The sequence below is a fragment of the Phyllobates terribilis genome, unplaced genomic scaffold, assembly GCF_046119375.1.
Source record: "Phyllobates terribilis strain yellow unplaced genomic scaffold, ASM4611937v1 Scaffold_200__1_contigs__length_3551848, whole genome shotgun sequence".
Classification (NCBI taxonomy): Eukaryota; Metazoa; Chordata; class Amphibia; order Anura; family Dendrobatidae; genus Phyllobates; species Phyllobates terribilis.
The window spans coordinates 1,606,816-1,750,994 of NW_027362960.1; the positions used below are offsets into that span (position 1 = coordinate 1,606,816).

The 144,179-nt window shown below is 45.8% G+C and overlaps 1 protein-coding gene, 2 non-coding genes and 1 pseudogene across 3 annotated transcripts; all 4 read left to right on the forward strand.

The window, feature by feature from the left end:
* The first annotated feature begins 8,578 nt into the window (after window positions 1-8,578).
* LOC141213637 (uncharacterized) lies at window positions 8,579-90,545 on the forward strand (annotated as a pseudogene).
* On the forward strand, window positions 32,156-32,270 carry LOC141213645 (U5 spliceosomal RNA). The gene has a single exon (XR_012283067.1). It is a non-coding gene; the product is annotated as a U5 spliceosomal RNA (small nuclear RNA).
* On the forward strand, window positions 58,509-77,466 carry LOC141213635 (oocyte zinc finger protein XlCOF29-like). Its single transcript, XM_073665249.1, has 3 exons — window positions 58,509-58,601; window positions 76,933-77,082; window positions 77,210-77,466. Exons 2-3 carry the CDS (start codon window positions 77,005-77,007, stop codon window positions 77,432-77,434), a joined length of 303 nt encoding a protein of 100 aa, XP_073521350.1. The 5' UTR covers window positions 58,509-58,601; window positions 76,933-77,004; the 3' UTR covers window positions 77,435-77,466.
* TRNAD-GUC (transfer RNA aspartic acid (anticodon GUC)) lies at window positions 87,841-87,912 on the forward strand. The gene has a single exon. It is a non-coding gene; the product is annotated as a tRNA-Asp (tRNA).
* Window positions 90,546-144,179: the final 53,634 nt, after the last annotated feature.

Below are 144,179 nucleotides of genomic sequence, written 5' to 3' on the forward strand. Positions count from 1 at the left end.
TTGTCCACTATTCTGGAGGAAGGCATTTATTTGTCGGGGTTTAATAACAAAATTCAGCTCTGGCTGTTACCTGATTATCCCATTTTTCATGGGCTCCCCAAAACACACAAGGGTTTCTCCCCCCCCCCCCCCCTTCGCCCTATTATCTTGGGTATGGGCTCATTGAATGAGAATTTAAGACAATGGCTGGTGAACATTTGTATCCTCTAGTTATTCCAACACCAGGCTATGTGAAAGATACTACGTCTGTCCTGAGGGGTTTTGACAGGTTCGTGTGGCAGGAAGAATATAGGTTTGTCACCAGCAATGTTGTCTACCTGTATTCCTCCATCCCTCCCGCATTGGCCGTCATTGCCGTTCAACACCATTTAAATAAATATAGTGGATATTCTGTGAATTTAAAAAGGTTCATTATAACATAAAATATTTGTTGTCCCACAACAATTTTATGTTTGATTCTAAATATCATTTATAAGTATTTGGAGCCCCCATCGGCTCCAAATTCTCACCATCTTTGGCTATGCTGTACATGTCGTGGTGGGAAGAAATTTAATTTTTTTCTGATGATAATCCATTTTTGAGCACATTTTTTGGTTTGGTAGATATGTTGATGATGTACTTTTGGTATGGTGAGGTGACCCCCAGTTGGTGTCACAATTTGTTTTGTATTTGAATTCTTATTCCTTAAATTTAAAATTCACTGTCGGCGAACCTTTGATTTTTCCACTCCATTTCTGGATATTTTCCTGACAGGGATAGTAACATCTTATAAAGTGGACACCACACTCTATAGAAAACCTTTGTCAGGCAACACATTACTGTTGTCTTCCAATTCTCAACTTAATCTATACAGTTCGCAGGGACGACTCAGCATAGTTGGAGAGAAGCACTCCGATGCCGTTCAGCGAATGTGACCCATGCTACACAAAATATGTAACTTCCAACATAAGTGCTGATCCATCCTCCGTGGATTCTTTTATGCCTAAGGGGAGACCTGTCCACATACCCCCTGTGATGACATCACGGGGGCTAGTCTCCAGCCTTCATATTTTTATTAGATATCTGTTTTTTGCAATAACTTATCATGGATTGATCGTAGAGGCCCAAAAGTGACTCCATATGTTCTGTTATGATTTTACCTTTCTCCAAAGACCACACACGGTATAGCTGCCGTCTGCTATTTTGTTACTTTTGTGCCACAGCTCCCCCGAGGGGCTTACAGTGACTGTTAGATATCCATATTGTTCCTTAGCTGACCCTGCCACCCAAAATATAGGCCCCATTATTATCAGACATATGGAACTTTAGTTATTCCATATTCCATATTGGCTTCGGGCCGTCTGCAGGCCTTTGTTACATTCCTTTTGAAGCACTGGGAATAAAACCTTCTCAGTTAGCTGTAAATCTATCACAAGCCTGTGTTAATTGGGTTTGGTAGCAGCTTTTGGGCCAGCATTTGCTTGCAAGGCCCTTCTCATATGTGTGTTGATTTGCATAGAGGCCACTGGCCAAAGTGTCAGCTCTTCTTCCATGGACAATTACTATAGGGGAAGAGGAGTCTGAGAGAGACTTCTTAATATCTATGACAGGGGAGAAGAAAAGATTTTCAATATTTCCATTACAATCTGTTTTTCATTGATACAGAAAGAAATGCTTGCTATACCTATAGCCTCACGATCAGGTTTTGCATCAGACACTATGCAGACGTATCCCATTGCAATTGATATGTTATACAGTACAGACCAAAAGTTTGGACACACCTCATTTAAAGATTTTTCTGTATATTCATGACTATGAAGGCATCAAAACTATGAATTATCACATGTGGAATTATATAGTTAACAAAAAAAGTGTGAAACAACTGAAAATATGTCTTATATTCTAGGTTCTTCAAAGTAGCCTCCTTTTGCTTTGATGACTGCTTTGCACACTCTTGACATTCTCTTGATGAGCTTCAAGAGGTAGTCACCGGAAATGGTTTTCACTTCACAGGTGTGCCCTGTCAGGTTTAATAAGTGGGATTTCTTGCCTTATAAATGGGGTTGGGACCATCAGTTGTGTTGTGCAGAAGTCTGGTGGATACACAGCTGATAGTCCTACTGTATAAACTTTAAAAAATTAAGGTCAGTCAGTGCGAAAAATTGGGAAAACTTTGAAAGTGTCCCCAAGTGCAGTTCCAAAACCATCAAGCTCTACAAAGAAACTGGCTCACATGAGGACCGCCCCAGTAAAGGAAGACCAGCCTCAGAAATCACAGGTTAACAGCAGCTGAGATTAGAGATCAGGTCAATGCCACACAGAGTTCTAGCAGCAGACACATCACTTCAACAACTGTTATTGTGCAGCAGGCCTTTATGGTAAAATAGCTGCTAGGAAACCACTGCTAAGGACAGGCAACAAACAGAAGAGACTTGTTTGGGCTAAAGAACACAAGGAATGGACATTAGACCAGTGGAAATCTGTGCTTTGGGCTGATGAGTCCAAATTTGAGATCTTTGGTTCAACCACCGTGTCTTTGTGCGACGCAGAAAAGGTGAACGGATGGACTCTACATGCCTGGTTCCCACCATGAAGCATGGAGGAGGAGGTGTGATAGTGTGGGGGTGCTTTGCTGGTGACACTGTTGGGGATTTATTCAAAACTGAAGGCATACTGAACCAGCATGGCAACCACAGCATCTTGCAGCGGCATGCTATTCCATCCGGTTTGCGTTTAGTTGGACCATCATTTATTTTTCAACAGGACAATGACCCCAAACACACCTCCAGGCTGTGTAAGGGCTATTTGACTAAGGAGAGTGATGGGGTGCTACGCCAGATGACCTGGCCTCCACAGTCACCAGACCTGAACCCAATCGAGATGGTTTGGGGTGAGCTGGACCACAGAGTGAAGGCAAAAGGGCCAACAAGTGCTAAGCATCTCTGGGAACTCCTTCAATATTGTTGGAAGACCATTTCCGGTGACTACCTCTTGAAGCTCATCAAGAAAATGCCAAGAGTGTGCAAAGCAGTCATCAAAGCAAAAGGTGGCTACTTTGAAGAACCTAGCATATAAGACATAATTTCAGTTGTTTCACACTTTTTTGTTAAGTATGTGTAACGTGTTAATTCATAGTTTTGATGCCTTCAGTGTGAATGTACAATTTTCATAGTCATGAAAATACAGAAAAATCTTTAAATGAGAAGGTGTGTCCAAACTTTTGGTCTGTACTGTACATCCAACTCCTGGATAGTATGGATTTGTACGCTCCATCTAATCTGATTCACCATTGCAATGTTCTACAGTAATCTCACCAGTGTTCTGTACTTGTTTTGTCTGTTTTACAATGATGCATCTATTTGCCTCCCGTTGATATGATAGATAATGCTCTGTATATCTGCGGCTCTATGATCCTTTGCCAGGATATTATGCTTTGCACCAGATCAGATGCGGGTGTATTTCCTAACATCGGTGGTTTTCACCCAAATTTCCTGCAATAAACAGTTTATATACAGGGTGGGATACAAATATGCATGAACAAGAGTATGAGGTTTAATTCTATGTTCCTTGTATGTAGTATTATTTGGTCATTATCTGGTGGTAATATGTGGTCTGGTCATGGTGTGGTGGTACTTGTTCCTTGTATGTGGTGTTGTTCGGTCACTATGTGGTGGTAAAATGTGGTCCGGCCATGGTGTGGTGGTAAACTTGACCCAATCCCGTCCCACCTCATCCCAAACCTTACCACTATCTTCATCCCAGCCCTAGCCCACCTCTTCAACCTGTCACTAACAACTGGTGTCTTCCCCTCATGTTTCAAACATGCCTCAATCACACCCATCCTCAAAAAGCCCTCCCTTGACCCATCCTCTGTGTCTAGCTATCGCCCCATATCACTTCTCCCCTATGCCTCAAAACTACTGGAACAACATGTCCATTCTGAACTGTCCTCCCACCTCTCCTCCTGCTCCCTCTTTGACCGCCTACAATCTGGTTTCCGACCGCACCATTCTACTGAAACTGCACTGACTAAAGTCACAAACGACCTACTAACCGCCAAATCTAAGCGACACTACTCTGTCCTCCTCCTCCTAGACCTGTCATCTGCCTTTGACACAGTGGACCATTCCCTCTTACTACAGACTCTCTCATCTCTCGGCATCACAGACTTGGCCCTATCCTGGATCTCCTCATACCTAACAGACCGGACATTCAGTGTCTCCCACTCACACACCACCTCTTCATCTCGCCCCCTATCTGTCGGTGTCCCCCAAGGTTCAGTTCTAGGACCCCTGCTCTTCTCCATCTACACCTTAGGCCTGGGACAGCTCATAGAGTCTCATGGCTTTCATTATCACCTCTATGCTGATGACACACAGATCTACCTCTCTGGACCCGATATCACCTCCGTATTAACCAAAATCCCACAATGTCTGTCTGCTATTTCATCCTTCTTCTCTGCTAGATTTCTAAAACTTAACATGGACAAAACAGAATTCATCATCTTTCCGCCATCTCATTCAACCCTCCCAACTGACCTATCCATCATAGTCAATGGCTGCCCACTCTCCCCAGTCCCTCAAACTCGCTGCCTCGGGGTAACCCTGGACTCGGAACTCTCCTTCAAACCACATATCCAAGCCCTTTCCACTTCCTGCTGACTCCAACTTAAAAATATCTCCCGGATCCGCACATTCCTAAACCATGAATCTGCAAAAACACTAGTGCACGCCCTCATCATCTCCCGCCTTGACTACTGCAACCTCCTGCTCTGTGGCCTCCCCTCTAACACTCTCGCACCCCTCCAATCTATCATAAACTCTGCTGCTCGACTAATCAACCTGTCCCCCCGCTATTCCCCGGCCTCTCCTCTCTGTCAATCTCTTCACTGGCTCCCCATTGCTCAGAGACTCCAGTTCAAAACCCTAACCATGACATACAAAGCCATTCACAACCTGTCTCCTCCATATATCTCCGACCTAGTCTCCCGTTACATACCTGCACGCAACCTCCGATCCTCACAAGATCTCCTGCTCTACTCCCCTCTTATCTCCTCCTCCCACAACCGTATACAAGATTTCTCCCGTGCTTCCGCCCTACTCTGGAACTCTCTACCCCAACGTATCAGACTCTCGCCTACCGTGGAAACCTTCAAAAGGAACCTGAAGACCCACCTCTTCCGACAAGCCTACAACCTGCAGTAACCACCGCTCCACCATACCGCTGCACAACCAGCTCTACCCTCACCTACTGTATCCTCACCCATCCCTCGTAGATTGTGAGCCCTCGCGGGCAGGGTCCTCGCTCCGCCTCTACCAGTCGCTGTCACATTGTGTTCAAGATTATTGAAATTGTTCTTGTATTATGCCCCCTTTTTCACATGTAAAGCGCCATGGAATAAATGGCGCTATAATAATAAATAATAATAATAATATTTGCTCCTTGTATGTAGTATTATTTGGTCACTATGTGGTGATATGTGGTCTAGTCATCGTGTGTCGGTATTCTTTGTATGTGGTATTATTTGGTCACTATGTGGTGGTAATATGCAGTCCGGCCATGGTGTGACGGTTTTTGTCCCTTTGTATGTGATATTATTTGAAAAAATCTATGTGACATATTCCCTTAAAGAAAAATATACCTAAATAGAGTACTGGATATTTTAAGAAATGTTTAATAGGTTAGAGTAGAGTAGGGCCCTGCCAGAAGAGTCTACCTTGTCGTGGCGGCGGCTTACAAAATCTTTTGGCCAAAACAAAAGCTGCTGCTATATATGTGATATGGTGTTCTATGGGAACTGTTAGGGTATGTGCACATGGTCAGGAGCCGCTGTGTGTTTGACACTGCATGCTTATGCAGCATCAAACCTGCAGCAGTCTGGTGTTACAGCATAGTGGATAGGATTTCTAGAAATCCCATGTCCACTATGCGACTCTGTGCACCTATGGATCACCCACGGAAACTGAGATGCAGTACGTCTTTCAGACCTGCAGCATGTCAATTTCTCTTGCGGGTCCACATGTGGACTTTCTCCACAGACTAACATCTATGAGAAAACTCCACATGTGCAAAAAAAAAATCGTGCCACTCGATTGCATAAATTGAGGGCAGAAGCCGCACGGCTATCCCGCAGCTTCGGTGCTGCAGGCGCCTCCTGAGCGTGGGCACATACCCTTAATGTGTGATTGATAAGGATGTGGTGCAGAAGTGGAGTTTTTCCAAGAGTGGGCGGTGTGACTGTGGAAGGTTTGAGGAGTGGAGGTGGAGCTGGGGTGGAGCCTGGGCGGAGTCTCAAGGGGCCCAAAATTTTATTGACCAGTATGGGGCCTGAAATTCCTGGCGGCAGCCCCGCACATATACATACACTTATATACTAATCTTTCATGATATCACGGTCTTCTGGAGAGGGCTGCAGAACCCACTGTGGAGGAGAGGACACAGCAGACAGGAATGATATCAGCTTCCTGCTCCTGCGTGCTGTCTGATGCTGTGGACTCTCCTCCCTCACCCTCTACTCTTTGAGGAAATGCTGCTGGGAAAGGAACAGCAGGAGGCAGAAGAGCCACTGTAAGACCCTGCAGGAGGACAGACACAGCAGCCAATGAGCGCTCTCATCAGTCTGATGGGGCAGCGTTCATTGGCCAGTGGCCTCTCTCCTGCATGACATACCCTATTTTTCAATGCCCGCACTCTGCCCAGGGTATCAAAAATCATTATGGGTGGGAGTGGACGGGGTTAAGCAGCATCAGCCCTCAGTCAAGGGGCCCCATAGCAGCTGCGTGGTCTAATGCCTGAGCACTACTCCCCTTCCTGCATGGGCCCCCATCCACCTCTGGGCCCGGGTGCATCGGTGGTGTGTCCGCCCCTGGCTGAACCCCTCGCTGCGGCTCTGAGCAAATGTAATATTATTTACACACAACCGAGTGGTAAAGAAATCAGTGAGACCCCTGTGGGATAAGAACGCAGGAACGCCCAATACACCCTCAGATGACTTCCCTGGTGGGTACAGTGTCCGAAATGGGGTCATTTTAGGGGGTCGTATGTTCTTTACACCTAGAGGGCTTTGCTTTTGGCCGCTCCGTACACACATGGCTCCGCTCCGTACACCTCGTACACACATGGCTCCGCTCCGTACACACAGCTCCGCTCTGTACACCTCGTAAACACGCGGCTCTGCTCCCTACAACTCGTACACGTGCGTCTCTGCTCCGCAGTTCTCTACTCCGTACACCTCGTACACACAGTTCCGCTCCGTACGCCTCGTACACGCGCGGCTCCGCTCCGTACACCTCGTACACACACGGCTCCGCTCCGTACACCTCGTACACACACGGCTCCGCTCCGTACACCTCGTACACACACGGCTCCGCTCCGTACACCTCGTACACACACGGCTCCGCTCCGTACACCTCGTACACACACGGCTCCGCTCCGTACATCTCGTACACACGTGGCTCCGCTCTGTACGCCTCGTAGACGCGCGGCTCCGCTCCGTACGCCTCGTACACGCTCGGCTCCGCTCCGTACGCCTCGTACACGCGCGGCTCCGTACGCCTCGTACACGCTCGGCTCCGCACGCCTCGTACACGCGCGGCTCCGCTCCGTACGCCTCGTACACGCGCGGCTCCGCTCCGTACGCCTCGTACACGCGCGGCTCCGCTCCGTACGCCTCGTACATGCGCGGCTCCGCTCCGTACGCCTCGTACATGCGCGGCTCTGCTCCGTACGCCTCGTACACGCGCGGCTCCGCTCCGTACACCTCGTACACATGCGGCTCCGCTCCGTACACCTCGTACACACGCGGCTCTGCTCCGTACACCTCGTACACACGCGGCTCTGCTCCGTACGCCTCGTACACACGCGGCTCTGCTCCGTACGCCTCGTACACACGCGGCTCCGTACACCTCGTACACACGCGGCTCTGCTCCGTACACCTCGTACACACGCGGCTCTGCTCCGTACACCTCGTACACACGCGGCTCTGCTCCGTACGCCTCGTACACACGCGGCTCTGCTCTGTACACCTCGTACACGCGGGTCTGCTCCGTACACCTCGTACACACGCGGCTCTGCTCTGTACGCCTCGTACACACGCGGCTCCGCTCCGTACACCTCGTACACACGCGGCTCCGCTCCGTACACCTCGTACACACACGGCTCCGCTCCGTACACCTCGTACACGCGCGGCTCTGCTCCGTACACCTCGTACACACGCGGCTCTGCTCCGTACGCCTCGTACACACGCGGCTCTGCTCTGTACGCCTCGTACACGCGCGGCTCCGCTCCGTACGCCTCGTACACGCGCGGCTCCGCTCCGTACACCTCGTACACACGCGGCTCCGCTCCGTGCACCTCGTACACACACGGCTCTGCTCCGTACACCTCGTACACACGCGGCTCTGCTCCGTACACCTCGTACACACGCGGTTCTGCTCCGTACACCTCGTACACACGCGGCTCTGCTCCGTACACCTCGTACACACACGGCTCTGCTACATCCACACTGTAAACCCCTCCTGACCCCACACATAAACTTCAGCTCATCCAGCACCATGACAACCAGCACAGCAGAGTCCTGCATCCACTGAGGCCCCTGATCATGTGACCCCTGACTCCTCCCCTCCTGTGACCTCATCACAGCTCCTGTGCGCACAGAGCAGCCATATATGTGGTGGCGGCTCTGCAGGTGGAGGTATGTGGAGACCCCATTACTGGGCCCAGGGGGCATTAACCCCTTCAGCACCGAGACTCTTTTGGGGTCTTGTGTTGCCCCTTTATAAGAATCATAAGGTTTTTGTTCTGTTTCCTGTAATAGATACATACGACCCAACTATGGAGACAGGAAGGGAGGAAACGTATTGTTCTCATAGTACAGGACCCCTTTACTGACCCCCACAGTGTAATGCCCCCATTATGCCCCTTATGCAGGATGTATGATGCCCCCACACAGTGTAATGCCCCCATTATGCCCCTTATGCAGGATGTATGATGCCCCCACACAGTGTAATGCCCCCATTATGCCCCTTATACAGTATGTATGATGCCCCATACAGTGTAATGCCCCCATGATGCCCCTTATGCAGTATGTATGATGCCCCCACACAGTATAATGCCCCCATTATGCCCCTTATGCAGGATGTATGATGCCCCAACACAGTGTAATGCCCCCATTATGCCCCTTATGCAGTATGTATGATGCCCCACACAGTGTAATGCCCCCATTATGCCCTTTATGTGGGATGTATGATGCCCCCACACAGTGTAATGCCCCCATTATGCCCTTTATGTGGGATGTATGATGCCCCCACACAGTGTAATGCCCCCATTATGCCCTTTATGTGGGATGTATGATGCCCCTACACAGTGTAATGCCCCCATTATGCCCCTTATGCTTAATGTATGATGCCCCCACACAGTGTAATGCCCCCATTATGCCCCTTATGCAGTATGTATGTTGCGCCACACAGTGTAATGCCCCCATTATGCCCCTTATGCGGGATGTATGATGCCCCAACACAGTGTAATGCCCACATTATGCCCCTTATGCAGGATGTATGATGCCCCCACATAGTGTAATGCCCCTTATGCAGTATGTAAGATGCCCCCACACAGTGTAATGCCCCCATTATGGCTCTTATGCAGTATGTGTTATGCCCCCCACACAGTGTAATGCCCCTTATGCAGGATGTATGATGCCCCCACACAGTGTAATGCCCCCATTATGCCCCTTATGCAGGATGTATGATGTTCCCACACAGTGTAATGCCCCCATTATGTCCCTTATGCAGGATGTATGATGTTCCCACACAGTGTAATGCCCCCATTATGTCCCTTATGCAGGATGTATGATGCCCCCACACAGTGTAATGCCCCCATTATGTCCCTTATGCAGGATGTATGATGCCCCCACACAGTGTAATGCCCCGATTATGCCCCTTATGCAGTATGTATGATGCCGCACACAGTGTAATGCCCCCATTATGCCCCTTATGCAGTATGTATGATGCCCCACACAGTGTAATGCCCCCAGTATGCCCCTTATGCGGGATGTATGATGCCTCAACACAGTGTAATGTCCCCATTATGCCCCTTATGCAGGATGTATGATGCCCCCACCCAGTGTAATGCCCCCATTATGCCCCTTATGCAGTATGTATGATGCCCCACACAGTGTAATGCCCCCATTATGCCCCTTATGCGGGATGTATGATGCCCCCACAGTGTAATGCCCCCATTATGCCCCTTATGCAGTATGTATGATGCCCCCACACAGTGTAATGCCCCCATTATGCCCCTTATGCAGGATGTTTGGTGCCCCCACACAGTGTAATGCCCCCATTATGCTCCTTATGCAGGATGTTTGGTGCCCCCACACAGTGTAATGCCCCTTATGCAGTATGTATGATGCCCCCACACAGTGTAATGCCCCCATTATGCCCCTTATGCTGGATGTATGATGCCCCCCACACAGTTTAATGTTACGGGACGTATTAAAAAGGATGAAGATCAGGAATAAATAAAAAGAATGAACTTAAAAACATACAGGTCCAAACATATGGAGAGATATTATGGATTTCTTGTGTATCTTGCACATGGGATGAACATGAAATATGTCAAGATTACAAGGGAATGAACACATTCCATTTAAACAGGTGTATATTATATTCCTACACTACCACCATCCCCCCACACACAGTATAATATTTCCACAGTACCGAATGAGGTCCTGCAGTTGGAATAATCCTTCTGGGAAATAGTTTTCCCTTTGCCTGCTCCCCTCCATGTATACCCTCGAGCATGTATACTTGCATGTAGGGGAGCAGGCCTTACTAGATATCGAGGCTTTGTACAGTAATATACCGCATGATGATGGTATCAGAGGAGTAAGACGTTTCTTGAAATTGAGATCAATAGAGTGTAGCAGACATAATGACTTCATGGAGGATCTTCTAAAACTCACTCTTACTCATAACATATTTCTTTTTGACAGGAAGTACTTCCACCAGTTCAGGGGTACTGCGATGGGGAGCCCCTGTGCCCCCTCGTATGCTAACCTATTTCTGGGCTCATAGGAGGAAACCACAATATTCAGTGATGATCATAAGTGGTGGCATCCATATATTGAGGTATGATATAGATATATTGACAACATTTTTATCATCTGGTCAGAGACGAGTGAGCAATTTCTTGAATTTGTCAGGGAACTCAATATCCATAGAGTCGGCCTTAGATTTATATCAGAGTTTAATTATTACCAGTTGCCTTACTCAAGAAAGAACGGGATGGGACCGTAGGGACACTCATCTACCATTAACCTATGAGCACTAATAAACTATTAAATTACTAAAAAAAAACAAGCAATATTCAAGGGCCAATTTTTACAGTTGAGTAGAAACTGCTCTAATGTCACAGATATTAATATACAGGCAATAGACATGAACACCAGATTCAAGGAAAAAGGTACCCACAGTACATTTTGGATTACGCACAATTGTTTGCAGAAAAACAGGATAGACGGACACTCCTCCATGCCTAACCAAGAGACCAAGAAAAATATGGGATAACACGAGTAGTAGGAACTTGTCACAATCAGAGTGACCATATCTTTAATATCCTCAGAAAACACTAGGGTGTACTTGTGGTCGACCCGGACCTGAGGGTGCTGTGGGATCTACTCCCACAATAACTTTCATAAAGGGTTGGTCAATTATGGACCGTTTAGTGCATAGTTTCTATAAAAACTTGGCTAGGTAGAAGAATCTGTGGTTTCTTTAGTTGTGGAGAAAGTTGTACATGTACGGTTGAAGCCTTTTTCCAGAGGGATTATTCCAACTGTAAAACCTCAGGACTTGTATATGTGGCCACATACAACTGCCCCCTTATCCTCTCTTGCTGACAACTTTATCTTCCAAAAGGTAGGGGAGAAAACAAGGGGATCTGCTACTTTGGATCTAATCCTTATAAACAGGGAGGAAATGGTTGAGGAGGTAAAGGTGGCTGGGACCCTAGGAGGCAGCGATCATGCTATTATAGAATTTTGGATAACTAGAGGAGGAAGACATGTGAAGACTCAAACTTCAAGGTTAGATTTTAGAAAGGCAGATTTTAAGAGACTCAGAAAGAGAATAGGAGGGATCCAATGGCTGGATGTCCTTAAGGACAAAAATGTCCAGGAAGGATGGGAAATTTTTAAAAATGAGATTCTCAAAGCACAATCGTTAACAATCCCGAAAAGTAGGAAGAATGGGAAGCATTTAAGGAAACCAGGATGGATGAACACAGAACTTAAACACATGCTAAAAAGAAAGAAAGAAATGTTTATTAAATGGAAAGAGGGAGGCATATCTAAAGAAGATTATAATGCAGTCTGCAGATCCTGCAGGGCACGTATCAGGTTAGCTAAAGCTGACAATGAATTAAGGCTGGCAAGAGATGTCAAAAGCAATAAAAAAGGATTTTGGGGGTATGTCAAAAGTAAAAGAAAAGTCAAAGATGCTATAGGATTTTTACAGGATGAAAATGGAGAAATGGTAAGAGAGGATGTTGAGAAGGCCGAACTTTTTAATTCCTATTTTGCATCTGTTTTCTCTCAGAAAGAAAATGTAACATCAACTGATCTTCACTGTCCTTTTAAAGGAATAGAGGAATCCAAGTTATCAGTAAACAGAAAGATTGTGAGGGAATATTTAGCTAACATAAATGAGTTCAAGTCTCCAGGTCCAGATGAATTACACCCCAGAGTACTGAAGGAGATTGTAGAAGAAATTTTAGAACCACTCTCCATAATCTTTGAAAATTCTTGGAGAACAGGAGAAGTCCCAGAAGACTGGAGAAGAGCAAATGTTGTTCCTATCTTCAAAAAGGGGAAGAAGGTGGACCCAGGGAACTATAGGCCGGTGAGTCTGACTTCTATACCAGGAAAGATCTTTGAACAAATTATTAAACAACATGTATGTAAGTACATGGATAAGAATGAAGTGATTAACCAGAGTCAGCATGGGTTTGTAACTAACAAGTCATGTCAGACTAACTTAATTTCCTTCTATGACAGAATCACTGACTGGGTGGATCAGGGAAATGCTGTAGATATAGTATATCTTGACTTCAGCAAAGCATTTGACAAAGTATCTCACATCATCCTTATTGAAAAAATGACCAAGTATGCAATGGACCAGGCAACTGTTAGGTGGATTCATAACTGGCTTAGTGATCGGACTCAAAGGGTGGTTGTAAATGGCTTCACATCCAGCTGGATGAATGTCTCAAGTGGGGTACCACAGGGCTCCGTCCTGGGACCTGTATTGTTCAACATCTTTATCAATGATTTAGATGAAGGAATTGAGGGTAAACTGATTAAATTTGCTGATGACACAAAGCTAGGAGGGATAGCTAATACTAGAGAAGAGAGAGAAAGGATTCAAAAAGACCTAAATAAACTGGAGCAGTGGGCAGCAACCAACAGAATGGTTTTTAACAGGGAAAAATGCAAAGTACTACATCTGGGCAATAAAAATGAAAAAAAGCATATACAGAATGGGAGGAATAGAGCTAAGCAACAGTACATGTGAAAAAGACTTAGGTATACTAATAGATCATAGACTGAACATGAGTCAACAGTGTGATGCAGCAGCAAAAAAGGCAAATACAATTCTGGGATGCATTAACAGAAGCATACAGTCTAGATCACGTGAAGTCATTATCGGTCTTTACTCCTCTTTGGTCAGACCTCATCTGGAATACTGTGTACAGTTTTGGGCACCACATTTTAAAAAAGACATCGACAAACTGGAGCAAGTTCAGAGAAGAGCGACCAGAATGGTGACTGGTCTGCAAACCATGTCCTATGAGGAACGGTTGCAGGATTTGGGAATGTTTAGCTTGCAAAAAAGAAGACTGAGAGGAGACTTAATAGCTGTCTACAAATATGTCAAGGGCTGTCACATTGTAGAAGGATCATCTTTATTCTCATTTGCACAAGGAAAGACTAGAAGCAATGGGATGAAACTAAATGGGAGGAGACACAGATTAGATATTAGAAAAAACTTTTTGACAGTTAGGGTGATTAATGAGTGGAACAGGCTGCCACGAGAGGTGGTGAGTTCCCCTTCAATGGACGTCTTCAAACAGAGGCTGGACAGACATCTGTCTGAGATGATCTAGTGAATCCTGCTTTGAGCAGGTGGTTGGACCAGATGACCCAGGAGGTCCCTTCCAACTCTACCATTCTATGATTCTATGATTCTATGTATGCACGACCAAGAGGATTGTGGGGGGGGCATTTGGGCGAAATACGCCATGGCCGGGACACCTCATTAGTGAGACACATGAACAGTGTACATTGAGGTGAAACCAGAGACATCTCCTTTTGCATCATTGAGGTGGTTAAACCCAATGTGAGAGGAGGTGATCTCATTAGATGTATCCTCAAAATGGAAAGTGAGTGGATTTCCAGACTGGATTCACAAGCTCCAAAGGAACTCAGTGAGCAAATTTCCACCAACGTCACATTGCACCACAGACTGTCCAGGAGTTGGCGGATGCTTTAGTCCAGGTCTGAGAGGAGATCCCACAGCAGACCATCCACAACCTCATCAGGAGCATGCCCAGGCGTTGTAGGGAGGTCAAACAGGCACGTGGAGGCCACACACAATACTGAGCCTCATTTTGACTTGTTTTAACGACATATCAAAGTTGGATCAGCCTGTAGTGTGTTTTTCCACTTTAATTTTGGGGGTGGCTCCAAATCCAGGCCTCCATTGGTTAATAAATTTGATTTCATTGATGATTTTTGTGTGATTTTGTTGTCAGCACATTCAACTTTGTACAGAACAAAGTATTCAATGAGAATATTTCATTCATTCAGATCTAGGAAGTGTTATTTGAGTTTTCCCTTTATTTTTTTGAGCAGTGTATTTTGATGTTGCCCACGAGCAGATTCAATCAGGGGACCAACCAATTTCCATAGCAATTCTCTTGAATGCTCTACAATAATGGGCAAAGGCACAAGGGGACTTCGAAAGTGAGAGGTGGGGGCGGTTAACTGGCGTGTAGGGCAAGACTTGCAATACTTACATCCGGGCCAATAGAACCTCTGCACAATCTATTCCTGCGTTTTTTCCACTCCCAGATATCTCCCCAAGACATGTCAATGGGCCATGTCCAACACCTTCTGTCTATAGGGGCCTGGCACTATTAACTGCTCCACTCGCTCCTCCCTCACTTTCTTGACCCGGTACGACTCCCCACTCATCATAAAATGGGGAAACCTTGTGTCAACCCCCAGCTCCTGTGTAACCCCATTTATAACAGTGACATTATTAAAGGCTTCCTTCAGAGTTGGGTCCCTATGTTGGGCAAACCCAAAATTCTCACTGGTCACCCCTAACTCCGGAATGGCAAACTCGGGGGGCACTACCTCCTTATCCCCAATAAGGACACAAATGGGAAACCTGTCTGACTCTGGGTGTGGTGATACCTCCTCAGGGTTAACTGGTTTCTTATCTGAGCCAGCGAACTTAGAACTCTTCCCCCACACATCCCAAAACAAACAAAAGTCCCAGCCTATAGTAAAAGGGTGCAACAAGTCCTGAACGACGCCAACCTCGTGGGACTCAGTACCGTGAGCCATTTCAATGTCTACTCTGGCCATGGGCTAGTCCTTAGCATTACCATGAATGCACCGATCGCCAACTTTTTTTCCCCGGGATCATTTGAAGAGGAAGGGTGGCCATCATAAGGGTCACCAGACTCCCGGATTCTAGCAGTGCCGTTACCTCCTGTCTGTTCACCTTCACAACACATGCTTGTGGCCCCTCGCTGGGTTGACATTTCACACTGCAGGTCGGATAAGCTTAATATGAACAATGGCGTCCTATGCTACAGTCCATCGGCTCAGCGGACAATGGGCGGCTATATGGCCTGGGCCGTGGCACCTCCAGTAAACAACATCACCTGTAGGGACCTTAGGCACCACCTCCCCCGCCCCTTTGGACCTTGGATGGCCCACCCCCTTTTGAGTCTCCGCCCCCTGTTGGGAACCCCAGTATGGAGTGGGCTGCCTTCCCAAGGAACCTTCAACCCCCTGGTATCTCTTGACCAGTCCAACCAGGTCATCCGCATTCCAGGGATCACCCTGGGCAACCCAAGCCTGTATGGGCCTTGGCAGGGAGTGCACAAACCGGTCCATCACCACCCGCTCTACCATCTGCGCAGGTGTAGGGGAATCCGGTACCAGCAACTTCTGGACCAGGTGCAACAGGTCAAACATTTGGAAGCTAAGTGGTTTGTCCCGGTGATTACCCCAGCGGTGAACCCACTGCGCCCTGATAGTCATTGTCACCCCCAAGTAGGCGAGAATCTCAGTTTTTAGCTTGCCATACCCTTTGGCGTCCTGCAAAGCTAAATCATAGTACACCTTCTGGGGCTCTCCCGTCAAGTATGGCGCCAATACCTCAGCCCACTGCTCTGGCGCAAGTTTCTCCCTCTCAGCTACCCTTTCAAACACCGTTAGCAAGGCCTGAACGTCATCCACCAAGGTCATTTTCTGCAATGCCCGTTGTGACATGCAGAAGTAGTGCTGTTGCAGAGTGTGACATGCAGAAGTAGTGCTGTTGCTTTAAAAGCATTCAGCAACTATTAGCAGTAACACAAGCACATGAGACAGGAAGTGTTGTGCTCCAGAAGCATCCAGCAACTAGAGGGGTTAACACAGTTACAGGAGTACAGTGTCCATTTTAGGATATGATCAGATATCAAAATTAAACATCATAATGATGTCAGTTTGAGGCTAAATACCCTGTCTGACAAGTGTTTCTGAAAAGTGATTTTGATAAGTGACTTTTACAACTGTAGTAATAATAATAATAATAAAAAAAAAAGTCACTGTTCGCTGATGGGACTTGAACCTAAAATTCTGTATCAAGACACCAGTGCACTAACCACTGAGCTATTAACTCAGTTGAAGAAACCTAGGAGTTCCATCTGGTTATATGCTTTTCAGTGCAAATCTGATTGAAACTCATTGGGACTTATGCACAGGCTGCAAGCAAGACAAATTCAAATGATGTTTGATTTTGATGTGTGAGTCTGATGTGTGACTTTCTTCAAACATCAGAATCAGAATCACAATGACTTTTAGTCACCCTGAGTATTTTCATGGTTGATCTCATAAGATAAGAAAAGCTGCTAGTTACTATCACTTGCCTGGTCACTTGCCTGGATAGCTCAATGGTAAGGCATCAGCCTCTGAAACTAAAGTGTCACAGTTCAAATCCCAATAGAAATATTATTATTTTTTTAACTATCCCTATTTAGCACACAAACTACAGGGGTGTTTTACTTTTAATATCTGACATTTTGATTGTCATCCTGACGTGTTAAGAGTTTCAGACACGCTGTGTATTTGCATGGTAAATTACATAGCCAAAGTAAATTGGGAGGTACTAATTTACTACATATCTATTTCCAAGTGACTGTTCATTTGCATCATTTCTTAAAGGGGTCTAATGATAACATTTCTTTGTCATTTTTCTTTCCATCCACCCAAGAACTGGCTGCAAACTCCCAATTTACTTTTGCTATGTAATTATTATAATTATATATCACTACCTAAATAATCAAATAATAAACCTACAGTTTAATGGTAAGGCATCTGTGTCACATAGTTTTGGTTAGAAAGGATAATAGTAATAATAATAATAATTAATAATAAAAAGTTCAGTGTCCCTACAGGTTTTTCTTGGCTTATGAGATTAACCATGATAATGCTTAGTAATTGTGATTCTTATTCTGATGTGTGAGAAAAGTCAGATATCAAAGCCAAGCATCAGTCCCAGACCCGAGCAACGAGCCCAATGTAAGTCTATGGGAAACTCGAGCATTTTTCAGGCGGCTCCCCCTGGCGGTCTGTTTTTGATCAAAAATAGCATGAAAGCTATCACACCATGGCAAGGTGAACCCATTTGGGATAGTCCTACTCTGTATAATATTAAAAACCTTACCCTGTGTCAAAGCCTCAAACTTCTGTGTGTGAATCAAACATGAGATCTAACGTGATAGAAGATTACAGTCCAGGGAAGATGGGAAGCATTCATATAGACGACCGGTGGAGATGTAGTCAGTGAAGCACTCTGGCTAAATATGTTTCTAGAGCCATAGTAGAAGATGAATGTCGTCCTCATGAAGTAGTTATTTCTCATGTTACGTGTAATGAATATCTCCTGCAGTATTGCTAATGCCGATTCCAGTGTCGGTAAATAAGACGAGAATTAGCAATAAGGAAGATGAGTCTATGAGAAACGTGTTCAGCTGCAGACTCCAAGGAAGAAACTGCTTGTTGTCTGTGGCCTAAAATATATAGGCTTTATTACTAGATGTAAAGCAGAAAACTAAATACTGTAAAATAATATATCTCCTCATATGTTTCCCTTTATTATCTCCAGTAATTGTATTCGGCTCATCATCTTCTCATTCAGGTCCATACAATATCGGATCCTCTCAGTGAAGATCTATTAAAGAGAATTTTCCTGATTTTACCCATCAAAGATGGATTTGGACAGAGACAAGATGACGGAGAGGATATTACACTTCACCCTAGAGATCCTCTTCCGGCTTACTGGAGAGGTGAGAGATTCTGATGACGTCACATTACATCATTCTTATCTATGGGAATAACAGATGGACAGAACTGGAGAGGTGAGGACTCTGGAAATGTCTGTAGTGAGATTTATTAATGTGTCTCTCCATAACCAGAATTACACAGTAGTGAAGAAAACCTCTAGTGAGCGCTGTCAGATCCATGTGTCTGAGGGATGGGAAAGACCCCTGAGCCCATTCACAGGGCCTCCATCTCAAGCCATGATACATGAGGACATCAATGAGCAGAAGATCCTAGAACTCACCTACAAATTGATTGAGCTGCTAACTGGAGAGGTGACACTGCTGGGAATACTGGGAAATTATACAGTAACACAATGAAAGGATCGGGGGGATGACTGTATCATTGTATGTGTCAGGTTCCTATAAGGTGTCAGGATGTCGCCGTCTATTTTTCCATGGAGGAGTGGGAGTATTTAGAAGGACACAAAGATTTGTACAAAGACGTCATGATGGAGGTTCCCCAGCCCCTCACATCACCAGGTAATAGACAGGACTAAATACACACGGCCTATAATTATCTGTATGTAAAGAATGAATTCAGTCCCTGTATGTGTTTCCTACAGATCTATCCAGTAAGAGGACAACACCAGAGAGATGTCCCCGTCCTCTTCTTCCACAGGACTGTAAACAAGAAGATCCCAATGTTCCTCAGGCTCATCAGGTAGATGGAGAGAAGGTGTCATGAGATCTCCCCTATGATGTGTAGACGGCTGTGAAGGTCTTGTGTTCAGTCTTGTTTTATCCACCAGTATTATGTGTTTTCTATTTGTGTAATGAGAACGGTGGAGATGGCAGGATTACAGCCGATCATAGATGTGACTTCTCATCTGTTTGTGACTTACAATATTTGTTTCAGGGTGAAGATCTGACCCATATTAATACTACAGAGACATATGTAAGGGGTGATGAGCGGTGTAAAGAGGAGATTCCTACATATGACTACCCAGGTGAGTAGTAACCACTAAATGCTGAGAAGTCACAGATTCTTCTCAGTCACCGGCTGTGGCTGCTTTATCGGTGGTGTAGTCCGGCCGTATTACAATTGTGTGATCACCATTTTGCCTCTAGACCACAACATTCTCTTCCACCCAAAACTGTTCAAATGATTTTGGGCATTGAAACCCTTTTCCATAGAACTTACAACCTGGAGGATCCACCTACTCCGTGTGATTAGGAGACGTTACCTGCCCAGATCTGTAAACCACAAAGCCAGAAAATTACTTGAAGAAAAATATTATGATGGGCCTGTAAGAGAAAGCGGAGGGTAATGATGCTGTTGGCTTCCTAGAACCCTGATATCTTATTGGATGAATCTACCTTCTCTCCCTTCTGTGCTGCTGAATGTGCTCTTATGGGCTCTACAAGACCAGGTCTAGTCTTTCTGGCCAAACTTCACTTTTATGATCAACAACATTAAATGTGCAGTGAGGGCCAAGTGTGAATTTCTGTCCAATAACAGCAGAGTTTCCCTTTATCCTGACTTTTCAATTTCTTTTAAAACCGACTAATTTCAAACAGGATTGTGATAAACTAAACAAAAAACATTACACCTGTGCCATGATATATCTCTAAGCTAAATTTAAGACACCTCAGCTCTGCATTATTATAAAAAGTTCTCTTTGAATGTGTAATATTTCTTCTTGAAACTCATCTGATAGAAAATATTGTCCCTTACGATAGTTTAGATTGCCAAGAGCCACCGAGCCCCAGACTCCAATTACCCCAGAGAGGTTTCACCACTAGTTACTCATTTATTACTGATGGAGACTGTTGAGTTTGATCGTTTCAGTAGATGTTATAGTCTATACTCACAGTTTTTGACTATAGTAGTTAGTGCCCAAAATACTCTGATTTAACCCCTTCCTGCAGACAGTTTTGTGTTCCTATCTGGGCCCATTTTTCAAATCTGACGTGTGTCACTTTATGTGGTGATAATTTTGGAATTCTTCACAAAGGATAATAGGAAACAAATGGATCTTACAAATAATATTCCAACTTCTCTTGGATCTGACAATCCCCTATATACGGTTGTACACTACTGTCTGGGCACATGGAAGGTTAAGAAAGGAAGGTGCTCCATTTAGCTATTTGAATGCAGATCTTGCTGGGATAGTGTGCAGACACAATGTATTGGGGACACTGTTCGTTGTCACCTGGCAGCTCAAAAGATGGCCACCACGAACAGGCTTAGCGCTATCTACTCCATTATCCAGATCCCAGGGTTTGCCTTTAACCCCTCTACATGGATTTGTACTTAGAGAGAGACCCCCTAAGCTTGGGCCACAGTGTTACCTAATGTTCTGTGGTGTGAGATGCCAAGAAGAATAGTCAGATAGCCGGGTCAGAACCAGGAGAGCAGAGAAAATACAAAATCACACAAAAGTAGTCCGTAAACGGGCCGAGGTCACAGCAGGAAGCAAATACACAAGCCGGGAGCTGAGCACAGAGGACTGAACCAGAGGAGAACAAGGCTGTATCTGGCAGCTTCCGGCAATATGCTTCCAGCTTTAGTAGGGTGCGGTGCTTTCCAGTTGGCTGAAGCAAGGAAGCAGATTACTCCAGCTGGACAGCACACACACCCATATTGCCAGACTGGATAGTACTACAGGTCCCAGGCACCCTAATCTTAGTGGCTGGACAGAGCCTGGGCCGCCCAGAGCTTCTAGTTCTGACGTCTCCTCCATCACCAGCGCCGCCTGCAGGATGAATAAGGCGGCTCCTGGTGACAGAAGCAGACGTCGCAGGAGCAGATCCCAGAGGAGATGGGACACACCATTTGCAGAAGCCCTAATGTGACCAAATTGCAGAAAACCAGAGCAGTAGAAATCCCCATAAAGTGACTCCATTTTGGAAATTATAACCCTCAGTGAAATAATCTATAGGAGTAGTGACTATTTTGACTCCACAGGCACTTTCCAGAAATTAGCACGCAGTGGATGTTGGAGAGTGAAAATTACAAATATATAATTTCATTACCCAACACATAGTGCCCAGATTGTGCTCCAGGAGACACACACCGTAAATTAAGTGGGTTCTTCTCACTATAGTAATGCCAAATACATGGCTGCTAAATGTGGTTTGGGCGCACTGCATGCCTCCGAAGCGAGGGGGAGATTTGACTTTGGGAGCGTGGATATTGCTGGATTGGTTTATGGAAGCCATGTTGCTTTTCAATAGCCTTTGAGCCACTAATAATGTGGAAACCTCTGGTTTTCCACTGACAGATGATGGACATGAGTGGGGACTTGTTTTTTGTGAGATGAGTAGAAGTTTTTATTGGTATTATTTCACCTACATAATATTGTTTGGTGGCTTTTTATTCCATATTTGGGAGGCAGAATTAACAAACAGTTGAACACCTCGCTCTACTGGTTCATCCTATGAGGTTTTCTATTAGACTGTGAACTGTTATTGTGTTGGTGAATAATGACGGCTAACATAGGTCAAAATTTAAAAAAAATCACAGAAAAAGATACATCCTTACTAACACCAAATCATATAACAAATGCACTAGCAGGATGCCGCAGACCCCCATGATAAAGGTGGGGGCAGCGCAGGTGCAAAATACTGGTGGAGCAACCACTCACAATCGTACCAATTCATGGATGGGGTGGTTGCCTAGTATTAAAGATGCAAACAGATATGTTACGGCTGTTGGTATTCATTTGATCAAGGAAGGGGGATGTTAAATGAGGTAGTGAGGGGGGGTAAAAGAACAGAATTTACTTTGATTGGTGCAGACTGTGTATTATTACAATACCATAATCTTGATGATCAGACACACGTGTGGGTACAGAGGGGGACATGTGACAGTTCATCTTTAATCATTAAAACATGGTTAAGCAGATTAATGTAGTATCCTGGAATATTAGAGGTATGGGAGATCACAACAAAAGATTTGCGGCACTTAAATATCTTAAGGAATATCGGGAGTCGATAATCTGTCTGCAAGAAACGCATTGCAATACGGAGGCCGCTGCGGCACTGAGCAAGCTTTGGAGGGGGCCGGCCTATCACTCTATACATAGTACATACTCTAGAGGGGTTAGTGTATTGATTCATCCGAATTTGCCCTTTGAATGTGAGGGAAGTATTTGTGACAGAGAGGGTAGGTATGTGTGTCTAGTGTGCAGAGTGGCTGGGCTTAGAATTTGCCTAATTGCTCTGTATGTTCCTCCACCTTTCTCTATACAGACTCTACGACAACTATTCCCGTGGATAACGGAATTTGCTACTATACCCCTGTTGGTTATCGGTGATTTTGATATGTATCTACACGCTGAGCTTGATAAGTGTGGGGGGAGGGGCTGCTCGGGAGACATCGTTGGCAGGGGTCCTACAGGGAGTCAATATGGTGGATGTGTGGCGGGTTCGTTTCCCTAGTGTTAAACAGTGTTCGTGTTATTCGGCATCCTATTCCTCTCTGTCCAGAATTGACCTGGCTCTGGGAAATAGTCATCTGGTCCCTCTAGTCACTAAAGTAGAATACTGCACAAGATTGTTATCTGATCATTCTCCATTATTGGTTGTTCTGGGGGTAGATCCTGGCATCATAAACAGAAGGGCATTGTGGAGGTTTGGTCCTTGCTGGCTGGACGTATTCGGGGAACAGTTAGATTTAGAAGGTAAATTGGCTCATTTCTTTAGAGACAATATAGGCTCTGCTCCTTTAAATACGGTATGGGAAGCCATGAAGGCGTTCTTAAGGGGGATCCTGATTAAGGAAATTTCCGTGATCAAATCCAAAAACAGGGCTCGTACTCAGGAGTTGCGGAGGGAAGTAGACATACTGGAACAGGGGTATGTTGAGTCTCCAATCGTGGAGAATGGGGAACGCTGGACGCGGGCACAGGCTACACTAAATGACCATATATTGAAACAAGCAGAACGTAGACGATTCTTTCTTAGACAGCGGTTTTGTGTGGAGGGAGAAAGTGCGATGCACCTGCTAGCCACTATAGCTAGGGCCCAAGCTGGGGCTCCTATGATTACAGCTGTCAGGGATACTAAGGGTGTGGTAATTAATGATTCAAAGGCTATAATGGAAGAATTTTTTCGGTTCTATAGACAATTATATGCGTCCAAACTGACTAAGGCGCAAAGGGACATAGATCTATACCTTCATGATATGCAAATACCAAGTCTGACAGATAGCCAGAGAGAGCAACTAGATGCACCAATCACCCTGGAGGAGATGCAGGAAGCTTTAAAAGCTTTTCAAAATAACAAAGCCCCTGGTGCTGATGGGATCCCCGCGGAAATTTATAAGGAGGCTGGGGGGGTTTTACTTCCCAGGTTACAGGAAGTGTTTAAGGAAGCGAGGGAGGGGGGGGTTTTGCCGACTTCAATGAGGGAGGCTAACATAGTTCTTTTTCCAAAACCTGGAAAGGATGCCCTAAACCCCGAATCATATAGGCCAATATCCTTACTCTCGGTAGATGTTAAAATTTTAGCTAAGGTCTTGGCTACCAGATTGGTGGCGGTTATTACACATCTGGTTGCAGAAGACCAAACTGGGTTTATACCGGCCAAGTCGACGGCAATTAACTTGCCTCGGCTGTTTCTTAATCTACAAATGCAGTCACAAAATAAGGGTGGTAGGGCAGTACTATCACTTGATGCCGCTAAGGCTTTTGATAGTGTCGAATGGGAGTATTTATGGGCTGTTTTGCGAAAAATGGGGTTCGGTACTGGGTTTCGGGCCTGGGTACGGCTTCTATATAACAATCCGCTAGCTCGGATTAGAATTAATGGTAGTCTTTCTGGTAGCATCGAAATGGGCAGGGGCACGCGTCAAGGCTGCCCGTTGTCTCCCCTACTGTTCGCCCTGGCTGTGGAGCCGTTGGCTGTTGAGCTTCGTTCCAGCAGTGAAATTCAGGGTTTCCGCTACAAAACACTGGAGGAGCGGATGGCCCTATACGCTGACGACCTTCTGTTGTTTTTGGGTGACACGGAGCAATCTCTGACGACAGCTATGAATTTAATAAGGGAGTTTGGAGATCATTCCGGCTTACGGATTAATTGGGACAAATCAGTTCTTATGCCGGTTGATGGTTTGTCTCAGAATACTAGGGTAGGGAGTACTTGCTTGAAAGTGGCGCGAGAATTTAAATATCTTGGAGTTAGAGTGACCTCATCTATCGGAGATTATATTTCTTTAAATTTACTTGAACTGCTTACTAAATTTCAACAAAAGGCCAATACTTGGAGCAAACTTCCCCTATCAATGGTAGGTCGAACTAACTTAATTAAAATGGTGTTAATGCCCCAATTATTATATATCCTTCATAATTCACTGGTTTGGATCCCCATGAGAATATTTTATAAATTTCAGGCACTGTTTCGGGAATTGATCTGGAAAAAAGGGGTGGCCAGAATCAGCTTGGATACACTTCAAAGGCCCAAAGATCAGGGGGGACTAGCCGCACCTAATCCATGGATATATTTTCTAGCTTCTCAAATGCAACAGCTCTGGTTAATCCAGGGGAACCTAGATAAACTGATACGTCTATTATCACACAATCTGCCAATTACCTCCTTTCTAGAAACAGGAATCTCGGGGTGGGATGCTAGGAGACACCTCCCGACCCTAACACTTATGGGGAAAACGTGGCAGAAAATAAAATTGTTGTTGGGAATAAAAGACTTTACTCCTTTTACTCTGCTGTAGCATAATGCGGGCCTTCCAGAGATCCATAAACTGAAAGGATTTGGAATATGGGGAAAATTGGGAATAACTAATGTGGCGCAAATATTAGAGATGGAAATATTTAAATCGTTCCAACAGATAAAAGAAGAGTATTGTATTCCACAAACTAGTTTTTACTTTTATCTCCAATTGAGGCACGCATGGTTTGTACAGCTGTGACATATGCAGAGTAAAATCCAACATCATATACTGTTTAATACGCTACTATGCCATAGAGGTGGGAAGGGATTGATTTCCAGAATTTACGGGATACTTATGCAGCAATTTCAGTGGGACAGACCCTTAAATGTTAAGGAGAGGTGGGAACGCGACATTGGTACTATATCCTCAGAGGAGTTGGAAGATGTGGTGGAGAGTGTTCCGATTCTATCTACATGTGAGGCACATAGACTTTCACAGTTGTACTTATTACATAGGGTATATAGAACCCCCAAATTTCTACAGCGCATTGGGGCAAGGAATGACAGTACGTGACCAAAATGTGGAGAGGAAGGAGCAGATCTTATGCATATGATGTGGTTGTGTAGGAGGGTCGCTGTATTCTGGAATGAGTGTGTGCAATACATTAATGATGTGTTTGAGTGTAATTTACCCCTATATTCTAAAGTGTGTGTATTAGGCCTTGTAGAAATAATAGGATGTGAAGAGGATGAAATAATAGCTGTTAAGAGGACTCTATACCAGGTCAGAAAGCTTATAGCTGCACATTGGTTGGATCCCTCCCCTCTCAGGCTCCAGGAATTTTAGGATAGAATGCGTCTTTTATTGAGATTAGAAGAGGGAGTGTACAAAAAGCGGAAGGCTATACGTAAATGTGATAAAATCTGGGGTAAATGGAATATGTTTCATGGTTATCATATTATGTCTATTTTAAATATCACTTGAATTTAAAATGTTGTGGTCTCTCATGTTCTGTATAACTAATTACTGATTATTAGATACTAAGCTCTGTACCCATGGATCAAACTAGTAATGCTTTAACAGTCGGATAAGCTATATGATGGTATACGGTTTGCAACAAAATTAGTTTTTTGCCATATGGTTCTTGGGGCTGTTATGGGTGGGGGGAAGGGGAACGGGTGGGTCTTGAGAGGCACTGCTAGTTTAGTGATGCCTCACTGTTGTTTATGTATAATGTTATAAAAAGTCTTTTAATAAAAAATATCTGATTTAAAAAAAAAAAAAAGATGCACACAGATGAAGCTTGCATAGGACTCCAGTCACACAGGTAGGTGTGATGCCCAGTGTCTGGCTTAGAATAGTGATGATGCCCATACTATTAGATCAGGAGGGCTGCCCAGCACTATATAAGTGCACCCCACATGGACAGACCAGACACCCCAGTACACCCAACCAACACTAAAATGCTAAAGCATTTGTTATCTGATTTGGTGTTAGTAAGGCTGAGTTCACACGATGCGTTTTTCATGCGTTTCCGCGGCGTTTTTGCAGTTGCGTAAACGCCGCGGAAATGCATGAAAAACGCATGGTAGAAGGGCAGCAATGTTCCCCAATTGAAATCCGCATGTGCTGTGCCCATGATGTGGATTTTTCCGCAGCGTAAACGCTGCGGTCAAAAATCCGCAGCATGTCAATTAATTTTGCGGAAACGCTGCTCTTTTGCCGCCATTGACTTGCATTAGACCGCATGGAATCCGCATCACTGTATATGTTGATGCGCTTTTCATGCGGTCTAATGTGCGGATGGTACCCGGGTGTGGATGAGGGGACTCGCATCCAGAACCAGGTACCATTAAAAAAAAAAGAATAAAATAAAAAATATATGTATTCTCACCTTCTGACGGCCCGCGCTGCATCCTGCTGTCTTCCCGGGCACTTCGCGGTTGAATGAAGGACCTTCGCTGACGTCAGAGTCATGTGACGGGTCACGTGACGCTGACGTCGGAAGGTCCTAAAGTCTTCACTGCCGGCAGCCGGGACCGATGAAGCAGGACACCGGGGGCCATCAGAGGGTAAAGTATAGATTTATTTTTTATTTTTTGACATTCACACACTATATAAATCCATGCCGGTTGCATGGATTTATATAGTGTAAAGTTGACAAGCACTTTCCAAGTGATGCTAAAATCGCTTGGGAAGCGCTTGTCAACCCGCCTGCGGAAATGAAAGTGAAGACCGCTTCATTTCCGCATGTCCCTGGCAGGAAACCGCATGTACAATCCGCATGCGTTTTTTCCTGCCAGAGAGATGCTGAAACGCTCAGGAAAAAATCCTGAGCATTTCTGCATCGTGTGCACATACCCTAAGGCTGATTTTTCTGCGATGTTTTCTTGGTAAATAATGATACTTTTACATAAAGTACATTTTTACGTAGAGTTTAATTAGAAATATTCAACAATATAAATTTTAAGGATATGCTATTCATAAATAATAATTGGTTTTCTTCTTGGCAGATGACTGTACCAGGAGATCAGAGGGACAGCTGACATCTTCAATTTTTAAATCAGATGATCTTGAGATCCCACAGGATACAATTGAAGTGAATGCCATTACTCCAGATATACCATCATCCCTTCACAGCAAAGATCTGTCATCTGATCCTATGAAACAGGTCCTGTCTTCTGATTCATTACCGACTACTAAGGAAAATCAAAGTCACAAAATGAGCTTTAAAAAAGAAATTGCTCCTAAAGCAAAGAAGCCATTTTCATGTTCAGAATGTGGAAATAGTTTTTTCCTTGAAAAGTCTTTTCTTAAACATCAAAACATTCACACATCAGAGAATAGATTTTTTTTGTTTCAAGTGTGGGAAATTTTTTAACCAGAAATCAAATTTTGTTAATCACCAGAGAAGTCACACAGAGGAGAAGCCTTTTTTCTGTTCAGACATGAGAACTAACGTGATAGAAGATTACAGTCCGGGGAAGACGGGAAACATTCATATAGACGGCCGGTGGAGATGTAGTCAGTGACGGACTCTGGCTAAATATGTTTCAAGAGCTGTAGTAGAAGATGAAGATGTTGTTCTCATGAAGTAGTTATTTCTCATGTCACGTGTAATGAATATCTCCTGCAGTATTGCTAATGCTGATTCCAGTGTCCGTAAATCAGACGAGAATTAGCAATAAGGAAGATGAGTCTATGAGAAACGTGTTCAGCTGCAGACTCCAAGGAAGAAACTGCTTGTTTGTGGCCTAAAATATATAGGTTTTATTACTAGATGTAAAGCAGAAAACTAAATACTGTAAAATAATAAATCTCCTCATATGTTTCCCTTATTATCTCCAGTAATTGTATTATTACACAGGATTTTTATGATGTTACATAGGCTCATCATCTTCTCATTCAGGTCCCTACAATATCAGATCCTCTCAGTGAAGATCTTGTATTTAAGAGAATTTTCCTTATGGAACCATCAAAGATGGATATGGACAGGGACAAAATAGCGGAGAGGATATTACACCTCACCCTAGAGATCCTCTTCCGGCTTACTGTAGAGGTGAGAGATTCTGATGACGTCACATTACATCAGGGGTCTGAAACACGCGGCCCGCGGGCCGCATGCGGCCCCTGAGGCTGCTTTATGTGGCCCGCAGGCACAGACCCCTTGACGATCCCGACCTGGTCCAGGAGGAGCCGCTGACAGCAGCGCTGAATTGCCACACAGAGACTGTTTCCCAGCACTGCATTTCCAATGTCAGCCGCTGGCCAATCAGAGGCCAGCAGCTGATATCTGCGTGTCGGCGCAGCGAGTATGACGTCATTGCCATATGCAGATGTCAGCTGCTGGCCTCTGATTGGCCGGCGGCTGACATTGAAAATACTGTGCTGGGAGACAGTCTGTGTGCGGCAATGCAGCGCTGCTGTCGGCGGCTCCTCCTGGACCAGGTCGGGATCGTCAAGGGGTCGGACTCTGTGGTGCCTGCGGACCACATCTGCAGGAAGGACGCCGAGGGAACGGAGGACAGGTGAGAATCATCTTTTTTTTTTCTATTTTATGTGTGTGAAGAACAGCACAGGGGGCACATAGCCACAAGAGGGGACCTGGATGGGGCACAGAGCCACAAGAGGGGACCTGGATGGGGCACAGAGCCACAAGAGGGGACCTGGATGGGGCACATAGCCACAAGAGGGGACCTGGATGGGGCACATAGCCACAAGAGGGGACCTGGATGGGGCACATAGCCACAAGAGGGGACCTGGATGGGGCACATAGCCACAAGAGGGGACCTGGATGGGGCACATAGCCACAAGAGGGGACCTGGATGGGGCACATAGCCACTGGATGGGGCACAGAGCCACAGGATGGGGACCTGGATGGGGCACAGAGCCACAAGATGGGGACCTGGATGGGGCACAGAGCCACAGGATGGGGACCTGGATGGGGCACATAGCCCCAAGATGGGAACCTGGATGAGGCACATTAGTACAAGATGGGCGCCAGGATGGGGAACGTTGCCACAGGATGGGGACCTGGATGGGGCACATAGCCACAGGATGGGGACCTGGATGGGGCACATTAGTACAAGATGGGGACTTGGATGGGGAACATTACTACAAGATGTTTTCCATTATTACTATATGATGCTAATTGTAAGACAATATTACTGTATGTGGCCAATTGGGGGAAATAAAATTGTAAAAAAAATAAAAAATAAAATAAAGCATGAAAAAATATTGGGCACTAAAAATGCTGTTTTATATGTAAACTAAAGTAAACACAAAAAAGTGCACGTTTATTATCGCCACATCCATAACGACCCAAGCCATAAAAAAATAAACACGGCAAAAATGTTCAAAAGGTGTATACAAAAAAAAATGGTATCACTAAAAATGTCACATTGAACAAAGAATGCGGCCCCCCAAATTCAAATTTTTTCCATGTGCGGCCCATATACCCAGCCGAGTTTGAGACCCCTGCATTACATCATTCTTATCTATGGGAATAACAGATGGACAGAACTGGAGTGGTGAGGACTCTGGAAATTTCTGTAGTGAGATTTATTTATATGTCTTTCCATAACCAGGATTACATATTAGTGAAGACCTCTAGTGAGTGCTGTCAGGACCCTGTGTCTGAGGGATGGGAAAGACCCCTGAGCCCAATCACAGGGCCTCAATCTCACCCCTTCATACATGATGACATCAATGACCGGAAGATCGTAGAACTGACCTACAAGATGATTGAGCTGCTGACTGGAGAGGTGACACTGCTGGGAATGCTGGGACATTATACAGTAACGCTATTAAATGATTGGGGGATGACTGTATCATTGTATGTGTCAGGTTCCTCTAAGATGTCAGGATGTCACTGTCTATTTTTCCATGGAGGAGTGGGAGTATTTAGAAGGACACAAAGATTTGTACAAAGACGTCATGATGGAGGTTCCCCAGCCCCTCACATCACCAGGTAATAGACAGGACTAAATACACACGGCCTATAATTATCTGTATGTAAAGAATGAATTCAGTCCCTGTATGTGTTTCCTACAGATCTATCCAGTAAGAGGACAACACCAGAGAGATGTCCCCGTCCTCTTCTTCCACAGGACTGTAAACAAGAAGATCCCAATGTTCCTCAGGATCATCAGGTAGATGGAGAGAAGGTGTCATGAGATCTCCCCTATGATGTGTAGACGGCTGTGAAGGTCTTGTGTTCAGTCTTGTTTTATCCACCAGTATTATGTGTTTTCCTTTTGTGTAATGAGAACGGTGGAGATGGCAGGATTAGAGTTGATCATAGATGTGACTTCTCCATCTGTCTGTGACTTTTACAATATTTGTTTTAGGGTGAAGATCTGACCCATATTAATACTACAGAGACATATGTGAGGGGTGATGAGCGGTGTAAAGAGGAGATTCCTACATATGACTACCCAGGTGAGTAGTAACCACTAAATGCTGAGAAGTCACAGATTCTTCTCAGTCACCGGCTGTGGCTGCTTTATCGGTTGTGTAGTCCGGCTGTATCACAATCGTGTGATCACCATTTTGCCTCTAGACCACAACATTCTCTTCCACCCAAAACTGTTCAAATGATTTTGGGCATTGAAACCCTTTTCCATAGAACTTACAACCTGGAGGATCCACCTACTCCCTGTGATTAGGAGACGTTACCTGCCCAGATCTGTAAACCACAAAGCCAGAAAATCACTTGAAGAAAAATATTATGATGGTCCTGTAAGAGAAAGCGGAGGGTAATGATGCTGTTGGCTTCCTAGAACCCTGATATCTTATTGGTTGAATCTACCTTCTCTCCCTTCTGTGCTGCTGAATGTCCTCATATGGTCCCTACAAGACCAGGTCCAGTCTTTCTGGCCAAACTTCACTTTTATGATCGACAACATTAAATGTGCAGTGAGGCCAAGTGTGAATTTCTGTATAATAACAACAGAGTTTCCCTTTATCCTGACTTTTCAATTTCTTTTAAAACCGACTAACTTCAAACCAGATTGTGATAAACTATACAGAAAACATTACACCTGTGCCATGATATATCTCTAAGCTAAATTTAAGACGCCTCATCTCTGCATTATTATAAAAAGTTCACTTTAAATGTCTAATATTTGTTCTTGAAACTCATCGGATAGAAAATATTGTCCCTTATCATAGTTTAGATTGCCAAGAGCCACCGAGCCCCATACTCTAATTACCCCAGAGAGGTTTCACCACTAGTTACTCATTTATTACTGATGGAGACTGTTCAGTTTGATCATTTCAGTAGATGTGTTATTGTCTATACTCACAGTTTTTACTATAGTAGTTAGTGCCCAAAATACTCTGATTTAACCCCTTCCTGCAGACAGTTTTGTGTTCCTATCTGGGCCCATTTTTCAAATCTATGGAAAAATACTCTGGCTTCTCTTCAGAACGTAAAAATCTTTCGCCTTTACTAAAGATTTCCATGGAGAGGAGCAAAACTGAGTTTTGTGGAGATATTTTTTTTTTTTTTTTTTAAGCACAAATTGAGAGATTACGTGGAATTTTACTTTGATTTTACAGAATGTCTGCAAAACTGCTGAATGGTTTGTGGTATCGTGGTATTTATATTCTGGGCGTTGACTGAATGCTTTTGCTTTTTTTGTTTTACCCTTAACTGAAGGATGCTCTGAAAATGGAAAGAAAAAAACAACCACAAAGAGCTGAGAAATGGAGAGCTTCATCTGCTCCCCCAAACCCGCTATGTGGTTAAACCACTAAACCCGTTAAAGAGGTTATGTACGGTTGTCCTGAGGAAGGAGTCGGTGGTCTCTGAAACGCGTAGACAATAAACCTACATTTTTATCCATACTAATGGTTTGTCGTGACTCCAGAGAACGCAGAAACAACTTCTTTTCCCAGCACCTATCTCTGACATTTTTCAAATCTGACGTGTGTGACTTTATATGGTGATAACTTTGGAATTCTTCACAAAGGATAATAGGAAACAAATGGACCTTACAAATAATATTCCATCTTCTCTTGAATCTGACAATCCCCTATATACGGTTGTACACTACTGTCTGGGCACATGGCAGGTTAAGAAGTGGAGGAGTGACATTTAGCTATTTGAATGCAGATCTTGCTGGGATAGTTTGCAGACACAATGTATTGGGGGCACTGTTCATGGTCACATGGCAGCTCAAAAGATGGCCACCACGAACAGGCTTAGCGCTATCTACTGCATTTTCCAGATACCAGGGTTTGCCTTGCTCATCATCCTATAACCCGTCTACATGGATTTGGACTTAGACAGAGACCCCCTAAGCTTGGGCCACAGTGTTACCTAATGTTCTGTGATGTGAGATGGCAAGAAGAATAGTCAGATAGCCGGGTCAGAACACGGAGGTCAGAGAAAATACAAAATCACACAAGAGTAGTCAGTAAACGGACCGGGGTCACAACAGAAACAAATACACAAGCCGGGAGCTGAGCACAGAGGACTGAACCAGAGGAGGACAAGGCTGTATCTGGCAGCTTCCAGCTTTAGTAGGGTGCGGTGCTTTCCTGTTGGCTGAAGCAGGGGGCAGATTACTCCAGCTGGACAGCACACACACCCATACTGCCAGACTGTATGGTACTACAGGTCCCAAGCACCCTAATCTTAGTGGCTGGACAGAGCCTGCACGGTCCAGAGCTTCTGGTTCTGATGTCTCCTCCATCACCAGCGCCGCCTGCAGTATGAATAAGGCGGCTCCTGGTGACAGAAGCAGACGTCGCAGGACCAGATCCCAGAGGAGACACACCATGTGACCAAAATGCAGAAAACCAGAGCAGTGGAAATCCCCATAAAGTGACACTATTTTGGAAATTATAACCCTCAGTGAAATAATCTATAGGAGTAGTGACTGTTTTGACTCCACAAGCACTTTCCAGAAATTAGCACGCAGTGGATGATGGAGAGTGAAAATTACAAATATCTAATTTCATTACCCAACACATAGTGCCCAGATTGTGCTCCAGGAGACACACACCATCAATTAAGTGGGTTCTTCTCACTATAGTAATGTCAAATACATGGATGCTAAATGTGTTTTGGGTGCACTGCAAGGCTCAGAAGTGAGGGGGAGATCTGACTTTGGGAGAGCGGATATTGCTGGATTGGTTTATGGAAGCCATGTTGCTTTTCAAAAGCCTTTGAGCCACTAATAATGTGGAAACCTCTGGTTTTCCATTGACAGATGATGGACCTGAGTGGGGACTTGTTTTTTGTGAGATGAGTAGAAGTTATTATTGATATTATTTTCCCCTACATAACATTGTTTGGTGGCTTTTTATTCCATATTTGGGAGGCAGAATTAACAAACAGTTGAACACTACGATCCACTGGTTCATCCTATGAGGTTTTCTATTAAACTGTGAACTGTTATTGTCTTGGTGAATAATGACGGCTAACATAGGGCAAAATTTAAAAAAATCACATAAAAAGATACAGCCTTACTAACACCAATAATCGTACCAATTCATGGAGAGGGTGGTTGCCTAGTATTAAAGATGCACACAGATGAAGCTTGCATAGGACGCCAGTCACACAGGTAGGTTTGATGCACTGTGTCTGGCTTAGGATACTGATGATGTCCATACTGGGCAGAAAGGCTGCCCAGCACTATATAAGTGCACCCCAGTACACCCAACCAACACTAAAATGCTAGTGCATTTGTTATCTGATTTGGTGTTGGTAAAGCTTATTTTTCTGTGATGTTTTCTTGGTAGATAATGATACTTTTACATAAAGTGCATTTTTACGGAGAGTTTAAGTAGAAATATTCAACAATATAAATTTTAAGGATATGTTATCCATAAATAATAATTGGTTTTATTCTTAGCAGATGACTGTACCAGGAGATCAGAGGGACAGCTGACATCTTCAATTTTTAAATCAGATGATCTTGAGATCCTACAGGATACAATTGAAGTGAATGCTATTACTCCAGATATACCATCATCCCTTCACAGCAAAGATCTGTCATCTGTTCCTTTGAAACAGGTCCTGTCTTCTGATTCATTACCGACTACTAAGGAAAATCAAAGTCACAAAATAAGCATTAAAAAACAAATTGCTCCTAAAGCAAAGAAGCCATTTTCATGTTCAGAGTATGGAAATAGTTTTTCCCTCGAAAAGTCTTTTCTTAAACATCAAAGCATTCACACAGCAGAGAATAGATTTTTATGTTTCAACTGTGGGAAATTTTTTAACCAGAAATCAAATCTTGTTAATCACCAGAGAAGTCACACAGAGGAGAAGCCATTTTCTTGTTCAGAAAGTGGAAATTGTTTTACAGAGAAATCAAGTTTAATCAGACATCAGATAACTCACACAGGGGAGAAGCCTTTTTCCTGTTCAAAATGTGGAAAATGTTTTAGCCGGAAATCAGGTTTGGTTAAACACAAAAGAACTCACACAGGGGAGAAGCCCTTTTCCTGTTCAGAATGTGGGAAATGTTATAACCAGAAATCAGATTTGGTTAAGCACCAGAGAACTCACACACATGAGAAGCCTTTTTCCTGTTCAGAATGTGGAAAATGTTTTAGCCGGAAATCAGATTTGGTTAAGCACAAGAGAACTCACACAGGGGAGAAGCCTTTTTCCTGTTCAGAATGTGGAAAATGTTGTAGCCAGAAATCAGGTTTGGTTAAGCACAAGAGAACTCACACAGGGGAGAAGCATTTTTCCTGTTCAGAATGTGGGAAATGTTTTAACCAGAAATCAGATTTGGTTAAGCACCAGAGAACTCACACACATGAGAAGCCTTTTTCGTGTTCAGAATGTTGAAAATGTTTTAGCTGGAAATCAGATTTGGTTAAGCACCAGAGAATTCACACAGGGGAGAAGCCTTTTTGCTGTTCAGAATGTGGGAAATGTTTTAACCAGAAATCAGATTTGGTTAATCACCAGAGAACGCACACAGGGGAAAAACCTTTTTCCTGTTCAGAATGTGGGAAATGTTTTAACCTGAAATCAGATTTGGTTAAGCACCAGAGAACTCACACAGGGGAGAAACCTTTTTGCTGTTCAGAATGTGGGAAATGTTTTAAAGATAAATCAGTTTTGGTTAAGCACAACAGAACTCACACAGGGGAGAAGCCTTTTTTCTGTTCAGAATGTGGGAAATGTTTTAACCAGAAATCAGATTTGGTTAAGCACCAGAGAATTCACACAGGGGAGAAGCCTTTTTGCTGTTCAGAATGTGGGAAATGTTTTAACCATAAATCAGATTTGGTTAATCACCAGCGAACTCACACAGGGGAGAAGCCTTTTCCCTGTTCAGAATGTGGGAAATGTTTTATTCAGAAATCAGATTTGGTTAAGCACCAGAGAACTCACACAGGGGAGAAACCTTTTTCCTGTTCAGAATGTGGGAAATGTTTTAAAGATAAATCAGATTTGGTTAAGCACCAGAGAACTCACACAGGGGAGAAACCTTTTTCCTGTTCAGAATGTGGGAAATGTTTTGTGAAGAAATCATCACTTCTTAGTCACCAGAGAACTCACACAGACGAGAAGCCATTTTCATGTTCTTAATGTGGGAAATGTTTTACACGGAAATCAACTCTTAACAAACTTCAGTGAAGTCACACAGGGGAGAAGCCTTTTTCATTTTTAACCAAAAATTGTATCTTCATAAAAGGGGTTGTCCACTACTAGATCAACTCTATCTCATTCATTATGTTTGGCCTTGTTAAAATAAAAACACACATACACACTCCCTGTTCTGGCGCCGCTTCCATCGCGTTTCCGTAAGGATGTTACATCACACAATCCTGCCCCCAATCACCGCCACCTTCAGACGTATTATACATCAACAGGAAGGACATGGCCTGGACATAGCACCAAGAGAATGCACACACTGAAAGCACTCTCTTCAGACCGTGTTCTTGGGGGAATTATAAGCAATTTACAGCCTCAAACATGCAGTCCGATATGGGAAAGAAAGAAGAGATCAGAGTTTAATCTGAGGTCCTCCACCTCTGTCAGCATGTCTGGTATGCAGCGTTTCTTATGGAAGGTCTTATCTTCCTGCTCCATTACTGCCTCACCTCAGCGTGGAAAAAGAAGCAGTCTTAACCTTCATGATGCCAGAAAGCTCCAGCCTGTAAGTCCTGCACCAACTTCTCTCTTAATGTAGGCCTCACAGGAAAACAGCTCCACAAATCTCCCTTTTTCTCACCAAAGCCCCCATACTGAGCAGTGCTTGCTTCACAGGGACATTTACCCCCCAGCCACAGGTTATTCTGATATGGGGAACAACATAACTTATTTGTATATCAGATTGCGTCTATCCCTACTAAAGAAGATATGGAGCAATATATTCAGAGGCTGGAGACCACATCCAATACTGAAATACGTCCCCTCACTTCTATCCTGTCACAGCTTACTGACAAGGTACAGAGATTAGAGGATATTGTCGTCCAAGTTAGAGGCCATCATAATGCTCAGAAACTAACACTGGATCTTCACAGACAGTAAATAAACCATCTGTTTAATATGGTTGATGATCAAGAAAATCACAATAATATCTGGATAAGGGGTATACCTGAAAGCATCAATGCACAAGCGATCATGCCAACACTGTGATCATTATTCATAATATCCTTGGTGATCCTATTGATAAGGAGCTGGAGATTTAAAAGGTGCACCGTACAATAGGCAATCATGGCCCAGATCCTGAGTGTCCAAGGGACATTATCTGTCGCATACATTTTTTTCAATGTAAAAGAGGCCATTGTGAGGAAAGCAGAGGAGTTGGATCCTGCTGATTTAAATGGAAAACACATATAATTGCTCACATATCTATCCTGAATGACACTTGCTAAAAGAAGGGTATTGAAACCACTACTTGATGCCATCCGGGAAAATGGCCTGATGTACTCCTGGGGGTACCCATTACAGCTGTATATTTTCAAAGATCCAAGCAACATGAGACCTATTTGTGATGCCCTGGACATTCCATATATCTGACTGGCCACCTGCTCCACCATTGCCACAGAGAGTTCCAGCACATCACAGAAGGCGTTCAATGGATCAGGAACTTGATGGTGATGCAGCAGGTGGGAAAGGAACCTGCCAATCATATGAGCTCCTGAAATGAATCTGGTCTTCCCTGATGAGAGACAGTTTGCAGATGCTTACTTATTTCTTTAAGCATATAATTAGATATATCTAAATAGAGCATTAGGTGCCACTCTTCCACTATATAGAATGTCTAAGTTCATATAAGATCTTAGACCAGGATACAGTGCCTACAAGTAGTATTCAACACCCTGCAGATTTAGCTGGTTGACACATGCGGAATTAACTTGGCATTGTGACATTTGTACTGTAGATCAGCCTGGAAGTGGGAAATGCACTGCAGCAACTTTTGTTTTTTTTTTTTTTTTTAAACGTTAAAAGTTAATTCAGAGTGTCATTTATTATTCAACCCCTCAAACCACAAGAATTCTGTTTGGTCCCCCTAAAGTATTAAGAAGTAGTTCAGGCACCAAGAATAATGAGCTTCACATGTGTGGATTAAAGATCTCTTTTGCCAGCCTTTTCTGACTATTTAAGACCCTCCCCAAACTTGTGAACAGCACTCAGACATGGTCAACATGGGAAAGACAAAGGAGCATTCCAAGGCCATCAGAGACAAGATCGTGGAGGGTCACAAGGCTGGCAAGGGGTACAAAACCCTTTCCAAGGAGTTGGGCCTACCTGTCTCCACTGTTGGGAGCATCATCTGTAAGTGGAAGGCTTATGGAACTACTGTTAGCCTTCCACGGCCTGGACAGCCTTTGAAAGTGTCCTCCCGTGCCGAGGCCAGGCTTGTCCGAAGAGTCAAGGCTAACCCAAGGACAACAAGGAAGGAGCTCCGGGAAGATCTCATGGCAGTGGGGACATTGGTTTCAGTCAATACCATAAGTAACGTACTCCACCTCAATGGTCTCCGTTCCAGACGAGCCCTTAAGGTACCTTTACTTTCAAAGCGTCATGTCAAGGCTTGTCTACAGTTTGCTCATGATCACTTGGAGGACTCTGAGACAGACTGGTTCAAGATTCTATGGTCTGATGAGACCAAGATCGAGATCTTTGGTGCCAACCACACACGTGACGTTTGGAGACTGGATGGCACTGCATACGACCCCAAGAATACCATCCCTACAGTCAAGCATGGTGGTGGCAGCATCATGCTGTGGGGCTGTTTCTCTGCCAAGGGGCCTGGCCATCTGGTCCGCATCCATGGGAAGATGGATAGCACGGCCTACCTAGAGATTTTGGCCAAGAACCTCCGCTCCTCCATCAAGGATCTTAAGATGGGTCGTAATTTCATCTTCCAACAAGACAACAACCCAAAGCACACAGCCAAGAAAACCAAGGCCTGGTTCAAGAGGGAAAAAGTCAAGGTGTTGGAGTGGCCTAGTCACTCTCCTGACCTTAACCCAATTGAAAACTTGTGGAAGGAGCTCAAGAATAAAGTCCACATGAGACACCCAAAGAACCTAGATAACTTGGAGAAGATCTGCATGGAGGAGTGGGCCAAGATAACTCCACAGACCTGTGCCGGCCTGATCAGGTCTTATAAAAGACGATTATTAGCTGTAATTGGAAACAAGGGTTATTCCACAAAATATTAAACATAGGGGTTGAATAATAATTGACCCACACTTTTATGTTTAAAATTTAATAAAATTCAACTGAGCAACATAACTTTTTGGTTTGTAAGATTTATGCTTCTGTTCATAAAACCTACTCTCGTTTGCAGTTTGAAGGCTCTAACTTATTTGCATCTTATCAAACCAGCTAAATCTGCAGGGGGTTGAATACTACTTGTAGGCACTGTATAAGTTGAGTTCACATGATACTACTGTTATATCAGGCTTTATTACTTTACTTGCTTTATATTCCATGGTTCCACCTAATAGGAATCCTAGAACTGAAAGTTTGACTTGCGCCTGTAAAGACAACCCCCAGTTAGGGACTTGCATTGGGATCTGCTTGTTTCACAATTTCCTACTGTTTTGATATATTCATAATCTATACTTCTTAGACACTGAGAGGTAGACGTTACTATCTACCGTCTATACTTCCTCTCTTAATCTTTCTCTCTTCCATTCCTCCTTTTTTTCATATAATATGGCACAACTCAAAACTTGTTCATTGAATGTCAGAGGACTTAATGTTCCAGAGAAAGGAGCTCAAGTGTTTTATCACAGGCATAAACAGCACGTACATTTTCTCTTTCTTCAGGAGTCACACTTTAGAGGCGATCATATACTGTACCTCAGATTACTAATAGATATTATTCATCTTGGCGTCCCAGAAAAATGCTGTTTTAAAGGCTAAGGTGCTGAGTATCGGCCGCCACAGATCACTGCTGCATACTATTGTAGAAACTCTGTCTGACACGGAGGGGAGGTATATGTTTGTTAAGATCTCCATATACTCCAAAATTTTGACTTTGGCAAACTTCTATCTCCCTAATTGTGACCAAATTGAGACATGCCGTCATTACTTAAACAAACTAAAATATTTTGCGGAGGACGTTATCATCATTGGAGGTGACTTTAAATTTGTCTTGGATCCTTCTTTAGACGCGTCCCGGGGCTGGAGTCACCAATCTAAAACACAAACAAAAGCTTTGCTAATTGTGCTTTGGTCTCAACCGATTGATGTATGGATGATACTACATCCAGACGTAAAGGATTATACGTCTCCTTTACACAATATGCATAGCCATATAGTCCTTTTCTTAATTAGCCGTCACTTGCCTACATGGCAACCTACATCTCAGGTAGGAACTGCTGTATGGTCAGATCATGCTCCTGTATATTGTAACTAGCTATTGAACCCGTTCTATGCCCGGGTGGCGAGCATTTTTGGTATATAGTCTCCCATGCTGGTATGTGCTGCCCCCCTCCTGGTATTTCTGCTGCCCCCACCATCCTATCCCGGTATGCATGGCACCCCTCATCCCCATCCTGGTATGCATGGCACCCCTCATCCCCATCCTGGTATGCATGACACCCCTCATTCCCAATCCTGTTATGCATAGCACCCCTCACCCCCAATCCTGGTATGCATGGCACCCCTCATCCCCTATCCTGATATGCATGGCACCCCTTATCCCCAATCTGTGGAGCATTGTAATGGCGAATCAGATTACTGTGGAGCATTGTAATGGCGAATCAGAATACTGTGGAGCATTGTAATGGCGAATCAGATTACTGTGGAGCATTGTAATGCCGAATCAGATTACTGTGGAGCATTGTAATGGCGAATCAGATTACTGTGGAGCATTGTAATGGCGAATCAGATTAGATGGAACGTACAAATCCATGATATCCAAGAGCTGAATGTATAACAGATCAATGGCAATGGGAGACGTCTGCATAGAGTCTGATGGAGAACCTGATCGTGAGGCTATAGATGGAGCAAGCATTTCTATCTGTATCAACGAAAAACAGGTAATTACATTATAATAAAACTGACAAAAACAAATATCTGATGCAGAACTAAATCGTGAAGCTGTGGATGTAGCGGGAATGTAGCGCCGGCGTCCCTGCCCTCTGCTAGGCAGGGACGCTGTTCCCCTCACCTCTCTGCTCCGTGCCCGGCGTCCTCCTCCCGCTCTGCTGGCAGCGCGCGCTCCTTCCCGGCCACTGTGCTTAGGGCGCGCGCGCTCTCCCTCCCTCTTAAAGGGGCCGCGCGCGCTGTCCTAAGGAGTCCCCGGCCAATGGCCGGAGGACTTCACCATATATAAGGCACCTCCTCCAAAATGGAGGTGCCCGAGGAATGTTGTTGCACTGTTCACTACTCTGCTTCAGCCCTCAGGTCCCGTTGCCAGTTACCTGCCAGATACCTGCCAGATTCCTGCCAGCTTGCTGTCTTATTCCTGCCTGATATTCTGCTACCTGCCTGCTAGCCTGAGGTCCGACGGTCTGCCTTACTACTACTGTCAGTCTGTCTAAGGACCAGCTTGCCCGCTCACCTGGGAGCGCACATCAACTACCTGCCTGCTTGCCTGAGGTCCGACGGTCTGCCTTCCAACTCTTGTCAGTCTGTCTATGGACCAGCTTGCCCGCTCACCTGGGAGCGCACATCTGCTACCTGCCTGCTAGCCTACCTGGAGGCTCTGCCGTCACGTGCTGTAACCACCTGCCTGTCCAGTGACTCCTGCCCGCTCACCTGGGAGCGCTCATCTGCTGCCTGTCTGCTAGCCTACCTGGAGGCTCTGCCGTCACGTGCTGTGACCACCCGCCTGTCCAGAGACTTCTGCCCGCTCACCTGGGAGCGCTCATCTGCCGCCTGTCTGTTGGTCTTCCTGGAGGCTCCGCCGTCACATGCTGTGACCACCCGTTTATCCAGAGACTCTCGCCTGCTCACCTGGGAGCTCACGTCTACCATCAGCCGCCACAGGTCGTACCAACCCTTTACCCAGAGACTGCCCCGGTCACTTGCCGTGACCATCTGCCCGTTCACCCAGAGATTGCCCTGGTCACTTGCCGTGACCATCTGCCCGTTCACCCAGAGACTGCCCCGGTCACTTGCCGTGACTATCTGCCCGTTCATCCAGAGACTGCCCCGGTCACTTGCCGTGACCTCCTGCCCGTTCTTCTAGAGACTGTCCCGGTCACCTGCTGTGACTGCCTGCCTGGTCGCCACCCGCTCCCTTACAAGGACCGCCCCCTTGTATAGTAGCTCAGAGGTTCCGCCTCCCAGACCCGTTACAGGGAATTTCTATCTGTATCAATGAAAAACAAATAATTAAATTATATTGCGAAAAAACAGACAAAAATAAATATATGAGAAATGGGAGATAAATAAGCTGCAGAACATTGCAATGGAAATACTCCGTCATTGCTGAAAAATCTTTAAGATATTTGCATCATTTATGTGCGTTCTGCGAAGATGAATCAGCGATGATAGCGCAAAATACAGAAAGGCAAATAAGTACACCGGCAAATAATAACCAGTAAAACACAAAATAAATTCAGAAAACCTGGAATGTCACCATATAGATGTCTGCTGGGAATAAACCAGTATGAATTTCATCAATAGATGTAAAACAGGTCATTGCGGAAATTCATTACCCGAAGGGTATTTAGTATTTACACGTCAGATCCGGAAGGCTTCACACATATTAAGGTGTTTCTGTCTGTTTCCACCCCTTACAGTATAATTAACTTTTTCAAGACCAAAAAAAGAACAATGTGTGAGATCATTATTCTGTATGGACACAAAATGTTTTGATGTCCCGGAGTATGTGCTATTAGAACTGTTGATATTGGAAATCTGCTCCGGTGCTCTCTATGAATCCTACCAATTTGTATAAAACAATGTTGTCCACTATTCTGGAGGAAGGCATTTATTTGTCGGTGTTTAATAACAAAATTCAGCACTGGCTGTTACCTGATTATCCCATTTTACCCATTTTTTATGGGCTCCCCAAAACACACAAGGGTATCTCCTCTCCCCCACCCTTCGCCCTATTATCTCGGGTATGGGTTCATTGAATGAGAATTTAAGCCAATGGCTGGTGAACACTTGTATCCTCTGGTTATTCCAACACCAGGCTATGTGAAAGATACTACGTCTCTCCTGAGGGTTTTTGACAGGTTTGTGTGGCAGGAAGAATATAGGTTTGTCACCAGCAATGTTGTCAACCTGTATTCCTCCATCCCTCACGCATTGGCCGTCATTACTGTTCAACACCATTTAAATAAATATAGTGGATATTCTGTGAATTTAAAAAGGTTCATTATAACATAAAATATTAATTGTCCCACAACAATTTTATGTTTGATTCTAAATATTATTTACAAGTATTGGGAGCCCCCATGGGCTACAAATTCTCACCATCTTTGGCTATTCTGTACATGTCGTGGTGGGAAGAAATCTACATTTTTTCTGATGATAATCCATTTTTTGAGCACATTTTTTGGTTTGGTAGATATGTTGATGATGTGCTTTTGGTATGGAGAGGTGACCCCCAGTTAGTGTCACAATTTGTTTTGTATTTGAATTCTTATTCCTTAAATTTAAAATGCACTGTCAGTGAACCTTTGATTTCCACTCCATTTCTGGATATTTTCCTGACAGGGATAGTAACATCTCATAAAGTGGACACCACACTCTATGGAAAACCTTTGTCAGGCAACACATTACAGTAATGTGTCTTTCAATTCTCAACTTACTCTATACAGTTCGCAGGGATGACTCAGTATAGGTGGAGGGAAGCACTCCCGATGCCGTTCAGCGAAAGTGACCCGTGCTACACAAAATATGTAACTTCCAACATAAGTGCTGATCCATCCTCTGTGGATTCTTTTATGCCTAAGTGAGACCTGCCCATATACCCCCTGTGATGACATCACGGGGGCTAGTCTCCAGCCTTCATATTTTTATTAGATATCTGTTTTTTGCAATAACTTATCGTGGGTTGATCGTAGAGGCCCGAAAGTGATCCCATATTTTCCGTTATGATTTTACCTTTCTCCAGAGACCACACACGGTATAGCTGCCGTCTTCTATTTTGTAACTTTTGCGCCACAGCTCCTTAGAGGGGCTTACAGCGACGGTTAAATATCCATATTGTTCCTTAGCGGACCCTGCCACCCAAAATATAGGCCCCATTATTATCGGACATATGGAACTTTAGTTATTTCATATCGGCTTTTGGCCGTCTGCAGGCCTTTGTTACATTCCCTTTCAAGCACTGGGAATACAACCTTCTCAGTTACCTGTAAATCTATCACAAGCCTGTGTTAATTGGGTTTGGTAGCAGCTTTTGGCCAGCATTTGCTTGCAAGGCCCTTCTCATGTGTGCGTTGATTTGTATAGAGGTCACTGGCCAAAGTGTCAGCTCTTCTCCCATGGACAATTAATATAGGGGAGGAGGGAAGAGGAGTCTGAGAGAGAGACTTCTTAATATCTATGACAGGGGAGAAGAAAAAGATTTTCAATATTTCCATGACAATCTGTTTTTCATTGATACAGATAGAAATGCTTGCTATACCTATAGCCTCACGATCAGGTTTTCCATCAGACTCTATGCAGACATCTCCCATTGCCATTGATCTGTTATACATTCAGCTCTTGGATATCATGGATTTGTACGTTCCATCTAATCTGATTCACCATTGCAATGCTCCACAGTAATCTCACCAGTGTTTTGTACATACTTGTTTTGTGTGTTTTACAATGATGCATCTATTTGCCTCCCGTTGATATGATAGATAATGCTCGGTATATCTGCGGCTCTATGATCCTTTGCCAGGATATTATGATTTGCACCAGATCAGATGCGGGTGTATTTCCTAACATCGGTGGTTTTCACACGAATTTCCTGCAATAAACAGTTTATATACAGGGTGGGATACAAATATGCATGAACAAGAGTATGAGGTTTAATTCTATGTTCCTTGTATGTAGTATTATTTGGCCACTGTCGTGGTAATATGTGGTCTGGTCATGGTGTGGTGGTATTTGCTCCTTGTATGTAGTATTATTTGGTCACTATGTGGTGATAATATGTGGTCTAGTCATGGTGTGTCGGTATTCTTTGTATGTGGTATTATTTGGTCACTAGGTGGTGTTAATATGTAGTCCGGCCATGGTGTGACGGTTTTTGTCCCTGTGAGAGAAAAGAATCCATTTTGAGTATGTGGTATCCATCTTGTCTTGTAACTTCTGTGTAATGGTGATCAAGTAACACTGATGGGCAGTGAGGTTTCACATTACTATTCACTTCCCTAAGGTTACTATTGGTTCATAGGTCAGAGAGAACTATTCCTTTGTCTCTGACCCTATTTAAAGTGCCACATGTGTTAATAAAGCAGAAGTCTTTCCTAGTACACCATTATAAGGCTGTGCTGTACTGATTTCCTCGAGATCTCGAAAATATAATTTTAATATTTGGAGTTCGGAAGGCATAGAAGAGAGCGTATTTCGCTCACAGAATTTGGTGCCGAAAAGTCCCGGGACTAGACGCGCATTATACCATCCGGATCAAGAGTGAGGAGGACCCTCCAGTAAAAGTGAATTCAAACGCTGCAGCATAGGGTAAGAAGCTTATTCTTACAATTGTATTTCACTTTTACTGCGAGCTGGCCACCTCCAATCCGGGTGAGTTATTTTTGCAATTAATAGTCTAGTCCAAGAACTGGGAAGAGTTACCTATGCCTTCTTGAACTGTGTGCATGTGATCTGATCAGTGTATGACTGTGATATAGTGGTACTTGTACTTAGAGGATTGCTGTGTTGCTGAATCTTGTTTGGCTGATGAGACTGATCATCTCACCAGAGGGGTATCTTATGGACCATTTCCGGGCTGTATTGTAGTATTTGTGGCTTTGTGACAGACTACTATACAGAATAATAGGATATGTGGCTGTGTGCCTGCCTATTGGACCCTTGGCTTTGTGCCTATTGTTGATATTGTGCTAGCACTGATTTTGAGGCAAGTATGGGAAACTTGTTGAGTAAATGAAGACAGAAACCCAATGGAAAGACAGCAAAAAGTAGAATGTGCAGATAATGTGAAGGCAAGGATGCCATAACGGATAGTAAAAGAGTGTTGAAATGACTGAAATTCCCCACAGGGGGGGTCTGGTCTGTATGTGTTCAGGGAGAAGGCTGAGCAGGTAAAGAATGTTAGCTCTGGAAGTAATTAGTGCAGAAAGTGTGAGAAAAGCACTATAAGTAAAAGTATTGTGCAAGTGCTTTTGACAATGGACTGAACGGACTTAATGAGACAGAATTAACAGTACCTCCTCCTTATAATGGACCAGGACAGTGGACATGTACAGTATTTGGGATGGAAAAATAACTGTTCAAATTGCAAGATAACTAAATCTAAATTAAATTCCCCAAATGCTCCTAGTTATAACAAAGACTCATGTGGTAGCTGATAGTACACCTCCTCCCCCAGAGCTAATTACATGGGATGGGGAGGGGGGAAGAGAGCAGTGAGAGGGGGGGGACTGATAGAGGATACTCTCACATACCAAGGTCCAGTGCTCCTCACACGAGGCATGGCCCCCCTCACAAGGTGATGAAACAACTGCCCTGATGAGAAGCCTGCTCCTTTTGCTAGACAAATTCAGCAGATACAGGGTATATAGAACTGAACATGGCAGGATTTAGAATTGTTAGTAGACGCAAAAGGAGGAGATGTGACTGCACATATTATAAAGCAAGAGACAGGACAGACAAAAGACTATCTGATTGACAGACCTGGAAAAGAATATTTACAGACTAATTAGAGTCAGGGGAAGACTATTGTAAGAAGTTGCAGCGTTGGGCATTGACAAACCAGAGAGGACAATCTATATCTTTAAATGACATCACTCAGGAAAAAGATGAGACTGTAGAAAAATATTTTGCCCGTTTACAGATGACTTGGACAGATATGGGATATTTACCAGGGGACACTCTTAATATACATATATTGGGAGATGCTTTTGTGGATGGGTTAAAGAAATCAATTAGAGAGGGACTTGTAAAAGCCCGCCCAGAGTGGAGGGGGAAGGACCCAAGGGATTTGTTACAAGTAGCCAAAGGGGTGGAGTAAGAGTTGATGCAAACTTGCAGAACAAAGAGAGTAAGTTTTTTTTTTTTTAACTATAGAAAAAGGTGGGGGGAGACAGGAGTGCAGCAGCCCCCACTCACATAGCAGATAGCTGGGAATGACTTTTTCCCTTCATCCTAATTATTGAAAGTCACTAGATAAAAACTATAACGACAGAAATTCAAATTTTAGAGGTTCTATTTCAATGATTAAAATGAACTCCAGGCATATTTTTACATTTTTGTTTTTTCCTTAATAGATACTGGGCAGCCGGGTCTGTATGCAATTAATGTTTTTCTTTGAGAAATCATCAAAGCATTTTATGGTGATTTACTTCGAAAATGCGTTCTTTTCCGCGCCTCTGCACCCAGACTGCCGGGATTTAGTTGTTTTTATTTATTTATTTTTCCTTGGTCATAAACAATTTTCATGGATGACAGTGCCATCACAAGGTGCTCAGAATTCACCGATAATGTCTACTTTTGCAATGTTTTCTCATTTTGAAAATTTGTTGACTCCTCCATATTTGGAGGTTGTGATGTTTTAGTTTAGAGTATGTAGTACGATTTATTACTTTGTCCTGTTCAAGTCTCATGTCAGGAGTCTATCTCACTTTTGTGATAGACCTCTAAAAAGAAACCACAGGTTTATCACCAGAAGGTAGTCTTCTTAGGACATGGCATGTCACAATACACCAGACATTTCACAGAGGAAAGAAAGGTCACAATACAGTAGGTTGCATTACCCAAAAACAGACAACTACAGAGACCAGTGGCCTACTACTCACCTCGGCTGGTTCCTGGTGCCAGGGGGGCACCCTCTTGTGTTACAGCCATTTCTTAGGTTCAAGCCATGATTGAAAAGGCCACAGAAATAGTTCTTGATTACAAAGTCACACTTTACACTCAACATGACTTTACATGGTGGCCTTAGTCAGGTAAATCCTAGGCACATTTCAATGACCCAGCTACTTCGTCTTCAATGTGCCCTCCTTATTTCCTCAAATGTAGAACGTACAGTTTTGAATCCAGTTACGCTTCTGCCATTGGATTCAAAAAGGGGGAAAAGATGGGGAAAATGAACTATTGCTAATGCAGATTTTGAGTTTTTTTGTAGATGGATCCAAATGCCAAGATGCTGGTCGGTTCTACACTGGATATGCTGTGGTCACACAACATGAGGTAATAAAAGCTGAACCACTCCCTCCTCACCTATCGGCACAGGAGGCAGAGCTGAGGGCACTCACTGAGGCGTGTAGAGCGGCAAAGGGTAAGATGGCCAAATGTGTGTGTAGATAGTAGATCTTGCCTAAGTCACATGAAAAAACCTATAAACCACAGAGAGCGTAAGGGCCCTGATGAAGGCTCTCCTGTTACCAACTAAGCTTGGCATAGTAAGAATAAAAGCTCACACTCGAGCTGACACCAATGAAGCCAGAGGAAATGCTCGTGCGGATGCCGCCGCCAAGGAAGCAGCAAAGAGGCCTAGAGTTGAGAGTCTAGCAGCGGTACAGACCGTGACCTCAGTGGCACCTGTCACTCCTGATATTCTTAAATCCCTGCAGAAACAGGCGGTTCAACAGGAAAAGAAGGAGTGGAGACGCAGGGAGCCCAGCTGACTGAGCAAGGTTTGTGGAAAAAGGGCAGTAAGCTCTGCCTGCCGTGAACTCTTTACTCAGTGACGGCCCAGGTAATCCATGGACTAACACATTTGTCAAAAACAGCTATGTGTGCTTTAGTAGACAAGGTATGAGTGGCGCCAGGCACACACAGTCTTGTATGACATGTGCCCGACACAACATAGGGAAAGCTGTGAAGACCCCGCAGAAACACATCCCTCGTCCGCTCTACCCGTTCCAGAGATTGCAGATTGACTATATACAACTACCACGAGTAGGGGTATACGAGTTCGTGCTTGTGTGTGTTGATCTCTTTTCAGGCTGGCCTGAGGCATATCCAGTGCGGAAAGCTACAGCAAAGGTTGCTGCTCAAAAACTCATGAATGAGGTGGTATGTAGATATGGGGTTCCTGAAGTGATTGAAAGTGATAGAGGTATACATTTCACTAGAGAGATCATGAGAGAGATCTTAAAGTCTTTGGGAATTGAGCAGGGTTTACACACACCTTACCATCCACAGAGTAGTGGGAAGGTAGAAAGACAGAATGGGACATTAAAGTTAAAGATTCAGGAGGCAAAAGAGGAAACCAGCAAACCATTGACCGAATGCTTGCCTCTAACTCTTTTCTCCAAGTAGAAGAACAGGTCTCTCTCCATATGAGATACTTTTTGGTTCAGTACCTAGAACAGGGTTATATTTCTCACAGTCACTTCAGATGCAGAATGACAGCCTGACTAGCTATGTGCAAGCCTTGCATAATCGCCTAAACAGTGTGATAAACAGGTGTATTCTTCCATTCCAGACCCTGAATCAGTGTCTGGAACACATGATCTCAAGCCTGGAGACTGGGTGGTCCTAAAAAGACACGTCAAAAAAAAGTCTTGTTCCAAGATTTGATGGGCCATTCCAAGTTCTTCTGACCACATCAACATTCGGTGAAGCTTGAGGGAGAATCCACTTGGATACACGCCAGCCACTGTAAAAGAGTCACTCCACCAGCAGAATGATGACCTTTTTACCAGTTCTAATGGGGATAGTGGTGGCACTGCCTCTAGCAAAGACATTAAATGAAGTTCTGAATGGTGACTGGGATAATAAATTCATTAGACATCACCAAGTACTTTTAAAAGACATGGACACGAGTACATTACCAAAAGACTGTTGGATTTGCACTCACAGTCCTGTGAGCTGCAATACTATGCCTTATTTAGCCATTCCAGTGACTTTGAAAGAAATGTTCTATTTGCGTAACCGCACTTTTCCCACTAAGCTAGATAACAACAGGAAAGAGAGAGCTGTAGGTTTGCCTGTAGCTGCATGGGTGACAGAGCCGTGGTTGTTTAACAGGAGTGGTCCGCCTCTAAGACAGACAGGAATGCCTTGGGCTTCTAGTCCTGTTGACCTCTCCTGTTATCCGGACTTCACCTCTTGCAGCTGCATCCAGATAAGATCCAGAGACGTCGCTTTCTCTACAGTATTCTGAGTGTAACGGGTCTGTACTGACATCACACAGTGTGTAGCTGAGTATTCTGAGTGTAACAGGTCTGTACTGACATCACACAGTGTGTAGCGGTCGATGCCACGCTCAATCCTGAGCTTCACTGTGTAAATGTCACCTTGGAAAGTCTGATATCAGGTATTATGTCAAATGACACTCAGTATCAGGAAGAGATGATGGACATATTAAGCTCCACCTTGTTGTCTAAATGGATTGCTAGTCTATTCAATAACACTGTTATGAGAGTTTGTACAGTGTATGTGGACATCAGGCCTACAAGTGGTTACCTAATAACTTTGCAGGGGTCTGCACACCGGCCTTCCTGACCCCATCAACCTTTATAGTGCCTCACATCAGAGTAAATGTTAAAGCAATCCCTCTACACACATTATACAGACGAGCTGCAGACAACAATCCCAGACCCAATGGTAAATCTCATCATGTAGAAAAGGGGGTTGCAAATAAGGTTGTGAGCAGCGTATTAATTTACCCATTCATAACCCAGATAGGATAAGCTGGTAGAGGCGACTGATTATCTAGATGACCAGATCTTCCAGGTGCTTGATGTCCTTAATGCATCTAATATAATACAGAAGCAGCTGATTGTAGTCACTGACAACACACCATAGTGCTGAACTACCTGACCGCTATGGAGGGATGTGTCAGATCATCGGTCCCGCATGTTGTCATTACATGGACGTTATGGGAAATCTCCAGGTTAGGACTGATATACAGAAGATAATCGAGATAAGGGATAAGTGATTACAGCAACATGACGCAAACAAGGACTCCTGGTGGGAGAAACATTTCCTTTCCTGAATCCCACTAATTGGTTCAAGGGTCTAGGTGGGGGGCTCTCAGGGATTATATATACATGTATGCAATTATTATTATTCTGCTTGTTGATATATGTAGCCGTAAAAGCGCTGATCTATGTTACATCTAAGTTACTCAGGTTTATATGTAAGGAAAACCGTGTCACAGAACCCCTGATTGTATACTATGGACCCCAGACAAGAACAGATCCATTGTTGTGATACAATTATAGGTGTTTAGGTAGGAAACTGAGGTGAAGCAGGTAGGAAAGTCCCGAGGACACGACTAGCGCACTCCTATATACCTACTGAGATGCCATAATTGGTCACAAAAGGGGGGAAATGTGAGAGAAAAGAATCCATTTTGAGTATGTGGTATCCATCTTGTCTTGTAACTTCTGTGTAATGGTGATCAAGTAACACTGATGGGCAGTGAGGTTTCACATTACTATTCACTCCCCTAAGGTTACTATTGGTTCATAGGTCAGAGAGAACTATTCCTTTGTCTCTGACCCTATTTAAAGTGCCACATGTGTTAATAAAGCAGAAGTCTTTCCTAGTACACCATTATAAGGCTGTGCTGTATTGATTTCCTCGAGATCTCGAAAATATAATTTTAATATTTGGAGTTCGGAAGGCATAGAAGAGAGCGTATTTCGCTCACATCCCTTTGTATGTGATATTATTTGAAAAAATGTATGTGACACATTACCTTAAAGAAAAATAAAGAAAAATATACCTAAATAGAGTACTGGATATTTTAAGAAATGTTTAATAGGTTAGAGTAGAGTAGGGCCCGGACAGAAGAGTTTACCTTGTCGTGGCGGCGTCTTACAAAATCTTTTGGCCAAACAAAAGCTGCTGCTATGTATGTGATATGGTGTTCTATGGGAACTGTTAGGCTATGTGCCCACGATGCAGAAATGAAGCAGAAAATTTCTGCAGCATTTCTGCATCTCCCTGGCAGAAAAAAACGCATGCGTTTTTCCTGCAGAATACATGCGGATCCACATGCGGGTTCACATGCGTTTCCGCATGCAGATTGACAAGCACTTTCCAGGCGATAGCATCACTTGGAAAGTGAGTGCTTGACAACTAGGTCACACTGTATAAATCCATGCAAACAGCATGGATTTATACAGTGTGAACCGTAAAAATTAAAACAAATAAAGCTATACTCACCCCCGAGGTCCCGGCGTGGCTGCAGCGCTGCTTCCTGGCTGGTTCCCGGCTGCCGGCATATCGCAAGACAGAGCGGTGAAGGGCCTGCGGTCACATGACTGTGACGTCACCGAAGGTCCTTCAGCGCTGCTGGCATTCAGAGAGAAGACGCCGGACAGGTGAGTATAAACTTTGTTATTTTATTCTTTTTTCACAGGTACAATGGTACCCAGGTCTGGATGAGAGTCTCCTCTCCTCCAGAACTGGGTACCATCCGCACATAGAGACGCATAGAAGCCGCTTGTAAAAATGTACAGTCGCGGTTTCTGTGCGTCTCAATGCAAGTCAATGGCGGGAGTTCCGCTGCACTTCCGCAAAATTAAATGACATGCTGCGGATTTTTGTACGCAGCATAAACGCTGCGGAAAAATCCGCAGCATGTGCATAGAACATGCGGAATCCCCTTGGGGACCATGGGGTGCGGATTACCTAGCGTTTTACAAGCGTTTCCGCTGCGGAAATTCCGCAGCATAAACGCTTGAAAAACGCTATGTGGGCACACAGCCTAACGGTATGTGCACATGGTCAGGAGCTACTGTGGGTTTGACACTGCGTGCTTATGCAGAATCAAACCTGCAGCGGCCAGGTGTTACAGCATAGTGGATAGGATTTCTAGAAATCCCATGTCCACTATGGAACTCTGTGCACCTATGGAAACTGACATGCGTCGCGTCTTTCAGACCCGCAGCATGTCAATTTGTCTTGCGGGTCCACATGTGGACTTTCTACACAGAATAACATCTATGAGGAAACTCCGCATGTACAAAAAAAAAATCGCGCCACTCAATTGCATAAAATGAGGGCAGAAGCCGCACGACTATCCCGCAGCTTCGGGGCTGCAGGCGTCTCCTGAGCGTGGGCACATACCCTTAATGTGTGATTGATAAGGATGTGGTGCAGAAATGGAGTTTTTCCAAGAGTGGGCGGTGTGACTGTGGAAGGTTCGAGAAGTCGAGGTGGAGCTGGGGTGGAGCCTGGGCGGAGCCTCAAGGGTGCCCGAAATTTTTTTGCCAGTATGGGGTCTGAAATTACTGGTGGCAGCCCTGCTCATATATACATACACTCATATACTAATCTTTTATGATATTAAGGTCTTCTGGAGAGGGCTGCAGAACCCACTGTGGAGGGGACACAGCAGACAGGACTGATTTCAGCTTTCTGCCCCTGCGTGCTGTCCGATGCTGTGGACTCTCCTCCCCCACCCTCACCTCTTTGAGGAAATGATGCTGGCAAAAGAACAGCAGGAGGCAGAAGACCCCCTGTAAGTCCCTGCAGGAGGACAGACACAGCAGCCAATGAGCGCTCTCATCAGTCTGATGGGGCAGCGTTCATTGGCCAGCGGCCTCTCTCCTGCATGACATGCCCCCTTTTTCAATGCCCGCACTCTGCCCAGGGTATCAAAAATCATTACAGGTGGGAGTGGACGGGGTTAAGCAGCATCAGCCCTCAGTCAAGGGGCCCCATAGCAGCTGCGTGGTCTACTGCCTGAGCACTGCGCCCCTTCCTGCATGGGCCCCCCTCCACCTCTGGGCCCGGGTGCAGCTGCATCGGCGGTGTGTCCACCCCTGGCTGAACCCCTTGCTGCGGCTCTGAACAAATGTAATATTATTTACACACAAACGAGTGGTAAAGAAATCAGTGAGACACCTGTGGGATAAGAACGTAAGAACGCCCATTACACCCTCAGATGACTTCCCTCATGGGTACAGTGTCCGAAATGGGGTCACTTTAGGGGGTCGTATGTTCTTCACACCTCGAGGGCTTTGCTATTGGCCGCTCCGTACACCTCGTACACACGGCTCTGCTCCGTACGCCCCGTACACGCGCGGCTCAGCTCCGTACACCTCGTACACACGGCTCAGCTTCGTACGCCCCGTACACGCGCGGCTCAGCTCCGTACGTCCCGTACACGCGCGGCTCAGCCCCGTACGCCCCGTACACGCGCGGCTCAGCTCCGTACGCCCCGTACATGCGCGGCTCAGCTCCGTACGCCCCGTACAAGCGCGGCTCAGCTCCGTACGCCCCGTACACGCGCGGCTCAGCTCCGTACGCCCCGTACACGCGCGGCTCAGCTCCGTACGCCCCGTACACGCGCAGCTCAGCACCGTACGCCCCGCACACGCGCGGCTCAGCTCCGTACGCCCCGTACACGCTGTACACGCGCGGCTCCGCTCCATACACCTAGTACACGCGTGGCTCCGCTCCGTACACCTCGTACACGCGGCTCCGCTCCGTACACCTCGTACACGCACGGCTCCGCTCTGTACACCTCGTACACTCGCGGCTCCGCTCCGTACACCTCGTACACGCGCGGCTCCGCTCCGTACACCTCGTACACACGCGGCTCCGCTCCGTACACCTCGTACACACGCGGCTCCGCTCCGTACACCTCGTACACACGCGGCTCTGCTCCGTACACGCGGCTCCACTCCGTACACCTCGTACACGCGCGGCTCCGCTCCGTACACCTCGTACACGCGCGGCTCCGCTCCGTACACCTCGTACACGCGCGGCTCCGCTCCGTACACCTCGTACACGCGCGGCTCCGCTCCGTACACCTCGTACACGCGCGGCTCCGCTCCGTACACCTCGTACACGCGCGGCTCCGCTCTGTACACCTCGTACACGCGCGGCTCCGCTCCGTACACCTCGTACACACGCGGCTCCGCTCCGTACACCTCGTACACACGCGTCTCCGCTCCGTACACCTCGTACACACGCGTCTCTGCTCCGTACGCCTCGTACACACGGCCCTCTGCTCCGTACGCCTCGTACACGCGCGGCTCCGCTCCGTACGCCTCGCACACGCGCGGCTCCTCTCCGTATGCCTCGTACACGCGCGTCTCCGCTCCGTATACCTCGTACACGCGCGGCTCAGCTCCGTACGCTCCGTACACGCGCGGCTCAGCCCCGTACGCCCCGTACACGCGTGGCTCAGCTCCGTACGCCCCGTACACGCGCGGCTCAGCCCCGTACGCCCCGTACACGCGCGGCTCAGCCCGGTACACGCGCGACTCAGCTTCGTACGCCCCGTACACGCGCGGCTCAGCTCCGTACGCCCCGTACACGCGCGGCTCAGCTCCGTACGCCCCGTACAAGCGCGGCTCAGCTCCGTACGCCCCGTACACGCGCGGCTCAGCTCCGTACGCCCCGTACACGCGCGGCTCAGCTCCGTACGCCCCGTACACGCGCAGCTCAGCACCGTACGCCCCGCACACGCGCGGCTCAGCTCCGTACGCCCCGTACACGCTGTACACGCGCGGCTCCGCTCCATACACCTAGTACACGCGTGGCTCCGCTCCGTACACCTCGTACACGCGGCTCCGCTCCGTACACCTTGTACACGCACGGCTCCGCTCTGTACACCTCGTACACTCGCGGCTCCGCTCCGTACACCTCGTACACGCGCGGCTCCGCTCCGTACACCTCGTACACGCGCGGCTCCGCTCCGTACACCTCGTACACACGCGGCTCCGCTCCGTACACCTCGTACACACGCGGCTCCGCTCCGTACACCTCGTACACACGCGGCTCCGCTCCGTACACCTCGTACACACGCGGCTCTGCTCCGTACACGCGGCTCCACTCCGTACACCTCGTACACGCGCGGCTCCGCTCCGTACACCTCGTACACGCGCGGCTCCGCTCCGTACACCTCGTACACGCGCGGCTCCGCTCCGTACACCTCGTACACGCGCGGCTCCGCTCCGTACACCTCGTACACGCGCGGCTCCGCTCCGTACACCTCGTACATGCGCGGCTCCGCTCCGTACACCTCGTACACGCGCGGCTCCGCTCCGTACACCTCGTACACGCGCGGCTCCGCTCCGTACACCTCGTACACACGCGTCTCCGCTCCGTACACCTCGTACACACGCGTCTCTGCTCCGTACACCTCGTACACACGCGTCTCTGCTCCGTACGCCTCGTACACACGGCCCTCTGCTCCGTACGCCTCGTACACGCGCGGCTCCGCTCCGTACGCCTCGCACACGCGCGGCTCCTCTCCGTATGCCTCGTACACGCGCGTCTCCGCTCCGTATACCTCGTACACGCGCGGCTCAGCTCCGTACGCTCCGTACACGCGCGGCTCAGCCCCGTACACGCGTGGCTCAGCTCCGTACGCCCCGTACACGCGCGGCTCAGCCCCGTACGCCCCGTACACGCGCGGCTCAGCCCGATACACGCGCGACTCAGCTTCGTACGCCCCGTACACGCGCGGCTCAGCTCCGTACGCCCCGTACACGCGCGGCTCAGCTCCGTACGCCCCGTACACGCGCGGCTCAGCTCCGTACGCCCCGCACACGCGCGGCTCAGCTCCGTACGCCCCGCACACGCGGCTCCGCTCCGTACACCTCGTACACGCACGGCTCCGCTCTGTACACCTCGTACACGCGCGGCTCCACTCCGTACACCTCGTACACACGCGGCTTCGCTCCGTACACCTCGTACACACGCGGCTCCGCTCCGTACACCTCGTACACACGCGGCTCCGCTCCGTACACCTCGTACACACGCGGCTCCGCTCCATACACACGCGGCTCCGCTCCGTACACCTCGTACACACGCGGCTCCGCTCCGTACACCTCGTACACCCGCGTCTCCGCTCCGTACACCTCGTACACACGGTCCTCTGCTCCGTACGCCTCGTACACGCGCGGCTCCACTCCGTACGCCTCGCACACGCGCGGCTCCTCTCCGTATACCTCGTACACACGCGGCTCCGCTCCGTACACACGCGGCTCTGCTCCGTACGCCTCGTACACACGCGGCTCTGCTCCTTACACCTCGTACACACGCGGCTCCGCTCCGTACACCTCGTACACACGCGGCTCCGCCCCGTACACCTTGTACACGCGTGGCTCCGCTCCGTACACCTCGTACACACGCGACTCCGCTCCGTACACCTCGTACACACGGTCCTCTGCTCCGTACGCCTCCTACACGCGCGGCTCCGCTCCGTACGCCTCGCACACGCGCGGCTCCTCTCCGTACACCTCGTACACACGCGGCTCCTCTCCGTATACCTCGTACACACGCGGCTCCGCTCCGTACGCCTCGTACACACACGGCTCTGCTCCTTACACCTCGTACACACGCGGCTCCGCTCCGTACACCTCGTACACACGCGGCTCCGCTCCTTACACCTCGCACACACACGGCTCCGCTCCGTACACCTCGTACACACGCGGCTCCGCTCCGTACACCTCGTACACACGCGACTCCGCTCCGTACACCTCGTACACGCGCGGCTCCGCTCCGTACACCTCGTACACGCGCGGCTCCGCTCCGTACACCTCGTACACGCGCGGCTCCGCTCCGTACACCTCGTACACGCGCGGCTCCGCTCCGTACACCTCGTACACGCGCGGCTCCGCTCCGTACACCTCGTACATGCGCGGCTCCGCTCCGTACACCTCGTACACACGCGACTCCGCTCCGTACACCTCGTACGCACAAGGCTCCGCTCCGTACACCTCGTACACACGCGGCTCCGCTCCGTACACCTCGTACACACGCGGCTCCGCTCCGTACACCTCGTACACACGCGGCTCCGCTCCGTACACCTCGTACACACGCGGCTCTGCTCCGTACACCTCGTACACACGCGGCTCCGCTCCGTACACCTCGTACAAGCGCAGCTCTGCTCCGTACACCTCGTACACACACGGCTCTGCTCCGTACACCTCGTACACACGCGGCTCCGCTCCGTACGCCTCGTACACGCGCGGCTCCGCTCCGTACACCTCGTACACACGCGGCTCTGCTCCGTACACCTCGTACACACGCGGCTCTGCTCCGTACACCTCGTACACACGCGGCTCCGCTCCGTACGCCTCGTACACACACGGCTCTGCTCCATACACCTCGTACACACGCGGCTCTGCTCCGTACACCTCGTACACACGCGGCTCTGCTACATCCACACTGTAAACCCCTCCTGACCCCACACATAAACTTCAGCTCATCCAGCACCATGACAACCAGCACAGCAGAGTCCTGCATCCACTGAGGCCCCTGATCATGTGACCCCTGACTCCTCCCCTCCTGTGACCTCATCACAGCTCCTGTGCGCACAGAGCAGCCATATATGTGGTGGCGGCTCTGCAGGTGGAGGTATGTGGAGATCCCCCATTACTGGGCGCAGGGGGCATTAACCCCTTCAGCGCCGAGACTCTTTTGGGGTCTTGTGTTGCCCCTTTATAAGAATCATAAGGTTTTTGTTCTGTTTCCTGTAATAGATACATACGACCCAACTATGGAGACAGGAAGGGAGGAAACGTATTGTTCTCATAGTACAGGACCCCTTTACTGGCCCCACAGTGTAATGCCCCCATTATGCCCCTTATGCAGGATGTATGATGCCCCCCACACAGTGTATTGCCCCCATTATGCCTCTTAATACTGCATGATGCCCCCCACAGTGTAATGCCCCCATTATGCCCCTTATGCAGGATGTATGATGCCCCCATTATGCTCCTTATGCAGGATGTATGATGCCCCCACACAGTGTAATTCCCCCAATATGCCCCTTATGCAGGATGTATGATGCCCCCATTATGCCCCTTATGCAGGATGTATGATGCCCCCGCACAGTGTAATGTCCCCATTATGCCCCTTATGCAGGATGTATGATGCCCCCATTATGCTCCTTATGCAGGATGTATGATGCCCCCACACAGTGTAATTCCCCCAATATGCCCCTTATGCAGGATGTATGATGCCCCCATTATGCCCCTTATGCAGGATGTATGATGCCCCCACACAGTGTAATGTCCCCATTATGCCCCTTATGCAGTGTGTATGATGCCCCCACACAGTGTAATGCCCCCATTATGCCCCTTATGCAGGATGTATGATGCCCCCACACAGTGTAATGCCCCTTATGCAGGATGTATGATGCCCCCACACAGTGTAATGTACCCACAGTACCGCCTGAGGTCATACAGTTAGAATAGGTCCTGAGGTTTTACAGCTGGAATAATCCCTCTGGAATTGGTTTTACCTTTGCCTGCTCCCCTATATGTATACCCTCGAGCATGTATATGACGCGCCCCCTGGGTCGTGGGATACTCGGTGCCCGGCCGGTCATTGCTAGGGGAGATGTCACAGTGGCGGTGACCCGGTCCGTGACCCAGGGCGGTCAATAAAAAGGTGATAATTTACAGGGGATTTATAGTTTTTATATAAATGTTCATGACGCCACCTGTGGTATGCGGCTAAAGGGAGCCGCCGCTGCGGAGCAGGTCCTCTGGAGCTGTTGTTAATGCAGCAGAGTTGATTTAGCTCTCCACAGGTAGACCTTAGCTCCAGGGCTGTGCTGACATGTTATAGATGTTGCAATTGTGGTGCGGTGTAGTGCAGGGGGTGATGGCGCAGCAATTATTTCTCAGAGACAGCGGGGTGCAGTCTTCAGGGTTTACTCACAGTTGTTAAGTTCCTCAGGTTACACTTTCCGGATTACAACCACCCACGTCGTGCTGCGTTCACCGGACAGGGGTTCAGCAATCCCTCAGGTATTTCAAGAGTGCCTGACAGGACCCCGTTCTATATGTCCTTCTCAGCCGTCTTCCTGCGCTGGTGTGTGACCCACTACTCGGTAGCGTCAGCCCTCCCTGGGAAAAGGTGTACTCGGACGGCGGGCCGGTGTTTGTAGGGGTGGATGCAGTCGCGGCCTTGGCCCGGTCCGTGCCCAGGGCGCACACATTAAAAATATGGGCTTTAGTGGAAGAGTGGTTATTTGTCGACTACGCCACCTGTGGTTTCTGGTGAGGACCACCAGCGCTGCAGCAGTCCTCTAAGGCCGGTGTTTTGGCAGCCAGGATGTTATAGCTCCCCGCAGGTGGAGCTAGGCCTCAGGGCAGGGTAGAAGAAGTGCAGTGCAGAGGAATGGTGGTCACGGTGCTGCGCAGAAATGAGAGAGAAGAGGCGGTGTATGAAGTCATCCAGGTTTTTACTCACGGTAGACTTGTTTTCAGCCACAAAGCTTCTCTTTGTTCCTCACGGCATACTGCGGCCACCAGGATGGGGTTCAGCACACTCCGGGTAGCTCGGCTGCACCAGACAAGAACCCTGCACCGGAATGTTCCTCTCTCCTACCGTACTAGAACCGCCTCGTGCCCCATTAAAGTCCCGTACAGGTACTGCAATGTCCGTTGAAGGTGACTTCTAGCACTCGGACCGCCTAAGTCCTTTATTGGTGACTGGAGTGTAAACATGGCTCAAGGCTGGGGTTCCTCTGGATAGACGCAGATTAAAGGAATACAGGTGGTGACTCCGCTCCGTCCGTATTCCCCCTGGGATCCACTTCAGCCTCCGGACTTTTCTGACAGAGACATGGAGTACAAAGTCAGATAATCGGGGACTGGTACCCCCTTTTGTGGCAGGAGTCTCTCTGACCCAGTCAGAACAAGGGTAGCCGGTGTCGACTCTGCTCCGTCAGCACCCGTTGAGATCCTTTCGCCTGCGGAGCTCTTCTCCTCTGCTCCCCTCCTAGGCCCTCTTACTTGGACAGAGCTTGCTGTAACTCAATTCTGCCCAAGTCCCCAATCTCAAGGCCTGAGACCGGGCATCGCAGCCTCCTGAGGCATCTGCAGCTTGTACTGTCTGGCTCCTCCAGGGAACTGCGACCAAAGACCCTGTATTAAAGATGGACTCCATATTTATATGGATCCATTGGTGTAACCGTAAAGTGCTTCCTCCATCCTCACTAAGATTCCCCCTACTTTTGGTTCCCCCCATACTCCTCCATTCAGGACCGGGGCAGCACATTGTGCTCTAAACCCCCTTCAGAATGGGAGTGTGTAGTGTTGGATGTGTGGTGGGGTCCGGTGTGGTGCTCCATCCTTACCTCGGAGAGGAAGTACCACACCTCTTTCCATGAGGTGCAGTACACCTGTGGCGACTGAACCCTCAGGGGAGCCACACTGGCGCTCACCCTCCTTGCCCTGAGCCTCGCCAAACAATGTCCCAAGCCGGTATCCTCGGATCTTTCTGGGCAACCTGGAGTTTCCTGGATCCTATGTGGTTACCTTTTTGGCGACTTGAGTACGGATGTGGCAACTGCACCCTGAAAGTACAGAAGCCTTCAGTTTCTAGTTGAACTTTGTAATTGTCACTAGTTAGGGGCTGGTCCCCTCTGCGGCTCAATCCCTCCACCGCCTGGCAGATTCGGGTGTACGGGTGGCCTCCAGCACTGCCCGTACCCCTGGGATCCCTTCCTCGTTCCTGGAGCCTTCCTCCGGCTCCTCTCCTACTCAGTCTGTCCTGGGCCTCTCTCTAGGCCCTCCTCCTGAGCCGAGCACCTGCAGAGCTCCTGCTCCCAACTCTTCCTCTCAGACTGCTCTGACTGACTGACCTGTCCTTTCAAGATGGCTTCACTCTATATACTGTCCTAACAAGTGCTCATCTGAACTTCTTCCTCCACCCACACCCACTACATGGTTCCCCCTACTTTGGTCCCCCCCCACTCCAGCCAGGGACAGGGCTCAGCAGGAAGCGCGACGCATCTTGCCCCTCCTGCTGGTCTGGAGTAGTGTAGTGTTGGATGCAAGTGTTTGGGTCCTGAGCAGCACTCTATCCTTACCTGAGAGTGAGATACCACACCTCTGGGTGAGATGCAGTACCTCTGTGGCAACTGAACTCGCAGGGGCCCCACATATACATCCATGTAGGGGAGCAGGCCTTACTAGATATCGAGGCTTTATACAGTAATATACCGCATGAGGCTGGTATCAGAGGAGTAAGACATTTATTGAAATCGAGATCAATGGAGTGTAGCAGACATAATGACTTCATGGAGAATCTTCTAAAATTCACTCTTACTCATTACGTATTGCTTTTTGACAGGAAGTACTTCCACAAGCTCAGGGGTACTGCTAACCTATTCCTGGGCTGGTGGGAGGAATCTACAATATTCAGGGATGATAATAAGTCATGACATCCATATATTGGGGTATGATACAAATATATTGACTACATTTTTATCATCTGGTCAGGGACGAGTGAACAATGTTTTGAATTTGTCAGGGAACTCAATATCCATAGAGTGGGCCTGAGATTTATATCAGAGTTTAATTATTACCAGTTGCCGTTCTTGGATGTACTAATCAAGAAAGATTGGGATGGGACCCTAAGAACACACATCTACCATAAACCTTCAAGCACTAATAAACTATTGAAGTGGGATAACCACCAACCCATCTCCATAAAAAGAGGAATACCCAGGGGCCAATTTTTATGGTTGAGAGGGTACTGCTCTAATGTCACAGATTTTAATATACAGGCAATAGACCTGAACATCAGATTCAGGGAAAAAGGGTACTCATGGAACATTTTGGATTTCACGTCGTTTGCAGAAAAATGGGAGAGCCAAACGCTCCTCCATACCAATCCATGAGACCAAGAAAAATATTGGACTACACGAGTAAGAAAAACTTATGACAGAGTGACTGTATCTTTCATATCCTCAGAAAACACTGGGATATACTTGTGACTATCCCGGACCTGAGGGTGCTGTGGGATCTATTCCTACAATAACTTTCAGAAAGGGTTGGTCCATTAGGGACCATTTAGTGCATAATTTCTATAAAAAACCTGCACCCAAGGGGACTTGGCTAGATAGAGGAATCTGCGGTTTCTTTAGATTTGAACGACATTGTACATGTAATTGGATGAGACCATGTAAATGTTTCTTGAGCTCCTCCATGGTTGAAATCTTTTTTCCAGTGGGATTATTCGAACTGTAAAACCTCAGGACTAGTATATATGGTCACATGCACCTGCCCCCTAGATTATGTAGGCAAGATCAAGAGGGAGTCTAGGAGGAGGTTGGGGGGCATTTGGGTGATATATGCCATGGTTGGGAAACCCCATTAGCGAGAGACATGAACAGTGTACATTGCGGTGAAACCGGAGACATCTCCTTTTGTATCATTGTGGTTGTTAAACCCAATGTGAGAGGAGAAGATCACAATAGATGTATCCTCAAAAAAGAAAGTGAGTGGATTGTTAGGGGCCAGTGAATCCAGTCTAAGGGACTCAATGAGAAAATTTCCTATGCCTGTTTAGTGTGAATACAGACCCATTCTGGATTATATTTTTGGATTGTATACTCTACCCATTGCTACTTGGTTCCCTGTGAATGGGGTTTACATATTGTTGTACTTCGAGATATCTGAGCTTCTATATCTGAATTATTACTTATCAATTATATTCCACTTATACTATTTCATAATTAACAAGTGTGGTGATCCTTGTGTATCTCTAATTGTGCAATAGAGGGGAAATTTGACCATTTAGGAATATACTGAGGGCCATCATCCCATATTTTTTGTAGTGATAAAGTAGATCTACATGCTTATTGCATGATGGGAGAATGTGCAATATTTGTTTTTAGTTTCCCATGACGCTGATCTCAGAGATAGAAAAATCTTATGTTGGTGGAATGCAATCCAAAACCATTATGCTCTCTGGTGTGGAACGCATGCTTCCGAGACTGTGATGCACTCCGGCATGGAACGCACATATCCGGGCACGTTTGTGCTTTCTGCCCGCCCGTTGTTTTGTGCTGAATTGTGGGGAATACTTGAGAATTTATTTTTGTTCTGTCTTTAGTTGATCCCACTGATACATCAGATTAGTCCTCAGAGAATTATAATTAGAGGAACCCATGGACACATTAGGATATGTGAAGCTGACCTCCGCTCTCCTCTATTTCCTTTGAATTTATTGTGTGACCTGTATTTCAAAACAGTAGCTCTTGGTTTGTTTCATTTCCATGTGTAAATTGAATTTGACTCGTAGTCTTTGATATCTCTTTCAAACTTAGTTTTTTTGATGTCTGAGATCCATCCTCCAGACTTTGTAAATTCTTTTGCATATTTTGTTTGAGTTTTGTATCCATAAAGGCTTCTACACTAGGCGGAATACTTTCAACTAGTTATTTTCAAGAAACAAATATCAAACGCAATGTGACTTGGTTATCCTATAAGTTTTTTTTTTAAATGTGGACATACACCCTGTAAAACATGCAACTATGTTTATAAAACCGACACATTTGAAGAAAACCTAACGGGACAACAATTTGCAATACACAATTTCATCAATTGTAACACTATAGGGGTCATCTATTTAATAGTGTATAGAGAGTTAACTACAATATGTGGGATGCACGTCAGGTCCGCAAAAAACTATATTAGCAGACAATTATCCAACGCCATCAATCCCACAACATTAAACGTGTCTGTGGTTTCAAGACACTTTTTTCACAAAAACAACGCGGGTGCTCGGGTTCAACATATTGCGGATCGGATAGACAGATTGTTGGGTGGAGCTGGGGAAAACCCACTGTTCATGGTACGCATTGGTACTAATGACAAAGTTAGAGGGAGGTGGAAGGTCCTTAAAAATGAGTACAGGGAAGCTGAAGACCAGGATCTCAAAGGTGGTGTTTTCACAAATACTGCCGGTGCCACCTGCGTCACTAGAAACACGTCGGGAGCTTAGAGAGATAAATCAGTGGCTTAGAAATTAGTGCAGGAAGGAAGGGTTTGGGCTCATGGAGAACTGTGCCGATTTCGCGGTTGGCTACAGGCTCTACGGTAGGGATGGGTTGCATCTCAATAGGGGAAGGTGCAGCTTTGCTGGGGGAAAAAATGGTCAGACGGATGGGGGAGCTTTTAAACTAAGATCTGGGGGGAGGGTAGTCATGCTTATAAGGGGTTAGATAGACGAGACAGAGTGGGAGAGTAGGGGCTATGGAGGATCTAGGGGGAGCTGGGATAAGCAAGGAAAGTAAGGAGTTGAGTAGGAAATTTGCTAATTGTATTAAATGTCTACTAGCAAATGCAAGAAGTCTTGCAAACAAAATGGCTGAACTGGAGACTCTTATGTCGGTCAGAGAATACGATGTGGTGGGTATTACAGAAACCTGGCTGGATGAAAGCCATGACTGGGTGACAAATATAGAGGGATACACTACATTTAGAAAGGACAAGAAAGAGAAAAAAGGTGGAGGTCTGTGTATTTTCGTAAGATCCAACTTAAAATCTGTGCTCAATGACAACATTGGTGGGAGCTGCGACAATGTAGAGTCAATTTGGGTAAATGTACATGGGGATGGCAATAATGGAAAGCTGCTAAGAGGAGTTTGTTACAAGCCTCCTAATATAGCTGAACTTCTAGAGGACGAAATGTTGGAACAAATTAAAAATGCAGCAAATAATAATAGGGTCCTTATTATGGGGGATTTTAACTATCCAGATTTTCATTGGGACATAGAATCTTTTGTGCTAAAAGCTGCAAATTCTTATCCACAGTTCAGAACAATTACCTCTCTCAGTTGGTAGATGAACCAACCAGGGGAGGTAATCTGCTGGATCTGGTGCTGTCAAATAGACCAGATACAATTTCAGATCTAGAGGTCCGGGAGCATTTGGGAAACAGCGACCATAATATGATAAGTTTCAATGTAATATTTAATAAAACATTTCAAAACGAAAATGCTAAAACCTGGAACTTTAGGAAAGCTGATTTCAACAAATTAAGGGAAGAACTTAATTGTGTAGACTGGGACCATATCATGGTAACTGGGAATACCAAATGTAAATGGGTGATGTTTAAGGAAATACTACTAGATTCCTGTAGAAAATTTATACCCTGGAATAAAAAGGAACCAGGAATAAAAAGAAACCATTATGGATAAATAAGACAGTACAAAGTTTAATAAGACAAAAACAAAGGGCATTCAAAATCTTGAAGGCCGAGAATACAGAAATAGCATTTCAGTAGTATAAAGACCTAAATAAGAAATGTAAAAATAAATCAACCTAGCAAAATTATCTACAGAGAAACAAATTGACAGAGACATTAAATTCCCAAAAATTTTATGCATACATCAATGCCAAAAAGAGTAAATCAGATGGTATTGGCCCCTTAAAAGACAATAATAACAAGATAATTATAGAGGACAAAGAAAAGGCTGAGATATTAAGCAGACACTTTTCATACGTGTTTACCAACAAACAGTCTGTTTCAGGGTTCTTTCAAGAGGGCAAAAATCAAAGTTCACCTCCTAATATAAATAGTTTAACACAAAAAGAAGTACGCCTGCGTCTGAGAAAATTAAACATTGTCAAATCCCCTGGACCAGATGGTATTCATCCACGGATACTGAGGGAATTGAGCTCAGTAATTGACAAACCGCTGCATCTCTTATTCTTAGACACTCTTGTAACAGGGGTAGTGCCACAGGATTGGAGGATAGCAAATGTACCGATATTTAAGAAAGGTAAGAAGGTGGATCCAGGTAACTACCGTCCAGTAAGTCTGACATCAGTAGTGTGCATAGTTTTTGAGGGCATCATAAGAGATGACCTGCAGAGATATATTGCAGAGAATAATATAATAAATGATAATCAGCACGGATTCATGAAAAATAGGTAGTGTCTAACCAACATGTTGGGGTTCTATGAGGGGATAAGTGCAAATCTAGATGTTGGTAATGTGGCTGATGTGATTTACCTGGACTTTGCAAAGGCATTTGATACTGTACCACATAGCAGCCTTATACTGAAGCTACAGAAGCAATGACTTGGGGGAACTATATGTAGATGGGTAAGGAATTGGCTAAATGATAGGAAACAAAGAGTCGTCATAAATGGTACATTCTCTAAATAGGACATAGTCAGCAGTGGGGTGCTACAGGGATCTGTGCTAGGAACAATTCTTTTTAACCTCTTTATTAATGACCTTGGGAATGGGATTGTAAGTAAAGTGCCAGTTTTTGCTGACGATACCAAACTATGTAGGATATTAAAATCTGATCTTGACATTACGATATTGCAGAACGATCTGGATAAGATGACTGAATGGGCAAACACTTGGCAGATTAAGTTTAAATGTAGATAAATGTAGAGTAATGCACATAAGATGGAGTAATCCTATTGCTGCATATACATTAAGTGGGAGTATACTCAGGACTACAGAACAGGAGAAGGATTTGGGTATTCTGGTTACAAGTAAGCTGAGAAGCAGTGCTCAATGTCAAGCAGCAAAATCAAACAAGATTTTAGGGTGTATAAAAAGAGAAATAAAATCCTGCAATCCCAACGTATTGTTACCCCTTTATAAATCACTGGTGAGGCCACATCTGGAATATGGGATCCAGTTTTGGGCTCCACATTTTAAAAAGGATATTCAGAAGTTAGAGTCAGTTCAAAGGCGGGCAACTAGATTATTATATAGAATGGTAGACCTCTCATATGATAAGAGGTTGAAAAAGTTGAGCTTGTTTAGCTTAGAAAAACGACGCCTCAGAGGGGATCTCATCTACATGTATAGATATATGTGTGGTCAATACAAAGGTCTAGCACATGACTTATTCCTTCCAAAGACTATACTAAGGACCAGGGGGCAATCATTACGGGTGAAAGAAAGGTGATTCCGGCACCTAAACAGGAAATGGTTCTTTGCACTAAGAGCAGTTGGGCTGTGGAATTCCCTACTACAGTAGGTAGTAATGGCAGACACTATATCAGCTTTCAAAAAAGGGCTGAATGATTTCCTTGACACAGGTAATATTGTGGGTTACAGTTAAATTATACAAAATGTTACACCTATAGTAGTACATTTGATCCAGGGTTCTTGTACTGATCGCTTTTTCTCGGGGTCAAGAAGGATGCAAATTGTCTGAATGTGTCCTGGGGTTTTTGCCTTCTTCTGGATCAACAGATTTAAGTACAGGGATTTTAGTAATACCATATGAGTAATACAAAAAATAAAACTAATTAAAAAACTATAAACTGGTTCATTTGTAACTGTAATAGTGCAATAATAATAAAAATGGTAATACATTTGTGAGGCCTGGTTCCAGTAAGTTAGTTTAGTGTTAGCGTAGGGAGTGCAATTGGGGGAGAAAGGTTGAACTTGATGGACCTAGGTCTTTATTCAACCTACGTTACTATGTTACTATGTATAAAGGGGATATTTTATCCTTCAGATTTTAGGAATAGAAAAGGCTTATAAACCATTAAAAGGTGGAGATATGAAAAGAAAAATGTTGAATAGAGAGTCACATTGGATTTTTAAATTACAAACTAGAGCCCCACAGGGAATGAACATCAGACAGGATTTAATATTACAGTGCAATTAATTGTATTTGTTTTTGATTTTCAGTGATTTTATTGAATATCTCATGCATGAGTTGTATTTGTGTATTATTGTGACGCTGAGTCACTTTTCACAGCCAAGCTGTGAGACAGAATAGCCGAGGAGTCCGGAGTTAAAAGCCAGGAGGGTACGTCATAAACAGAAGGAAGAGGCTAAGGCTTAGTCAGGTGACGTTATGTTGGTCAGAATACCAGGAGGATAGCGGATCAGAGCAGAAGGGGTTAAACAGACGGATGGTCAGAACAAGGTCAGGCAACAGAATATCAATACACAGAACACTTAGGTACAGAGAAACAAACCTCACACTAGCTGAATGTACGTCTGGCAGAGGTCAGGGAGAAACAGCTAGTTATGTAGCCTGGCAGTCACCTGGAATGAGGAACACCTGGAGATAGCCAGTGCCACCCAGTCTCAGATTGGACAGCCGAGCAGGCAATCATCACACTGACAGCTTCAGCACGCCTCTATACCAGATTGGACCACCGAGTTGTCAAAGTAACGACAGCTCCAGCATGCCCCTGTACAAGATTGGATGGCTGAGTTGTCAGTAACTGTATCCCAGACACAGTGAGGGGTGGAACCTTGACTGTACCCCCTCTTCTAAGGGAGGCCACCGGACCCCAAGGCTTCCCAGGAAACTTTAGATGGAAGGCCCTGACTAACTGATCGGCCTTCACATCTCAAGCAGAGACCTAGGATCTCTCCTCTGGTCCGTATCCCCTCCAGTGGATGAGGTATTGGAGGGAATTTCGGACCCTACGAGAATCCACCACCCTCTGAACCTCATGCTCTAAGCCATCGTCGACTGACGCTGGAGGAGGCGGGGATGAGAGAGATAATACCGAAGGGATAAACGCCTTTAATGGGGATTTATGGAAGACATTAGGGATGCGAAGGGATGGAGGAAGCTTTAATCTGAATGCCACTGGATTGACCACCTCAACGATCTCATGTGGACCAATAAACTTTGGACCCAATTTTGCAGACGGCACTTGAAGTTTAAAGTTCCTGGATGACAACCAAACCTTATCCCCGATCTTAAAAACAGGACCCACTGAACGTCTTCTATCGGCCTTCTGTTTTTGGCGAGTCTAAGTGGTCCAATATTCTTCTGAACCTCCTTCCAGACATCTCCAAGTATTTGTACGGCAACTTCCACCCCAGGACATTTAGAACTAATCCTAGAAAATTCACCGAAATGGGGATTCAATCCATAATTACAGAAAAACGGAGAGGTTCCAGTAGACTGTACTCGACTGTTAAATGCAAATTCAGCAAGAGGTAAAAACGAAGACCAGTCCTCCTGCTGAGCTGCCACAAAGCACCTTAAAATTTGTTCCAAAGATTGATTTGTCCTCTCAGTCTGACCGTTGGTCTCAGGGTGGTAAGCAGATGAAAAGGACAAGTTAATCCTGACCTTATTACAAAAAGCTCTCCAGAACTTGAAGACAAATTGTACTCCCCTATCAGACAAAATGTTAAGAGGGATACCACGTAACTTACAATATGAGAAATAAACAACTTGGAGAGTGTCTCTGCATTAGGTAATCCTGACAAAGGAACAAAATGAGCTTGTTTGCTGAATCGGTCAACTACCACCCAGATAGCAATTTTCCCACCAGACAGAGGCAAATCCATGATGAAATCCATGGACAAATGAGTCCATGGCCTTTCTAGAATTGGCAGTGGAGCCAATTCCCCGGACGGCCGGATGTGACTGACTTTAGCGCGTGCGCAGGCATCACAAGCAGGTACAAAATCTTTGATATCATTATGCATGGACAGCCACCAAAAAAGTCTGGTAATGACTTTCCATGTAGCAGTAACCCCAGGTTGACCACTTAAGACGGAATCATGAAATTCTTGTAACACACACAATCTTAGGTACACAGGCACAAATGATTTAGATCCTGGAGTGTCCGGAGAAGCCAATGACTGGGCGTTATGGATCTCCTTTTCCAATTCTGAGGTTACCATAGAAACCACAATACCCTGAGGAATAATGGAGGATGGAGGTTCTGGAGGAGAAACTGAATCGAGACTACAAGATAATGCGTCAGCTTTCTTAGACCCTGGTCTGAATGTAATGCCTCTGTGGGAGTTTATCTTTTAGCTGATTCAATGTAAGCTAGATTCTTCTGATCAGTGACCACAGTAACTGGATGAACCGCTCCTCCAAAAAATGCTTCCATTCCTCAAAGGCTAATTTTACAGAAAGTAACTCACGATTCCCAACATCATAACTTGTTTCTGCCGAAAATTATTTAGACAAAAAAGCCCATGGACGCAAGTTAGTCAGAGTTTTGGACCCCTGCGACAAAACCGCCCCCACTCCGACCTCCGAAGCATCCACCTCTACAATGGATGGCTCTTTGAGATCCGGTTAGATCAGAATGGGAAGTGGCATGAAACACTCTTTTCATTTTTCAAAAGCCCTGATAGCACTCTGTGACCACACCTTGAGATTTGCCCCCTTACGTGTAAGGTCAGTAAGAGGTTATACAATCTGAGAAAACCTCTTGATAAATTTCCTATAATAGTTGGCGAATCCCACAAAATGCTCCAAAGGCTTGAGATCACGAAGCTGAACCCAGTCAATTATGGCCTGTACCTTCCAAGGGTCCATCTTAAACCCTTCTGCTGACAAGATGAACCCCAAGAATGAAATTTCCTGAACAGAACAAACACATTTCTCAAATTTAGCACACAAAGAGTTCTCACTTAATCTTTGTAACACAACACGGACATGTGCATTTAATAACCCAAATGGCATGACAAGTAGTGTTGAGCGAATTTGTTTGGCATTTAAAATTCGTGTTTGTGTGCAGGGTTCCGACTTTTTCGCGACAAAAAATCAGCTCCGAAATGCTGAACAAATTCGCTCAACACTAATGACAAGGTTTTCAAACAGACGCTCAGACCTTAAAAACGCTGTTTTCCACTTATCACCCTCCCGGATGTGTATCAAATTGTAGGCCCCTCTAAGATCAAGTTTAGAGAACACCATAGCTCCCAGAAGCTGACTATATAGGTTGTGGATGAGTGGAAGTGGGTACGTATTTTTAACCATGATTTTGTTGAGTTCTCGGAAATCGAGGCAAGGATGGAGACCCCCATCTTTCTTTTTTTTACGAAGAAAAAAACGGCAGCTACAGGAGAGGAGGAAGGACGGATATGACCCTTCTGTAAACTTTTGTTAGCATATTCTTGCCCATTCAGGCCCAGACAAATTGTAAAGGAGAGCTTTAGGCAATTTGGCACAAGGAATAAGATCAATAGCACAATCATAAGGATGATGGGGAGGTAGTATCTTCGCCTCTTTCTCCAAGAACACATCTCCAAAGTCCTTCAGGTACCTCGGCAGATCCTTCAGACTAGCGGAGTATATTTGTTCAGTTTTTAGACATTTCTTGCAACAATTAGGGCCTCATTTAACAATCTCCCTCTGACACCAATCAATAACAGGATTGTGAATCTGCAACCATGGAAGCCCTAGTACCAACCCAACAGGTAAATTATCCAACACAAAACATGAGAAGGATTCAAAGTGGAGTGCTTCCACTTGAAGCATTAAATCCACTGTTACCTTCTTGATTAAATTCCTAGATAATGGTGTCTTGTCAAGGGTGAAGATTTGCATGAGTTTTTCTAAACAAACTGTCCCTAACCCTAACTTCAGAACCAGTCCCAATTCAATAAAGTTAGCAACAGACCCACAGTCAATGAAAACCCATGTTGATAACACCTGTTTCTAAAAGTATAACACTGTATTTATCAGTACTTTAGAAGAAAAAGGTTCCTGGGAGTCTGGGTGACCTCCTTGGCCATCACTCACACTCAGACGTTCTCCTGATGGTTTGCTAGCTTGAGGGCAAGTAGGGCAATTCTTGATAAAATGTCCAGAGAGACCACAGTACAGGCAGAGTCCGAGATCTTATCTACGTCTACAACACGAAGACTGGCAACTTTAATCTCCAATGGCTCCACCTCCGGTAAATGGACCTGCTCCGGTGAAATATAATGGGCAGCTTGTTGTTCCTCACATCTCTCATGGATTCTACAGTCCATTTGTATGGCTTGGGTAATGGCCTCTGCCAGGGAACAATGAACTTCATGGAGGATCAGGGCATCCTTAAGGGTTTTGGAAAGGCCTTTGTGGAACTGGCACCTGAGAGCTGCATCGTTCCACAGAACTGCAGTGGACCATGGCCGGAACTCAGTACAGTAGTCCTCAGCTGCACGACCCCCTTGAGCCAGGTTCATGATCTTAGCTTCAGCGACCTGGATCCTGTTGGGTTCATCATATACCAGTCCTAAACTGTCAAAGAAGGCGTCAACAGAAAACCGTTCTGGGGCTTGTGGGGACAAGGAAAATGCCCAAGTCTGAGGGCACCCTTGCAGAAGGGACATGATTATTCCCACCTGCTGGAACTCCTCTCCTCACGATCCTACAGCTCTCCCTGAAGACCCTAAGCTGGTCTTTTTCTCCAGAAAATTTAGCAGGGAGGTCTAATACAGATTCGGGAGAGACCAACTATACATCAGAGGGTACTAACGTCACTGTCACTGCCGGCAGTGGAGGGTTATCCGAGATTTTCATTAGATTAGTTATCTGACCCTGCAACTGACATTGTGATGACTCCAGACTCTGGCATTTCTTAGCCAGATCCTGAGTCATCAGCTTCAAATTCACCATATGGTCACAGAGCGTGTGAACAGTCTCCATACAGATGAAAAAGAAAAACGTATTGGCCAGACGTAATGTGACGCTGAGCCAAGTTGTGAGACAGAATAGTCTAGGGGTCCAGAGTAAAAAAACAGGAGGGTACATCATAAACAGAGGGAAGAGACAAAGGCATAGTCAGGTAACATTACGTTGGTCAGAATACCAGGATAGTGGATCAGAGCAGGAGGGGTTAAACAGATGGATGGGCAGAGCAAGGTCCAAGGTCAGGCAACAGAATATCAATACACAGAACACTTAGGCACAGAGAAACAAACCTCACACTAGCTGAATGTACGTCTGGTAGAGGTCAGGGAGAAACAGCTCAGTTATGTAGCCTGGCAGTCACCTGGAATGATGAACACCAGGAGATAGGCAGTGCCTCCCAGTCTCAGATTGGACAGCCAAGCTGTCAATCAACACACTGACAGCTTCAGCACGCCCCTGTACCAGATTGGACCACCGAGCTGTCAATCAAATTACCGACAGCTCCAGCATGCCCCTGTACAAGATTGGACAGCTGAGCTGTCAGTAACTGCATCCCAGACACAGTGAGGGGTGGAACTGTGACAATTATCTTTTTCTTCCATACAGTACAGGGTCAAATTGTCTGAGAAGTACTCAGAAATCAGTGGACACCCAGGAAAGGGAATGATATAAAAGTATCACAGAGACTCACATGTTGTAAATCAGGAATAAGCATTGGTTTCCTATGTCGGCACTTGGTGGTATGCCATCACAACTGTTTTTATGAATTTACAATAAATGTGAGGTTTTAACAATATAGACAATGCTGGAGAATCCATCTCTCCTCCTTTCTCTACTTGAAATTTCCCTGACCAAGGCGGCTCCATGCGGTGATCTTCAGACAAGATGCATTGAATAAACAGTGAGCTGACCTCCCTCTCCATTTTCCCATTATATGCATGTTTTCCCTATAGTGACGAATATTTATTTTTGCTAAAACTATGATATTTTCACTTTAAAACTTTTATTAAACCTTTTTTTAAACAACTCCCATTAGTGCGATTATACAACATACAAACCTTTGATTGCTCAGGTGATGCACTGTACTACTGTAGTGCCGTGTATTATCACTGCCTGTCAGTGTAATACTAACTGCCCCATACACATGAGATAAGTGTTGGCTGAACGGTCATTTGGCAGACGGCTATCTCTCCCGACTCCCCCATACATACAAATATTCCAGCTTTCCTGTGGTCTGTATGACTGACTGCATTTGTAGGGAGGCCCCCAAATTCATTATATAGTCGACCAAAACCCCCAAAATCAGTGCTTTCATTCAACTTTTGTCTAATGTTTAAGGGTGGCGTTAAAAGGTAACTTATTGGATGCTGCCTCTGGCCCGGCCTAATAATTGCAGGCCCAGAAACCATTATTAAGCACTATTGAGCATTTGGGAAAGAAGGGGCATTGGGCCGAACTCTTGTCACACCTTCTTAGATGGCATGTTTGCTTTTTGCAGGAGCAAGTGGTTAAGCTGCCAGGGATTTTGTTGCAGCCGCATCTGTGCCATCCCTGCGGTGTACATCTATGTTCTGGTGCCCAAAAGAGTTCATATAAAAATAAAAACCAAAAACAAATGTTTAACGTGTTAAAAAATAAAAAATGTGTCTTCTGCTTTTTGCATGTTTTTTCTTTTTACAAGAATTGTTGGTGACAATTTTATTTTAAAACATTTTAATATCTGCTTTTTTTTTTCTTCTTGTAATATTGGAAAGCCTAAGGCCAGAAATAAACCCCATAATACACTGTACACGTAGACTTTGGTATCAAATAATTACTGTCCGCGGTGTTTGTGCAATCAAAACAAATTTTATAAAAACCTCAAACTTCTGTGTGTGAATCAGACATGAGCTGTAACTTGATAGAAGATTGCAGTCTGGGGAAGACAGGAAACATTCATACAGACAGCCGGTGGTGATGTGTTTGTGGTGCCCCTGAAGGTTCAGTCGCCACAGAGGTATTGCATCTCATCCAGAGGTGTGGTACCTCACTCTCAGGTAAGGAAGGAGTACGGCTCAGGACCCTAACACCTGCATTCACTACACCACATTTCAGAGGGCAGGGAGAGATTGCTCCTATGGGAGAGCACAGTCCCTGGTCCCTGGCTGGAGTGGGGGAAACCACAAGTAAGGGGGAACCATGTAGTGGATGGGGTGGAGGAAGTAGAAAAGAGGAGCACTTGCTGGGAGCAACATAAAAGAGGATGGAACCATCTAGAAGGCAGCAGTAGTGTCAAGTGGAGAAGTGACAGAGCAGAGGCTCTGCAGGAGCTCTGCTCCAGGGCTGGGCCTAGTCGGGAAGGTCCAAGCCTGAGTGGAAAGGAAGAGAGAGGGGCAAGGGAGGCTCCAGAAGGAGAGAAGGGATCCTAGGGGTACGGGAAGTGCTGGAGGCCACCGTACGCCCGAATCTGCAGGAACGTGGAAGGATCAAGCCGCAGAGGGGACCGGCCCCTTAACTAGTGGAGAACTACAAGGCTCAACTAGAAACCGGAGGCGTCTGTACTTTTAAGGTGCAGTTGCCCACAACCACAGTTAACAAACCAGAAAAGGTAGCTACATAGGGCCCAGAGGACTGCAGGTCGCCCGCCAAGACCCGAGGCTACCGGCTTGGGACACTGACTGTGAGACGTAGGGCAGGAGGGTGAGAGCCAGCGCAGGAAGACGACTGAGGAAGGCACACAGAAAGGGGTCCTGATAAATGCTCTGGAAATATCTGAGGGTGGACCGAGCCCCACTCTGAGTAAGCACAGGACGACGAGGTCCAGTACATTGGCGCCTGTAACTTGAACTGCAACAACCGTGAGTAAAGACCCTGGGACTGCACTATACTGACTCTGTGGTTATTATTGCACTTCAACACCCTGCACAACCACCAGCATCCACACTCTGCCCTGAAGCTAACTCTTCCTGTGGGGAGTCACACTATCCTTGCTGCAAAACCACTAGCTTCAGAGGACTGTTCCGCAGCAGCGGCCCCCCTTTAGCCGCATTCCACAGGTGGCGTAGTCGGACTCTTTATAAAACCTATATATAAATTCTCCTTGGATTGACCACCCTGGGTCATGGACCGGGTCACCGCCACTGTGACTACAACCCCCAACATCTACCGGTCCGGCACCGAGTACCCCACGGCCCAGGGGGTGCGTCATGTTCAGTGACGGTTTGTGGCTAAATATGTTTTTAGAGCCGTAGTAGAAGTTGTTTCCTCATGTAGTTATTTCTCATGTCACGTGTAATGAATATCTCCTGCAGTATTGCTAATGCCAATTCCAGTATCGGAAAATGAGACGAGAATTAGCTTTATGGAAGATAAGTCTATGAGAAACGTATTCAGCTGCAGACTCCGAGGAAGAAATTGCTTGTTGTCTGTGGCCTAAAATATAAAGGTATTATTACTAGATGTAAAGAAAAAACTAAATACTGTAAAATAATAAATCTCCTTATATGTTTCCCCTCATTATCTCCAATAGTTGTATTATACCAACAGGATTTTTATGATGTTCCATCAGCTCATCTTCTCGTCATTCAGGTACCTACAACACCGGATCCTCTCAGTGGAGATCTTCTATATAAGAATATTTTCCTGATTTATCCATCAAAGATGGATATGGATAGAGACAAGATGGCGGAGAGGATATTACACCTCACCCTAGAGATCCTCTTCCGGCTTACTGGAGAGGTGAGAGATTCTAATGGCGTCACATTACATCATTCTTATCTATGGGAATAACAGATGGACAAAACTGGAGAGGTGAGGACTCTGGAAATGTCTGTAGTGAGATTTATTAATGTGTCTCCATAACCAGGATTACACAGTAGTGAAGAAGACCTCTAGTGAGCGCTGTCAGGCCCTTGTGTCTGAGGGATGGGGAAGACCCCTGAGCCCAATCACGGGGCCTCCTCCTCAACCCCTGATGCATGAGGACATCAATGACCAGAAGATCCTAGAACTCACCTACAAGATGATTGAGCTGCTGACTGGAGAGGTGCCACTGCTGGGAATGCGGGGACATTATACAGTAACACTATGAAGGGATCGGGGGGATGACTGTATCATTGTATGTGTCAGGTTCCTATAAGGTGTCAGGATGTCGTCATCTATTTCTCCATGGAGGAGTGGGAGTATTTAGAAGGACACAAAGTTCTGTACAGGGACGTCATGATGGAGACTCCCCAGCCCCTCACATCATCAGGTAATAGACAAGACTAAATACACACGGCCTACAATTATCTGTATGAAAATAATTAATTCAGTCCCAGTATGTGTTTCCTCCAGATCGATCCAGTAAGAGGACAACACCAGAGAGATGTCACCGTCCTCTTCTTCCACAGGACTGTAAACAAGAAGACCCCAATGTTCCTCAGGATCATCAGGTAGATGGAGAGAAGGTGTCATGAGATCTCCCCTATGATGTGTAGATGGCTGTGAAGGTCTTGTGTTCAGTCTTGCTTTATCCACCAGTATTTATATTTGTGTAATGAGAACGGTGGAGATGACGGGATTAGAGCTGATCATAGATGTGACTTCTCCATCTGACTTTTATAATATTTGTTCCAGAGTGAAGATCAGACCCATACTACAGAGACATATGTGAGGGGTGATGAGCGGTGTAAAGAAGAGATTCCTACATATGACTACCCAGGTGAGTAGTAACCACTAAATGCAGAGAAGTCACAGATTCTTCTCAGTCACTGGCTGTGGCTGTTTTATCAGTGGTGTAGTCTGGCCGTATCACAATCGTGGATCACCATTTTGCAGCTTGACCACAACATTCTCCTCTGTCCGAAAATGTTCAAATTACTTTGTGAAATTGTGAAAGCCCTTTTCTATGGAACTTACAACCTGGAGGATCCACCTCCCCCTGGGCAGTGGTGTACCGCCAATGGCGGCAGACCACGCGACTGCTATGGGGCCCGTGAGCCGGGGGGCCCCATAGCAGTCGCTCCCCTTCTGTACACCCCGCGCCGCTGTTTGTTTGCCGCCACCGCCTGCCGGCACTGTGTTCAGGCATGGCCGCGCACTGTACGGCTGTGTCTTGTAGTAATGATAATGATGGCAGGGGCGACACTGCACCTTTAATTGTGCTTGTGTCTTCCCCGCCGCGGGCGGCGGCGGCAATCAAACAGCAGAGCGGGGGGTGCAGGAGAGACACCCCGATGGAGTGGGGACCCTGTGCTGGCCCGGCCGCGTCACAACTAGGAGACATTGCCCTGTGCGCCGCTGTGTCTCCTAGCTGTGACGTCACGCAGTGCACGCCCTGCACTGCTACTTACCACCGGAGAGGAGCTGGAGGACTGGAGCCGAGCCGGGAGTGTGTGTGTGTGTGTGTTTGAGTGAGTGTGTGAGTGAGTGTGTAGGCAGATATTGTGTGATGTCTGTTTATATGTATTTTTGTGTTTCAAATGTGTTTATGCGTGTATATGTCTGTTTAGGTTTGTGTGTGTGCGTGACTGCGTGCGGCCTCCCGCTGTCTCTGGGGGGGCGCCGTGCGGCCTCCCGCTGTGTATAGATGGCGCCTTGCGGCCTCTTGCTGTGTATAGATGGCACCGTGCGGCCTCCCGCTGTGTATAGATGGCGCCGTGCAGCCTCCGGTTGTGTATAGATGGCTTCGTGCGGCCTCCTGCTGTGTATAGATGGCGCCGTGCGGCCTCCTGCTGTGCATTGATGGCTACGTGCGGCCTCCTGCTGTGTATAGATGGCACCGTGCGGCCTCCCGCTGTGTATAGATGGCTACGAGCGGCCTCCTGCTGTGCATTGATGGCTACGTGCGGCCTCCTGCTGTGCATTGATGGCACCGTGCGGCCTCCTCCTGTGTATAGATGGCTACGTGCGGCCTCCTGCTGTGTATAGATGGCTACGTGCGGCCTCCTGCTGTGTATAGATGGCTACGTGCGGCCTCCTGCTGTGTATAGATGGCACCTTGCGGCCTCCTGCTGTGTATAGATGGCACCGTGCAGCCTCCCGCTGTGTATAGAAGACTACGTGCGGCCTCCCGCTGTGTATTGATGGCACCGTGCGGCCTCCTGCTGTGTATTGATGGCACCGTGCGGCCTCCTGCTGTGTATAGATGGCACCGTGCGGCCTCCTGCTGTGTATAGATGGCTGTGTGTGGCCTCCTGCTGTGTATAGATGGCTACGTGCGGCCTCCTGCTGTGTATAGATTGCTACGTGCGGCCTCCCGCTGTGTATAGATTGCTACGTGCGGCCTCCCGCTGTGTATGGATGGCTACGTGCGGCCTCCCGCTGTGTATAGATAGCACCGTGCGGCCTCCCGCTGTGTATAGATGGCTACGTGCGGCCTCCTGCTGTGTATAGATGGCCACGTGCGGCCTCCTGCTGTGTATAGATGTCACCTTGCGGCTCCTGCTGTGTATAGAAGACTACGTGCGGCCTCCTGCTGTGTATTGATGGCACCGTGCGGCCTCCTGCTGTGTATAGATGGCTACGTACGGCCTCCTGCTGTGTATTGATGGCACCGTGCGGCCTCCTGCTGTGTATAGATGGCTACGTGCGGCCTCCTGCTGTGTATAGATGGCTACGTGCGGCCTCCTGCTGTGTATAGATGGCACCGTGCGGCCTCCTGCTGTGTATAGATGGCACCGTGCGGCCTACTGCTGTGTATAGATGACTACGTGTGCTCAATATTAAGTCATACAATTAATGTAAGGCTATGTGCCCACGATGCAGAAATGCTCTGGATTTTTTTTGAGCGTTTCTGCATCTCCCTGGCAGAAAAAAACGCATGAGAATTTTACATGCTTTTTTTCCTGCCAAAGACATGCGGATGTGAAGCTTTCTTCACATGCATTTCTGCATGCGGGTTGACAAGCGCTTTCCAAGCGATTTTAGCATCACTTGGAAAGTGCTTGACAACTTGGTCACACTATATAAATCCATGCAACCAGCAACCGGCATGGATTTATATAGTGTGACCGTAAAAGAATGGTAAAAAAATAAAAAATAAATATACCTTCTGATGGCCTGCCGACGTCAGCGGTCGCGTGACCCATCACATGACTAAATTACGTCACGGCAGGTTTTCAGACCATCGCGAGCTGCTGGCAAGCCAGGACGCATCGGATAAAGACACCGCGGGCCATCAGAAGGTAAGTATAATATTTAATGTTTATTTTATTCTTTTTTTACAGGTTCTATGGTATCCAGGTCCGGAGGAGAGTCTCCTCTTCTCCAAACCCGGGTACCATCCGCACATTGAAATGCATGGAATGTGCATCTACAGATGCAGTGATGCGGATTCCATGCGTTCCAATGCAATCAATGGTGGCGAAAACGCAGCACTTCCACAAAATAATTGGTAGTGCTGCGGATTTTTCCGCAATGATAATTCGCAGTGGAAATTTCCGCAGCATGTGCACAGCACATGCGGATTATCATTGGGGAACATGGCAGACCTTCTACCAAGCGTTTTTTAAGCGTTTCTGCAGTGGAATTGCCGCTGCGGAAACGCTTAAAAAAATGCATAGTGGGCACACAGCCTAAAAAAAATTATTATAATTAATATTCTGCCAAATTAATTTCACGTGAACTCTCACATGATCTATCTCAGGGGATCATGTGATACATCAGGTGTGTGTGTGTGTGTGTGTGTGGGGGGGGGGGGGGGGGGGAGCACGCCTTCTAAACTGCCCGGGGCCCTTGCTACACTTAATCCACCCCTGTGTGTTGGGCTCACCATACTTTGTCCTGGCAGTTGAGGTGGGGTATAGTAAGCAGGGCTGTGGAGTCGGTAAGCTAAACCTCCGACTCCTCAATTTCCATGACATCGAATCCAACTCCGACTCCCTCATACACGGCTCATGTTTAAGTGATAAATTTACTGTAGCACTGATTCTTCTCAGCTAAAAGTCTAGACTCTTAGATCAGGAATAGGACAGACATTTATAGGACATTTCAGAACTTTCCCAAATTCTTATGAAAAAATATTCCCCACAAACTGTATTGAACTACTGCACCCAATTTATTATATATTTTAGGAGTCGGAGTCGGTCCATTTTATACCAACTCAGACTCCACCAAAATGGGTTCCAACTCCACAGCCCTGACAGTAGGGTCATTATACTGTGCATGTAGAGGCTAATGAGGAATGCACCATGGGGGTATCATACTGTGTTTAGGGGGGGGGGGGGCACTTTTGTTGGCATCACATTTTATGGGGCAATGAAAGAGGGATCTAGGACTTCAGCAGGAGGAAAATTACTATATAAAGGCTGGAAAGTTGTGAGATCTTCTCTTCTGTGACCCTGACAATTATTTACTTTTTTTTTTTTGCGGGGGGGGGGCCCAATTAGAACTTCTGCTATGGGGCCTCATGATTCCTATGTACGCCTCTGCCCCTGGGATTAGAAGACACTGTCCGTTACCTGCCCAAATCTGTAAGCTACAAAGCCAAATGACAGTTTACGTAGAATGTGCTGACAAGTTAGAAAATCGCTTGAAGAAAAATTCTGATGGGCCTGTAAGAGAAAGCGGAGGGTAATGATGCTGTTCCTTCCTAGATCCCTGATATCTTATTGGATGAATCTACCTTCTCTCCCTTCTGTGCTGCTGAATGTGCTCATATGGTCCCTACAAGACCAGGCCCAGTCTTTCTGGCCAAACTTCACTTTTATGATCGACAACATTAAATGTGCAGTGACGGCCAAGTGTGAATTTCTGTACAATAACAACAGAGTTTCCCTTTATCCTGACTTTTAAATTTCTTATCAAACCAACTAACTTCAAACAGGATTGTGATAAACTATACAGAAAACATTACACCTGTGCCATGATATATCTCTAAGCTGTGCGTGGCTCATGGCTGTAATATACATTTATTTACGCCTGCAGAAGATGTGTTGGCTCCAGCCCTGGTTTCATGGATTCACTCCACGTCATAAATTCCATTATGTTTTCGATCCTAAGGAATTCAGATTACTGCACAATCTCTCCTGAAATCGGGGCACTAATACTTTCTCTACTCTTCTGCTCAGGACTCATAGTTGCTCCAATGGTCCACCATAAATGAGTGTGACTCCAGTTTAGTGTTGGATTTCTCCCCTCATACATACGTTGTTGTTGGGGATGTTACATGTTTTTATATTCTTTCTTTTTTTTACAGGTTCATTCTCTATGATAGTTTCATTGTGGTGGGATCGGCCGGCCTCACTTATGTGACTCTGTAACTCCCTGGTAGTCTTTCAAAAAGATCTCCATTACGTCTTCCAAATGCCCAAGATCTAAATTTAAGACACCTCAGCTCTGCACTATTATAAAAAGTTCTCTTTGAACATCTAATATTTCTTCTTGAATCTCATCTGACTGAAAATATTGTCCCTTACGATAGTTTAGATTGCTAAGAGCCACCGAGCCCATACTCTAATTACCCCAGAGAGGTTTCACCACTAGTTACTCATTTTTCTCTCATGAAGACAGTCGAGTTTGATCATTTCAGTAGATGTGTTATTGTCTATAGTCACAGTTTTTGACTTCAGTAATCCTCTGATTTAACCCCTTCCTGCAGCCAGTTTTGTGTTCCTAATCAGGGCCATTTTTCAAATCTGACATGTGTCACTTTATGTGGTGATAACTCTGGAATTCTTCACAAAGGATAATAGGAAACAAATGAACCTTACAAATTATTTTCCAACTTTTCAATCTGACAGTACCCTATATACGGTAGTACACTACTGTCTGGGCACATGGCAGGTTAAGAAGGGAAGGAGCGCCATTTAGCTATTAGGAATGCAGATCTTGCTGGAATAGTTTGCAGACACAATGCATTGGGGGAACTGGTCTTGGTCACCTGGAAGCTCAAAAGATGACTACCACAAACAGGCTTGCCTTATCTACCCCGTTTACATATTTCACAAATTACTTTGCTCATCACCCTTTAACCCCTCTACATGGATCTGGACTAACACAGAGACCCCTAGGCTTGGGCCACGGTGTTACCTGCTGTTCTGTGGAGTGAGAAGGGAAGAAGAATAGTCAGGTAGCCGGGTCAGAACCAGGAGGGCAGAGAACATACAAAATCAGAAGACACAAGAGTAGTCAGTAAACGGGCCGAGGTCACAACAGGAGAAAAATACACAAGCCGGGAGCTGAGCACAGAGGACAGAACCAGAGGAGAACAAGGCTGTATCTGGCAGCTTCCGGCAATATGCTTCCAGCTTTAGTAGGGTGTGGTGCTCTCCAGTTAACTGAAGCAGGGAGCAGATTACTCCAGCTGGACAACACACACACCCATACTGCCAGACTGGATGGTACTACTGGTCCCAGTGACCCTAATCATAGTGGCTGCGAAGAGCCTGCGCCTTTCAGGGCTTCTGGTTCTGACGTCTCTTCCATCACCAGCGCCGCCTGCAGAATGAATAAGGCGTCTGGTGACAGAAGCTGACGTCGCAGGAGCAGATCCCACAGGAGATGGGACATACCATTTGCAGAAGCCCTAATATAACAAAATTGCAGAAAACCAGAGCAGTAGAAATCCCCATAAAGTGACTCCATTTTGGATATTATAACCCTCAGTGAATTAATCTATAGGAGTAGTGACTATTTTGACTCCACAGCCACTTTCCAGAAATTAGCACGCAGTGGATGATGGAGAGTGAAAATTGCAAATATATCATTTTATTACCCAACACATAGTGCCCAGATTGTGCTCCAGGGGACACACACCGTAAATTAAGTGGGTTCTTCTCACTATAGTAATGCCAAATACATGGAGGCTAAATGTGGTTTGGGCACACTGCAAGGCTCAGAAGCGAGGGGGAGATCTGACTTTGGGAGAGTGGATATTGCTGGATTGGTTTATGGAAGCCATGTTGCTTTTCAAGAGCCTTTGAGCCACTAATAATGTGGAAACCTCTGTTTTTCCACTGACCGATGATGGACCTGAGTGGGGACTTGTTATTTGTGAGATGAGTAGAAGTTTTTATTGGTATTATTTTTGCCTACATAACATTGTTTGGTGGCTTTTTATTCCATATTAGGGAGGCAGAATGAAAAAACAGTTGAACACCTCGCTCTACTGGTTTATCCTATGAGGTTTTCTATTAGACAGTCATTGTCCTGGTGAATAAGTGATTTTTTTTTATATAACTTGCCTTTTTTTATGGACAGTTTAAGTAGAAATGTTCAAAAATATAAAATTCAAGGATTTTTATTAAAAAATAATAATTGGTTTTATTCTTGGCAGATGTCTGTACCAGGAGATCAGAGGGACAGCTGATATCTTCAATTTTTAAATCAGATAATTTTCAGATCCAACAGGATACAATTGAAGTGAATGACATTTCTCCAGATTTACCATCATCCCTTCACAGCAAAGATCTGTCATCTGATCCTTTGCAAAAGGTCCTGTCATCTGATTCATTACCGATTATTAAGGAAAATCAAAGTCACAAAATAAGCACTAAAAAACGAACTGCTCCTAATGCAAAGAAGCCATTTTCACGGTCAGAATATAGAAATAGTTTTCCTCCCAAAAAGTCTTTTCTTAAACCTGAAAAAATTCACACAGCAAAGAATAGATTTTCTTGTTCCAAGTGTGGGAAATGTTTTAATCAGAAATCAGATCTTGTTCGTCACCAGCGAACTCACACAGGAGAGAAGCCATTTTCCTGTTCAGAATGTGGGAAATGTTTTGTACAGAAATCATATCTTAATATACATAAGAGAACTCACACAGGGGAGAAGCCTTTTCCGTGTTCAGAATGTGGAAAATGTTTTAACCATAAATCAAATCTTATTATATATCAGAGAACTCACACAGGGGAGAAGCCTTTTCCATGTTCAGAATGTGGAAAATGTTTTAACCAGAAATCTAGTTTTCATAAGCACCAGAGAAACCACACAGAAGAGAAGCCATTTTCCTGTTCAGAATGTGGGAAATGTTTTACAGTGAAATCAGCTCTTATCAACCATCAGAGAACTCACACAGGAGAGAAGCCATTTTCCTGTTCAGAATGTGGGAAATGTTTTACAGAGAAATCAACTCTTATCAAGCATCAGAGAACTCACACAGGAGAGAAGCCATTTTCCTGTTCAGAATGTGGGAAATGTTTTGTACAGAAATCATATCTTAATATACATAAGAGAACTCACACAGGGGAGAAGCCTTTTCCGTGTTCAGAATGTGGAAAATGTTTTAACCATAAATCAAATCTTATTATACATCAGAGAACTCACACAGGGGAGAAGCCTTTTCCATGTTCAGAATGTGGAAAATGTTTTAACCAGAAATCTAGTTTTCATAAGCACCAGAGAAACCACACAGAAGAGAAGCCATTTTCCTGTTCAGAATGTGGGAAATGTTTTACAGTGAAATCAGCTCTTATCAACCATCAGAGAACTCACACAGGAGAGAAGCCATTTTCCTGTTCAGAATGTGGGAAATGTTTTACAGAGAAATCAACTCTTATCAAGCATCAGAGAACTCACACAGGAGAGAAGCCATTTTCCTGTTCAGAATGTGGGAAATGTTTTACAGAGAAAACAAATCTTATCAACCATAAGAGAACTCACACAGGGGAGAAGCCTTTTCCATGTTCAGAATGTGGAAAATGTTTTAACCAGAAATCAAATCTTATTATACATCAGAGAACTCACACAGGGGAGAAGCCTTTTCCATGTTCAGAATGTGGAAAATGTTTTAACCAGAAATCTAGTTTTCTTAAGCACCAGAGAACCCATACAGAGGAGATGCCTTTTTCATGCTCAGATTGTGGAAAATGTTTTGGACACAAATCATATCTTTATAAACATCAGAGAACTCACACAGGAGAGAAGCCATTTTCCTGTTCAGAATGTGGGAAATGTTTTACAGAGAAATCAAGTCTTATCAAACATCAGAGAACTCACACAGGGGAGATGCCATTTTCATGTTCAGAATGTGGGAAATGTTTTAACCAGAAATCGGATCTTTATAAGCACCAGAGAACCCACACAGGGGAGAATGCCGCAACTACACCCAACTAGTCTCTGTAGAGACTAGAAAGGCCCTAGCTGCACAACTAAAAACACCACCGCACACCTAACTACCTAATAAGTCATTGAGGAGTACCTCCTGAGGAACCAGAGGGGAGGCTTCAGCACACTCTCAACAAGGGGAAAGGAAAGTATGAAGTAAAATACGAAAACTCTGAGTGAGAAACAAAAACACATTCATATAGGGCAAAGAAGGCAAGCTAAGGTGAACGAAAAATAAAAGGAACAAGTATAATCTCCCAGAAACCTAACATTGTTAGAATTAAAAGGTACTTGGAGGGAAAGCAAACTGACTGGTAGGATAGTTTCACCTTTGTTGTGAAACTTATAAAATTCACCGGCACCAACTGTAAATGTAAAACCCGTCCATTTATAATGACCATGTACAAGATAAAGATTCCCAACTCACATCAGGACCACAAGATCCCAGGTACTTTCAGCTGCATCACAATGAACTTAATTATATGTACCAAATGTCCAACTGGGAGTCTGTATGTAGTGGAGACAGGGCAAAAACTTAAAACAAGAATAAATTTTCATCGCCACACAATAAAAGAAAAAAAGAATAGATCTACTCGTGGCCAAACGTTTTTACGGCCACAACTGCTTCTTCCTCTCCCATACTGATAGTTCTGCTTCACGTCACTTGTCTTATCTATTGCATTATTCCTGTGCCCTGTTGTGTATAAATATGTGACTCTTCAGATTTTGTATTATACTATGTCTACTGAAAAGATCTGAGTAGTCTCGAAAGCTTACTGACTAATGGCTAACTGAAAAGATTGTATCAACCACTGAGGACTTTCAAATGTTAATGTTTTTCTCCAAACAGCAATTTTAAGATCTCTCCACAGGTGTTCAATGGGATTTAGATCTGGATTCATTGCTAGTCAGAACTGTCCAGCACTTTGTTTCCATCCATTTTCTGGGTCATTGTCATGCTGGAAGACCCATGACCTAGCATGCAAACCCAGCTTTCTGACACTAGGCACTACATTGTGACCCAAAATCCTTTGCTAATCTTCAGATTTCATGATGCCTTGCACACAGTCAAGGTACCTGACCAAAGGCAGCAAAACAACCCAAAAACATTTTTGAAGCTCCACCATATTTGACTGTATGTGTTGTAAATTTATTGATTATGTTGCTCACCTTGGACAGAGGAACATCCGGATCTCTAAAGATGGACTTACAACTTTGAAATTATTGATATTTTTCAACAATTTTGGTTCTCAAGTCCTCAGACAGTTCTCCTTTTTCTGTTTTCTCCATGCTTAGTGTGCCACGCATATGCACACAATGCAAAGATTGAATCAACTTCTCCCTTTTTTATATGGTTTTAGTTGTGATTTTCATATTGCCCACACCTGTTACTTGCCACAGTTGCGTTTGAACAAGCTTCACATGCTTGAAACAAAGTTGTTTACCCACATTTTTGGCAAGGCCAAATCCTCGTTAGTATAGTGGTGAGTATCCTCGCCTGTCACGCAGGAGACCGGGGTTCGATTCCCCGACGGGGAGGTTTCTTATATAGAGACAATTATTTGTCACAACTTGTGCAGGAACCAACTAGAGGAACAACCCTTTTAGACTTAATATTAACTAACAGGCCAGACAGAATAACTACGGTGCAGGTCGGGGGGCACCTGGGAAATAGTGACCGCAACATTATACAATTCCACATGTGCTTCAGTAGGGTGCCCAGCAAGGGAGTCACAAAAACACTGAACTTCAGGAGGGCAAAGTTTGATCAGCTAAGATATGCCCTTCATCTTATAGACTGGGATAGTATCTTCAGTAATGGGAGCACGGATAGAAAATGGTAAATTTTCAAAACAGTCCTACATACTCACTGTAGAAGGTACGTACCTTATGGGAATAAAAGGGCTTGGAATAGGAGGAAGCCAATGTGGCTAAATAAGGAAGTCAAGAGGGCAATGAAAAACAAAAAAAGAGCTTTCGGTAAACTTAAACAAGAAGGCAGCGAGGAAGCGCTAATATCTTATAGGGAAAAAAACAAAATCTGTAAGAAACAAATAAGTAAAGCAAAAGAGGAGACAGAGAGACTAATTGCCAAGGAAAGTAAAACGAATCCCAAACTGTTCTTTAACTATATAAACAGTAAAAGGATTAAAACTGATGGAGTTGGCCCATTGAAAAATAACCTGGGTAAAATCATAGAGGGCGATGAGGGTAAAGTTAACCTACTCAATAGCTTCTCCACTGTTTTCACAAAAGAAAACAATTTATCGGAGGAAATGCAGAGTGATAAAGTAAACCCTCCGCTAAATATCACCCACCTAACCCAGGAGGAAGTTCAGAAACGCCTAAATAATATCAAAATAGACAAGTCACCAGGCCCAGATGGCATACACCCCCGGGTACTAAAAGAATTAAGTAATGTGATAGACAGACCGCTGTATCTTATATTCAAGCACTCTTTATGGACAGGGACTGTCCCACTAGACTGGCGCCAAGCAAATGTGGTACCAATATTCAAAAAGGGGTCTAAAAGTGACCCTGGGAACTATAGACCAGTCAGCTTAATGTCTGTTGTGGGTAAATTGTTTGAAAGATTTCTTAGAGATGCTATTGTAGAATATCTTAATGATAATAACTGTCTAACTCCATATTAACATGGATTCATGAGGGATCGCTCCTGCCAAACAAACCTGATCGCCTTCTACGAGGAGGTGAGCTCACAGCTGGACCGGGGAGAGTCTGTGGATGTTGTATACCTTGACTTCTCCAAAGCGTTTGATACCGTGCCACACAAAAGGTTGGTATATAAAATGAGAATGCTTGGTCTGGGGGATAATGTGTGCAAGTGGGTAAATAGCTGGCTGAGTGATAGAAAGCAGAGGGTGGTTATCAATGGCGTAAGCTCAGGGTGTGTCAGAGTTACTAGCGGGGTGCCTCAAGGGTCTGTCTTGGGCCCTATATTATTTAATATATTTATTAATGATCTAGTGGAAGGGTTGCATAGTAAAATAGCAATATTTGCAGATGATACTAAACTTTGTAAAGTAGTTAATACAGATGAGGATAGGGCACAGCTACAGGAGGATTTAGATAAATTGGGGAGTTGAGCCAAAAAATGGCAAATGGGGTTCAATGCCGATAAATTTAAGGTCATGCACATGGGAAAGAAAAACAGCAGTCACCCATACATATTAAATGGGAAACCGTTGGGGAAATCTGACATGGAGAAGGACCTGGGCGTCTTGGTTAATAGCAAATTAAATTGGAGTGCCCAGTGTCAGGCAGCAGCTGCGAAGGCAAATAGAGTCATGGCATGCATCAGAAGAGTAATAGGGGCATATGATGAGAACATTGTTCTTCCTCTGTATAAAGCGCTGGTAAGCCCGCACTTAGAATATTGTGCACAGTTCTGGGCTCCGGTGCTCAGGAAAGACATATTGGAGCTAGAGAGGGTACAAAGGAGGACGACTAAGGGAATGGAGGGACTAGAATACCCAGAGAGGTTGTCAAAATTAGGCCTATTTACGTTGGAAAAGAGAAGGCTTAGGGGAGACCTCATAAACATCTATAAATACATCAGGGGGCAGTACAGAGATCTCTCCCATGACCTGTTTATACCAAGGATGGTGACAAAGACGAGGGGGCACACTATGCGTCTGGAGGAAAGGAGGTTCCTGCACCAGCATAGAAGGGGATTCTTTACGGTCAGAGCCGTGAGACTCTGGAACTCTCTGGGAGAGAAAGTGGTGATGTCCAACTCACTTAATGAGTTCAAGAGAGGCCTGGATGCCTTTCTTGAGAACAATAAAATTACATCTTCTGCTTAGTGATAGTTAATTAATCCAGGGATTTAATCTGACTGCCAGATTGGTGTCGGGAAGTGAATTTTTCCTCAATTATGTAAATTGGCCTATACCGCATGTTTTTTTTTTGCCTTCCCCTGGATCAACGCTGCAGAATAGCTGCAGTGCACAAGAAATAGGCTGAACTGGATGGACGCTTGTCTTTTTTCGGCCTTATAAACTATGTAACTATGTATGTAAGGTGTCAACAATTTTGTCCGACCTATTTTATGTGGTTTTGTGTGAAATTATGTTCAATTTGCTTTTTTTTTTCTATGTTTTCTTGTGTTGTTCCAATACACGCAAAGGAAATAAACATATATAACAAAATGTGTAATTCAGTGGTTCTTAACCGGGGTTCTATCGAACCCTAGGGGTTCGGTGAGTCGGTCTCAGGGGTTTGGCGGAGCCTCCGTCACGGAAGTCAAGACACACCCGACTCATTAAGTAAATTCGTGATGACACGCCCCGCTTGGCCATCACTTGCTGCAGATGATCACGTTACATTAATTGGCCAATCAGTACTGCTGGGAATTTAGTGTGCTCAGTAGTCACCGTGTGACTGTCATAGTCGTACGTTGTGTGGTTTCTTTCTTAATATTTTAATCCATACTAACTATGTCGAGCAAAAAAAGAAAGTGGTCAGACGAATATGTACAACATGGATTCACATGTATCACGGAACGTGATGGGAGTCAGCATCCTATCTGCATGATTTGCAATGCCAAGTTGAGCAACTCTAGTCTCGCACCGGCAAAACTGAAGGAACACTTCTTGAAGCTGCATGGAGATGGGGAATACAAGAAAACAACGCTTGCTGAATTCAAGGTGAAAAGAGCCAGATTCGATGAAAGGGCCACTCTGCCTTCTCTTGGATTTGTACCCGTGAACAAACCGATCCTCACTGCAGATGGCGAATCTGATACTCGGCACAGCGGCCGAAGGTAAATTATCCCAAATTTCTCTTTCAAATGACACCATCAGTGACAGAATAGAGTGCATGAGTAAAGACATCTTGGCTCAAGTAGTCGCAGATGTAATTTCAAGTCCGGCAAAATTTAGCCTTCAACTCGACAAGACCACAGACGTTTCTAATCTAAGCCAGCTTGCTGTTTTCGTGCGCTATGTGAAAGACAACATGATAAAAGAAGAGTTTTTATTTTGTAAGCCTCTTACAACAACAACTAAGGCAGCCGATGTGAAGAAGCTTGTGGATGACTTCCTCAGAGACAACAATCTTTCATGGTATATGGTTTCTGCAGTTTGTATGGACGGAGCTCCAGTCATGCTGGGAAGAAAGTCTGGTTTTGGTGCGCTAGTAAAAGCCGATGCACCACACATCATTGTTACGCATTGTATTCTGCACAGGCATCCGTTGGCAACAAAAACCTTGCCTCCAAAAATGGCAGAAGTATTAAAAACTGTAGTGAAATGTGTGAACTATGTGCGAAATAGTGCTCTGAGGCACCGCATCTTCAGTGAGCTGTGTAAAGAAATAGGCTCTGAATTTGAGGTACTCCTGTACCTTTTCTAATGTTCGGTGGTTATCCGGGGGACAGGTGCTGAATCGTGTTTTTGCAATGCGTGTGGAATTAGCCCTGTTTTTGCAAGCGCACCAACATTGTCATGCAGATTGCTTCAAAAATCATGAGTTCATTCTCATTTTAGGGTACATGGCTAATATATTTGCAGCTCTAAATCATCTCAATCAGCAGATGCAGGGTGGTGGAGTCAACATCATGGAAGCAGAAGAAAACCTCAAGGCTTTTAAAAAAAAACTACCGTTATGGAAACGACGAACAGAGAACAATAACTTCGCAAACTTTCCCCTTCTGGACGACTGTGTAAGTAAGATCGAAGATGTGTCTGGAATCGGAGACATTTCTGTATCCATGGAACTGAAGCAAACAATTGCCACGCACTTAGATGAGCTTGCAAAGTCTATCAACGGATATTTCCCTACAAGAGAGTCATATCCAGCATGGGTGAGACAGCCGTTCACGTTCGCTGTTGAGACAGCAGATGTCAATTATGAATACCCCGACGAAATCATTGAAATTCAGCAGAGCCAGGTTCATTTTCGACTCTTCAGAACAACAACACTCAACGTTTTGGTGTCGACAGTTGGAAAAGTACCCAATTATTGCTAAGAAAGCCCTGGAATTTTTTATACCATTTGTTACAACATATCTCTGCGAATAATCCTTTTTGAGGATGCTGGACGTAAAAACAAAGAAAAGGAACAGACTTTGCTGTGAAAATGACATGAGAGTAGCACTTGCCAAGGTGAAGCCACGCATATCTGAACTGGTCTCTCAAAAACAACAGCAGAAGTCACACTGATTTGCAGGTATGTAATTTGTTGTGAGTTCATGCACTGTGTTGGTTTTGTTCTTTGATCAAGGTGATGTTCATGCATGGTTCATTTTGTGTACCAGTAAAAAAACATATACCTATGTCTTGAATTTGGAAAAAAATCATATTTGATTTATCACTAAAGAAGGGTTCGGTGAATGTGCATTTGAAACTGGTGGGTTCGGTACCTCAAACAAGGTTAAGAACCACTGTCCTAGGTTGTGTAAGGCGGCGGTGTTCACACCTTGCAGTAACTGAGGCAGTGACCCAAGCAAGTCCAACATAAACCGCTTTTATTTCAGCAACTCACGGGTTAACAGAAAGTCCTCCGGTTCGCAGCCGGGTTAACAAAGTCCATACACAATGTTTGCCGCGGGCAACGGCCATGCCGGCCGCTCAGAGCCTGACAGGTGCAGAGGGTTCCCAGGCAGGGGTTCAGCCACCCTCAATCCTACTTAGGTTTCCTGCTGTGCTCCTAGCAGGTTCCAACATAGAACAACACTAATCCTTAGTGCATGGGTTTTAAAGGACCTGTGGCAAGAGCCACTGGAAAACCTGGGTTGGAGGGAGGAGGCTGCCCTACTGCCTCCTGTGACCTCCTCCCAGAAATGAAGTCCCTGCCAGGTTTTTACTAATCTGCCTTAGCCAGATAGCCTGACTAGGTCCATGCTCACCTTCATTCCTGCATTGCAGCCAAAGGTGTGTCTGTGACTGCAATGCACTCCAATGGTTTTAATAGGTCTCTGTACACATTCTGGGGGAGATATAATGTGTTATGCACATGCCCGGACTGACTGGCGTGTGCGTGATTAGTGATCCCACTGTACCATGAACCGGGGAGTGCCTGGAGGGGCGTAACTAAGTATCAACCTGATCCGACCAATGTCGCACGGTGGCTCAGTCGACTCCGTGCACCAAGGAGGAACCGAGCAGAGGGACCAGGTGCTACTCCAGGTCAGACCCCGGACACGGCTGTTGACCCACACCGGGTGATACAGGAACAGGCAGGTTAGACTGGGTATTGGCAGGCACGACTGGTATGCAGACAGGTGGGTACTGGTAAGCACGACTGGTATGCAGACAGGGGGGGTACTGGCAAGCACGGCTGGAGTGCAGACAGGGAGGCACTAGCAGGTTGGAGCGCAGGCTGGATAGGGTCCAGTACTGACTGGGACTCAGGAACAGAACCGCAAATGTGGTAGACAAGCGGAGCAGAGAGGAACCACTCGAGCAGTGGGCAAGACAGAGCAGAGAGATACCGTCGGACCGGTGAGCAAGCACAGCAGGGCGAAATCGCAGGTGCGGTGGGCAAGGCAAAGCAGAGCGAAACCGCTGGAGCGGTGAGCAAGGCAGAGCAGGGCGAAACCGCTGGAGCAGTGAGCAAGGCAGAGCAGAGAGGAACCGCCAGAGCGGTGAGCAAGGCAGAGCAGGAAGGAACCGCCGGAGCGGTGAGCAAGGCAGAGCAGGAAGGAACTGCCGGAGTGGTGAACAAGGCAGAGTGAGGCGAAACCGCCGGAGCGGTGAGCAAGGCAGAGCAGAGAGGAACCGCCGGAGTGGTGAGCAAGGCAGGGCAAAGAGGAACCGCCAGAGCAGTGAGCAAGGCAGGGCAGAGAGGAACCGCCAGAGCGGTGAGCAAGGCAGGGCAGAGAGGAACCGCCGGAACAGTGAGCAAGGCAGGGCAGAGAGGAACCGCCGGAGCGGTGAGCAAGGCAGAGCAGAAAGGACAGGGCTCTGTTCACACGGAACAGACTGGAAGGGACAAGCAGAACCAGATACACACAAGGTACTTGCAATGAAGTAGCGAGTGAACTCTAAACTCACAAACAGAAGTGCAGAGACAACGAGTTGGAGTTAGGTGCGGGTTCAGATACTGCAGGAAAAGGAAAGGTACGGACATAGAGAAAAAAAGGTTACAGGCTAGGAGACAGTTCAGACAGGAACTGACACTGCAATGAGATACAGGAACAGGTCTGGGAATACAGCCCCCAGAGATGGCGCAACAGACAACAGGCTAGGAGATAGTTCAGACAGGCCTGGGAATACAGCCCCCAGGATGGCGGACAGGCAAGAAACAAAACAGGACCTGGCACTTCAGAGGCAAGGAGCCATCTGAAGGCTAGAGTTGCTCAGGCCCCAGCTTCAGGGTGGAGCTGGTTTAAATATCAAGTGACTGACAGCAATAGGCTGGGGACGCATCAGGGGTGTGTCCACAGCAGCTACAAGAATCAGGAAGTAACCGGGCCGCCACCCTAAGCAGTCAGAACAGAGGCAAGCACATAGTGTGAACAGGAGCAAGATTTGCAAACTGGACTGAAGGGTAAGATTGTGATCTTGCATAGTGGGAGATAGTGCACTATGCAAGCATGCCGCCAGGGATGTTACAGTACCCCCCCCTTTACGCCCTCTCTTCTTCAAGCCTGCAAGGGTCTTCTGCAGAGAATTTGGAGGCCAATCCTCTTCAAGAGGATTACCTCTTCTGTCCACTAGAGGAAACAACTGGTCTCATCATCTTGGTAACTAGGATGCTTCCTCCCATCAAGCCATCCTCAGCAACAGATGAAGTGGGTGAAGTACCAGGAACAGCACACAGGAAAGTCTCTCTCCATTTGTTATCAGATAGCAGCCCGGTGGATTCAGGAGACAACTGGAGGTCCTCTGCCTGGTTGGAGGGGTGCAGAGACTCGGGGGTAACCATCGCCTTGACGTACACTTTGCCAAGCTTACTGGATGAAGTGGGCGGCGTACCAAGTACAGGGTGTAGGAAAGTCTCTCTTCCATTGTTATCAGGTAGCACCCCGGAGGATTCAGGAGACAACTGGAGGTCCTCCGCCTGGTTGGAGGGGTGCAGAGACTTGGAGGTAACCACCGCCTTGATGGACGTGAGGCCACATTTATTAGAGATGGAGGCTCCTTGCTTTGGGACCATCTTCAGGCTGGTTTCAGAGATGACATGTCTGTGAGGCGGGACTGTACCTGAAGCCAGATCATTGGTACAATCGTCGAGACTGTGTGGGGACATTGCCTCCGCTTCTCTTCCTTCGGAGACTTCAGTGCACAGCGAGTCAGCGACTAGCAGATCTGGTGAAAAAGAAAAAGAAACTGCTGATTGTCCTGAAGATATGGGAACTGGACACCCCTTGTTCCTTAGCAGTCCCCCAGGATACACCATGCAAGGTCTCCAGACCTGAGCGGGCACTAGATCTCTCGGCTCTGGACGACTTGCGGGTAAACCAGTCAGCACCTGGAATGAAAGCTTCTTCAAGTATAATGCTCCAATCTGGAGCTTAATTTGTACAGACATATTTTGTCTGTTTCTGCGTAGGGCTCGTCCTTCCGCTGACAATGCCCAAACCGGCTTCTGGAGTTTTCGGACGGGAATCAAACACTGACTCTTCAAGGCTTTATGCCCGAAACTTCCGGTTAATCCGAGGCTTTCACTTGTCACGGAGACAGTCATGGTCATCTGTGGAGAGGAAACACTAACGCCAAGGGCAGCCTCTCCTACAGGCCTAATGTCTTGGGATTCTCCAACCTTCGCTGGACAAAGACAGTCAGGGGGTCCCAAACAACCGCAGCGGGACCGCAATCCGATTTTGTGACTGAGTTCCGGCCTCTGCTTTGCCTGACGAACATGGTCAACCTTCATGGATTCAGTGCAGGTAGCTGCTTCTACAGGCTGGGGAACAGGAGGTCTTTGGGAGGACAGAACCTGGCGTGATGGCTTACCTCTTTGCCTTTTACGCCTGGACTGCCTCTTGAGGTTGGGAAGAGAAGTATTCTGTGGAGCATAGTTATCCTGTGTGGATTCTGGGTGGGCAGCAGTCTCTTCAGGCTGGAGAACTGGTGAGTTACCCACACACATTACCCATCGGGGCTGCTCCGGGATATTGGGAAGGGAAGCTTTAGCAGAGGCTTCAGGATTGGGGTCATTGAAGACCATTAGAAAGGCCACCAGGAAGGCCTGCAGGTCAAAGATGATAGGATCCCATGCTTCACATAGGGGGGTGATCCATTTCAAAGCATCACCCGCTAGGTAGGACATCATAAATGGCACTTTAACCCGATCGGTAGGAAAATAGTGAGGATAGAACTTGAAATGCAGCATGCATTGCTCCACAAAAACACGACTGCGTTTTCGATCCCCATAGTACCGTGGTGGATCTGCAAGAACGAGTGCTGATAGCTCCATTTGGACTGGTGCGTAAATCGCCTGGACCTCAGCTGGCGAAAAAATTTTTTCTTGGTGCACGTATTTGCCAGACAACGATTCAAATGTCTCAGAGAGCGAAGGGCCGTGGGGCTCAATGGGAACCATGGCCTGAGCAAACTGTTATGCACACGCCCGGACTGACTGGCGAGTGTGTGATTAGTGATCCCACTGTACCATGAACCGGGGAGTGCCTGGAGGGGCCTAACTAAGTATCAACCCGATCCGACCAAGATCGCACGGCGGCTCAGTCGACTCCGTGCACCAAGGAGGAACCGAGCAGAGGGACCAGGTGCTACTCCAGGTCAGACCCCGGACACGGCTGTTGACCCACACCGGGTGATACAGGAATAGGCAGGTTAGACTGGCTCACTGACAGGTTGGTATTGGCAGGCACGACTGGTATGCAGACAGGGGGGTACTGACAAGCACGGCTGGAGTGCAGACAGGGAGGCACTAGCAGGTTGGAGCGCAGGCTGGATAGGGTCCAGTACAGACTGGGACTCAGGAACAGAACCGCAGATGCGGTAGACAAGCAGAGCAGAGAGGAACCGCTGGAGCGGTGGGCAAGACAGAGCAGAGAGATACTGTCGGAGGGGTGAGCAAGCAGAGCAGGGCGAAACCACCGGTGCGGTGGGCAAAGCAGAGCGAAACCACCGGAGCGGTGAGCAAGGCAGAGCAGGGCGAAACCGCTGGAGCGGTGAGCAAGGCAGAGCAGAGAGGAACCGCCGAAGCGGTGAGCAAGGCAGAGCAGGAAGGAACAGCCAGAGCGGTGAACAAGGCAGAGCAAGGCAAAACCGCCAGAGCGGTGAGCAAGGCAGAGCAGAGAGGAACCGCCGGAGCGGTGAGCAAGGCAGAGCAGAGAGAAACCGCCGGAGCGGTGAGCAAGGCAGAGCAGAGAGGAACCGCCGGAGCGGTGAGCAAGGCAGAGCAGAGAGGAACCGCCGGAGCGGTGAGCAAGGCAGAACCGAAAGGAACCGCCGGAGCGATGAGCAAGGCAGGGCAGAGAGGAACCGCCGGAGCGGTGAGCAAGGCAGAGCAGAGAGGACAGGGCTCTGTTCACACGGAACAGACTGGAAGGGACAAGCAGATCCAGATACACACAAGGTACTTGCAATGAAGTAGCGAGTGAACTCTAAACTCACAAACAGAAGTGCAGAGACAACGAGTTGGAGTTAGGTGCGGGTTCAGATACTGCAGGAAAAAGAAAGGTACGGACATAGAGGAAAAAAAGGTAACAGGCTAGGAGACAGTTCAGACAGGAACTGACACTGCAACGAGATACAGGAACAGGTCTGGGAATACAGCCCCCAGAGATGGCGGAACAGACAACAAGCTAGGAGATAGTTCAGACAGGCCTGGGAATACAGCCCCCAGGATGGCGGACAGGCAAGAAACAAAACAGGACCTGTCACTTCAGAGGCAAGGAGCCCTCTGATTGTTACAGTTGCTCAGGCCCCCAGCTTCAGGGTGGAGCTGGTTTAAATATCCAGTGACTGACAGCAATAGGCTGGGGATGCATCAGGGGTGTGTCCACAGCATCTACAAGAATCAGGAAGTAACCGGGCCGCCGCCCTAAGCAGTCAGAACAGAGGCAAGCACATAGTGTGAACAGGAGCAAGATTTGCAAACTGGACTGAAGGGTAAGATTGTGATCTTGCATAGTGGGAGATGGTGCACTATGCAAGCATGCCGCCAGGGATGTTACATAACGTCCCTTGTACACAATCCCGGTCACTGCCTCACAGTTGAAAGCTCCTCCATCCATCTGACCATTTTTTCCCCAGCACATCTGCATTCTCCCCATTGAGGTGCAGCATGTCCCTACCGTAGAGCCTGTAGCCGACAGAGAAGTCAGCCCAGTTCTCCATGAACCCAAACCCTTTCTTCCTGACAATTATCTCCTTAAGTTCCCGCTGACTTTCTAGTGACGTAGTGGAATCAGCAGTATTTCTGAAAACACCACCTGTACTTCAGCTTCTCTCCTAATTCCCTGTAATCATTTTTAAAGACCTTTCACCTCCCTCTAATTTTGTTATTGGTGCCAACGTGTACCATGACTGCTGGGTTTTCCCCAGCCCCACCCAATAATCTGTCTATCTGATCGCATGAGGGGCATACAAAATGTGTGTGTTCTTGTCTTAGTTGTCTGCCGCCAAATTGTATATAGGATCTATACGGTCGGAGAAATCACAAATGAACACTGAGTAGTGTCTCAAGTAGGCTTTTTATAGGAAAAATCAGGGACCTTTCCACACATTACCTCATTGCCTTATCTCATAATTATGGCTGACATCTGTCGCTAATGGGTCATTATTTTAATATGTAAACAATTAAGTCAAGCTGACTCTCAATTAAATCAATTAAGTTCGTCTTGCACGTAAGGTTCAAAGAATTATTGATTTACCAGGCAATAGGATGTTGCAACTAAACTGTCACAGGATTTAAAATTTTAATAATTTTATAAGGACCTACAAATTTAGGTGCAAACTTTCTAGATATTATCTTTAAGCGCACATTTTTTGAGGACAACCACACAAAATCCCCCATCCTAAAGACAGGAGCCTTCCTAGGTCTGCAGTTAGCAACTCTTTTGGCCCAGTCACTATCTACCAAAAGATACCTTTCGACCTCCCTCCAGGCCTTAAAGAGGTTGTCCACTACTATTAACAATGACCCCATGGATTTAAATTGTGCCAAGTCTTTTTGTAAATACCTTGCTTGTTCTTTATTGCCTGTGAGCGGCGCTATTGCTGGGCGCTCACCAGGCATCACGTGACCCCGGCTGCAGCCGGCTCCGACATCCGCTGATGTCATGTCAAGTTCCGGGTGCAGTCGGGCGGGAGCAAGTGATGCACTCCCCCTTGATTGATGGGCTGTGGTCGGGGTTTCACCGCACATCACAGCCCAGCATCCACCGCGCACTTTCCCTCTTTGCTTCAGTTGGGAAAGAGCAATAAAAAATTGAATTGCACTCGGACCAATGTTAATGAATGAGTGACATCTCATCTGCGATTTTTTTTTCTCAGATGAAATCGGGCTGAGAAAATATTCACAGCATGCTGCGATTTGCCACGTATCTCGGACGAGACTCGCCAATGCAAGTCAATGGGTGTGTGAAAAAAATTGCACATCACTCGGACCACGTGAGTGCCGTCCAATTTTCACGCACCCGTCTCTTTAAAAGCTGGCAATTCATCAGCCGCATACAGTTACACTACATCGGTGCCCAACAATTTAGAATAGAAAGAATAGCTATACACATAGAATACATGAATAGAAAAATGTCAGTCATGTATATAATTAGTACAGTGACAGTGTTGGTTACTGTACTTGTCATTTATTGTTAAATTAAAGGATTTATTAAAAAAAAATTGGTGTGGGGTCCTCCGTAATTTTATAGTCTAGCAGAGGTTAAGCAGACAGCTGGGGCAGATGTTTAAAGCCTGGGAAGGGGGTAATACCCACGGAGCTTCCCAGACTACTAATATCAGCCCCCAGCTGAATACCTAGCCTTTACTAGCTATTAAAATGGGGGACCCCCAAAAAATGACGTAGGGTCCCCCTATTTTAACAGCTAGCAAAGGCTATGCAGACAGTTGGGAACTGATATTAATAGCCTAGAAAGGGGTCATGAATAATGGCCCCCTCCGAGGCTAGAAACAGCAGCCCTCAGCCGCCCCAGAAATGGCGCATCCATAGGATGCACCAATTCTGGCACTTAGCCTCCGCTCTGTCCACTGCCCTGTAGCGGTGGCAGTGGGGTAATAGGGCTGGGGTTGATGTCAGCTTATAAGGCCAGTTAACATCAAGCCCAGGTTAGTAATGGAGAGGCGTCTGTAAGACACCCCCATTACTAACACCATAGTGAAAGTGATATGTGAAATAACTACAACAACACCATGAATAAAATATTTTATTTGAAATAACACAGAGACCTTTTATTGTTCTAAATTAAACCCTACTTACCATAATGCCCATTCCAGCTGAAGCCAATGTCCCCTGCAATGATAGTTAAATAATAAAGCAACCTCATCCTTACCTAACTAGAAACACTAGCGATCTTAGGCCACGGCCCCACTATCAGTATATGGTCAGTATTCGGTCAGCATTTTTTCTCAGGAGTGGGAGCCAAAACCAGGTGAGGAACATTTAGAGAAAAGGTATAATGGAAACAAGTCACTAATTCTGCATTTTTCCCCCATTCCTGAGAAAAGATACTGACCGAATACTGATAGTGGGGCCGGGGCCTTAGAATAAAAAACTGCATTGATATCAGGGGTATAGATTTGAGTAACTAACTCAAAACCAATGAGGAATAAAGTGCAGATTTTTGGGGGCACATGATACAATATATACAGTTGAAATCAGAAGTTTACATACACTATATAAAAAGACACATATGCATGTTTTTCTCAATATCTGACATGAAATCAGAATAAACCTTTCCCGTTTTAGGTTAATTAGGATTACCATAATTTTTTATATTTGCCAAATGCCAGAATAATGAGAGAGAGAATGTTTTTAAGCCATATTTATTACTTACTGCAAAGTTAAAAGTTTACATACATTTCATTAGTATTTGGTACCATTGCCCTTAAACTGAATGACTTGAGTCAAACGTTTGGTATATCCTTCCACAAGCTTCTCACAATAGTTGGTCGGAATTTGGGCCCATTCCTCCTAACAAAACTGATGTAACTGATCCATGTTTGTAGGTCACCTTGATCTCACCTGCCTTTTCAGCTTTTCCCATAAATTTTCAATAGAATTGAGATCAGGGCTTTGTGATGACCACTCCAAAACATTGACTTTGTTATTCTTAAGCCACTTTGTTACTATTTTGGCAGTATGCTTCGGGTCATTGTCCATTTGGAAGACCCATTTCCGCCCAAGCTTTAATTTCCTGGCTGATGTCTTGAGATGTTGCTTCAGTATTGACACATAATCTTCTTTGCTAATGATGCCATCTATTTTGTGAAGTGCACCAGTCCCTCCTGCTGCAAAACAACACAATATGATGCTGCCCCCCCCCTATCATTGATAGTTGGGATGGTATTCTTAGGCTTCCAAGCTTCTCCCTTTTTCCTCCCAACGTAACAATAGTCATTATGCCCAAAAAGTTGAATTTTAGTTTCATCAGACCACAGGACGTCTCCAAAAATTAAGGTCTTTATTCCTGTGTGCATTTGCAAACATTAATCTGGATTTTTTATGTTTCTTTTGAAGTAATGGCCTCTTCCCGGCAGAGTGGCCTTTCAGCCCATGTTGATATAGTACTTGTTTCACTGTGGATATTGACACAATCTTACCAGCTTCCGCCATCATCTTCACAAGGTCTTTTGCTTTTGTCCTTGGGCTGATATGTATATGTCGGACCAAAGCACGTTCATATCTGGGACACAGAACCCGTCTCCTTTCTGAGAGGTATGATGGCTGGACATTCCCATCTTGTTTGTACTTGTGTATAATTATTTGTACAGATGAACGAGGCACTTTCAGGTATCTTGAAATTGTATCCAAGGATGAGCCAGACAAGTGCTAGTCCACAATTCTCTTTCTGATATATTGGCAGATTTCTTTAGCTTTCCCATGATGCTGCACAAAGAAGCAGTGTGTTTCAGGTGTGCAATAAAATACATCCACAGGTGTGTCTCAGTAGCTTCTAAACACATGACATCATCATATAGGCAGTCCAGAATTGTTTAAAGGCATAGTAATCTTAGTGTATGTAAACTTTTGACTTTGCAGTAAGTAATAAAAATGCCTTAAAACATTCTCTCTCTCTCATTATTCTGGCATTTGGCAAATATTAAAAATTATGGTAATCCTAATTGACCTAAAACAGGAAAGGTTTATTCTAATTTCATTTCAGATATAGAGATAAACATATCTTTTTATGTAGTGAATGTAAACTTCTGGTTTCAACTGTATATATTTACTTAAGTATAAGAAATGCCCAGTGGCATAAAGTAACCACACCAATCAAAAGGAAAAAACGTGCGTTTCGCACCTAGCTTTGTCAATGGGTGATGGTGGACTGAACAACCAGGCTATTTACACACGTAGGAGCCAATCAAAACAGTTGTAACGCAGGTGGATTCCTGCACATACATAATGAATGGGACATCATCGAAGAAGCGGTAGTGGCTTCAGACGCTATCCTCAGATGGCCCGCTGTTAAATAGTTAATTATGGATATTCATTTTATTCTTAAATCTGAGTTCTATGCATCAGCCATCGTGTCTAGTTGACATGCGCTATTTGTGTGTGTATTTTTAGTTCACTACCATATGTAGAACAGGTGTGCCATATGACTGGCTATAAAAGCCCATGGTACAGAAAGGGGGGGCTCTCTTGCTCTTCCCACTCCACAAGACACAGAAGAAGGATCTTCATGCTGAGAAGCAGCTGACATGTAGGCCTGGACATGTGTTGGACAAAGACATGATTTACCAGCCAGGATCCAAGGAAAGATGGACACTCATGATTGAATCTCTTTGTAACTACTTCATCTATTTTATATTCTGTTTCAATTATTTTTAATGGACAATCCAAGAATAAATAGATACATTTTTTATAAGAAAATCTTGATATTGATACTTTGCGAAGTCCTCAGTAGAGAAAAATAATACAGAAAGAAGTATTATTTAACAATGGTGAGCCAGCCAGTCCTGATTTTTAGTTTTTTTAAGTGAGTAAGTGAATTTCTTTCCTGAACAAAGGGGGGAGTCCTGACTAGAGATGAGTGGTGTTCGACTCGAACTGTTTGCCAATCTCAAATTCGAGCTGTTTTGGGCGTTGTTCGAGCCGTTTGGCGAACACGAACGATTTGAAAAAAAATCGGCTGTTCGAGGTTATGTTTCATAACTGTTCGTGCCCCAAAATTATAACTGGATTTTTTCTCATTAATGCTGAAAATTAATGTTAATACGTAGTTTGAGTGTACAGCGGGGTGGGGGGAGGGGCAGGGGATGGATCTCTGCAGGAATAATGAAGATCTCCATTTTTTTTTCTCTTTCCCGCATTTACAGTGGGGAGGTGCAATCTGTCAGCCTATCAGCAGTGCACACACGGAGCGAAGTGCTTTTTTTCACACAAGCAAGGGCATGTGTCATTGGCAGTGTATGTCACATGTCCTTGCCCTATAAGACCCAGCCATTTTCCCCGTCGCCACCATTTTCTCACTGCTGCAGCTGCGTGTTAGACGGCACCGCTGTTGCTGTGTGTGCTATACCTTGTTAATTTCAAGCCAATTTTTGCACAAATCTACAGATAGCTTGGGAATAGGGAAGAGTTGAGATTGCAGTCCTTTTAAGGACTAGGTTACAGCATTTCCTATGACTTTTATCAGGCAGGTCTGTGCTCTTAAATAGATAGGTTGGGAGTAAAGACTAATTGTAATTGCAGTCCTTTACAGGACTAAGTTACATCAGTTCCTATCAGTTTTTGACAGGCAGGTCTGTGCCAGTGCTGTGCAAGTTTTTTTCACAGCATTTGGCTACATCTAGCAAAGCTAATCCTTTTTGGCCTATTGCAGAGTGTGTTAGTCAGTGGAGTAGCCTATCTGTGTTGCAAGCTACACCACCTGTGTATAGAATACCAATTTTTTTACTGCACCTAGTGAAGTAAAACCTTTTGGGCATAGCATCATTCTATTAGTCCATCTATACTGAGCTCCATCAGGTTGCAAATTTAATATAATTTTTATCTGCATCTAACCCAGCTAATACTTTTGGCCTAATACCACAGTTTGGCCACTCAGCTCTGCTCGGTTCCCATCCATTGTTTTTTTGTGCAAACAACTCCAGAGTTGTGAATTAGTTAACCACCAAAATGAGTGGAAAAAGGCCTGCTGCTGGTGGAAAGGGGAATAGGCGTGTTGGGAAGGGGAAAAAAGGTTGTGTCCGTGGGGTAGGTGTTAAAGCAACAGTAACATCTGCAGAAGAAAGACCATCTTCCAGCCAAACTAAAATGTCTACTTCTTTTAGCGGACAATGCGATAAGATCCCTTTCTTATGGCCACGCCAATTGCTACAAATTCCAGATGAGGCACAAAAACAGCAGGTGCTACAACGGATATCAAGTGCTCCTTTAAGTGGGCTCTCCTCCACCTCAACTTCAACATCACAAATACTCCAGTCCTCAGAGGTGTCACCCCAATCGCACTTGCTTCCTCACAGCTCCCAAATCTCCAGCTGCCCATCTGAGTATGGGGTAGAACAGATGGTTGAGTCTGCAGAGCTGTTTACTCATACTATACCCTGGGAATCAGAGGTCTGCTCCAGAGCTTCTGTGAATCCAGACGAGGAAATGATCTGCACTGATGCCCTGAATCTTTATGAGTCGGATCCAGGACCAGACGCAGAAGGTTCTGACCATAATGTAGACCCTCATTCCCAAACTGTAAATCCTGTTGGTGGAGACAATGAGGAAGACGATGATGAGACTCAAATACCTGATTGGAGCGACAACTTTAGTTTTTTGTCAGGGCAGGAACAGGTTGGCTCTGAGGACGACGGGTGTGATAACACACAGGGTGATGATGATGAGGTTGGAGATCCCACTTACTGTCAACCCACAATCAGCCAAGAGATGAGGTCAGCAGAGGAGGTGGAGGAGGATGTTAGTGACGACGAGGTCAGGTTGCGCCTTCCTGGACAGAGACGTAGTACTGGAAGCACGTCAACAACTGCATCCTCAAACACAACTCTGCCTCTGACCACAAGTCGTGGTGGCTCTTCAGGTCGCATGGGTGCTAAGCCTTGCATAGCCTGGGCATTTTTTCAGATCGATAAAGATGACCCAACTCGTGTTATCTGTAACATTTCTCAGCAAAAGCTAAGTAGAGGCCAAAAAATACATAGCTTGAGTATTTCTTATTCACTCTCGTCTGGACTACTGCAACTCTCTTCTAATCGATCTCCCTCTAAACAAACTCTCTCCTCTCCAATCCATTCTAAATGCAGCAGCCAGGGTCGTATTTCTATCAGGCCGCTTCACCAACGCCTCTAACCAGTGCCAGTCATTGCACTGGTTACCCATTCACCACAGAATACAATACAAAATCATCTCTCTCACCCATAAAGCCCTCCACAGTTCTGCACCACCCTATATCTCATCCCTCATTTCTGTCTATCACCCCTCCCGTGCCCTCCGTTCTGCAACTGATCTAAAACTAACATCCTCCTAAATCCCAACCTCGCAGGGGGAGGGGATTTTTCCACCTACCTCCACCCTTTCTGGGATAAATTCCATACTGGAAATATTTTTCAAAATGCACAATATACATCTCTACATTATCTGCTAGAGTAGGTAGGCATTGTGGACCTATGGAGAGTACGGCACCCTGATGTTAGACAATATTCCTGTTACTTCGCCTCCCATCATTCTTTGTCAAGAATAGACCAAGCTATTGGCTTTGAATCAATCATACCCTATATTAAATCGGTGAGGTATCTCCCAAGGAGTGTCTCTGACCACTCGCCTATACAGGTACAACTGCAGATAGGTGTTGTGAGGTCTCCGGGGGAATATACATGGCACATCAATCCTTTTTGGCTGCAACTAATTGGTCCTACTCTTAGCTCTAGAATCTTAGAATATTTTCGTTTTAATGATGGGTCGTCATCTACGAGATTTATATGGGATGCTATGAAAGCATATGTACGGGGAATATGCATAGGGGAGATCAATAAGATAAAATCCAAAATAAAGGAGTTAACCCAAAAATTGCAACAGAATGTTTGCGAAAAAGAGGCACAAGTAGAATGAAATGGGAAAATGCACAGAAAATATTGCCTGATCATTTGCTATCATTAGCTTCTCAGAAACAACTGTTTGTTAAGCAAAGATACTTTATAAAGCAAGGGTCTCAAACTCGGCTGGGTAGATGGTCCGCATTCTTTGCATGACAAAATGACATTTTTAGTGATATCATTTTTTTTTTCTATACACCTTTTGAATTTGTCCTCATCTTGTATTAACCCCTTTACAGCCCATGACGTACTAATACGCGTCTGTGCCCTGGGCATTAAGAGCCTGACCCGTATTAGTACGTCATGGCGATCGTGCGCGCACACAGGCTGTGCGGGCGCGATCGCCGCCGGGTGTCAGCTGATTGTCACAGCTGACACCCGGTACTATGTGCAGGGAGCGGTCCCGCACCGCTCCCGGCACATTAACCCCCGCAATGCTGCGATCGAAGTCGATCGCAGCATTGCGGTGGCAAGGGGAGGTGATCGCAATACTCACCTCCTCTTCCGGCCTCCAGCGCTGTCTGCCGCGGCTTCCCGGGTGTTGCCATGATGACCCGATGTCGTCATGACAACATCCGGGTCACCAGACAGCAGGAAGATTGTTTGGTCATGCGCAGTGCATGACCGAGCAATCTTCTCACTGTGCAGCGCTGACTGCCTGCATGGCTCAGGGATGGTGCTCCATTCCTATGTTATGCAGGTTATCAGAATAAAAAAAGTGAAAGTCCCAGAGTGGGACAAAGTAAAAAAGTTTAAAACCTCTCAGAAAGTTAAAAAAAAATTAAAAAAAAATTGTAAAAATATAAAAAAAAAAAAAAAAAAAAAATTAATCCACCAAAAATAAAAATATAATGTACCCATCAATAAATATTATTATGAAAAAACAAAACAATAAAAGTACACATATTTGTTATCGCCGCGTCCGGAACGACCTGAACTATAAAACTGTCCCACTGGTTAACCCCTTCATTGAACACGGTAGAAAAAAAAAAAAAAAATCAAAAAACAATGCTTTATGATCATACCGCCAAACAAAAAATGGAATAACACGCGATCAAAAGGATGAATATAGATAAAAATGGTACCGCTGAAAACGTAATCTTCTCCCGCAAAAAACAAGCCACCATACAGCTCCATAATCTGAAAATTCAAAAAGTTATAGCTCTCAGAATAAAGCGATGCAAAAAAATAATTTTTTCTATAAAATGTCTTTTATTGTGTAAAAGCGCCAAAACATAGAAAAACGATATAAATGTGGTACCACTGTAAGCGTACTGACCCGAAGAATAAAGCTACCTTATCAATTTTACCACACGCGGAGTATATTTAAAAAAAAACAAAAAAAAAACAATTCCTGAATTATAGGTTTTTGTTTATTCTGCCTCCCAAAAGCTGGAATAGAAAGCGATCAAAATATGTCACGTGCCTGAAAATGGTACCAATAAAAACGTCAACTTGTCCCGCAAAAAAAAATCCATCACATGACTCTGTCGGCCAAAATATGGAAAAATTATAGCTCTCAAAATATGGCGATGCAAAAACTAGATTTTACAAAACATGTGTCTTTTAGTGTGTGACAGCTGTCAATCATAAAAACCCGATATCATTCTGGTATCTCTGTAGTCGCACCAACCTAAAGAATAAGGTCATCTAATCACTTATACCGCATGAGGAACGGCGTAAAAAATAAACACTAGGGCTGGGGTTGGGGTTAGGGTTGTGCTAATGTTAGGGTTGGGGTCAGGGTTGGGCTAGGGTAGGGTTAGGGTTGGGGGTAAGGGTTGTTTTTTTTTTATAAAAAAAAAAAGAAAAAAAGATGACGATATGGCAACTAGTGTTGAACACCATTGCTCGCTACTTGAGTTTGCATCAGGTACTCGGGTATGCATTGAGTATCGCGGGTGCTCGAGTCTCTGCCCCATATGCTTGACGGCCAAAATAACCTCGCGGGGATTGCCTGCCATGCTCGAGCGATCCCCGCATGATTTTTTGGGGGTGTCTAATAACCGTGAAACATGCGGGAGGGGACTCGAGCATTTCACTTGAGCACCTATGATACATGGTGCATACCTGAGTACCCGATGCAAGCTCAAGTAGCGAGCACGTGCGCTCAAGACTAATGACAACTTATTCAATATGATGACCTAATGTCATCAAATTTTGTGTCGTACCTCTGGGTTCAAAATGTTCACTATACCCCTTGATAAAATCCTTGAGGGTTGTAGCTTCCAAAATAGGGTCACTTGTGGGGGGTTTCAGCTATTTAGGCACATCAGGGGCTCTTCAAATGCGACATGGCGTCCGCTATCGATTCCAGCCAATTTTGCGTTCAAAAAGTCACACAGTGCTCCTTCCCTTCTGAACTCTGCCGTGCGCCCAAACACTGTATTTTCCCGACATATGGGGTATTGGCGTACTCAGGAGAAATTGCACAAAAGTTTTTGGGGTCCATTTTCTCCTCTTACCCTTGTGAAAATAAAAAAATTGGGGCTAAAACATCATTGTTGTGGAAAAAGTTTGATTTTTTTATATTCACGGCTCCATGTTATAAACTTCTGTAAAGGACTTGGGGGTTCAAGGTGCTCACCACACATCTAGATAAGTTCCCTGAGGGGTCTAGTTTCCAAAATGGTGTCACTTGTGGGGGGTTTCTACTGTTAAGGCACATCAGGGGCACATCCGCTAATTATTCAAGCAAATTTTACAATCAAAAAGTCAAATGGTGATCCGTCCCTTCCGAACCCTGCCGCGCGCCCAAACAGTGGTTTTCCCCCACATATGGGGTATCTGCTAACTCAGGAGAAATTGAACAACAAACTGCATAGTGCAATTTTGTAACGGGTCTGGGAGGCGGAACCTCTGGGCTACAATACAAGGGGGCGGTCCTTGTAAGGGAGCGGGTGGCGACCAGGCAGGTAGTCACAGGAGGTGACCAGGACAGTCTCTGGGTGTACGGGCAGGAGGACACGGCAAGTGATCGGGGCAGTCTCTGGATAAAGGGTAGGTACGACCTGTGATGGCTGAACCTCCAGGTAGGCTAGCAAGGCAGATGAAGAATGTGTGCTCCCAGGTGAGCAAGCGAGAGTCTCTGGAATAGCAGGTGGTCACAGCACGTGACGGCGGAGCCTCCAGGTAGGCAAGCAGGCAGGTAACGGAGAAGCGCTCCCAGGTGAGCGGGCAAGAGTCTGGAGTAGCTGGTGGTCACAGCACGTGACAGCGGAGCCTCCGGGCAGGCAAGCAGGCAGGTAGCGGAGAAGCGCTCCCAGGTGAGCGGGCAAGAGTCTGGAGTAGCTGGTGGTCACAGCACATGGCAGCGGAGCCTCCGGGCTGGCAAGCAAGCAGGTAACGGAGAAGCGCTCCCAGGTGAGCGGGCAAGCTGGTCCATAGACAGACTGACCGGAGTTGTAAGGCAGACCGTCGGACCTCAGGCAAGCAGGCAGGTAGCTGAGGTGCGCTCCCAGGTGAGCGGGCAGGCTGGTCCTTAGACAGACTGACAGGAGTAGTAAGGCAGACCGTCGGACCTCAGACTAGCAGACAGGTAGCAAGTAATCAGGCAGGAATCTGACAGGTAACTGGCAACGGGACCTGAGGGCTGAAGCACAGGTGAGACACAGGTGCAAACAACATTGCTCGGGCACCTCCATTTTGGAGGAGGTGCCTTATATATGATGAAGTCCTCCGGCCATTGGCCGGGGACTCCTTAGGACGGCGCGCGCGGCCCCTTTAAGAGGAGGGGAGCGCGCGCGCGCGCGCCCTAAGCACAGGGGCCGGGAAGGAGCGCGCGCTGAGAGCAGAGCAGGAGGAGGACGCCGGGAAGGAGCGCGCGCTGACAGCAGAGCGGGAGAGGGACGCCGGGCACGGGGCAGAGCGGTGAGGGGAGCAGCGTCCCTGCCTAGCAGAGGGCAGGGACGCCGGCACTACAGTACCCCCCCCTTTGGGCCCCCCCTTTTTTAGGCCAGACAGAAATTTAGCTAGGATGAGACGGGCATGGATGTTCTCCCGGGGCTCCCACGTTCTCTCCTCAGGACCAAACCCCTTCCAATCTACCAGAAAAAAGGTCTTTCCTCTTACCCTTTTGGTGGCAAGAATGTTCTCTACCTCAAACTCGTCCTCAGCAGAAACCGGAGCAGGAGGCGTACCTGTAGACTTGGAAAAAGAGTTAAGTACCACAGGTTTGAGGAGAGATACATGGAAGGAGTTAGGGATCCGTAAGTTGGCCGGGAGTTTCAATTTATAGGCCACCGGGTTGATCTGACTGGTGACCTCCAGAGGTCCGATGAATCGAGGCCCTAACTTGTAAGAGGGTATCTTGAGTCGAACATATTTAGATGAGAGCCAGACCTTATCTCCTGGACGAAATTGAGGAGGATCCAGGCGTTTTTTGTCAGCGTGTCTTTTCATCCGCTCGGACGACTGAAGGAGTGCGGATCGGGTACTCTCCCAAATGGAGGAAAATTTGCTAACGAGAGATTCCGCAGCCGGGTTGTCCACCGAGGTGGAGACAGGAAAAGGAATCCGAGGATGCTGACCAAAGACTACAAAAACCGGGGATTTGGAGGAGGATTCGCTCTCGTGATTATTGTAAGAGAACTCGGCCCATGGTAGGAGATCCACCCAGTCAGAATGGTGGGCATTAACGAAGTGCCGGAGGTAACTGGTCAGGTTCTGATTGATCCGCTCCACTTGACCATTGGACTGTGGGTGGTAAGCGGAAGAGAAGTCCAGGGTGACGTCTAGTAGTTTACAAGTGGCTCTCCAGAAGCGTGAGGTGAACTGTACCCCACGATCCGACACGATGTGGAGGGGCAGGCCATGAAGACGGAAGATGTGACGAATAAAGTCTCTAGCTAGCTCGGGTGCAGACGGGAGGCCTGGCAGGGGAACGAAATGAGCCATCTTGGAGAAGCGGTCAGCGACCACCCAAATGACCGTACAACCGGCAGAGAGTGGGAGGTCAGTTATGAAGTCCATTGCAATATGCTGCCAGGGGGCAGCAGGTACTGGGAGCGGAAGGAGGCGACCGGCTGGCAGATGTCTCGGAACCTTGTTGCGGGCGCAGGACACACAGGCAGAAACAAAGTCTATTACATCCTTGTGCAGGGTAGGCCACCAGTAGTGCCGGGAAATAAGCTGGAGGGTCTTCTTCTGACCAGCGTGGCCAGCCAGTTTAGACGAGTGACCCCAGTGAAGGATCTTCTCCCGATCAGGTACTGATACGAACGTCTTTCCGGGAGGGAGACGATTTAGACTCACGGGAGCCACCTGCATTACTCTGGCGGGATCGATGATGTGTTTCGGATCTTCCTCGAGATCAGATACCAGAAAGGATCGAGACAAGGCGTCCGCCTTGACGTTTTTGTCAGCCGGGCGAAAATGAAGGACAAAATCAAAACGAGCAAAAAACAAGGACCACCGGGCTTGGCGCGGGTTAAGTCTCTGGGCATGCTGGAGGTAAGCCAAGTTCTTGTGGTCAGTGTAAATTATTACCGGGTGAAGAGCCCCCTCAAGCAGGTAACGCCACTCCTCCAATGCCAGTTTGATGGCCAATAACTCTCGATCTCCTATGGAATAATTGCGCTCTGAGGAAGAGAAGAGTTTAGAGAAGAAGCCGCAAGTTACCATCCTCCCGGAAGAAGATTTTTGAGTAAGTACCGCTCCAGCTCCAGAGGAGGAGGCGTCCACTTCCAGGAAGAACTGCTTGTTGCCGTCCGGGCGATGCAGCACCGGGGCGGAAGAGAAGGCCTGTTTTAAGGAAAGAAAGGCTTCTTCTGCTTCGGGCGGCCACTCTTTGGGATTAGTACCCTTACGGGTGAGCGCGGAAATTGGGGCAGTCCGGGAAGAGAAGTGTGGTATGAAGAGGCGGTAGTAGTTGGCGAAGCCCAGGAACCGCTGAATGGCCTTCAACCCCTCCGGTCGGGGCCATTTCTCGATGGCAGACAGTTTCTCCGGATCCATTCGTAGGCCGGTCTGAGAAATAATGTAGCCCAAAAACGGAAGCGAGGTCTGCTCAAAGAGGCACTTCTCGTATTTAGCGAAGAGGTGATTCTGCCTGAGCCTGAGCAGGACCTGACGAACGTCCCTCCGGTGAGTCTGGAGATCCGGAGAGAAGACCAAGATGTCGTCCAGGTACACCACTACGCAGGAGTAGAGAAGGTCCCGGAAGATGTCATTGACCAACTCTTGAAAGACGGCAGGAGCGTTACAGAGACCAAAGGGCATTACCAGGTATTCATAGTGGCCGTCCCGGGTGTTGAATGCCGTCTTCCATTCATCCCCTTGACGGATACGAACCAGGTTGTACGCCCCACGGAGGTCTAGTTTGGTGAAGATTCTAGCCCCCCTCAGACGATCAAATAATTCTGGAATGAGCGGAAGGGGGTACTTATTCTTCACCGTGATCTGGTTTAGGCCTCTATAGTCTATACAGGGACGGAGAGAGCCGTCCTTCTTTTTGACGAAAAAGAAGCCTGCTCCCGCCGGGGAGGTAGATTTCCGGATGAATCCCCTGGCCAGATTCTCCTCAATATATTCGGACATCGACCGGGTCTCAGCAGCGGATAAAGGATAAATACGCCCACGGGGAGGAGTAGTACCGGGTAACAGGTCGATGGGACAGTCGTATGGTCTATGAGGGGGTAATGTCTCTGCCTCCTTTTTATTAAAGACATCAGCATAAGACCAATAAGGAATTGGAAGTCCAGGTAGATTAGCTGGGGTAGGAGAGGGACGGACGGGATGGACGGGAACCAGGCAGGTCTTATGACAGTCTTGTCCGCAGCGAAGGACTTCTCCGGTTTGCCAGTCAAGCACGGGTGCATATCTCTGGAGCCAAGGCAGACCTAGCAAGAGGGCGTGAGAGAGTCCAGGCAGAACATGAAAGGAGATACTTTCAGAATGCAGCATTCCCACCTGCAGAGTAATGGATTCGGTGATGAGTTGGATGGGGCGTGGTAAGAGCCCCCCATCCACGGCAGCCACAGACAAGGGTACAGCCAGAGGTTTGGTGGGGATGCGGTATTTCTCTACCAGGGACTGTGAAATAAGATTCCCGGCTGCTCCAGAGTCCAGTTGGGCTAGTTCGAAATAACGGTTCTCCCCGTAGACGATTGAAACTGACAACAGCAGGGATGGAGAGGATTTATTCTTGTCTAGGTGGACCTCTCTGAGCGAACCTAGACACAGGCGTTTCCCGACCTCTCCGGGCAGGCAAGGATCCGGTGCTCCTTACTGCCACAGTAGAAGCAGGTCTCCTCGGCACGGCGTAAGTCCTGACGGGTCTTGACCATCTTGGTCTGGTCGACCTGCATAGGCTCAGGAGGGTGTACCTGGTTAGAGACAGAAGGAGTGACGGGTTTCTGAAAAGTAGGAGCTAGACGTGGTAACCTCCTCTCACGGGTGACCTCTCTGGCACGCTCCTGGAACCGTAGGTCAATCCGGGTGGCAAGAGTTATTAAGTCATCGAGAGTGGTAGGAATGTCCCGACCGGCAAGTTCATCTTTAATACGGCCGGACAGACCCTCCCAGAAGACGGAAACCAGAGCGTCGTTATCCCAGGCCAGCTCCGAGGCAAGGGTACGGAACCGTATGGCATATTGGCCCACGGTGAGACTCTCCTGACGGAGGCATAGCAACGATGATGCAGATGAGGTCTTCCGTCCGGGTTCGTCGAAGACTTTCCGGAAAGCCGTGAGAAAAGCAGGCAAGTTGGACACCAGGGGGTCTCCTCTCTCCCATAGAGGATTTAGCCAGGCCAGGGCCTCCCCGGTGAGATGGGACATGATGAAGGCAATTTTGGCCCGGTCGGAGTTAAACTGGTGGGACAAAAGTTCAAAGTGCAGGGTGCACTGATTTAAGAAGCCCCGACCCTGGACGGAGTCGCCTCCGAAGCGAGGAGGTGCAGAAAGCAGGGGTCCGGGGTAGGATACCATGGTATTAGTGGCCAGCGGAGCTGCCGGATTGCAAGATATGGCACTGGCGGAGGTTGTTGGTGGATCAGACAGAGTGTTCAGGCGAGTATTGACATTCCGCAGGTGACCCAGGATGGACTCCTGTTGGGACCTCTGACGGGACAGTTCAAGACAGAGGTCCGAGAGCGAGGGAGCTTGGGTGCCACCGGGTTCCATGGCCCGAGCAAACTGTAACGGGTCTGGGAGGCGGAACCTCTGGGCTACAATACAAGGGGGCGGTCCTTGTAAGGGAGCGGGTGGCGACCAGGCAGGTAGTCACAGGAGGTGACCAGGACAGTCTCTGGGTGTACGGGCAGGAGGACACGGCAAGTGATCGGGGCAGTCTCTGGATAAAGGGTAGGTACGACCTGTGATGGCTGAACCTCCAGGTAGGCTAGCAAGGCAGATGAAGAATGTGTGCTCCCAGGTGAGCAAGCGAGAGTCTCTGGAATAGCAGGTGGTCACAGCACGTGACGGCGGAGCCTCCAGGTAGGCAAGCAGGCAGGTAACGGAGAAGCGCTCCCAGGTGAGCGGGCAAGAGTCTCAGGAATAGCTGGTGGTCACAGCACGTGACAGCGGAGCCTCCGGGCAGGCAAGCAGGCAGGTAGCGGAGAAGCGCTCCCAGGTGAGCGGGCAAGAGTCTGGAGTAGCTGGTGGTCACAGCACGTGACAGCGGATCCTCCGGGCAGGCAAGCAGGCAGGTAGCGGAGAAGCGCTCCCAGGTGAGCGGGCAAGAGTCTGGAGTAGCTGGTGGTCACAGCACGTGACAGCAGAGCCTCCGGGCTGGCAAGCAGGCAGGTAACGGAGAAGCGCTCCCAGGTGAGCGGGCAAGCTGGTCCATAGACAGACTGACCGGAGTTGTAAGGCAGACCGTCGGACCTCAGGCAAGCAGGCAGGTAGCTGAGGTGCGCTCCCAGGTGAGCGGGCAGGCTGGTCCTTAGACAGACTGACAGGAGTAGTAAGGCAGACCGTCGGACCTCAGACTAGCAGACAGGTAGCAAGTAATCAGGCAGGAATCTGACAGGTAACTGGCAACGGGACCTGAGGGCTGAAGCACAGGTGAGACACAGGTGCAAACAACATTGCTCGGGCACCTCCATTTTGGAGGAGGTGCCTTATATATGATGAAGTCCTCCGGCCATTGGCCGGGGACTCCTTAGGACGGCGCGCGCGGCCCCTTTAAGAGGAGGGGAGCGCGCGCGCGCGCCCTAAGCACAGGGGCCGGGAAGGAGCGCGCGCTGAGAGCAGAGCAGGAGGAGGACGCCGGGAAGGAGCGCGCGCTGACAGCAGAGCGGGAGAGGGACGCCGGGCACGGGGCAGAGCGGTGAGGGGAGCAGCGTCCCTGCCTAGCAGAGGGCAGGGACCCCGGCACTACAAATTTCTTCTGTTACCCTTATGAAATTGAAAAAGTGGGGGCTGAAAAACATTTTTGTGGGAAAAATTAGAAAATTTTATTTTTACGGCTCAATGTTATAAACTTCTGTGAAGCACCTGGGGGTTCAAGGTGCTCACCACACATCTAGATAAGTTCCCTGAGGGGTATAGTTTCCAAAATGGGGTCACATGTGGGGGGTTTCCAGTATTTAGGCACATCAGGGGCTCCCCAAATGCAATATGGCGTCCACTAATTATTCAAGCAAATTTTACATTTAAAAAGTCAAATGGCGCTCCTTCCATTCCGAACCCTGCTGTGCGCCCAAACAGTGGTTTTCCCCCACATATGGGGTATCTGCTTGCTCAGAAGAAATTGAGCAACAAACTGCATGGTGCAATTTCTCCTGTTACCCTTATGAAAATGCAAAAGTGGGGGCTGAAAAACATTTGTGTGGGAAAAATGTGAAAATTTTATTTTTACGGCTCAATGTTATAAACTTCTGTGAAGCACCTGGGGGTTCAAGGTGCTCACCACACATCTTGATAAGTTCCCTGAGGGGTCTAGTTACCAAAATGGGGTCACTTGTGGGGGGTTTCCACTTTTTAGGCACATCAGGGGCTCCCCAAATGCAATATGGCGTCCGCTAATTATTCAAGCAAATTTTACATTTAAAAAGTCAAATGGCGCTCCTTCCCTTCCGTACCCTGCCGTGCGCCCAAACAGTGGTTTTCCCCCACATATGGGGTATCTGCTTACTCAGGAGAAATTGATCAACAAATTTTGGGGTCTATTTTTTCCTGTTACCCCTGCGAAAATAAAAAAAATTGGGTCTAAAGTAACATTTTTGTGAAAAAAGTTAAATGTGAATTTTTTTCTTCCACATTCCAAAAATTCCTGTGAAGCACCTGAAGGGTTAATAAAGTTCTTGAATGTGGTTTTGAGCACCTTGAGGGGTGCAGTTTTTAGAATGGTGTCACTTTTGGGTATTTTCTGTCATAAAGACCCCTCAAAGTGACTTTAAATATGATGTGGTCCCTAAAAAAATGTTTTTCTAAATTTTGTTGGAAAAATGAGAAATCGCTGGTCAACTTTTAACCCTTATAGCTCCCCAGTAAAAAAAATTTTGGTTCCAAAATTCTGCTGATGTAAAGTAGACATGTGGGAAATGCTATTTATTAACTATTTTGTGTGACATATCTCTCTGATTTAAGGGCATAAAAATTAAAATTTTGAAAATTGCAAAATTTTCAAAATTTTTGCCAAATTTCCATTTTTTTCACAAATAAACGCAAGTGATATCGAAGAAATTTTACCATAATCATGAATTAAAATATGTCACGAAAAAACAATCTCAGAATAAGGGAGATCCGTTGAAGCGTTCCAGAGTAATTACCTCATAAATTGACAGTGGTCAGAATTGTAAAAATTGGCCTGGTCATTAATGTGCAAACCACCTTGGGTTGTAAAGGGGTTAATGACTCATCCTGGTCCTCATCTTGTAGTAATGCCTCATCTAATGCCTCATCCTGGTCCTCATCTTGTAGTAATGTCTCATCCTGGTCCTCATCTTTTAGTAATGACCCATCCTGGTCCTCATCTTGTAGTAATGCACCATCCTGGTCCTCATCTTGTAGTAATGCCCCATCCTGGTCCTCAACTTGTAGTAATGCACCATCCTGGTCCTTATCTTGTAGTAATGCCCCATCCAGGTCCCCATCTTGTCGTAATGTCCCCCATTCAGGTCCCCAACTTGTCGTAATGTCCCCCATCCAGGTCCCCATCTTGTCGTAAGGTCCCCCATCTAGGTCCCCATCTTGTTATAATGTCCCCATCTTGTAGGAATGTCCCCCATCCAGGTCCTCACATTGTAGAAATGTTCCTATCCAGGTCCCAACATTGTAGATATGTCCCAATCCAGTTCCCCATATTGTAGATATGTCCCCATCCAGGTCCCCACATTGTAGGAATGTCCCTATCCAGGTCCCCACATTGTAGATATGTCCCCATCCAGGTCCCCATATTGCAGGAATGTCCCCATTCAGGTCCCACATTGTAGGAATGTCCCCATCCAGGTCCCACATTGTAGGAATGTTCCTATCCAGGTTCCCATATTGTAGGAATGTCCCCATTCAGGTCCCTATATTGTAGGAATGTCCGCTGTTCCATTCTTCAAATACATATATAAGAAAAAAAAAGTCTCTTCTCACCTGTCCTCCGTTCCCTCGGTGTCCTTTCTGCATATGCGGGCGCAGGCACCATAGACCCCTTGACGATCGCGGCCTGGTCCAGGAGCTTCCGGCAGCTGCGCTTTAGTTCAGTGTATTGCCTGCCACCGGCCTATCAGAGGCCCGCAGCTGACATCTACCCATGTTAGTGATGTCATGCACCGCTGCGCTGGGACGCGGATGTCCGCTGCTGGCCTCTGATAGGCCGGTGGCTGGCATTGGTATTGTATCATGCAGAGAGCCGGTCTCTGCGCAGCAATACACTGAACTAAAGTGCAGCTGTCGGCAGCTCCTGGACCGGGCCGCGATCGGGGTCTATGGTGCACACAGGCCGCATGAACCAGTCTGAAGGGCCACATGCGACCCACGTGTTTGAGACCCCTGGTTTAGGATGAGTCTGTCTCTCATACTCTGCTGACCTCACCCCTCCTTGGATAAACCCCCTTCCCACTGCCCCCTTTACTTTTTCCCTGCCCCTCTTCAGGGACGCCTGGAGCTGGTGCTCACACACTATCATACAGGTCACCACTCAATAAAGGTAATATTAAGCAATTAAAGTAGTGAAAGAGGTTAAAACATAACCTTTAATGAATATGTAGGTAAAAAAGATATAAAACGTCACTAGGACCTAAAATCCAGTTAATGCCTGCCAATGGTAGTAAAACAAAGCTACCTATCATAAATATGTACTCGTTATAAACACCAAATGTATCCAACCTGTATATTTAGCAAGACAGTGGCAAGAAAAATGATAGAGCTGTCAATAACACATCTCAATAAGCGTGCAACATATCCGACGACCAGTCCTCACACTGTACTCACACAGTGGGTCCTCACACTGTATGCAGGAGGCTGTGTGGGTCCTCACACTGTATGCAGGAGGCTGTGTGGGGACTGATACTGTATATAGGAGGCTATGTGAGGGCTCATACTCATATAGGAGGTTGTGTGAGGGCTCACATTGTATATAGGAGGCTATGTGGGGCTCACACTGTACAGTATATGGAAGGCTATGTGGAGCTGTAAAAAGGAGACTATGTGGTGGCTCCTGTTCAGCAGCCACAGAATATTCATCTGACCACTGGACCACGGTTCTACAAATTGCTCGTCTCTATATACCAGTCATACTGTATATTCTCCTATATATATTGTACTGTATGTGGTATACTATGTATACTATGTGCACGGACATCAGATGAAGCACTCAAGATAATTAGTGACTGCTACATCATATACTATTATGTGGAGTTGAAGTTTACAATGATGATTTCATTGATCAAGTATGTTTGAAAACATATACAAAATAATAATTCATAGGTATCTATCTAGCAGACCGGGGCTTATGTGTGACCACCTTTACTCTGCTGATATGTTATTTTAGGAGTGTAGAAAAACACAGCGTACTACACAGGGGCGGACACAGACTGTAGTGGGCCCCTGTGCAAGAATTTTTTTGGGGCTCCCCCGCCCTTCATAGGGGGCATGAAGGGCCCCCCCCGTGCATCTCTCATCCCCCTGTGCATCTCTGATTCCCCCCACTCCAAGTTAATTAATTGTATGTAAAAATACAACTTGTTATACTTACCCCCAGGGCTGGCTCCAGGTTTTTGTGGGCCCTGGGTGACAGAGTTTCAGTGGGCCCCTTTAACACATACCATGATTCATGATGCACAGATACCGCAGAGAAATATATATATATATATAGTACAAGGCCAAGGATTTCACTTACTACATTACATGAGCGATATCTATTGTAAATTCTACAATAGCTCAGAAACCGGCGAATCCTCACAACGCACAGTGCAGACCGGACAGTATAGTCCTCCATACAGTATTATGGGCACCATACCATGCTCCATACAGGATACTGACCCCCTTATAATGCTCCATACAGGATACAGGATACTGACCCCCTTATAATGTTCCATACAGGATACTGGTCCCCATATAATGCTCCATACAGGATACTGGTCCCCATATAACTCTCCATACAGAATATTGGCCCCCATGTACCGCTCCATGCAGGCTGTTCCCCCCTTATAATGCCCCATGCAGGATGACACCCGTCTTTTAATGCGCTATGCAGGATGTCACATCTACCCCCCATAAAATGCCCCATGCAGGATGTCACCTCTTCCCCCCATATAATGCCCCTTGCAGGATGTCACTTCCCCCCTTTTCAATGCCCCATGCAGCATGTCAGACCACCCCCTCCCTTATAATGCCCCATGCAGGAGGTCACCCCTCCTCCTTATAATGCCCCATGCAGTATGTCACACACCCACTCTCTATATAATGCCCCATGCAGGATGTCAATTCCCCCCTCCCCCTATTATAATGCCCCATGCAGGATGTCACTTCCCCCCTTCCCCTCTTATAATGCCCCATGCAGGATGTCACTTCCCCCCTTCCCCTCTTATAATGCTCCATGCAGGATGTCACTTCACCCTTCCCCTCTTATAATGCCCCAAGCAGGATGTCACATCCCTCCCCCCACCCCCATATAATGCCCCCTTGCAGGATGTCAATTCCCCCCTCCCCCATATAATGCCCCATTCAGGATGCCAATCCCCCCCTATATAATGCCCCATGCAGGATGTCACACCACCCCCCCATATAATGCCCCATGCAGGATGTCACACCCACTCTCCCCCCCACCATTAAATGCCCCATGCCCCCATACATGAAAAAAAAAAATCAAATACTCATCTCACTTCTTACCTGCTGCTGATCCGGACTCCAGCGTTGTGATGTGACAGCTCAGGAGAGAGCGCGCGTTGTAAAGACGTCACCGCGCCCTCTGACCTGAGACGTCACAGTCAGAGGACGCGGCAGACGCTGCGGAGGCACGGGGAGGGGTAAGTATTGTGCCGGCGCCGTCACATGACCGGAGATGTCCCTGCGCTTAGCATGGGGCCCATGCTGAGCGCAGGCACATCTCCGGTCATGTGACGGCGGGGGGTCCTGCGGGGGGGGCCCCATGAGGAGACGCACAAGAGGGGGGCTCCGACCGGCCGGGCCCCATGCTGGAGTCAGGGCAGTCATGCCATGATGGCGGCCCTGCTGGAGGCTGGAGGGGCCCCCTCTCCCTCGGGGTCCCCGTTCAATGAACCGGCTGCACGGGCGGTAGGTCCGCCCCTGGTACTACATCTCTAAAAAGGTATATCTGCTTTAAAAATAGTAATACATAAGAATAATATGTACTATGTCTGACCACTACAAACACTCATCTGAACTGGTCCAAGTGCTGTCAGCTTTTTTCACGGGCAACACTTAGACAATACGGTCGTGTGAATATAGGCTTATGATGCATCTGGTAATAAACATGTTAAGGATGGGCCGCTACTCATGGGCCACTGCTGTGTGCTTGCCCCCCAGGCTAAAATGTGCCAGCCAGCCCCTGCTGCACCGGGTGCCAGAAAACCTAGATACACCTTTGGAATAGGTATCTTGCAAAGTAAGGATGGGGTTTGGTGTTTTTAAGTGATTTTATTGACTCTGTGCATTTATATTTTGTATCAATAATATGATATGGTTATATATATCTTCTGGATATCAGGAGGGCTTATCCCTGTGCATTGACTCTCTCCTTCTCCTTTGATGTCCTGTATAGGCCAAAAAAAACCTACGCGTTTCGAGGACTCACAGTTCCTCTTCGTCAGCATCTCGCTGGTAGTCAAACTGGTAACCTAATAAAGTCCAAACGCCCCCCACAAAGATAATACAACCAAAGAAATGGAGGAAGATCCAATACTGTCAAGACGGTGCAAAAGGACATATGGAGGTGCAATAGAACTAAGATAGAATTCCAATAAGAATAGACTGTGTGTGAAAAAAATAATAATAAAAAAGACTTTGTTCAAACTTTCACAATTAGTTAAAAATGAATAAAAATTATATACTTATATTTCTGATGGCTATAAAAAACAGTCTGTTAATCAGTGTATATTACCAGGATAGTATAAATTCGGCACTTAGTACCATCCAGAGATAAAAAGGAAAAAATGAAGGAGAAAAATAAAAACATTATATTGTATCTCCAATAGGGGTATCAATGTATAGAAACAAATACATATAAAAAATAGGTGGATTCAAAGGAATATATCCAAAAGACATATTATATTGATAAAATATAAGGAGGTTCATAAAAGTGCAATGTAAATGTTCAATTGGTACTGGGATGAAAAATACATACAGTATATACCGCTGCGAGTTGAAGGCATACAGCTGAGTCTCGTGATTAAGGCCCTTCAGAGCCAAGCTATTTAATGTGAAGATCCATTTGGATTCCATCCGCGACATTAATCTCAGGTAATCACCTCCCCTCCATTTTCTGGGGACTAATCGGATCCCACAAAACTTAGTGTCCTTATAAGATTGGTTGTGGAACTTCCGGTAGTGCCGGGACAGTGGATGCCCTTCAAAACCTTCATTCATGTTGATAAAGTGTTCCTTCAGCCTTTTGATAACTTGCGCTTTGTACAGACATCTCCTCCTGCCAAGGCATAAAAAGGGTGTGGCTTGGGGTGTGGATAGGGGCGTGGTCAGACTACGCGTGCCGCATGGTTTCGCCCTCTTTCTAGTCCTCATAGGTTGGCGGTATGCTTGTACTGAGGAGATCTGGGATATCAGTGATTAGGTCCCATATTGTGCACTGTAAGGTCTGGAAAAGCTCCTTCTATCCGTCTCTGTAGCACCAGAGGAAGAACAGAGGGGAAAAGACAGGATTTTCTACATGTCGCGTTATGTAGATGTTCTGCAGATTTATCACAACCGTCCACAAGAAGAAACTGCCATCACAGAGCCGCCTTTAGCTGTTGGAAAAGTTTAAACTTAGTTTTGAATGGTTGCTATAGGCAACAAGGACTTTCTATTTATGCTGGGTCACATGATGCTGGTGCTGCGTGATGTCATGTGATGGAATGTTGTGGGTGATGATGTCACAGAGGGCGTTGTGATGTCACCCTTGGGGTATATAAGGGGGCTCCATCCACCTGGAGCTCATATCTCATTGGCCATATCTTGGTGCTGAGATACCCCCTGGAGACAATGAGGATCGCCATATTGTTTCTGTGCTGTACCCTGTTCTACCCTGTGAATTACCATAGGCTGCCGGTGAGTACCTGTCTATTATTACATATGGAGGACGTTTAGAATCAGCTGCGGCAGGGGAAGGGGATGGGGAGGGGGGTCCTGTAAGAATTTACCTGCGGGAATAAGAGGTTATGGCAGGGAAAGGAGCTTAGGAAGTGACAGTCAGAGGGGATATAAGTGTGGGGTGACCCCTCTGACTCCCACATTCCTGCTTTGTCCTTGTAGTGATTAATGACTTTGGTGTTGTCCCTTATATATCACTTTGCAGTCACCAGTGATCGCTCCGCACTGTGATCCTAAACTACAGTCTCATTTACCTTTTTGCAAACGCCCAGAAGGGGAGGAGTGACATCACACCCATGTGAGCAGATCCCGCCCACTTTTACTGCAGTCGTAATGCGAGCTAGCTGCATTCTGTTTTCATGGAAATGTCAGCAGCTGCTCCCCCTAGTGTTTACAAGATGAAAACATCAAAACAGTTAAAATATTTTTTTCAGATTTTATACCATTGAAACCTTTTTAAATATATATGTGTATTTATATATAAATATAAATACTTTACAATTTTACAATTGTAAAAAAATTGCTGACACTTTCCCTTTAAAAGATCTAAAGACGTTCTGCTTCATGTGCCATTGTGACCAATCACAGCACAGATTATATTTTTTAAACTTTTCTTGAAAAACTGAAGCTGCTCCGTGATTGGAAATCATGTGGAAGGGTTCTCTTTTAGACACTTAGTTAGGTCCAAAGTATCAGTGACATGATGGATAGAACTGTGCAATGATGTCACAGAGGGCTTTGTGATGTCACCCCTGGGTATATTAGAAGCCTCGGCCCATCTGCAGCTTGTATCTCATTGACCATACCTTGGTGCTGAGAGACCTCTGGAGATGATGAGTATCATCCTATCATTTCTGTGCTTTACGTTGCTCTACCCCCCACATTACAGTACACTGAGGGAGAGTATGTTCTCATCATTATGGAGGTCACAACGATCAGCTAATGAGAATATCGCCTCTTGCAGGACTTCTCATACTGGACACGTGACCGTCCGTCATATGAAAGTCCAACAGTAAATAATATTCCATGGACCCTGGAGGTGAATCCCAAACTTCTTCCTGATCTTCTCAATGGGATATTTCTGAAAGTTGCTTGATAATGTATCCATCACTGTATAATAAGAAGGGCTCTCTGTTGGACTGGATTGGGTATAAATATACAGGACTTTATTATGTTTTTTTTCTTTATTATAGGATGACCCACTACCCGTGGATCTCAGGAGAAGCACCTATCAAGCTTCCATCAATCTTCCTTTTTTGGCTCTTCCGTGACGCAGTTTTTGTTGCGGTGATGACACTACTGACAATACTAGAGTATTTGGCCTTAAGTCTTGTCCTGAGCAAGTGGGCAATGTCTGAACCTGGTGAAACAATCAGAAAACTCCTGAGAACAAAACCATTCTGAAGGAACAAAGTGCTTGTAAGGAGCCGATTTGCATCCCTCAGATTCAGGAGCAAGACTCCAGGAGAACACCTGTCCTGCCCAATGGCAAATGTTCTACTCCATCCATGGCTCCTGCACCGCAGGATGCGAAAAAGGTTCCTAGCTGCAACTATAAAGTGGCGTTCAGTGATATTGTCTGGGTCAGAACGATCCCTCACAACAATATAGGAAGAAGAGCTCGAAGTTCCACGGAGCATAAAGAGAGGTCACTGATTTTTCAGAGAAGCCAACAATCCAGAATTCCAGAGCCAAGAACACCAGAACCTAGAACACCAGACCCTACCATGTCAGAACCTAGTATGTCAGAACCTAGAATGCCAGAGCCTGAAATGCCTACAACACCTCCACCCAAAATCAAGAGGAGAAGATGTTTCCTTAGATGTCTTAGAGGCGAGGAAGATTGAGAAGGCAACTGCTTGAACTTTCCCATTGCTCGTGTTTTCATCACAGGTTAGTCCTATACATGCTGTCTGATGGGCACCATCTTACTACATACAATGCAGCATTGCACCTGAAATCGAATGGATATTTTGTCACACACTTGCACTTTAGCATCTTATCATATGGCGCATATATCTATGAACGCTTTGCTAAGTATCACTGTCTAGTATGTGCTTCTGATGAACCTATTTTAGGAAAAAGTGTCGAGGTTTGGCATACTATGTACTTGAGTTTGGCGTACTATGTGCTTGTTGGTAAATTCTATTGCCATCTATAATCTACTAGATATTATAAAGTCTCTGGTGGGATGTCCCATGCCGAATTGTTGATAACTGACTATGAGCATTGTCCTCTATTTCTTATCTACTATGGTTACAGGTTGATGTGAAGAGAGCTGTGCCATTGGTAGCGATTTTTCTACTGATTTGTCAGTTATATTTATGTTAGTTTAGCAAATTTCTGCTTGTAGGGTCTAATGTTTCAGCATAGTGTATGTTATGTGAGCTAAACTGTCATACTTATGCACTAGATAGATTATAAATTGTGATGCTTATGTACTAGATAGATTATTAGTTTAATCGGTGATTTTTTAAATATTTTTTAACATCAGGAGACTCAAGAATCGCATCTTACAGAAGACAAGAAGCCGAAATGCCGAAGGGTGATGACCTGTTGATGGCCCAAAGCTGGAGGGTCATTACCTCTTGATGGCACAAAACTGGACAGAAGATAAAAACATTTGATGGCACACAGCCGGAGGGTGATGATCTATTGATGGCCATAGCCAGAGGGTCATTAACTGTTGATGGCACACAGCCGGACAGAGGATCATTACCTGTTGATGGCACACAGCCGGATGGTCATTACCTGTTCATGGCGCACTGCCGGATGGTCATTACCTGTTGATGGCACACAGCCGGAGGGTGATGACCTATTGATGGCCATAGCCAGAGGGTCATTACCTGTTGATGGCGCACTGCCGGATGGTCATTACCTGTTGATGGCACACAGCTGGAGGGTGATGACCAGTTGATGTCGCACTGCCGGATGGTCATTACCTGTTGATGGCACACAGCCGGACAGAGGATCATTACCTGTTGATGGCACACAGCCGGATGGTCATTACCTGTTCATGGCGCACTGCCGGATGGTCATTACCTGTTGATGGCACACAGCCGGAGGGTGATGACCTATTGATGGCCATAGCCAGAGGGTCATTACCTGTTGATGGCGCACTGCCGGATGGTCATTACCTGTTGATGGCACACAGCTGGAGGGTGATGACCAGTTGATGTCGCACTGCCGGATGGTCATTACCTGTTGATGGCACACAGCCGGACAGAGGATCATTACCTGTTGATGGCACACAGCCGGTCAGAGGATAAGATCTTTTGATTGCATACACAGGGTCCCTCCCTGATAACAAGGAACCCTGGGGAATACTGGTCATCTTGATCCCCCACTGACTATATACTTGCTCCACCTCAGCCTACACCATCATGGAGGACACTTCCACCTGTGTTCACTGTAAGGTTGGACTTTCTTTTATAATTACAGCAGATTAATAAACATCATAAAGCTGTAAAACTATCGAGTAATTTATTATAAATTATTATAAAGAAATATAAAGTATAATAGATAGCTATAGAGGGCACAGAAGACGACTAACTATAGAAAGCATGGTATCGCCTGATATATACTGTATATTCTAGATGGCGCTATTACACTAAATACATCACAACCTCCAGGGTGATATTACCGTACAATGCGAGATCACTAATAATGGCCACAGATTATGAGAAAATGACCAGCTCCATAGTCCTGGAGTTATTATAAATGTCTCTAGTGTGAGGCAGGGACTGGACGAGTGTTGGAGGGAGGTATATTCCCCCAGGACGTCCTTTATGTATCCATGCTGTAGAATCTGCCGTATACTTCTGTTCTAGCAGTCAGACATTTCATTCTGCAGATCACAGGCTCAACATTGTGTAAAACTACCACCGTATATAAGAGCACTCAGAATAAAAACTAGCGGCATGCCGTGCACTGCCCACGTCATGTGTACGGGATACAGGACCTGCAGGACCTGGTACGGCCATTATAGTTGATAGATTAATGATACCTGTGCAGATGAAGGGAAAAAAAATATGTGCAACAACAGGAGGAGAAAGTCTCAAAATGTAATTTGAAGAGTATAATAGAGAAATGGGAAACTTCTGGAGATGCAGATAAGTGGTACCAGGGCGAAATATAAGTGTAGCCAGACAAGGGAAAAGTGCAAATGATCCAGTGACTCACCCCCTGGGCCAGTGCTGTAGTGCGGCGCGCGTGCGCGCGGGGGATACCCGGAGCCGGATCCGATGGGGGTAGTAGTCTTCGTGTGGCGGTGACCCGGTCCGCGCCCAGGGTGGTCAAACTAAGTGGCAGTTATTGGTATGATGGTATTAGTGTCCGACTACGCCACCCGTTGATTTGCGGTCGCAAGGCTGCCACTGCAAAACAGTCCGCTGAGGCCGATGGTATATATGTGCAGCTATGGTGGTATAACCCCCAACGGGAGAGGTATAGCCTCAGGGCAGCTGGTGCGGGTGAAGGGAGTGATAGTAAGAGCGTCCCGGTACCTATGGTGCTGGTGGTGCGATGGAACACAGAGACTGATTGCAGTTTTCAATGCTTTACTCACAGTTGTTATTAACGTCAGTCCTGCAGGTGATGACGACCCGAGCCATGCTGCGTCCACCAGGTACGGGGCTCGACCAACCCCCAGGCAGTTCCAGAGTGTGACCTTGAACTCCTTTCCCCGTTCCTTTCTCTGGCCGTCCCCACTAGGGACCCACCCATGTCCAGCTTCCTCGGGCCTTCTGGTGGCGAAACCTTTCTCCGGTCTCCCTGACCCTATGTGGCGTGCCTTCGTGGTGGGTGTAGTGAGTGGTCGCACCAAGACGTGGCCACGACCTCCGGTTCCTGGCTGAGGATAAGTGGCCTCCACCAGTTTGGGATCCGGTACCCTGATCTGCCAACCCTTCACCCGCTGACTCCTAGCGTGTTCGGGTTCCTTCTTGCTTCATGTCTCTGGGCCTTTCCTTATGTTTCATTCTTTCCTTGCTTCTTGTTCCTTTCTTCTTCACTCTTGCTCCCTCCAGGGGCAGCACCCAGACAGGGCTGCTGCTCCCTGTCACTCCTCTTCTCACTCTTCTTCTGTCTGACTGAACTCACTCCTAAGATGGTGCCCACCTTTTATACTCCCTCTGACACCCGAGCCCAGGTGACTAGCAACCAATGGGCTCCTTCCTATGCCCAGAAACCCACTCCCATCTGCCCCTACACCACTGGGATATTCCTCCCCCCCCTCCCCACTCCAGCCAGGAACAGAAGCTGTCGTACCTGCACATCTTTCTAGTGGGAGTACCGTCGGTCTGTTCCTCGGAAATGGGGTGTGTGTGGTGCATGCAGCTAACTGAGTTCTAGTCCACACTCCATCCTTACCCGGGGGTGGAATACCACACCTCTGGTTCGAGGTGCAATACCCCGTAGCAGCCGAGCCCTCGGGGTGCTACACCAGCGTAAAGGTTTGTTTAGTAGAAAAAATATTAAAACTTAGCTTTTATTAGCCATATAAAACACTGCTCCACAAAGAATACAGCAAATGTGCAACTATCCTAGCTTACAGACCTACGCGTTTCAACAAATCATGTCTTAATTATGGCCCTACTACTAGAATGACAAAAAGGCATATATATATATATATATATATATATAATATATCCACGTGCCTGTATGACCTACCTACAACGCCTGGGCATGCTCCTGATGAGGTTGCGGATGGTCTCCTGTGGGATCTCCTCTCAGACCTGGACTAAAGCATCCGCCAACTCCTGGACGGTCTGTGGTGCAACGTGACGTTGGCGGATGGAGCAAGACATGATGTCCCAGATGTGCTCAATCGGATTCAGGTCTGGGGAACAAGCGGGCCAGTCCATAGCTTCAATGCCTTCATCTTGCAGGAACTGCTGACACACTCCAGCCACATGAGGTCTGGCATTATCCTGCATTAGGAGGAACCCAGGGCCAACCGCACCAGCATATGGTCTCACAAGGGGTCTGAGGATCTCATCTCGGTACCTAATGGAAGTCAGGCTACCTCTGGCGAGCACATGGAGGGCTGTGCGGCCCTCCAAAGAAATGCCACCCCTCACCATTACTCACCCACTGCCAAACCGGTCATGCTGAAGGATGTTGCTCTCCATGGCTTCTCCAGACTCTGTCACGTCTGTCACATGTGCTCAGTGTGAACCTGCTTTCATCTGTGAAGAGCACAGGGCGCGAGTGGCGACTTTGCCAATCCTGATGTTCTGTGGCAAATGCCAAGCGTCCTGCATGGTGTTGGGCTGTGAGCACAACCCCTATCTGTGGATGTCGGGCCCTAATACCACCCTCATGGAGTCGGTATCTAACCGTTTGTGCAGACACATGCACATTTGTGGCCTGCTGGAGGTCATTTTGCAGGGCTCTGGCAGTGCTCCTCCTGTTCCTCCTTGCACAAAGGCGGAGGTAGCGGTCCTGCTGCTGGGTTGTTGCCCTCCTACGGCCCCCTCCACATCTCCTGGTGTACTGGCCTGTCTCCTGGTAGCGCCTCCAGCCTCTGGACACAGCCAACCTTCTTGCCACAGCTCGCATTGATGTGCCATCCTGGATGAGCTGCACTATCTGAGCAACTTCTGTGGGTTGTAGAGTCTGTCTCATGCTACCACGAGTGTGAAAGCACAACCAACATTCAAAAGTGACCAAAACATCAGCCAGAAAGCATTGGTACTGAGATGTGGTCTGTGGTCCCCACCTGCAGAACCACTCCTTTATTGAGGGTGTCTTGATAATTGCCAATAATTTCCATCTATCGTCTATTCCATTTGCACATCAGCATGTGAAATTGATTGTCAATCAGTGTTGCTTCCTAAGTGGACAGTTTGATTTCACAGAAGTTTGATTTACTTGGAGTTATATTCTGTTGTTTTAAGTGTTCCCTTTATTTTTGGAGCAGTGTATATAGATACATACAGTGAGTACGGAAAATATTCAGACTCCTTTAAATTTTTCACTCTTTGTTTAATTGCAGCCATTTGATAAATTCTGAAAAGTTCATTTTTTTCTCATTAAAGTACACTCTGCACCCCATCTTGACTGAAAAAAACAGCAATGTAGAATTTTTTTGCAAATTTATTAAAAAAGAAAAACTGAAATATCACATGGTCATAAGTATTCAGATCCTTTGATCAGACACTCATATTTAAGTCACATGCTGTCCATTTCCTTGTGATCCTCCTTGAGATGGTTCTACTCCTTCAATGGAGTCCAAATGTGTTTAATTAAACTTATAGGACTTGATTTGGAAAGGCACACACCTGTCTATATAAGACCCCACAGCTCACAGTGCATGTCAGACCAAATGAGAATCATGAGCTCAAAGGAACTGCCCAAGGAGCTCAGAGACAGAATTGTGACAAGGCACACATCTAGCCAAGGTTATAAAAGAATTTCTGCATTACTCAAGGTTCATAAGAGCACAGTGGCCTTCATAATCCTTAAATGGAAGAAGTTTGGGACCACCAGAAGTCTTCCTAGACCTGGTCGTCCAGCCAAACTGAGCAATCGTGGGAGAAGAGCCTTGGTGAGAGAGGTAAAGAAGAACCCCAAGATCACTGTGGCTGAGCTCCAGAGATGCAGTAGGGAGATGGGAGAAAGTTCCACAAAGTCAACTATCACTGCAGCCCTCCACCAGTTGGGCCTTTATGGCAGAGTGGCCAGACGGAAGCCTCTCCTCAGTGCAAGACATATGAAAGCCCGCATAGAGTTTGCTCAAAAACACATGAAGGACTCCCAGACTATGAGAAATAAGATTCTCTGGTCTGATGAGACAAAGATAGAACTTTTTGGTGATAATTCTAAGTGGTATGTGTGGAGAAAACCAGTCACTGCTCATCACCTGCCTAATACAATCCCAACAGTGAAACATGGTGGTGGCAGTTGTTAGAACCCTCCTATTAGTTTTTTCTATTTTGTGGTCACGTGACCTTGTGCCTATTTATTCCAGCTCCACCCTTCAGGCTTTGCTGGACTTCAGTGTTACTTTGACTCTTAATCTAGCCAGGTGCTTTGTACCTACTGTATCTCTCTAGTTTGTTTGGTCCTTGGACCACTAAGTACTTTTGTCTGTTTGTCTTCTTCTGCTACTACTTCTGCCAGGAGGTGTCCATTTTTGTCCCAGTCCATAGTTCTTTTAGGGACCCCTCCCTTTAATCTATAGGTCTGCGTTCAGACTAGCCGCGGACGAAGGCGGGTCTGTTCACAAGGAACAGGTTGCCCACTGCATCGTAGGGAATCAGCTTAGTCCTATTGTATGGACAGATTTCCTCTCTTTCCTTAGTTCTTGTAGCAGATCATAACAGCAGTATCATGCTATGGGTGTGTTTTTCAGCTGCAGGGACAGGACGACTGGTTGCAATTGAAGGAAACATGAATGCGGCCAAGTACAGAGATATCCTGGATGAAAACCTCTTCCAGAGTGCTCTGCACCTCAGACTTGGCCAAAGGTTCACCTTCCAACAAGACAATGACCCTAAGCACACAGCTAAAATAACAAAGGAGTGGCTTCAGAACAACTATGTGACCATTCTTGACTGGCCCAGCCAGAGCCCTGACCTAAACCCAATTGAGCATCTTTGGAGAGACCTGAAAATGGCTGTCCACCAACGTTTACCATTCATCCTGACGGAACTGGAGAGGATCTGCAAGGAAGAATGGCAGAGGATCCCAAAATGCAGGTGTGAAAAACTTGTTGCATCATTTCCAAGAAGACTCATGGCTGTACTAGCCCAAAAGGGTGCTTCTACTCAATACTGAGCAAAGGGTCTGAATACTTATGACCATGTGATATTTCAGTTTTTCTTTTTTATTAAATTTGCAAAAATTTCTACATTTCTGTTTTTTTTCAGTCAAGATGGGGTGCAGAGTGCACTTTAATGAGAAAAAAATGAACTTTTTAGAATTTACCAAATCGCTGCAATGAAACAAAGAGTGAAAAATGTAAAGGGTCTGACTACTTTCCGTACCCAGTGTACATGCATGGAAATAAATGCAGAATTATATTTCTTAATACTGCAGTATCAGATCCTGTATGAATTTAACCCCTGTGGTATCCAATGTGAAAATCCACAGGGACTCCTGGTTCAGAAGTTTGCACTTATGATCCCCCCCTCGTGTGGATCTATATACCTTCTCTATCTCCATATATTTAAAGAATGAGGTGTCACCTTTATGAACTCTCGCAAAATGCCTCGATACTGCTGATGTATTTATGGCTTCCAAATTAATCGCATCAGAAAGATGTCTTCTGATACGGACTTTCAGCGCACCTGTGGTACAACCCACATAGTGGACCTTACACAAGGTGCATTCTATAAGGTATATAACCCCTGATGAATTACAATTGAGGAAATCATGAATTTTATATTCTCTATCATTACTTAAGGACATAAAACTATCTGTTTTAACCGCGTGTAGACACGCTTTGCACCGATTGGCTCCACATCTGAAGAAACCTTTTGTGCTGAGCCAATTTGGTTGTACAGTATTAGTCTCACTGGTGTATAAGCCAGGAGTAAGGATGGTTCCCAGAGCGGGCGCTTTCCTGGCTACAAAGCGGATGGCATTAGAAAGTAGGTTTTTTAGTTTCTTGTTCTGATATATAATAGGGTTATACTTTTTAATTCTAGATGTAATTTTATTATACTGAGGACTATAGGTGGTAGAAAACGTTACCCTAGTATCCAATGTGTTAATGTTATTTTTCTGTTTATTTCGGAGTATATCTTTCCGATTTATATTGGAGACAATTCTACTCGCTTTTCTTAAAGACCACTCGGGATAGCACCTATTGGATAGTCTGTTACAAATTTTTTCTGATTCCTTCTGAAAAGTGATGTTATCTGAACAATTTCGTATTGTTCGTATTAGCTCACCGTAAGGGATATTTCTCTTAATATGTGGCGGATGACAACATTTAGCTGATAGAATAGAATTTGAGGCTGTAGATTTTCTGTGGGGATTAATTTTGACCAATTCTTTCTCCTTGGTAGCCTCAAGTTCGAGATCCAAAAAAGTAATTTTGGATGAATGGTAGAACTAAGTGAATTTAAGATTACAATGATTGCAGTTGATGTACTGTACAAATTGTACCACCTCCTCCTGTGTGCCCCCCACACCAGGAGGAGGTCATCAATAAATCTACCATACCACACAATGTGTCCACTATATGTGTTATCATTATGGTAAATGAAAAGCTCCTCCACCTACACATCACTATGTTCGCTAGCGAAGGAGAACATTTACTGCCCATGCTGACTCCTCTTTTCTGTAAAAAAAAAAACTTTTATCAAAGCTAAAATAATTACGCTCTAAGAGGAACTGTACTGCTATGACCAGAAATTCTTTTATTTCTATAGTGTACGAACTGTATGTGTCAAGGTGGTAGGTTAAACATGCTAAAGCAATATGCTGTGGAATTGAGGGGGTATAATGCCACCACATCACAGGACAATCATCCAAAGTTTTTTGGCCATTCAAATTCATCAAAAATGGTCACTATGAATTTTGAATCCCTAATGTAACTCGGAGTTTCCTGAACCAGAGGCTGTAAGTAAAAATACATCCAGGCACTTAATTTTTCACCATGGGAACCAATCCCCACCACTATGGGTCTTAACCCCTTTACAGCCCAGGGCGTACTAATACGTACTGTACCTGCACCCTGGGCTTTAAGAGCCAGGTACGTATTAGTACGCCCTGTTGATTTCGGCCACACACAGGCTGTGCGGGCGCGATCGCCGCCGGGTGTGAGCTGATTTTTGCTATGTGTTGGGAGTGGTCACGCACGGCTCCCGGCACATTAACCCCCGCAATGCTGCGATCAAAATCGATCACAGCATTGCGGAGGTAAGTACTGCATACTCACCTCTTCCCCGCCGTCGCGCGCTGTCTGAGGCTGGGTTCCTTGGTTGTCATGGTAACCCAGATGTCGTCATGACAACATCCGGGTCACCAGACAGCAGAAAGATACTTTGATCATGCACAGTGCATGACCAAAGTATCTTCTGCATCTACAGCACTGACAGCCTGTATAGCACAGGGATGGTGCTCCATCCCTATGTTATACAGGCGATCAGAGTATAAAAAGTGAAAGTCCCATAGTGGGACAAAGTATAAAAGTAAAAAAAAGTGGTAAAAAAATAATCCACCAAAAATAAAAATATAATGTACCCATCAATAAATATTATAATGAAAAAAAACAAACAAAACAATAAAAGTACACATATTTGGTATCGTCACGTCCGGAACAACCTGACCTATAAAACTGTCTCACAAGTTAACTCCTTTAGTGAACACGGTAAAAAATTAAAATAAAAAACAAAGCAAAAAACAATGCTTTATCATCATACCGCCAAACAAAAAATGGAATTAAACGCGATCAAACAGATGAATATAAATAAAAATGGTACCACTGAAAACGTCATCTTGTTCCACAAAAAACAAGCTGCCACACAGCTCCATCAGCTGAAAAATAAAAAAGTTATAGCTCTCAGAATAAAGTGATGCAAAAAAATAATTTTTTCTAGAAAATAGCTTTTATTGTGTAGAAGCGCCAAAGCATAAAAAAAGATGTAAATGTGGTACCACTGTAAACGTACTGACCCGAAGAATAAAGCAACCTCATCAATTTTACCACACGCGGAACAGCATAAAAAAATTTAAAAAAACAATTCCTGAATTGCTGGTTTTTGCTTATTCTGCCTCCCAAAAATCGGAATAGAAAGCGATCAAAAAATGTCACGTGCCTGAAAATGGAACCAATAAAAACGTCAACTCATCCCGCAAAAACAAGTTGTCAAATGACTCTGTCGGCCAAAATATGGAAAAATTATAGCTCTCAAAATATGGCGATGCAAAAACTAGATTTTGCAAAAAAATGCGTCTTTTAGTGTCAGACAGCTGTCAATCATAAAAACCAGATAGGATTCTGGTATCGCTGTAATCGCACCGACCCAAAGAATAAAGTCGTCTAATCACTTATACTGCACAAGGAACGGTGTAAAAAATAAACTCTAGTGTTAGGGTTGTGCTAGGGTTGGGATTTTTTTCAAAAGCAAAAAAAAAAAAGATGTCAATATGGCGACTAGTGTTGAGCACAAGTGCTCGCTACTTGAGTTTGCATCGGGTGCTCGGGTATGCATTGAGTATCGCGGGTGCTCGAGTCTCTGCCCCATATGCTTCACAGTCAAAAAAAACGTGCGGGGATTGCCTGCCATGCACCAGCAATCCCTGCATGTTTGTTTTGGGTGTCTAATAACCTTGAAACATGTGGGCAGGACTCGAGCATGTCACTCGAGCACGTGCGATACATGGTGCATACCCGAGTACACGATGCAAACTCAAGTAGCGAGCACTTGTGCTCAAGACTAATGACAACTTATTCAATATGATGACCTAATGTTATCAAATTATGTGTCGTACCGGGTTGAAAATGTACATTATACCCCTTGATAAAATCCTTGAGGGGTGTAGTTTCCAAAATGGGGTCAATTGTGGGGGCGTTCAACTATTTAGGCACATCAGGGGCTCTTCAAACGTGACATGGTGTCCGCCCTCAATTCCAGCCAATTTTGCGTTCAAAAAGTCACACAGTGCTCCTTCCCTTCTGAACTCTGCCGTGCACCCAAACACTGTATTTTCCCCACATATAGGGTATTGGCGTACTCAGGAGAAATTGCAAAACGTTTTTGGGGTCCATTTTCTCCTCTTACCCTTGTGAACATAAAAAAATTGGGGCTAAAACATAATTTTTGTGGAAAAAGTTTGATTATTTATTTTCATGGCTCCATGTTTAAACTTCTGTAAAGGTTCTCTGAGGGGTCTAGTTTCCAAAATGGTGTCACTTGTGGGGGGTTTCCACTGTTTAGGCACATCAGGGGCTCCCCAAACACAACATGGCGTCCGCTCATTATTCAAGCAAATTTTACTTTCAAAAAGTCAAATGGCTCTCCTTCCCTTCCGAACCATGCCGTACGCCTAAACAGTGGTTTTTCCCCACATATGGGGTATCTGTGTGGTCAGGGGAAATTGAACAACAAATTTTGCGGTCCATTTTTTCCTGTCAACCCTGTGAAAATAAAAAAAATTGGGTCTAAAGTAACATTTTTGTGAAAAAAGTTAAATGTTAATTTTTTTCTTCCACATTCCAAAAATTTCTGTGAAGCACTTGAAGGGTTAATAATTTTTTTGAATGTGGTTTTAAGCACCTTGGGGGTGCAGATTTTAGAGTGGTCTTACTTTTGGGCATTTTCTGTCATAAAGACCCCTCAAAGTGACTTCAAATGTGATGTGGTCCCTAAAAAAATGGCTTTGTAAATTTTGTTGGAAAAATTAGAAATCTCTGGTCAACTTTTAACCCTTATAGCTCTCTAATAAAAAAAAAAATTGGTTCCAAAATTGTGCTGATGTAAAGAAGATATGTGGTAAATGTTATTTATTAACTATTTTGTGTGACATATCTCTCTGATTTAAGGGCATAAAAATTCAAATTTTGAAAATTGCTAAATTTTCTAAAATTTTTTGCCAAATTTCAGTTTTTGTCACAAATAAATGCAAGTGTTATCGGAGAAATTTTACCACAATCATGAAGTACAATATGTCCCGAAAAAACATTCTCAGAATCAGGGGGATCCGTTGAAGCGTTCCAGAGTAATTACCTCATAAAGTGACAGTGGTCAGAATTGTAAAAATTGGCCTGGTCATTAATGTGCAAACCACCTTGGGTAGTAAAGGGGTTAAAGGTGGTGGGAAAATATTTTTATGTATTTTTGGCAGCGAATGGTAAACTGGAACAATTGGGTGATCTACGTATAAATATTCCATGAATTTTTTTTTTAGGGCCCCTCAGTGCAAACCTTCGTTTAATAGATTATACATAGCAGCATTAAACTCAACAGTAGGATCTCTAGCTAACTCCAAATAAACATCCCTATTTTCTAAATCCATCAAATTCAATTTTTTATACAATCCTGCATTCAGTACTATAGTGCCACCTTTATCCGCTGAGCGGACTAGTATGTCTGAATTATCTTTTCATTTTTTCAGAGCGTCTTTTTCTCTATATGTCAGATTAGAGTCCAAATGATTAGTAGAAGATAATTCATTCTTTAATTCCACTAGTTCTTTTTCAATTAAGTCCTGGAACTGATCCAGAACCAATGGTCTGGACTGAAGTGGGTAAAAGAAAGGATTACCAGCCCGAAAGTCCTCATTTAAATTTACATTTGGAATTAAAGATTCCGTCTCGAATTGTTTCATTTGTAATAAAGACTGTTGTTCTGTGAATAATAACATGGAATCCTGGCTTGTCCTAGGAGAAACTTCTTCTGAAGCTGTATTCTGTGGATTTTTCATGTCCATAAAATGACATCGGATGGTGAGGTTACGTGCTAGTTTGTTAACATCCAGAACTGTTCTGAAAATGTCGAATTCGTTAGAAGGTGAAAAGCTCAGGCCTTTAGCCAGGAGAGAAATTTGACTCTCAGATAAGATGTAGCTAGAGAGATTCCAAACAGGTGACTCTAATAATGGCGTTTTTTGCTCTGTGTTGGGTACTTGTTTGCATTTACGCTTACGTCCCGCCCTTGTGTGACCCGCCACTAGCTGTTTCAGTAGCGGCTAGCCCTCCCTGGGAAAGGGGTGTACTGAGACGGCGGGCCCAGTTGGTAGAATGGGGATGAAGTCGCGGCCTCGGCCCGGTCCGTGCCCAGGGCGCACACATTAAAAATAGGGGCCAGTTGATGAGTGGCAATTATGAGTGGATAAATGACTACGCCACCTGTGGTGTCTGGTGATGCGCCACCAGCGCTGCTGCAGTCCTCTGAGGCGGGATGTTGTGGCAGCCGATGGTAGTACTACTCCCCACAGGCGGAGCAGGGCCTCAGGGCAGAGGAAAAAGGAGGATGAGGGGAGTCGTAGTAGGTGCAGTGGTGCGGTGTGGTGTCGCGCTGCAATAATGGACCGGAGGCAATGGATGTAGTCTTCCAAGCTTTACTCACGTTGTTAGAGGTCAGCTGCAAGGCTTCTCCTTCCTCCTCTTGGCGTGCTGTGGCCACCAGAGAAGGGGGTTCGGCACACCCCGGTAGTTCAGGTGCGTCTATCAGGACCCCCAGCACCAGCATGTTCCTAGAAATCTCCCGCTTGGGCCTCTCCTGTCCGTGTGCGGTGCGTGTTGCAAGGCTGGGTCTCCCTCTGGCTATACACAGAACAAGGGCACGGGTGGCGACTCCGCTCCGTCCGTTACCTGGTGGGAACCACTTAGCCTCCAGGCTTTTCCGACTGAGACGTGAAGTAACAAAGTCAGATATTGGGGGCCAGTACCCCTCTTGCAGCAGGAGTCCCTCTGACTAGGCCAGAATGGAGAGTACAGGTGGCGTATGCCGCTCCGTCCGTATTCCCTGGGATCCTTTTGCCTGCGGAGCTCTCCTCCTCAGCTCCCCTCCAGGCCTTCTTAAGCAGGGACCTTGACCGGGTAGAGACCTCCGTTAACTCTATCCCGCTCCTCTTCTCAAGGCCAGAGCACGGGGACCGTGCATCTCCAGCACGCTGCAGGCTCCTACACAAGGCCACTGCCAGCTGTGAAGACCACAATCAAACAACCTTGAACTTAAGATGACTGGCTATTAAATATGTATCTACAAGTGTAACCTAAAAGTGCGTCCTCCACCCTCACCCACTACATGGTTCCCCCTATCTTTGGTTCCCCCATCTCCATTATCCTGCTGGGGCAGCACCCTAGTGCATACCAGCCCCCATAGGACAGGAGTGTGTAGTGTTGAGTGATGAGGTGGGGTCCTGACAGGTGCTCCATCCTAACCTGGGAGAGGAGATACCACACCTCTTTCACAAGATACAGTACCCCCCTGTGGCAACCGAACCCTCAGGGGCGCCACACCCTCTTCCTCCGTTATTTGTAATCGTTCCACCAGCACTAGATAATTTATTTTTGATAAAATACAATTGTTGCATTTCTCCCATTGAACTCATAGATGAATCTGAGTAATCATCAGAGGTGGCAACAAAAGAATTATCCGTAACATCATCATGCTCCTTAAAACTCCCTCTTCCAGATCTCTGAAAACGTTTGTGGGAGCGTTTTTTTTAAGATGGATGGTAATTGTTTCTTCCAACTATAAATCTTGTTCTGCGCATAGTCCTCACTGTCTCTTTTGAACTTGGATCTTTTTTATATCCATAATGGTGTTCTCCAACTTGGCCAAATTAGATTTCAGTTTGTCATTACAAATATTAAATTCTATTAGTTGCACATATTTCCCCAAAGACGATTGTATATTTTTAATATCCAATTTAATTTAAGTCAGTTCCAGTTCCTCATGTTTGATTATGAGGTGCATAAGATTCAGTGAACATTGACTAAGAATCGCATTCTGATCTTCTTGAAAACCGTCATTGTATATAGTGGTGGCGACTTTTTTTTAAACGCAGACCACTAGGGATCATTTCCTTTTTTATATATGTGTCCAAGGTTGTGAGATCCCACCAAACTTTAAGTTCTCTGGTCATTTTGTTTTCCATCTGGAACATGAGATCTTTAAATTCATCCGGTTCTGTTGTCACCACTGACGATTTATTATCAAAAATAGATGCTAGTTTGTTCAGTCTAGCCGAACAATCCTCTGTGTCACTGAAATTCATTATGTCAAATTGAGGGGCTGTGAAAATCCACAGGGACTCCCGGGTCAGAAGTGTGCACTTGTAGTCACACAAGCCAATGGCCTGGTAACAGGGGCCAAGCAGAGCCGGGTAAGTGGTAATACAAGTGGGCAGTGGAATGAGTCGAGGTTTTGGTAATCATGGTGTAACAGATCGGGCAGACTGACTGGGCAGGAGAGAATTTCATGTTTTCTTGATTATAGCATCATGCGGAGAATTCCTGCTCCTTAATATTAACCACTTCGCGCCAGAGCCTGTTTTTGCCTTCGTGACCGGGCCAATTTTTACAATTCTGACCACTGTCACTTTATGAGGTAATTACTCTGGAACGCTTCAACGGATCCCCCTGATTCTGAGATTGTTTTTTGTGACATATTGTACTTCATGATAGTGGTAAAATTTCTTCGATATCACTTGCGTTTATTTGTGAAAAAATCGGAAATTTGGTGAAAATTTTGAAAATTTTGCAATTTTCAAACTTTGAATTTTCATGCCCTTTAATCAGAGAGATATGTCACACAAAATAGTTAATAAATAAAATTTCTCACATGTCTACTTTACATCAGCACAATTTTGGAACCAAAATTTTTTTTTGTTAGGAAGCTATAAGGGTTAAAAGTTGACCAGCGATTTCTCATTTTTACAACAAAATTTACAAAAACATTTTTTTAGGGACCACATCTTATTTGAAGTGACTTTGAGGAGCCTTTATGGCAGAAAATACCCAAAAGTGATACCATTCTAAAAACTGCACCCCTCAAGGTGCTCAAAACCACATTCAAGAAGTTTATTAACCCTTCAGGTGCTTCACAGGAATTTTTGGAATGTGGAAGAAAACAATGAACATTTAACTTTTTTTCACAAAACTGCTACTTTAACCTCAAATTTTTAATTTTCACAAGGGCAGCCAGAAAAAATGGTTGCATTTGGAGAGCCCCTGAGGTGCCTAAACAGAGGAAACCCCCAACAAGTGACCCCATTTTGGAAACTAGACCCCTCAAGGAACTTATATAGATGTGTGGTGAGCACCTTGAACCCCCAGGGGCTTCACAGAATTTTATAATGTTGAAGTGTGAAAATAAAAAAACACATTTTTAACACAAAACTGCTACTTTAGCCTCAAATTTTTAATTTTCACAAGGGCAGCCAGAAAAAATGGACCCCAAAATGTGTTGTGCAATTTCTCCTGAGCACGCTGATACCCCATATGTGGTGCAAAGCCACTGTTTGGGCGCACGGCATGGCTCGGAAGGTAAGGAGCGCCATTAGACTTTTGGAATGGAAATTTGACTGGAATGGATAGCGGACGCCATGTTGCATTTGGAGAGCCCCTGAGGTGCCTAAACAGAGGAAACCCACAACAAGTGACCGAATTTTACAATCTACTCCTCTGTATAAATTAATCTAGTGGTGGGAAAATAAGTAGATAGGTAAATGGTCACTAAACCCATAGATGAATTCCCACAGAGGTGTCATTTCCATAATGGGGTCACTTCAGGGGGGATTATGCTGTTCTGGCACTTTTCAGAGTACCAGAGCTAAAGAATCCCCCCTGAAGTGACCCCATTTTGGAAATGACACCCCTCTGGGAATTCATCTATGGGTTTAGTGACCATTTTAACTCAATGGATGATTTCCAGAAACAAGCACGCAATGGAAGGTTTAGATTCTGGAGAACCCCCCCCTGGAAATTAAGTGAGCTCTACTCGAATGTGTCATTCACTAAATGAACCAAATGTTTGAATGACAATTTGGGATACATTTTTAAAGTTTAAAAACGTGGTTCTGTGTGGAAGATTTTAAAGCAGTCAGTGACGCATAAGGCTGGCAATGATGGGCATTGTGGGCAATAGTAGCGGGTATCACGCCTCATTCCTCTCTTAGTACATACACGACATCTTTTCTGGGGGTTCCTTCTTGTTTCCGTTGCTGGAATAAGTGCAATAAAATGTCGCTCAGTGAGTCTTTTCACATCCTCAGATTCTAATGGATGAGCGGGGCTAACACTTTGAAAGACAAGATTTTCAATTACCTTTTCTTGATAATCAAGAAAAGGATCTGAATTTCCTGCTTTTTTGTACAACACAAAAGAATTGTATGTGGCCACCTGAAACAAATAAATAACCAACTTTTTATACCAGGTATAGGACTTTCTTGATACCTGGTATGGCTGTAGAACCTGGTCTGCAAGGTCCACACCCCCCATGTGTTTGTTGTAGTCAATGACTGACACAGGTTTTTGCTTCGGAGTGGTGGATCCTAGTTCTACAGTGGCCCTTGTGGCATCTGTGTGGATCGAGCTGAGGACAAAAATATCCCTCTTATCCCTATATTTCAGGGCAAGCAGCTCTCCGTTGCGTACAGCCCCTGACTGCCCCTTTTGAAACTTTTGGTTGACCAATGGTTGTGGAAACCCCTGACGGTTTTTACGGATGGTCCCACAAGCCCCGATGTTGTGTTCAACCAGACTTTTAAATAGGGGTATGCTGGTGTAATAATTGTCCACATATAGATTGTAGCCTTTTTGAAAAAATGGACTTATCAGCTCCCAAACAATTTTTGCATTTGTCCCCAGATAAGTAGGGCATCCTGGTGGGTTTAGCTGGCTATCTTTCCCCTCATATATGCGGAAAGCGGATGTGTATCCGGTTGAACTTTCGCACATTTTATAGATCTTTATTCCAAACCTTGCCCTTTTAGATGGGATAAATTGCTTGAGGTGCAGTCTTCCTTTGAATTTTACAAGGGACTCATCTATAGAAATATTTTGTGTTGGGGTGTAGAGGCTTAAGAATTTTTCTGACAAATTTTCAATGATGGGTCTAATTTTATATAACCTGTCATGTTCTGGGGCATTTCTGGGCAGGCATTGACTATTGTCGTTAAAATGCCAAAACCGCATGAGCATTTCATAACGGGTCCTAGGCAGAATGACTGAAAACATAGGGGTGGCTTGAACAGGGTGGTTGGACCAGTAGGATCGAATGCTCGGTTTTTTAACAAGCCCCATGGCAAATGTAAGTCCTAAATTTTTTTTTATTTCCGGGACATTAGTTGGTGTCCATAAATTTGCCCTAGCATAGTAAGATCGGGGATTCTGGCTTATGAATTGGGATGCATATAAATTTGTTTGCACGACAATATGCTCTAGCAAGCTGTCTGTAAAAAACAAATAAAAAAAATGAATTGGTCCAAAATCTTCCACCTCCACATTTATACCAGGAATGGCATTGAAATCAGGGCTGAATGGAGCAGCCGAATCCGAAGCCTCCCATCTGGGAAATGCTAGATCATGTGGCAAAGCCCCTTGTACACTGGGGTGCGCCAATTCACTAGTAGCAGGGACAGCGCTTGTACTGGGCAGTGTTCCCTGATTTGGAGACGTTTCTCCAGTAGCGCTATTTGCCGCTATTGCTGTACTGGTCCTTGGGCTTGAGGATGGACCAGAATCACTGCTCATTTCTGAGCTCTCAGTGTCGCCGCTACTAAAGCCCTCAAAATCCATATCTCCATCTGAGATTGCGCTGTCATCAGTGTCAGAACACAGCAGGGCATACACCTCCTCTGCGGTATAAGTCTGACGGGCCATTTTATTTTTAGATTTTTTGACTGGACTGAACGGACGGGACTGAACGGACGGGACTGACCGGACGGGACTGACCGGACGGGACTGACCGGACGGGACTGACCGGACGGGACTGACCGGACGGGACTGACCGGACGGGACTGACCGGACGGGACTGACCGGACTGGACTGACCGGACTGGACTGACAGGACTGACTGACCTGACAGGACTGACTGATCTGACAGGACTGACTGACTGATCTGACAGGACTGACTGACTGACAGATCTGACAGGACTGACTGATCTGACAGGACTGACTGACTGACAGATCTGACAGGACTGACTGACTGACAGATCTGACAGGACTGACTGACTGACAGATCTGACAGGACTGACTGACTGACAGATCTGACAGGACTGACTGACTGGACTGATCTGACAGGACTGACTGACTGGACTGATCTGACAGGACTGACTGACTGGACTGATCTGACAGGACTGACTGACTGGACTGATCTGACAGGACTGACTGACTGGACTGATCTGACAGGACTGACTGACAGATCTGACAGGACTGACTGACTGACAGATCTGACAGGACTGACTGACTGACAGATCTGACAGATCTGACAGGACTGACTGACAGATCTGACAGGACTGACAGGACTGACTGACTG

What these genes read in the sequence shown, in the direction of transcription:
- LOC141213635 (XM_073665249.1), top strand. Translation starts at nt 77,005, where the DNA reads ATGGATATGGATAGAGACAAGATGGCGGAGAGGATATTACACCTCACC. An exon ending in TCTTCCGGCTTACTGGAGAG is followed by an intron (nt 77,083 to 77,209) that starts GTGAGAGATTCT and finishes CTCCATAACCAG; the next exon opens with GATTACACAGTAGTGAAGAA.